The sequence below is a fragment of the Pseudorca crassidens genome, chromosome 3 (assembly GCF_039906515.1).
Source record: "Pseudorca crassidens isolate mPseCra1 chromosome 3, mPseCra1.hap1, whole genome shotgun sequence".
Lineage (NCBI taxonomy): Eukaryota > Metazoa > Chordata > Mammalia > Artiodactyla > Delphinidae > Pseudorca > Pseudorca crassidens.
Genome location: NC_090298.1, coordinates 133,934,883 through 134,079,061, shown reverse-complemented (window position 1 = coordinate 134,079,061; position 144,179 = coordinate 133,934,883).

Below are 144,179 nucleotides of genomic sequence, written 5' to 3'. Positions count from 1 at the left end.
GTTATATAGCTACGATGATGTCTCTTTGGGTCTCAATATTCCTTACTGATTTAGCAAATACGCAGTCTGGAAAATGGGCTACCGAATACCTATTTCCCACTCCGTGCCCACGTGGCACCATCACTAACTTTAAAACATGCCTCACCTCTTTCATGGCGCCCTGCAGACAGAGCTATAAAATGGCAGAGGCAGGCACGCGTGCATGCACGAGACATGTGCTTTAAACATCTCAATCTATTACCTGTCTGGGTCTGGCAGGCAGCAAGCATCTTGACTGCTCTGCGGAAGCATATCCCTCCTGCCCTCCCACCCTTTGATATGCAACGAGCTGAGGCCAAATAAGCCACTCTATAATTTCAACTGTAGGCATCTTTGGAGATGAATGCTTTGGTAGAGCGGTGCCGGGGTCCCCATTTGGACTCCATAACGAAGCCCTCAAAGCTGAGAGATTTTGCAGAATTTAATGGGCTTTGGGGGCCAATTTTACAGGCTGATTTCCAGGAGCACAAATATTCAAATTTCTTAGCCCCTATTTGAAGGCACATCTGAAGGTGCACCCTACAACCTGTGTGTAGCAGGCTCTTTTGAATCTTGTCCTTGAAACAAAAAAAGGGAAAAAAGAAAGAAAGAAATGCGGGGCCCCCTGGGACTTTGCCAGCAGAGACTCTGGGTAAGTGCAGAGTGACTGCAAAGCCCTGCCAGGAGGCCTTGGGGCTGGAGGGAGGAAGTGGATGAGAGAGACCGGAGATGAGAAGGCCCTTCAGCAGCCATCGGGGAGGCGGTGGCGGTAGGGGGGGGGGGGGGGAAGAAAGGGAGACATGCACTAAAAACAACAGAAACACAGGTGGAAATGGCCTTGTGGGAAATCAGCCTGTCAACAAACAAAGCTGGAGGCTAGAAACCGCTGCCTCACCAGCCCAGCTCCTGGGCAAGGAGATTGTTCTGTAAATAAATTAGCTGTGGCTTTGACTGCTTGGAAATTAATACTGACACCATGAAAGCTGCAAATGACTCCCTTTTATCAGGAGCAGAAGCGCTACACTTTGCAAAGGGATCTTTTTGCCATTCTGCCTTTTATTTTGCTTTGTTTTCTCGGGGAAAGTAAATTAGATCCACTTACATCAGCAGCTCAGGTTAAAGAAAGGGGAAGAAGAAAGAGAGAGAGAAAAAAAATAGTTTCATTTCATGTACCAGTGGTTTAGAACTTCATTTACAGCTAATCACACCTCCATCTTCCTCTGAGCCATTTCTGACAGCAACACAGCCTATGGGAGACGCAGGCACCCTGAGCTTTGCTGGAAATGCACCAAAGGGCTAGGCAGAGGGTCCTGAGGTTTCTGTCAATGGTCAGGGAAGTTCAGTCTCTGGAAAGAGAAATTAACTTGTGGCCAAGTAAGCCAGGAACTAATTGTTACGACCTGCCCGGTGTGGGCTTTTCCAGAGCATCTCAGGCATGTCCTTCAGCTCTGGTTCTTCCTCCAGAAAGATGGCTGAACTTCCCCCATCAGAAGATAGGAGAGGAAAAGCCCCAAGTTTACTCAGTGGAATAACTGCCCTTATGAATGTGATGCAAATGGGCAAAGCAAAGGCCCTGAAATTGTAATCACGTTTATGCTCTGACTAGAAATTACAATTTTTTCTTTCTTTCTTCCCCAGTTCTACCCTACTACCCACACTCTCCCTGCCCCCAACAAAACAGACTGGAGAATCAGACACTTTTAGGAAAATTAGCACATTACAAATTCTATCATTCAATATCCTATTAGTTAAACAATTTCCATACTTTTATGGTTAACTCAAAATTGATGGAAGTAAAAAGGATTTTGAAGTCTCATAAATTCTAAAAGTATGCTCTGGGCTACCAAAGGTACAATTATTTGATCTAATTTTCCAAGAAATTACATGTTGTTTCTTTATGTCCCGGAAAAACGATAATCCACACGTAATGGTTGTGATGACTAGAGTACAGCCAGAATTCTAGATTAGTGAGCGTTACTCCAACACCACCAGATCAGAGGCTTTACTGCACATTAATTCTTTAGCTGGTATAGAGACAAGATTACTAGGACTCTTGCTGCTACTTTGTTACAGGTACAAACTCCTAAGTAGACAAGAAGCAAAAGTCAAAAGAAAACTCAGCCCTTGGACATCCAGCAAATAAAAAGTATTTTAAAGGATACGTTGGGGATCACCCTCAAAGCATCACTACAAGTTGGCTGGTTGAAGTGAAATAAAGAAGCTCTGACTAGCTGTAGAGGCCCCTCAAACTCTGAGAACTGAGAAGCACCTGGCAACAACTGGTACTGGAAGTGGCACAAGGAAAGCAGAGGAAAGAAAGCGGACCTGTGTCGCCGATGTTGGGCACAGTAGTGATGAGCCACAGTGGTGACAAAGGGACCCGTGCTGCAGCAACAGAGATGGCACAGCCCGTCCTGCTGTCTCCCTCACCCCTACACTGCAGAACAGAGCTCTTACCAGGAAGGGCCTCATTTTCATATGAGGCCACTAGGATGTGTGTGAATTGGCATCGAGGGGCCACTGGGAAGCTCTCTGGACAGTTGCTTCATGGGAGATAGACCAATTTGCCAAATGAGCAATTCTGAATAACCAATTTGTCAAATTGTAAAGTTTACAGAATTCATACTGCATGAACCAATATCTAAAGGCTTTGAGGATTTTTAAAAAAATTTTTCAAAGTTAGAGTTTCAGCAATTAGTAAAGTTGTCAAAGACTGGTGAAAATCAACATGCATGTAAAGGCACCATTTGGGGAAAAAATCAAGCCCACCAAAAAAAAAAAAAAAAAAAGGATGCAAATTAGCATAGAACCGCATTTAAAAGGCACAGAGGGCTTCCCTGGTGGCGCAGTGGTTGAGAGTCCACCTGCCAATGCAGGGGACACGGGTTCATGCCCCGGTCCGGGAAGATGCCGCGGAGCGGCTGGGCCCGTGAGCCATGGCCGCTGAGCCACACGTCCGGAGCCTGTGCTCCACAGCAGGAGAGGCCACAGCAGTGAGAGGCCCGCATACCGCAAAAAAAGAAAATAAATAAAATAAAAGGCATAGATATCCTTTGTGTCTGAGTGGTTGAGACTTTTGAAATTTGAACCACACAAAATACACATTTATTCAAGCTAGTTTAACAAATCATTGAACTAAAAGATGATGGAGACTCAGCAGACTGGACCCAAATAAAGCGTTAGAAGAGAATCTCATTCTTTTATATAAATCTGGACTCACAACATGCACAGTGCCCCTAATTTAAAATAGAAAAGAAGTTTTCATTCTGAAGATTCAGAGGTGCCAAAGAACAACATAGGCTATACTGGACTTAGACTGGTTTCTGCCAAATGCCTGTGGCAAAAGGGTCCAGCTGGTCTTTTAGACCTGGTTTAAGGCATTTGTCTGAGAGTATTTGGTGACTTGATAACTTGTCAGATTGGTCATCTGGTGAATCTGCGTTTGGAAAATAGACCTAGAGTCTGCCCACTGGTCCTCAAATGCACAGTGGACTGTGTTGAAGGTAGCTTCCTGGCATAGGGTGGGGGTGATAAGCAATAGCTCATTTAAACGTGTACAAACAGCAAGATGCTTTTGCGTTTTAGCAGTCACTCTCACTACGAGGTTTCACAGCTAAGCAAAGAACAGAAGAATTCCAAAGTTGTACTAAATTTAAAAGAAGAAAAAATGTGCACGGGGATACAACTTGTAACCATGAATATAGTAATGAATAAGATAATACATAATACTTGTTTATGATATAATACAGCAATTTAGGCCCAGATGATTATACACAATGCTTGATCTTCCAAGCTTTTTTGGGAACAACACAAAAAACTGAGAAATATTCTTTATCTGTGCATAAAGGCAAAGGGCTGCTTTCTATTTTCTTCACGCTCTTTGACAAACCTGGAGAGTCTAGACTACTATCCCCTGGAAATATGTCCAAGATTCTGACCGCTCAACAAGCAAAGGCTGCCAACTGCCCATAGAGTACCTTGGTGCAAATTAGAGAATGACAACTCTTCCTTCAAGATATCTTATTTCCATGGGTCAGAAAATGACTGTAATGTGCTAATTTTGCTCCAAGTGGATACTTTACTGTCATCTGAAGAAAAATTGTCATAATAGTTTTACCAATCTTAGTGATGTCGACTATGTAAATTATGTTCCTTTAGATAAGACATCGTGTGCAATCTGCACAACTATACTTGGGGGCAGTGGACCTGGGGCAAAATATGGGTAGGAAGATGAGACACAGACCTTGGGATATTAGCTGTAATGGAGGGGAAGACGATAGATAAGTGGTCTGAGGTCAAAGGATGGGCGCCAGCTTAAGAGGATAGGGATTACCTGTAACACTACAAGTGCTTTCCCAATGACCACTGCTGGCCTAAGATAGAGTCCAGACCTACCTCATTTCCCTTCAGTCCTCTCTGGAAATACTGTTGTTCTGATTTCCTAATTCTACTAATATTTCAGAGTCTATTTTGACTTCCATTTTTCATCATTGAAGCCTGATACTTCTACCCCAAAATGATCATCTTCCCTTCTAAGTTATTCACGATATTTATCATGCATAAGATATGTATTGGCATGATTACAGTAGATGGCTGGCATTCACATAGTTGACATTCTTGTTCAACCATTTGCTAACTTTCCAAAACGTCCAATTCAGAATTACTGGTCATTTGGCTGAGGCAGAGATTTTAAACTTCCATTCCTCCCATGTGGGAGCCCCTCTAATCAGCATTTGCTCAGTAATGTTCTTACCCCATGCATCTTATAAGAAAATTTTATATATTGGGGGATTTACATACGTCTCTGGACTTACCCTTTTTGAATGTCAAGCGTCTATTCTATATTCAGTTTGGTTGTTAACAACATATCATTTTATATTGTTACAGCATTCATTTGTGTGAGTCTTACCTTCCCCTTGAGGGCAGGAATTATGTTACATATATTTTCTTTTTTCCAATACTTAATTCAGGGCATATAAGAAATTATTTGCAATAAGCACTTACTACAGTTAAGAATTCACTCTATGACAACATTCTAAGCACCCCTCACCACAACATGAGTGCTACTGCCAAAATATCTGTGGCAGATCTCACAATTGACTTTGTCCCTTCCGTTGGCTGTGACTCAGAGGTGAGACAAAGAGGAACTGAATTTCTTCAGAATGCTTCAATATACTAATTTAGATCAAATTGTATAGATAGCGAGGTTTAAAGGTTCCATAAATTCTTACCCACCAGACTACGCCCTCACCTTTTCATATTTTTAGATGAAGTTCAGGGGAATTTAGTGGAATCTAAACAGAGGTAAGTTCCTGGTGAGTAGTTATGAGGCTATGAATCAGGGGACTCAATCTTTGCTCCACTGATATCCTCCATGAAGCATTCTGGGGAATCTTGAAGGGTCAAATCATAGCCCTTCCAGAAGGAAGAGAGGTCAGAATGTAAGGATGAAATCAAGGGAATGATGACACTGGCTATACAGCTCCAAAAAGCACCTCCCAAGTTTTATTTCATGGGTCATCAGTCTCACTCAGGAGATGGTCAGACCTGCTTCACTTTCCCATAAGTGCAAGAAGCACACAGAGTAACCTGTCTGGAGAGTAGAAATGTATTACTAATAATGACCTAATAAAGGCTTCATTTGGTCTCATCTGGGCTTTTCCAAATATATTTGCGCAAGGAACCCCAACCCCTTTTTGGAAACACTCATTAGCATCTTCCAGAACTCAACTCGTGCTCCATGGACTGTGCACCGGGGAACAAAGCTTTGGAAAAGGGAAACAAGACAGCCAAAGACAGCTGGCGAAGACCTTAATGTATGTAATTATTAATGATGATAATTTAATGTGCTAAACAATATATACCTGGATACAATGTTTATATATAGTTGGCTGAGAAGAATTTGCAATATATAGGCTATAACCTGCAAATAAATAATAAGGCAGCTTGAAGATAAAAACAGCTTAAGCCTAATGTACAACAACTAAACTTCCTTACACTTTAAGTGATAGGAAGCAAATATCTTCATTAAAAACACACCAGTGATACATTTAGTAAAACACACAGCTGGTCCACTGCTTGCCTCTTCTGTAACATAACCAGGATTCCCCAAATGATCCCCATTACTGATTAAGAGCCCACCCATAAAATCAGGCAAATTACTTGGAAAGACAAACATTCTAAGGATTTGCCTCAAACCTCAACCTCAGGTGTATAATGTGTTATATATATATATATATATATATACACACACACAATGTAATTTGTGTTACGAGAAGGTGGATGTTTAATAGATGGGAGAATTAACAAGAGATCTGCAGACAAAGTATGACTAGAGTGATAGAAAAGTCCAAAGCACAAGGTCAATGCCTGCTTTAGAGTTCTTGAATAATTGTATTGACAGAGCAACTTCCAAACAATATCAGAACAAGAGATAACATTTCTAGGGCAACTTCCTCCTACACTGGAAAGTCTTTAATGTGATATACTTAAAAATCCATATTTTCCAGAATCTGGGACAGATTCACCTCTTCTCCATGAGAGGAAAAAGGAAAACCTTTGACTGTGAAAGACAAGGAGTTAGGTGAGTCTAGAGACAAAACAAACAGATTAAATCTATTCCACTGAAACAGAGACACATAATTTCTCTCCAGAGAATACCAAAGACTGACAAAATAAACAAAGAAATAACATGTTTCTTAACTTGTGAAATGTGACAGTCAATGGCACATGGCAAAACAAAATGCAAGGAAACAATGTTATAAGTTTTCCAATGTTTGTAGCTAAGGAGGATGTGGAAGGCATGTCTCTCCTCTTTGAAAGTAAGTGCTAAAAAGAAGTCTCTTTCAAAAGTCCCTTTGTAAGAGAGCTCTTCTTATTTTTACCATGGGCAGTACCTTGCAGTTTGGGGACAGGAAAGCAAAAATGCCCGAGTCAGCTATTCAGAATTGTCTAGGGTACCTGCTTTGTCTGCAAACATCCTCCTCCTGATAACAAAACTGTCAACAGAACCAATTATCACTTTCACTCTTAGGCCACGTCATGGGCACATGACACAGATGTGACCACTAGGTACACCCCTTTCTTTTCTAGCCATAGTGACTGATTCAGGGATGTGCATAGGACCTCTGGTGGGCCAATGAGAGTCATACCCGGTGCATTTGACAGAGCTAGTGGGAGAGAGGCGCTCTTGTTTCCTGGGGAGATTGCTAACCTAGGAGGCTAAAACCCCAGAGCAGCTGATACCACCTTTGCTACTATTTGGTGAGGTCTTACCTGAAAGAAAAGCCACGGGTGAAGAGAACAGGGCTAAAGCCTATAAAGAGACAGATTCTTGGTATTATGTGAATGCATTGGTCTGACCAGGATGAACTTTTCACCTACGTGCATTAATAAACCACCTTTTATGCTTATCTAGTTTGAAGTTTTCTTTTTTCTTTTCTTTTCTTCCTTTTCTCTTTCCTTCCCTCCCCTCCTCCTCCTTCTTTTCCCTTAGCAACCTAACAGTAAAGAAGCTGGACCTAGACCAGTGGTTACGTGGCTTGATTTGAACAAAGAGCTGGTGACTACGATTCATGAGCAACAAATAAGAAAGCTATGCATAGAATAATCACAGTCACTTTTAGGGCTGTGCTCAAACAAACATACTCCTAAGTCTGATGAATAACTGATGGTCAACAAATTCATTATGCTGTGTGGTAATTAGTTACGGATTCTAAGTAGTTTGTATACTTTGTTCTAAGTACTTCATATACATTATGAAGAACCTGGCATATGGCTGGCATTCCACTTATGAAGGAAATAAACAGGACTTCCTGTATTTGTTTTGGCATGTTCAAATTTACCTATAATCAGATCCTAGGAATGTTGCTAATAGTTAATTATTTCTCGAGCAGGAGGACAGAGATAGGTTGAAACATAGTTTGATGTATATATTAGGAAACAAAGAGTTAATACCCTAAACAGATAAAGACAAAAGGGACTAAGGAGTCAGTAACCAACCTGCAGTGCTGATAAGCAAAATTTTGTTTCAAGGATGTTAAATAAAATATTAAATCTTCAGAGAGAACTGCTTCTTTGAATTTTAGGGTTTGTTAAGATTTTTAAATTTCTCTTCCTCAGTCCTTGAATAAAAAGCAAATACCTTCTACAATATGCCAGCTCTAGAAAGGATTATTCAGTAAATGAAGAGAAATGGTTATTTACTGGAAAACAAGAAGTCATATTCTTATCTTACTCCACATACCATACTCTATAACCTATAGTCAGACGGAATGTGAAAAATAAAACAATAATTAAGATGATTAAATAAATAATTTATAGGAAAATCATGACAGACTTGCCTTGTACCCCCAAAATGGTATAAAGAAACCAACAAGCAAGCAACAAACTGGGAAATAATGTTTGCAATACAGAGTGGACAAAGGGTTGATATTCTAAACATGTATAAAGTACATAATATGCAATTCACAAAAGAAATATAAATGGCTGATGCACATATGCAAACAATGTTCACTTCTTACAGGAATAAAAATTACAAAAACAATAAATCAAAATATAATTTCTTTGGCCCAGTAAAATGGAAAATATGAAAAAGAATCATAATCCTCGATCTTGGCAAAGGAATGGCTCCTTCCATAAAATTTGATTGGAGTATAGTTTCGGTATTTTTTGGAGGATGATTTTAAAACATGTACTAAAGGCTTTTTAAAAAGTTCAAAATTGCATTCCTCTTCACCAGCAATTCTACTCTTATGTTTAAAACAAAACAGAAATGAGTACGATGACTCATCGATGATATATTTTAACAATTCATATGAAAGGTCAAGTCTACAAACAACCATCATGCCCAACAATAGGGGACTGGTTTAGTAAGATTGGATATGTTCCAGCAATAATATTACATATTGACATTGGAAGATGGTTGTAGCATATTATTAAGAAAAAAATCAGATTATAAAGTAGGGAATATAGTACAATTCAATTTTTGTAGGAAAAAGAATACATGTACTCAAGTATGCATAAACATGGAATGGAAAAGCATAATCTAAACTACTAATCATGGTCATTTGGGGTTAATGGGTTAGTGGGACCATGGATATTCATTCCTTGCCTTTTTCTTTGTATTGAGAGATCTTTGAATGGAGTATATATGTATAACATACATACAGAAAGGTACACACATCATATGTATAGCTTGATGCATTTTTCAGGAAGTACAGAAATGTATACAAGTCAAGAAATAGGATATTTTGGTACCTCCAGAATTCCTCCTTTTCCTTTTTCTAGTCACTGATAATTCTCCCAATTGTATTATTATGACTTCTAGAAGCATAGAATGGTTTTGCTTGTTTTGCATTTTATGTAAATGACATCATACAGTATAAAGTCTTTTGTATCTAGCTTCTCTCATGCAACATCATGTTTATAAGATACATCCAATTTATTGTATTTAGCTCGAGTTTGCTCATTCTCATTGTTGTAGAATATTCCATTGTATGCACATACTACAATTGACTTATGCAGTCTACTTCTGATGGGGATTTCTATAGTTCTCATTTGGGGGTTACTATAAACAGAGCTGCTATGAATATTCGAGAACATGTCTTTGTGCGAATATACATACACCTATTTGTTTAATACATACTTAGGAACGGAACTGCTGTGCCATAAACATGGTACAATCAGCTTTAATAGATACCTCTGAATAGTTTTATAAAGTGATTGTACCAATTTACTGTTCTACCATCAGTATTTGAGAGCTAGACCCTAGCTTTTGTTCACTCTGTTATCCAACTCTTCAGGCAGTTGCGATGTTAATCAATTGACTCTATTTCTTTTATACAGATGCTCCCTGGGAAAAGGTTTTTTACATGGCAAGCACCGAGTCAGGTTAAAAAAAGACAGCCTCCCAAGTGAGGTCTTCAGGGAAACACCATATAGAACAAAGAATGGGAATGAGGTTTGAAGGAGCTCCAACACCGTATTTCCTCCTTGTTTCTACCTGGCTGATGGTTTTCACCACTCTAATGGGCTGTGGGTTTTCAAGGTGGGTGGGAGTGATATGGAAATAGGGCAACCGAAAATGTCAAAAAGCCTCTGTCCTTACTGAGATGCAATTACAATCCTTTAATAAATGCTCCTTGGATTGTTGTAAGCCTTTGATTAATTTCCAAGTTCTAAAAAATTGATTCTGACAATCTTTGCCCATTGTCTCATTGCTTTTGTGGAGGAGATAATTTTTGGAAGCCTAAGACTTATTTATTCCTCCATTGTTGCTGATATCAACTCAATATGCCTTTTGAGAATTTAATCCTCCCCCCAATCCTATGAGACAGATATAATTGTCGGACCATTTTACAGGTTATGAAACTAAGACTGAAGGAGATTAGGTAATACCCTCAGGGGCACAATTAGTAAGTGTCATTGGGGCTCAAACTCTGGTTTATTGAACTTCCCTGCTTGAATCTTAGCACCACATTTACTACAGAAAATTGAAGGGGGGCGGCAAACAAATGCCTCCAGTTTTGGCCCTCTTCCTTTCGGACCCATTTCAGGAAGTGCAGTGGTGTTCGGAGAGTCCCTGGCATTATTTTCCTTAGCCTAGGAATCCAAAGATTCTGCATACAGAAATAACATGCTCTGAGGTCCTGGAAAATTGGTGTTATATAAGAGGCAGTACACTAGAAAATAATATCTTACAGCACTCTCAGAAAAATGCCAAACAGGCCTAAACTATCATGTCCTTCCTGGGGGAGCTTCCTTCATGAGCAGGAAGGACCCCTTGCCGTGTGGGCTGGGTTCCACGAGTCAAGCTTTTTAGCTTACATGGCTGTCAAATCAGAGTTTGTCCTCTCTCAACTCCACGATTAAATGGAAACAAGAGCCGGGACTATACCAACTTGAGGAATAATGTTCTTCTCTGCATGTTTAACCTTCAGAAGGATTGTTTTGTTACTTCTGTCACCAGAGTCTATGGAAACAGGGAGCTCCATTTTTCAAGTAAGGGATGGAAACAGGACTCACAAGCGGTCCCAGATTCACTCATATGAAAACAATAACACATTCTGTGACTTGGAGGTCTGAAGGTTTATGTTGGCATCAACTGGAATGCTAATGTGCAAAGAATCTGGTCTCTCCTCTCAAACACTAACAAACACCAGTCGTTTCCTACTGATTGGTTTCAACCTAAAAAGCATTTTGTTGAGCCCAAAAGAATAGTTCATTTTAGAGTATTTAGATTATGCTGATTACTCACTTATGAGCCATAAGTTGGTCAATGAAGAACAGATTGCTTCAACTTTGTATCCCCCACCCACTCACCACCATCCCTACCACCACCCAGAATTAATACTCATACACAGAACAAGTTATCACAGGAAAAGGATCTACAGCTTTCTTAAATTCTTCTTGAACTTTGGCGTCTCAGGGACCGCTTTGAGCATATGATAGAAGCTGTGGGCATCTTCACCTGTGAAATGGCCCTACTTACAGAATCGCACATTCATCTCGGGGCTCACAGGCTCTCCAAAAGCTCATTCATCAGTGAGAAGTCGAGTTCTATGGCGGACCTCTGTCCAGGGCCACTAATACCGTGGTCATACAGGTTTCAGAGTTCATATCATAGAACAACTCTGGGCTCTTCATAGGCCAAATTCTGCTTTGACTTCAGAATCTGGCATTTACCGATGAATGTGGACAATCATTTCTGGAAGACTGTTATCAATTGTGTGAGCAGATTCTGACAGAGAGTATAAAGTGTCATGGGATAAACTGTGGCCCCCGCAGGGTCATGGAATGGCACTGATTGCTTAGATATGTGTGTGATTGCTATTTACCAAGGAGGTTTTTTACAATAGATAGCTCTTCATTTCCTATTAGCATGTATGGGATATATCAGTGCAGGTATTAAGAAATAGGAAAACAGGGCTTCCCTGGTGGCGCAGTGGTTGAGAGTCTGCCTGCCAATGTAGGGGACACGGGTTCGTGCCCCGGTCCGGGAGGGTCCCACATGCCGTGGAGTGGCTAGGCCCGTGAGCCATGGCTGCTGAGCCTGCGCATCTGGAGCCTGTGCTCCACAACGGGAGAGGCCACAACAGTGAGAGGCCCGCGTACTGAAAAAAAAAAAAAAAAAGAAATAGGAAAACAGAAAATAAGCAACTTTGAGGTCATTTTAAATATGAGTAAGTAAAATTATAACTAGGCGACTATTTTAGTTTTCACTGTTCTGCACTGCTGAGTATGGAAGTATGATTACTTACAAGCACAAGTACCTTCTTTGCATTGAACTAACTTCAATTCAGTAGGTACTGGTGAGTAGCAGGGAAAGGGCAGGCCATGTGATGGGCTCAAGATGGATGAGTTTCTTGAGGAGCTTGCAGTCTCATGGGGAGCACAAACATGCAACTGATAGTTTCCTACACATACCAGGGTTGGTCTAGGTAATACTGGTACCCAAGAGGGCTCTGGCAGCACAAAGTGTGGTCCATCTGGGCAGAGAGAAGGTGACTTGAAAAAACAGACTCTTGAATGAAGAACAGAGGGCAAGGCATTCCAAGGGAAGAGGACAAGGTTCTAAAAGGCACGAAGCAGCTGGTGCACGGGGGTCACAGTAGGTTGTGCTGTTTGACTTGAGTGTGATGTGTACCTGGGGACATGGGAAGAATGGAAATGAAGAGGTAGGCACGATGGCTGGTCTTGTTTACCCTTACAGGAATAAGCCTTTGTCCAAGAAGGCCCAGAAAGTTGTGCGAACAGGGTAGTGATGTGGTCAGGCCATGTTTTAGATGGTAGAGTCTGGCTGTAATAGGGAGGATAGATTTAGGGCAGAAAGAGAAGACCAGGAGGGAGACGGTTGTACCTGTCAGGGTGAGACGTGGTGAAGGCCTGCCCTAGGCAAACGGTGTTCAAGGCAGAGAGAAGGGACCAGCTCAAGGAAAACTTCAGAGAAAGAATTGCTAGCCATTGGTGACTGATCAGATGTCGGCATGAGGAAGATGGTGCAGAAGGATGGACAGTGCAGTACCATGGGAGGCTATATGGGACAAGGAACACCTGGTGTAGGAGAAGACGCCTTATTGAGTTTTGAGGTGCAGATGGAGACACCTTGACAGTATCTGAGAGTGAAGTTAAGGATGGTGGTTAAAACCATGGGGGTAAGAGATCACACAGTGGAAATCAGTAGAAAACTAGAGTCCTTGACCTTTTGGAGTCATAAACTCCCAGAAGGATAGGAAGGCCACAAAAGTGCCCCTGAGCACACAGACACACATGACTTTACTATCGCTTCAGGGGGTCACAGAGTTCCAGCTCAAATCTGTGAAGTGTGAGAGGAGCATCGTAGGCTGGGAGGTGAGGAGTGTTGGCGTCAAGTGTCTGGGTCATGGGTCAAGCAAGCCTCACCTCCTCCTGACGGACCTGAGCTTGGAATGGGGGAAAAGAAGCGGGGAAGGCTTAGTGATGGCTGGTGCTCCCTCGGTTTGGGGGCTGACGGCAGCTCTGGAGAGTCGAGAATTGCTGAACTGAAAAACTGCTTCTCCTTTCCTCTAATTTTTCTGCCTCCGTCCTCAGACCTCTGCCTCTCTCACCTTAGCACTCACAGATGCACGACGACAAACGCATCCTCCAGACGCGTACCGTGTGTGGCGGCAGGGCGGGTCAAAAGGTGTCTGAGTTCTTGCCCAACATACGATTGTACAGAATAATTTTTCCAAGGAATTTTTATACTCAGTATTTCTACTACTTCTATTACATGCCCAGAAATTTTCCGTCTTGCAATTTATGGGAGGATCTCAGCCAGGGAAGAGGTAATGGATATGCCTAAGATCACAAAATAATTCAAGGAGGGAGATCGAGTCACTGACAGGCCCATTTTCTAGCTATAAGACTGTTAATTCAATCTAAAGATCCATGGAAACATGTCAAAAGAGAACTAAAAGTGAAGTATAATATTCTTACCCTTATTAAAATTTTCTTTAAGTAACAAACAACCACAACATTAGTATAACGACCTGTCACTTTCAGACGAAAAAGAAAGATCCAGAAATAAATGTTTCTATGAGTTTACTGTTAACCAAATTTGGCTTTTATTTATTTTGTTATTTTTATTGGTTTCTCTATGTTTTGCTTTAAGAGGGCACAGGTGTTTGAAATGTATATTAATGTGTCTTAAAAATCCATAGTGTTAAGGGAGAGGCTGAATTTATTGAACACCTACCATACACCAAGGATAGCCCTATACATATGTGCTTTAATTTAACACTCGCAGCAACGTTAAATGTCATTACCCACATTTTATAAATGATAAAAGATAAGATCAGTGAGTTTAGATCTCACCCATGGTCACATGGCTTACATATGTCACAAGGAGAACCTATATCTGTCCAGTTTCAAAACAAATGTTTTCCCCACCGCACCATGCTGTCTGCTTTGCACATGACAGAAAGCTCAGGAAGCTCAGTGTTGACCATCACCAAGTGAGGGTAAATGCTGGCACAGTCCCCTGGCATGTCACAGAAGATGAATGTTGCCCCGTCCCTCTACTACAGGCATACTTCTCTTTTCCTTTCTCTCCTTCTACCTCTGCTCCCTTGCTCCGTATTATTTAATCTTCTCTCCATTTTGCTTCTTGAATTTTCTAAAAGAACTAAGAGCTAAAGACTCAATCCTTCACAGACTCAGTCATATTCATTCTTTCAATCCCACTCTCTGTAACCTCCATTGAGGGAATTGAGTGTAGTAGTTCAGGGTAAGAGTCCTGGAAACAGATTTCTCTGGTTGAAATGCCATCTCTGACACTGACTAGCTCTGCGACCCCACCCCAAGCCTGTAACCTCTGCTTGCTTTCTCTCTCTCTCTCTCTCTCCCTCTCTCTCTCTCCACCACATGAGGACACAGCGGGAAGGTAATCATCTTGGAAGAAAGGAAGAGAGTCCTCACCAGAACCCAACCATGTTGACCTACTTATCTCAGACTTCCAGCCTCCAGATCTGTGGGAAAATAAATGTATGGGCTTTTCTTTTCATGGCATCCTGAGATAAGAAACACAATTTGGGGACTGCCGTTTTAGACTGGATAGTCTGAGAGGGTCTCTTTTAAAAGCTGACATTTGAGGTAGGACCTGACTGCTGATAAAAAGGCAGTCAGGTGAAGACCTGGGGTAAAGGAGTAAATCTGTGAGTAGGAGGGGTGTGTGAGGAAGACTGGGCCTTTGTATAATTATGGCAGAGACAAAACTGGACATCAGTTTGCCTCTCCTCCTTTCCCCTTCCGCAGAGTCTACGAGTAACGCCTCATGCTCAGGAACTCAGTGCCCTTAACTGGTACCTTCAGTCCCTATGGAACCGTCCATGGTCCTACCCTTCTCAGAAAGACTTCTGGGCTTGTTATTTTCCTGATTTTCTTTCTTCATCAAAATTTGCCTTTTCTGTGTCCCATTTCCTCAGTCACGCATATGTGCTAACGTGAGTAAGTGGCATAAATTACTCTTCCAGAAGCCATCTGCATTTCACAGGGACCTACTAAAGTCAACGTGATTATAGGCAAATGGCAGAGATGAGGAGACGCAGGCATCATGGGGGCCTGTGAGGGTGTATTTTAGAGCAGACGGATCTTACGGTACCTACACTAGCCAGCATAGCGAGTTCCATATTCCCTTTCAGGGCTGGCATCACCCATGTGCAGAAATTACTGACTGCCTAGAATATACTCCAAACTGACACTTAAGAAAGAATAAAGACTTCTATTTCAATTCCAAACACAACTAAAAATGGAGCTAGGTTGCGATTTAGGGCAAATATTGACAATATCTCCAATAGACTGTATCCCAGGACATTTATATAAGCTCTAGATTGAATAACTCCTTGTGAAAGGATTTTAGATGAGTATCTGAGTTGTAAATGTTGAACCACAAAGGAGTTGCTGAAACCTCCTTAAGAAGGTAAAATCTAGTTCCCAAATTGCAAGAAATTTGGCCAAGGAAGATATTACACAGAGCGGTGTCACTAGTCAGAGCTGATGAAATGCAAGTACGGAGATGGCACCTATCAAAAGGAAAATTAGAATAAATGAATATGAAAATATTTAAATCTATAATAATGTGTTCAAAACACAGTTCTGAAGAACATTATCATTGGAAGTGAGAAACCAGTGCTAAGTCACTTACGATCTTTTCTAAGCAACCTTCTCCCCCTATCTCAATGCATTAGGATAATATTAGTTTCAAGTAGAATGGTGCAATTTTAACTGCACTGCACACAAATGGCTGGTTCTCGCTCTGACAAGGGTTAGCCAAATCCCTCTCGGCAGACCTTCAGCATGCTACAACGCTGGACAAACAAGAAGGAACGAGGCATTTCGAGATTAAAAATATGTAGTCAGGACAGCCAGTAGATTGTATTTATCTAGAGAGAGGAGGAGAATGCTTCTAAGTTCTCTAGTTTAGTGGCTACCCTTTTAAGAGTTAAAAAAAAAAATGAAAAAACAGAGACTTTGCCATTCTTGAAATGCCCTAGGCACCACAATACCTTATAGAGTACAATGTCATAAGACACAGCACCAATCTAGATCTCTGATTTTTACTGTTAATCATCTGAAGGATAGACTTCTAATAGAAGAACGAACACACACACACACACACACACACACACACACACACACGCTTCTTTAAAGTTCTAAAGGTCAAGTTAATTTCTGCCAAAGAGCATAGAGCAAATACATCTTTTTAATGCTCCATGACCACTATCCAGTTTTCCTAGCTAGAAAAATGGAAAGGGTAGGAGCTACCTTGAAGGTTTCTATGAGGATTAAATAAGGTAGTGACTGTGAAACACTTAATACAGTGCCTGTTACACAGTAAGGACTTAGAAGGCAGCTGTCATTATTACTATTATAATTACCATTAGCCACATGGTAAATAAAATGACTCATATATGAGTGAGAATTGAGGATCCCAAAGTTCTTCCACATACATTTTTACATGTGAACCTCAAAACCACCTGGTGAGACAGGCAGATAAGAACCCTCATTCTTGCAGATGAGTAAGTTAAGACTTAGGAGAATAACCTACTTGCTCACGATCCCATAACTGCAATACAACCTAGATCTCCTATGCCCAAGTGACCCACAAAGCCTCCCCTTGTTTTTCTTAACTCTTAATACCCTGGACTTGCATCTATCCATTCACTCATTCAACAAATATTTATCAAGAGGCCACTTTGTATGAGGTATTGTTTCTGATGCAGAGGCCACAGGAGGGAACAAGACAGACAAGGTGCTCCTGGTCATGAACTTAGCTTCCCATGTTTGGGGCTTATGGAGTTGAGACAGAGAATAATGAACAAATGTAATAAGTAAGCTACGTAGTGTTATAGGCTAAATTGTGTTTCCCTCTCTGCCCCAAATTTATATATTAAAGCCTTAACCCCCAGTATATTCTGAGAAAAGTGAGTGGTTTTGGAGATAAGCCTTTAAAGAGGTGATTAAGTTAAAATGGGGCTGCTGGGATGGGCCTTCAACCAGTCTGTTTGGTATCCTTATAAGAAGAGGAAATTTGGACACAAGGAGAGACACCAGGGGTGTGAATACAGAGAAAGGACCATGCGAGGACACAGCCAAAAGGTGGCCATCTGCAAGCCAAGGAGAGCAGTCTCAAGAGAAACCAAACCTGCTGACACCTGACCTTGAACTTCTAGCCTTCAGAACTGTGAGAAAATAAATTTCTGTTGTTTAAGTCACCGTTTCTGTGGTATTTTTTTATGGCTTCCCTAGCAAACTAATACATCTAATAAGAGAAGTTGATAAATACTCCAGAAAAAAAGTAAATGAAGAGAATGCTAAAGGTGATACGGAGCTTTGGAAGAACAGATTGCAGTATTTAAAAGGGCCTTCGATTGGGAAGAGAAGATGTGAGCAAAGGCTTGACGAAAGTAGGGGAATTAGCTACAGAGATATTTGGAAGAAGGGTTTTCCAGGTAGAGGGGACAATTGGTACAAAGGCCAATTGGTACAAAGGGTGGAAGTGTTCCAGGTACATTGAGGAACAATTGTTGAGAAAGATGTGGCTAGAGAAAAATGAGCAGAGGTAGCAATAGGTGAGGCCAGAGAAGCAGGGGAGGGACAGGTCAGGCAAGACCTTGTAAGCCATTGGAAGAACTTTGATTTCTGATCTGCATGAAATGGAGTTGCTAGGTTCTGCATGGAGTGACACTACCTCATATATTTTAAAAGAATCAGTTTGGCTTCTGTGTTAAGAATAGACTTAGGCTATACTCAACATTTTGTGGTGACCTATAAGGGAAAGAATCTGAAAAAGAATATATATGTATAGCTGAATCATTGTGCTGTACACCGAAAACTAACACATTATAAATCAACCATACGTCAAAAAAAAATAAAACTGCTAAACAATTTTTAAAAAGAACAGATTTAGGCTATTGCAGTACTTTACCATCAAGAGATGATGGTAGGTTCAAACTAGAGTAGGCATGGAAGTAGTAATAAATGGTCAGGTTCTGAATCTATTGTGAAGGTGAAGCCAACAGGATTTCCTGAGACACTGGACATGAGATATGAGAGAAAGAGGAGAGTCAAGGATGACCCCAAGTTTTTTGGCCTGAGCAAATGAAAGGACATCTATATCCCTTCTGAGATGGGGAAGGCTGCAAGGAGAAGTGATAGGAAGAGGAAGAAAAGTCATTTAATTTTTGAGGCATTGAGTTTGACATATCAGACATCCAAACGGAGACATTAAATTAGCAGTCTAAATTGGAGTTTGAAGTTTGGAATAGAGAACTGTGCTAAGGATAGAAGAGCATGAGTGTAGTAGAGACAAAACAAAAACCAAGACTGAGACCCAGGGAACCCTAGAAGGAGGAAATCAGGTATAAGAGGAAGAATCAGCAAAGAAGACTAGAAGAAGCAACAGCGTCTTGTGTTGCCCTAGAAACCAAGTGGAGAGAATGTTTTTGGGAGGAAAGTTTGCTCAGCTGTGTCAAATGCTGCCATTAAGTCAAGTAAGATGAGTTCTGTGAAGTGACCTTTGGATTTAGCCTGGAAGTCACTGGTGACCTGAAGAAAGAAATGTCTGTGCAGTGTGAGCTTGGTTGGAGTGGATTTATGAAGATGAGAGAGGAAGTGGAGACAGTGAACATGAGTAACTTCTTCCAGCAGCTTTGCTGCAAAGGGGAGCAACAAAATGAGGCAGTATGGGTGGAGGAAAGTGGGAGTCAAAAGGAGATTTGACATTTTCTTGAAGGATTTTTCTTTTAAGAGAAAAATAGGAGAAATACAGAATGTTTGTATTCCTATTAGAATGATCCAGTCGAGCGGGAAAAGTTGATGAAAAGGACAAAGGAGACACTAGCTGGGGTGATACCCTTGAGGAGGTCAGCAGGATGGCATGTAGTACATCGAACTGGCTTTCACTAGAAAGGTGCATAGTTAATGTTCCTGCACAGCTGAGTGTATGTGCAGATGGGGCTTCCTGATGGCTTCTGTTTTTCTCAGCGAAGAATAAAGAACAGTCATTGGTGGAGAGTGAGGTCGGGCAAGAGATGCTGATGATTTGAGGTTAGAGAAGATGTGACAGAATGACATATCTGTTTGCATAACAAAGTACCACAAACTGGGTGACTTAAACAACTGTATTTTATTCTCACAGTTCTGGAGGCTAGAAGTCCAAGATCAAGGTGTCAGCAGGTTTGTTTCTTTCTAAGGGCCCCGAGGGAGACTCTGTTTCACACTTCTCTCCTCGTTAGTTTCTGCCAATCTCTGGTGTTCCTTGGCTTGTAGAAGTAACACCCTGATCTCTAAACTTCATCTTCACCCTCCCTGTGTATGTGTCTGTGTCCAAATTTTCTTCTTTTTACAAGGATATCTGTCATGTTGGATTAGGGCACACCCTCATGACCTCATCTCAGCTTACTAATGACATCTGCAATAGTATTCCCAGATAAAGTCACATTCTTAGGTACTGGGGATCAGAACTTCCACATATGACTTGGGGTGCGGGGATGACACTATTCAATCCCACTGGAAGCAGGATAGGTTGGAAGTATACTGTGCTGACCTGGCAGCAGCAGGAGCCACATAACATTTGTGATCATAACTCCAAAGTGAGTCCATTCAGCTTGGGGAGACCATTTTCCCCACCCACATTCAGCAGCACGAGTGCAAGTACAGAGTAGAAAGACAATGAGGTTTAACCAAGCCTGTGCTTTTACCTGATAAGTTCAGCAAGGAATTCAAGGATGTATGCCAGTCGGTGACTGTTATGATTCACTATGCAGCTTAAGCTGGGGCAGGAGGGAAGAGAGAACTTGAAGGTGGTAAGGGACTGAGAAAAAGTGTTAGGATCAATGGATCAGGGTTCTTGGTGGGGTGGAAAGATGAAGTTGGGGCACCTGAAGAAGGTAGCTGGAAAGTCACAAAGTAGTAAGAAGAGAGTAAAGCACGTGAAATTAAAATACGACGGTGTTTGGTTACTGTTAGTTACAATGTCTCAGGTATGACAAGGGAGTGGTTGAGGCTGGGGAATGGAAAGGATTGTTGGAGGAGTAGAGGCCATAGTATTGAGAATCCAGTATCTTGGAAGCTTCATCTATGTGTATGTTGAAATTATAAAGTTTCCATTCATTCATTCATTTCTTCATTCAAATATTTATGTGCTGGCCATAAGGGAAAATGGAGTTCTACTGAGAGCAAGGCTCATGAAACTCAACAAGAGAGCCTGTCTAGCCCAGCTCTCCCTGCCTGAGCTTAGAAGATGGTCTTAAGATTAGCCTATATTGAGTCATTATGGGAGCAGAAAAAGAAAAGAAAAAAAACTGGTTGAAGTTAACTTTGAAATTCCTTTGATGCTCAAATAACAATTAACCCCAGAGGAAAGTAAAAATCTCATGCTCTAAACATCCTTCACTGCTTGTTTTAAAAATTATTATTATTATTTGGTCTCCTCAGTAAGCTTACATTCATTGTGTTGATGTGTGTTTCCTGGGGATTCTACACACTCCAAAATCTGACGAGTAAGCAAAAATAGTGCTTCTGCTTAAACACTTCACAGTTTATAGCCACATTTACATAACATTAAATAAGTCAACAAAGGCATCATTAGCTCCCATTAAAATATGAGCAAAGAAATTTAAATGAACAAGACAGGCTAATTGGTGAGTAATGTTGTGTATCAAAAATTATGACTGTAAGATACCCCAGTTAATGAGAAGCCCTACAATCATGTTTACTACATATTTAAAGCTTAAATGAAGGCAAATAAAAGTTAACAGAAAAGATTTTTCCCCTTCATGGATGCTATTGTGTCTATTTTCAAAGTTAAAAGTAATAAGGATTATTTTAGCCATCCACCTCGACAAGAGATCTCCTTATAATTGATGTGATTTTTACCTTTTTTGTTCTACTTGGGTCATCAACAGGGAAGCCATAGCCCAGATAAAGGGCAAAGGCAGAACTCTTGAACTACATAGGCTGATCTGGTCTGATCTCAGGCCTTGGTTGTTAGAGGAACTCGCCCCCTTTCCTTTCTCTGTGGGGGGTCTGGGCCCAATCCTAGGCCAAGTGTGCCCTGCAAATCAGCCTCAGGAGGAAAGCAGTGTGGTCACCACTGCAGGCCAGAGGGACGGTTGCTCTTAACGTTGTCACCTAGAAGGATCACCTGGGGTGAAACTAAAAAATGCTGATGCTTGGGCTCCACTGCAGACCAATTGAGTCAGAATGTTGGGAAGGGGGGCCCAGGCATCTGTTTTTTAGAAAAGCTTCCCCACTGATTCTAAAGACCAGCTAAGGTTGGACACCACTGTCCTAGTCCTCTCATTACTCACCTAACAGCTCCCATTTACTGAGTGACCTGTATATACAAGGCTCTCTAATAGGAACTTGAGCAGGTTATATTTTCTTTCTTTTCTTTTCCTCAATAATTTATTATGACAATTTTCATACAGCAAAGTTGAAATAATTTTACAGTGAACACCTATGTAAAGATCACCTAGATTATACCATTAATGTTTTACTATTTGGGGTTTTTGTCATATATCTGTCCCTCTAACTATTCATCAATTCATCTATTTTTAAAAAAAATATTTCAAAGTAAATTACAGACATCTGTACAACTTCCCTTAAATACTTCAGATGCATACCATTAACTAAAGTATGATATTTATTTACTTTTTCTTTTAATGTAAGCTTTCCAAAAAATAAAATGCTCAAATCTTAAGTGACTATTCACTGACTTTGGACAGAGGCATCTATCTCTGTAACTCAAACTGCTGTCAAGATATGGAATATTAGGCAGGTTATTTTATACTTGATTTGATGTAATTTAAGCCTTTGCTATTTAAAGAGACTACACAGAAAGGGCAGTACTTTATCCCAAAGAAGGACCACCTAATGGAGGAATTTCAGACACTGCGGCTTTAAGTAGAAAACTACTCGGGAAGGGAGAAAACAAATGGAATATCTGCCTGGCATCCTTCAAGTGATTCAGACAGGGATAGATCAAACCCGAATCACACTGTGTGATGTAGGCGCCTTGTGGATGGCATGTCCGACATGGAAGCCATCTTGCAACACGGAGTCCTATGGACCGTGTGTATGTGTGTGTGTGCGCGCGTGCACGTGTGCGCGTGTAATGAGAGAATATGTGTTTTGGTTTTCTTTTGCGGTACGCGGGCCTCTCACTGCTGTTGCCTCTCCCGTTGCGGAGCACAGGCTCCGGACGCGCAGGCTCAGCGGCCATGTCTCACGGGTCCAGCCGCTCCACGGGACGTGGGATCTTCCCGGACCGGGGCACGCACCCGTGTCCCCTGCGTCGGCAGGCGGATTCCCAACCACTGCGCCACCAGGGAAGCCCAGAAGGTGTGTTTTTGACACTTTGTTTAGCTCAAGACTCTAATATTTCTTTGAAAGTAGATGGCTTTCTTTATATACGTCTCCTCCTGACTGGCAAAGTCTAATAATAGATAAGACAGCTGGCCCTTCCAAAAGACCTGAGAGAACCCACATCACAGGCTGCATCAACTGCCCTACCCCCTCACTCTAAATCCAGAGCTGCCCAGGTCCTCAGAGCCTCCACACTTGATACTGTCTGTGGAGAGAGGTTTCTAGAAAGCAGAATATTACGGGAATCAAGGCCTTTAAATGCTAATGGCACAAGGAAATTCTCTTGCTTCTAAACTCTGAAAATCAGAGTTGATTTGGAAAACCATAAAGAGTTTTCAACAACGCATCCAACTTTTAGTAAAAAGACACATCTTGTGTGACTGTGCCGGGGTTCTCCACTTCTTCCCTTCCGTTTGCAAAGCTGTGCTCCTGGGCACAGGGGAGCCTACACGTGGGTACTCTCAAACGATGACTTTTCACTTTGTGGCCTCTGAGTTACAAATCCTCTGCCTAGAAATTTGAATCTGACCTTCCTCCTATGCTGGAATGGTCTTCACCCTACGTCTAACCCATCTCTCTTCCTTCCTTTAAATTTCTTCAGAAATCCCAAATCCTTCTAAAGACTTAGTTCATTCATTGGGTCATTCAATGATATTGAATAATAGTGACTAGCAACTTACTCTCTGCTACACACTGGGCCAGGTGCTGGGAATGCAGTAGTGAACAGAGCAATTGTTGTCTTTGTTCTTATGAAGTTTTGTCTCACAAGGAAAGAGGATAGTTGATAGTCAGGTAAACAATTACTTCCTTGCAATTGATAATGTTTTGAATATATAACAGAAGGGCCTGACCTAGTCTGTGAGGTCTGGTGGGGTTGAGGGAAAGGAATTCCTGAGGAAGTGCAGCTCAGATAAGACCTCAAGAATGAACTGAACATAACTGGGTGAAGAGCAGAAGTGAGAGCATTTAGAGCAGAGGCCACAGACATGTAAATGTGCTGAGGCGGCAAAGAACACACCAATTGCCCTGGACTGAAAACAAGGAGGTAGGTCACTGTGGCTGGAGTAGAATGAGCCACAGAGACAGAAGATGAAAGGTAGGAAGGCTGGTGGTCTTAATAAGGAGCATGTGTTTTATTCTAATTACAGTGGGAAGATGTTCTTGTAAGAATACAAGTGAAGATATTCTTATAAGCAAGTGGGTGATATAATCAGATATGCATTTAAAAAAAAATTTACTCTGGCTGTGTGTGGAGGTCAGACTGGAGAGAACTCATGTTGATATTCAGATTGACTATCTTGGAGATGCAGTTATCCACTGATGCAGATGATGACCTGGGCTGGGGTGGGGGCCTTGAGTGTCTGAGGTTAATAACAGCTCATCTGCCCCTGCAGGTTCTTGTTTACCATGTCCACTTGAAAGTGTGAATTCCAGTCCACGGACTCACAAGGCAGATACAGGCCTTACCAGTAAATAAATAGAAATTGGCATGCCTGGGAATTGTATATGGCTTGAAAGACCAAGAGAAAAGATTCTTTTACATGAGCCAGCTGCACAATGGAATAATACACAGACCTCTGTGAATCATTTCATGGTTTATTAAACAAAATTCTGTTTGCCATTGGCAAGTTAGGAAAATAAATGTCCATGTTTGTTTTCACTTTCTGTCTCTTTGGTTTTTTCAGAGACTTATACCCCAAATCTTAGGGCTGTCCTTGGAGACCCAGGAAGCAGACCTGGACCCCCGGTTTTGAATGTCCCGGTGAAATCAGTCACAGATCGTCATTAACCCCAGTGAGAACAAAGAGGAATTCTCCATGTTGTTCCGTCATCAGAGCAGGCACAAGGGCTGCCTGCCAGGGCCGGCAGGTACTAACCTCTTATTGTGCATTACAGCTCCAGACCCCTCGGACCATCTGCTCTTCCCAACTAAGAGAATGCTGTGAAGGATCCGTGGGCAGAAGAGCTTTGCCTTTTCTGAGAAGTGATACTCTGCCAGAATTTACCTACAGTCTCATTCAAGAGGTGTGCATGTGTGCTGGGGAGTGGGGGGGATTTAGTTGGCTTAATCCTATTTAGGTGCCTGGTTTCTAAAGAGGACAAAAAACCTGAGTGTGCACCAGAATTACTCGGATTGGTCAAAACACAGAGCGTTTGTCTCCACGCCCAGAGTTTTTGAGTCAGGTCTGGGCTGGAGTCTGAGAATCTGCATTTCTAACCAGTCTCTGGATGATGCCGAAGCTGCTAGGCTGGGGACCATGCTTTGAGAACCACTGGTCTACGTGACATAGCCCCACAGATCAGCTATATTCAGTGAACACATCAGCTAGCAAATGCCTCCTGTGCCTGGCCCTGTTCCTCCTCCAGGTGTTTGAACATCCAGTTTCTTTGGCTTGGAAATTTTCTGGAGCTTTCCTTACCTCCAAGGCTGAGTTCATCTGGGCTCCTGGGACCTCACCTGTGCTTTCTCCACCATGAGTTTATCTATCACTGTGCCCTCCCTTGGTGGCAGGGTCATTCTCATTCTTCTGTGTGCAGCTCTTGGCACATAGTAAAGGTTAATGTAAGCAAAATCATCAACTTTTGGTAAATGAATGAATGAGTGGTTCAGAATGGATCTTTGACCCAAGACATCTTGGCAGCATCTAGAATATTTACCTGGAACTGAATCATATTTCTATTGACTTCATCATTTAATAACATATTTAGGGCCTCTAATATGTGCTCTGTTTTATACTAGGTAAGGCATTATCTCTGTGGGCAAGGATTTTAAAATCCAATTATAGCAAAGAAAACAGTCAAATATAAAATTACAATATGAGGATAACCTTTACTGTTGATTGACAATATCTAAAGTCACTAAGCACTTTAGGCATCGGGAAGAAAAGGTCATTTTTGCTGTGCAAGTATTAGGTAAGTCTTTGATCTGATACGTTTATGAAATCAGTGGACTCATTCATTTATTCATTTACCTTATTCATTTCCCAAAATTCTTATTAAAGGACTGCAATGTGTTAGGCCAGGTCCAGGAGAATCTCAGCATTGTGAGAAGAATTAGGATTAATTTAGTGTAAGCCATTTCCAGATACTAGAATTCCCCTCAAAGCTTACCCATACCGGATGGCTGTTCAACAACTACTTGAATACTTTTAGCAACAGAAGACTCACTACCTCATGTGGCAGCCAATCCTTGAATTACTGCTGCTGACTGTTAACCTTTCTTCTATTAGGATGAAATCTCTCTCCCTGAAGTTTCTACTACTGGCCCTATTTTGACCTCCTGGAGTAGCAGAGGATGTTTTATTTCTCTTCTCCTGACGACACACTAGATGATGGAAACGGATTTGGCACAGTGGGGTCCAACATGGACACAGGAGCTAGATGGCCCAGCTTTGAATTTCAGTTCCCAAATTTACTAGTTGTGTGACTTTGGACAAGTTCTTAACCTCCCTGCGACCCAGTTTCCTTATCTGTAAAAAATGGTGATAATGCTTCAAATGTTTCATTTTTGTTTTGAAGGTTAAAAAATTTACTGCCTGCAATGAATTTAGAACAGGGTCTGGCATATAATTAATGATCAATAATGTTAATTGTTACTGTTACTCTTATTCTTTGTAAAGAGGTCTCTTGTCTTCTCACTTTTAGACTAAGTATCCTTTTATCAGACTACCATGACATGGCTGCTCTCATCCCCTTGGTCTTTTCCAGAACCCAATGTGTTAGACCCAGTGTGTTAGATCCCTCTTATCATGGTGATCAGAGCAAAGCCCAACACTAGCGGTTGTCTGAACAACACAGGATAGACAAGGACTTTCCTCCCTTCTTAATTCAGCTTTGTAATAGGAGGGTTTTTAACAATAACAAAACATACATTAAGTGCCTATTAGATGTAGATATTTTGCTAGACTCTTTAAATGCATCATTTCTCATTCTTCTAACAGCTGAGAGGTTGGACAGGGACATATCAGTAAGGTACAGAGGAACCAGGATCCAAACAGATCCCAGGGCTTCAGAAGGGGCTCTCTTGCCACCTCCATGCTGCCTCACTGTATACAGTGAATTCCAAGAAATGAGAGGACCCCTGACTTAGGCAGGCAGGTCAAAGTTGTAAAATGAGTTGCAAGCCCTGCAGCACCGGTTGGGGACAGTGTTCAGATTACAGCTTTATTTATTCATTCCTGCAATAGCTCAACTCTCTCTGACTTGCTCCCCGAGCCTCTTGAGTCAGGCAAAGAAAACACTCTTGGGCAGAAGAGAATAAAACCCTGAAGCCACTCAGAGGACCAAGCCTGCTGCATTTCAAATACCAGTAAGATGGGAAAGTTAACATCAAAAGAATGCAGCACATTGGGCATTACCTTCTCATGTCATCCAGGCATTCCTGGTTCCACATCACAATGCTTCTTACTATTAGTGAATACCTTGTAATAATAAGTGTACCCCCTCATCAGCACTGTCATTAGCAGGGACTGTTCAGTGGATTAAAAGCAGCACAGCTGAAAAATCCACAAACAATAAATGCTGGAGAGGGTGTGGAGAGAAGGCAACCCTCCTACACTGTTGGTGGGAATGTAAATTGGTGCAGCCACGATGGAGAACAGCATGGGGTTCCTTAAAAAAATAAAAATAGAACTTCCATATGATCCTGCAATCCCAGTCCTGGGCATGTGTCTGGAGAAAAACATGATCCAAAAGGATACATGCACTCCAATGTTCACTGCAGTGTTGTTTACAATCGCCAAGGCATGGAAGCAAGCTAAATGTCCATCAATAGAGGAATGGATAAAGAAGATGTGGTACGTATATACAATGCAATATTACTTGGCCATTAAAAAGACTGAAATAATGCCATTTTCAGCAACATGGATGGACCTAGAGATTGTCATACTGAGTGAAGTAAGTCAGACAGAGAAAGAGAAATATTGTATGATATCGCTTATATATGGAATCTAAAAAATAAAGAAATGATATAAATGAACTTGTTTATAAGACAGAAACAGAGTCACAGGCTTAGAGAACGAACTTACGGTTACCAGGGGGGAGGGTGTGGGGGAAGGTTATTTAGGAGTATGGGATTGACATGCACACACTGCTATATTAAAAATGGATAATCAACAAGGACCTACTGTACAGCACAGAAAACTCTACTCAATATTATGTAATAACCTAAATGGGAAAAGAATTTGAAAAAGAATAGATACATGTATATGTGCAACTGAATCACTTTGCTGTTCACTTTAAACTAACACAACGTTGTTAATCAAACTGTGCTCCAATACAAAATTAAAAGTTAAAAAAAAGCAGCACAGCTGACATTCACCGAGCACTCACTCCTCTGCGCCAGGCTCTCTGCTAAGCGCTGAAGGTCGTTCTCTCACTCTGACTACTTGTGCTAATGCGCTGAGTGAGCCACTACGCTGTCTCTCCTTCTCAGATAAGGAAGCTGAGGTTCAGGCTGGTTAGGGTTAAATTCCAGGCTGTCTGACCTCCTCTGCAGCCACAATTCCATCTTGGAGCTGTTTCTACATGGTTCCCATTTTTCTCTGACTAGATATCCAGGAGTCACGCCCCCTCCAAACACCCATACCACTGCCCCCACCAGGATGAAGGAAGGGCCAGATGGAAGCCAGGGGGCTCTGGCAGGGCCCTGGAGGCTGTGGGCCTTCCCGTGGGGCAGGACACAATCACCACCCCTTAGCCACATACGAGCCTCACAGACAGTTCTTAAGGAAGGACGTGGCTCCCCCGACTAGAAGGATGCCAAATATTAGTAAACACAACTCCTTAGTATATACTTTACAAAGCATTGCCGTGGATATTAAATTATTAAATGCCCACAATGTGAGGAGGGTATAGTTATCATCACTGTTTTATAAGTGGATCTGAGGATGTGAGAACAGGTTCTCAGCCAGAATGAGGCAGGGGCAGGACCTGAGCTTTGGAATCCCTATGTATTTTTATTTTCTTTTGGTGTCTTACATTTTTAGTTTTTAATTTTAAATGGAAATATATGTATAATACACTTGAACATGCTAGGAAAAAAGGGAGACTATAAATAAGCAAAGAGAAAAAAAAGTAAAACTACCCCAATCTCCAGTTTTAAGACAATCTCTGTTAACATTTTGGTCTACTACCTTCCAAACATATATTTTTTTCAAAATACATATATTTTGCATTTTTTTTAAAGAAAGAGATATCATACACATTAGATCATGGCCCATTTTTATTTCCCCCATGATATACTATGTATGTGTTTGCATGTTAGCCTTTAGGAGGCTGTGTATATAACCATGATTCATGGTCCATTCTATCCCACTCTTCAGTCTCCTAAAGTTAAACAAGCAGCCCCTATTCTTCCAACCCGTGCTCCACGTCCAAGGCCATTCAGGGAGTGATGGACCAAAGAAAACACAGCAAAATAAAAAGCAAAACTTTCCCTTCCCAACAGTTTTAGCAGGAACCTTAAGTCTCTGTCCTGCCCCTGCCCTAAATCCCACTCCAACATAAGCCAGCCTAGAGTGTAGGGCAGCTCTAAGCTGGAATGTACCATGAATTCAGAGAAGCATCTTAAACTCCATCCAAGCGCGGAAATCACAAAGGGATTCCTATTGCCTTCTTTGGGACAGGTTTTTGTGTTTGGTAAGAGAAAGAAAGGCTTCATGTTACCGTATTCTGACCACTCCGATAAGGGTGAGGTCTGCAATCTTAGCTAATGCCCCTAAACCTTTGTAGTGGGCAAGGAGAGAATCCCACCTGCTGACTCGGACTCTCCCCAGAAGAGAAAATGCACCCAGCCATTGATGGAAGACCTTTCCCAAGCTCTCCCCTTACCAGGCATTGTCCCAGTTATAACTAGATAACTCTCTCTGTGTGTACATCCAGGCCCCGCTTGCTGCCCCAGGATAACGTTTGTCATTAGAATACAAACTACCTGCTTTGGAGGTTTGTCACTCTCTGCCAGATCAGATGAAGTTTTCTCTTTAAAGAAGGAAAAAAAAGGAAAGAAAGAAAATAAGAAACAGGAAAAAAAAGAGGCTGGAGAGAAAAGATCAATTTGGTTAAATACGTATGGGGAATGTTTTAAACGAATTTGCTATACTCGCTTAGTGCTGTATTGAGGCTTCCATTTTAAGGTGTCGTATTCATTAATCCCCCATTCTTCTTTGCATGTGTGAGAGAGAATTTCTAAGTGAAGTACACTTCCATGCTTTGAATCCATGCCAACAATCAAAGGTATCCAGCGGGACTGCTGAATGCAAGAGAAGGGCTGGTGGAATCTTAATAGCTCTGGGAACTCACTCACTCCTTCCTCTCCTCGGAGCCCTATTAATAGTACAGCTGGTAACATCAAATGATTTTGATTCCCTTTTTCCACAACTGCTATTTTGGCTCCTTTGCCATCTTCAAACTATATTTCCCGTGGTAATTATTACATTTCCTTTATTTCCAATGTCAGCTGATTTTTCAAAGGAAAAAAAATACCACACCATACAGCTAAAGGACCCAAAATAGAACAATTTGTTACATTAAGCAAATATTTATTTGCACAATTGTGACTCCCATTTCTGTATTAGCACAGCAGCAAAACCAATAGTCTTCAATTCAGAAGGACACAGTATGCAAGACCTTAAGTCTTACTGGAGAACAGCCAGTGGGGTAAATAGCAATTATCATGCCCTCCAAGGCCAATGTCCTCTTGCCAGTTAGAAATTTTCCCTACCATACCACCTGCTGCCCCTTACCTTATTCCTTCAGGGAAAATGTTTGACATGTTTTTTTTTTTTTTTTTTTTGTAGTACACGGGCCTCTCACCGTTGTGGCCTCTCCCGTTGGAGAGCACAGGCTCCGGACGCGCAGGCTCAGAGGCCATGGCTCACTGGCCCAGCCGCTCCGCGGCATGTGGGATCTTCCCGGACCGGGGCACAAACCTGCGTCCCCTGCATCGGCAGGCAGACTCCCAACCACTGCACCACCAGGGAAGCCTGACATGTTTTATAGATTAAATTCTATCCTGATGTTACTTTTAAGATGAAAATTTGGTATAAGGTTAAAAACAAACTGGAAACCAGAATGTGAGATCTTTGGGTTTTTCTGGAAAACGGTCTCCAAAAATAGCCTCAATTTATCCTAAGAGAGATCAACTATCTCTCCTAATAATTCCTGAAATAAAGCAGGTAAATCCAAAGAATTCTGTTCATTTGTTATGTTATTGCCTGAGCCTTGCTACCACACGGATTTATGCAGGAGGTGGGTCTGTTCTAGGTCTCTTGAAATGGGAGTTGACAATAAGACAGTCTCAAAGCATGAAGCCTAAAGGTATGTATATTAATTTATATGAAGTTGAATAACCTTTGTAGTTTAAATGTATAAAACATTGATTATATGTTGACTCAACGTGCTGCCACAGATAATACAATAAGGGGTGATTTTGTTTTTATACAGAAAAGAATTTTCAAGATCATTTCATGTTAGCGAGCACATGAAAAACCATACTACTTAAACTGAGAACCAGTCTTTTCTCAGCTGGAGAATCTATAGCTTTCTGATCTAGGTTCTTGGTCATTTAGGGGAAAGTATCTCATATCAGAGGTGACCCTGAGATTGGGCCTTTCAAGATTCAAGCACACAACTATGTAATTTGAAGAGCTTAGCTGTTTACAACAGGAGCTGTGCAGTCACATATGGGGAAATACCAACCCTGGCACTTAGAGCTGTGTGACTCTGGCCATGTAACCTGACCTCTGGGAGCATCATTTTCCTCACTTGCAAAAGGAGATCAGGAAATGCCCATCATCTGGGGTTGCTGTGACTTTTAAAGAGATAAGATATATGTGAAGCGCTTAGCAAGGTTCGCAGCACATGTATCAACCAAGAGTCTTCACTGTTAATGTGTGCGCTAAAGTTGTTAAGAGAAACAAACAAACAAACAAAAACTAAAAAAACCCTTACTTCTCAGCTCAGTATTTGGGAAAGCCACATGATAAATGAGAAATCCAGGTGCCGGGTGGGAGAAGGGAGGTGCTAGGTAAGGTGTGGGAGGGGTTGGTGATGCAGAAATCCATTTTAATCGCAATTTGAGACTAGAATCTTGACCTTCCAAAGCGGCAGCATGATCTTTTGTCATCAGAGCCTCCATTAGTCAGAAGTGGGGACTTGAAAGTAAGGTAGTTTCTTTCAAATTATTCACTAGCATACCACAGGGATCTTTTTCTCCTCCTCTAGAATCTTCTGCTAAGGTTACGGAGTTTATGGTTCCCATAATGCACACGTACAGTATCTATTTCATTTAATTTGCTATTAACACTTACAGTTTCACTTACTTCAACACAGCTGGATAAAAAGAATTGAAATCAACCATCTAATGGTAGAATTGGAATGTAGCTATTAGCAGTTTCAACTGCCAACCCACCGTACTCTCACTTTACTTGTGTCATGGCACAAATTCCACTCAATACACAATTATTACACACAGATTTCTGCCAAGCACAGCCACTATGCTTTCCCCAGCAAACCCATGTCTTACACCAACTCTGCTGCACCTCAGTGTCACCCAAGGGTGTAAGAGACTTTTGTAAAAATGAACCAAGTAAACAATTTTTTAAAAATCCCCATCATTGTATATAAAAATTTAAATCTGTACAAGAAGGACCTGTATGAGTGCTAGTTACAGAAATTCACCTATGTAACTAGTTTAAACAAAGGAGAGTGACCTATTTCTGGGTCTTAGATGGACTAGAAATGGAAAACCATCCATTTTCGAGCCATCTATGCTTACCATGTTTCTCTTTCTGGGAACACGTCATCTTATATCCTTTTCTCTGTGCAGCTGATCAAACTTCCCACTTCTCTGGGCAGATTGGCTTTCTCTGCTAATCCTCTAGCTTGCAGTGGGCTGAAAAAGCCTCCCCTCTTCCCTTTCCCATCTGAATGTGACCTTTCAATTTAGGAACCTGCCATTGTCTGATCTCAGGCACTGGGTCTCTTAGTTCAGATCTTCAAAGGAAAGACAGAATTGGATTAGTCATCACCTAATCCATGGACCAGATCCCCTGGGCCATGAGTCTACCCCTGATCTAACCAGCTGTAATAGGGGAGAGGTAACATGGTACAAGCCTGCTGCCCTAGACTCAGCACTCACAAACATGTCATAATGAAGTCACTGAATCAAATTTCTCACTTCCTCTCTCAACAGAAAGAGTACCCGCTGGTAGTGGGAACTCACGATGTGACTCTTCAAACTACTTTCAAACTTAAAACCCAAATAACCTGATCCTTCTTCAGAAGGCTTGTGTTTCAAATGCACTTAAAATTCTCCCATTTCTCCCCATTCTGATTCTTTCTAAACTAAATTCCTTTAAATGGGTATCTTCTACTGGTTTCTTTAGGCTGTTCACTTGTGTCAGAGGACACAGTGTAATGATGTCAGTAGTCATGTGGAAAAAATATTTTCTTCCACATGACTGGAAATTCTCATTTGAATCTAGTTTTATTTTGTACAATGAAAATTGTGGACAAGCTAATGAACATACAGTTAAATCACTTATGCTGAATGAAAATTGCCAACACACACAATATCCCATTGTTTCGCATTAATTCTGAAAATTGTTCCAGAAATAGTATTTTCAGAACCCTCCCTCTGCGACGGGGCCAAAACCCTCTTGTTCATCTTTCAATATATAGCTAACTGCAGAGGGCTATATCAAGCTCATTGTTTATTCGGACGAAGCCTTTCACTTCCGTAACTCTCCTTCCCTGTGCAGGAGGGAAAAACTGGGGGTGGGGGTGGGATAGGGTGGGACACAAGGCTCATTTTGAAATGTATGAGAGTTGGATACTCCCAAAATTCCAGCAAGATTACACACACACAAAACTCTCATCTGGTAAATATTACATTCTGTTTTCGTCTTTGCTTTAGTTTTTACACAACTTGACAGTTTGTGGTATTGTGCCACATTTCAGAGCTAAGGTTTACAAGTATCTGGCTCATGGGCAACATTCCATTCCCTACGGCCCCCAGTGTCTCCAGGATAAAGTGTTTGCAAAATACCAACCGAGGTGGAAAACAAGAGTTTTCCTAGAGAACAATGAGGGTAAGCAAGGCATTCTGCTTCACAAGATTCCTCTGAAGGAGGGCCTTTGGGCCTCTGGAAAAGTTAACCCACTTGCTGCCACCAAGATGAACTTCAGAGACTTGGGAATTCTTGGACCCCTCTGCTGAGTGACCAGTTAAGTGGATCCCTTTAAGTCCCTAGAGATGTAAAAACTTACATAATAAGGTATCATAACACTGAAGCAATACAAACTCTTCTGTCATTTTAATGGAGTCTTTTAAATCCTCCTTCACCCTGGATTCTGTCCATCTAGGAATTAGAAAATATTTTCCTTTTCTGGTAGATTTCATGGAAGAAGAGGTAAAAAGATCATATATCAATATATTAGTTAAAGCACATGGAATAACGCCTAGTACTCTGTAAGAGCTAGTTGAGTTTTTCTTTCAACAATGCCATCATTTCTATGTTGAACGTCAATGTATACAGAGGAAAATTATTCTTAAATGGTCAGATTTTTGATGTTTAATTATAATAGATGATATGCCATATCTGTCTCTTTTTGTTATCCTTTCTTCTCTTCTTGTTTAAATGTTGCAAAAAGATATTGGTATATTGTCCAAAGCAAGAAATTCTAGTGTTATTGTAACTCTTTTTTAATGAAAATGTCAAAACTGAAGACTGTTGTTTGGAATGCTTCCTAATAACTCTAGTTCCTAAGAAACAAACACCAAGTATTCTATATCATAGGAGATACCCCAAAAGGATTGTTATCTTTCCCTGAGGGGATTACCTCAGTAAGTCTCCAGAACTTGTGCCATTATTAACCTGCATGGGGGGAGGTCCATAGATTCTCAGGAGGGTCCATTTAGTCCCTGCAATTGTGTACAAACTCGTGTATGCATGGGCTTGCATTTTCCTAGGAAGAGGGCCAATAGCTTGCATCAGATCAGATCATAATATATAAAAAGCTAATAACTAGTTATAACAGGGGAGTGAAGATAGCCAGAGTGAGGAAGAGTTCTATGCAGAATTATGAAGGAAGCAAAGTCTCTTTCCTCTAAGCATACCCTTTCCTCATCCCCACACTGGCCTTTATCCTTCCTCAGACACCAAGCATCCAAATGCAATCTTTCCTGACTTCCCTATGAAAACTTAATCTTGATTCCTAATTCTCTCTGAAAAATGTACATAACAGCAAATGTTTATAAAAGGTTTCTTTTTGGAGACTGAAGTCTTCATCTAATGGGAAAAACTAGGGAACGAGACTCTCAGACTCCATCAGCTGGTGAGTGCTCTGGGCTTATGTCATTTCTGTTTACAACCATGCTGTCCCAGAGTCACTAGAGAGATGTGAAAATCATCTTCCTCAAGGCAAATGTGAGACATGATTCCACTGGGATCCTAGAGCCTTCAGTTAAGTCATCCACAAATAGCCCTTGAGCATCAGCTCTGTGTAACACAGTACTGGTGGCCATGGGGGAAGAAGAAGGCAGCTCTGGTCAGCAAGAATCTAGCACCCATGATGGAACAACACGAGTCGGTATCTCCACACAATGCGAAAGGAGTACACGGTTATTCTGCACTTACTGGTGCCAAGCACGGTGACAGACACACTGATGGGATAGAGCCTGGGCTTTGTATCAGGCAGAACAGGGGTCAAATTCTCACTGTACCACTCGATGAAAGGAGAGCCTTGGTCATGTTGCATAACAGCCCAAAGCCTTAGAGTCCTCATTTATGAAAGGGACATGATTGTAGTACTTTTCTCTTAGGATCATGATCAGGATTACACAGGAAAATATGCACATCAAGGGCATGGTATGGTCTCTGGTACATGGTAGGAACTGAATAAATTTTAGTTATAGCTGATTCTCTCACTGAAACTTCCCAACTTTAGATGGCAGGTAGAAGCCTTCCTATTTTGCAGAGGGAGAGACTGATGTTAAGAAAGGAAAAAACATGACTGAAGCCACATGGCCTTTAAGTGGCAGAGTTGACCTCTTTTTACTGTACGAGAAATTTCTCCAATATAGTATGCATATCACTGATCATTTAATGGGATGCTAATGTGAATGGTAAACGGGAAAATAGTTATGCATTTATACTAATGCATATACAAAAATACAGCTACTACTGATCTCATGTCTCATATATTTAGGATTAAACTAAGTATAAAAAATTAAGTTGATTTAAAATTACTAATAATACAGATGAGACAGTGAAATGGCTAAAATTATGAATGTGATTTACAGAAGCAGAGGAAGAGAGAACTATCTTCTCATTAACGTACAACAGGAAAAAGATCAAGAAAAGGGTACAAGGTTGAGATTCAGACATACAGGCTGGAATATATATTTTTAAAATTCATCCTAGAATTTCAATATAACTTGCCAACACATCCTCACTACAGCTGTTAGAGGTCTGATTATGGCATGTGCCTGTGACTCAAGCAGTTAGTTCCTTCCAGAGAATATTGGTACTCCACATCACCCAACTAATAACCCAGTGAGGAGACCACTGTTAATGATTCTCATGACAAGAAGCTTATCAAAAGGAGGCTGGGCCTTGGAGGGCCTGTGTGAGACACAAGGTAGAGACCCTATGGAAATAAAAGAAATAGTGCACCCGATTTTGATCCCAATGTTCCCTTTAGCAAATCCATCAAACCCCCATAAAGTAGCACCTGGTACCCATTTCAAAGCTATGAAATATTATTGGTGGATGATGAGGTTTCCAACCCGTTTTACCGTTGCTTTCTTATAAAATATCTTTCTCCTCCTTCTTCCAGTATTTTGTCATGCAGCATTAAGCTTTGGTGCTGGAGAAACAGAAAAGTAGGACAGTTGTTGATTTCCCCTCTCTTACTTGTCTTGCTCTCTCACTTTCCACAAAGGGAGCTCTTTTTACTTTCAAGAGAGGAATGAGGGGGAAAGTCCTTATAGAGAAGCCCAGTTAAGCCCATGAAGATTGGGAAAACAATGCCATAAACATGGAGGTCTCATGTAGTAAAAGGAGACTGTATTTGATGACCAGATGGTAGAAGGTTCAAGTCTTACCTGTATGTCCAAGCTGAGTCACCCTGAACAAGTCATTTAAGTTTTCTAAGCTTAAATTTCTTCATTAAAAAATAAAAAGATACCATTAAATACCCCAATGTTGTCATGAAGATTAAATAAACACCAGGTAAGCAAAGAACCTAGCATGTAGTGCTCAACAAGATTTAGGCTGTTGATCCTTTCTCCCTCTTGTCATGTCAGTGTCCTGTACCATAAGAGTTGTTATCCTGTCTCCATTTCTTGGTAGTAAATGGAGATGTTCTAATCTAATTCCAAATGTTTTCTTCCTGCATCAGGCACTCTGGCTAAAGACCCATTTTCCAAACCTCTGTCTCTGAAAATTCCCTATCTAAAAACTGTCAACACAGGCCTGTGAAATGTTAGCCAAAATCTGCTTTCATGCAAGAGCGAAGTCTTGCCATATCCAAGGAGATGAGCTTTTCCATTGGAGGTGCCAAAGGGCTGTGCACCTCCCAAAAAGCTCATCCATTCTTAGAAAAGTCATTTAACACACTTCCTTGGAGCACTTTTATTTTCATTGCATGACAAGAGAATGTATAATTACTTTCAACATTCTTTTCCTTCTCTTCCCCTGAACATGTATACATATATTTTTTTGACTTCTCAGCACCACCAGAAGATTCCATGCATCTGAACAAAAAATTTCTGAACATTTGAATATCAATTGGAGGCCTGTCCCTCCCATTAGGAGACCTGGTAATATTTAGATTCTAGTAGAGGGTTTACGAAAGTAAACTACTCCATCACCTTGGGCAAAGGCAGAGCTGGTATTCCAAGGGTAGAAGATACCAGGCAACATGAGAAGGATCTAGTCTATATTTATCACCTTCTCTACCTACACCATTGTAATCCAAGCTACCTTGGTCTTTTGCCTTGATCATTAAAATGGTCACTTAAGCAGTCTCGTCGTATCCATTTTCGGGCACCTCTCTAATCCATTTTCTAAGGTGTAGCCGGAATACTAGTTTCAAACACAAATGAAACACCAGGTCCCCACCTGTTTAAAATCCTTCAGTGAATTTCTATTCCCAAATGGATAAAGACTAAAATCTTTAACATGGCTTTAAAAACCCTTTATAGCTCTTCTGTTTCACTCTTTCCTGGCCTACCACTCTGTCTCCACTTGTGCGACCTCGGTACATGCTTACAGATTACACAGAATACAAACCTAATGCTTGTAGACTATGTAAAGCACAAATTTACTGCTTGTAGATTAGGTAGAAGATAGACCTAATACTCGTTAGGGACAGATTCCTTTGTGATTATGCCCTCACATTCCTTTCCGATATATGCTTATCGTAATTACTGTATACAATCATTAGCATCATTATTTTATTAATTTCTCTTATTGGACTCTAAGCAAGAACATTAACAAATCTGTTCATCATTGTAATTCCAAGAGCCTTGTTCAGGGCCAGAGACATAATAGTAATACTAACGAACAACAGCCATCATTACCCAGTTCTAAGCACTTTAGGTGTTAAGTCTTAATTTTCACAACAACTCATGAAGAAGGTATTATTATCCTCCTTTGACTAATGGAGAAACTGTGGTACAGAGAGGTTAAATAAGCCGCCCAAAGTTCCACAGCTAATAAGTGGGACATTCTGGGTCTTGAACCCATGTAATTTGGTTTCAGAACCCATGCTCTTAACCATTACACAACCGCCTTCTAAAGTAGTAGGTGGGGCTCAAGTCATAGTAACTACTCAATAAATATTTGTTAATTCAGTAATGAATAATGAATGGATTATTGCTTAAATGACCCACTGGGAAGCCCAAGGCCCTGGAGTCTGTTGAAGATTGGAGAGAAAGTCATCGAAATGGCATAAGATCAGCATCATCTGGCAAACCGATGCAGTAGTGAATACCAAAGAAGCAGCCCTCATGAGCTGTGCTCGTTATACTGGAAGCTGCTGTGTCTTTCTTGCTGTTTGGAAATGCTGGCAGGCAACATCTCCGCTCCTGACTAAGCAAGACCAAGTTTAAATATAGATGAGGGCTCTAAAAATGCTGCTGTTGAGGCTGTAACAGGTGACGGTATACATTTTTTTTTTGTAGGTAAGCACATTACAAAGCCTTTGAAAGTTGAGCCTGAACAACGACTACCCTTGAGTGTTTATCCCCAAGAGTTTTTAATGAGATGCTGGGGACCACTGTCATTTACTGAAGGATTCGTCTATTTGCTACGAATGTCAAGAGACTGAGAACTTGTCTATTTACCGTGAATGTCAAGAGACTGACATTCATAAAGATGAACAAATACCTTTTACCTACAGAGGCTGTGCCTTTGAGGAGGTCATCTGGGGCTGATGGCAAGTGAACAGCATGGAAGAAATTCTAGGGGGATTCTTTTGTCATCAAAGAACAAGGAAAATGGCAAAATAAGGATTCTGCTGACCTCTTTAAAGGATTTAACATTTGGAGAGTTACTTTCTCAACACTTGGTCAACAATATGGACAGGGGACATTTACACAGACCAGACCAGAGCATGGGTCGGAAGGAGTGATAAACAAGGTGGAGAAGATGGGGCCCTGTCCTTGGAGAGCTGATACTTTAGTTAGGAAGGTCAAACACTCAAGTAATGTCTCAGCAATATTTCCAAAACAACTAACACACCAGGGCAAGTGAAGTGTGCAAACTGAGTGGGGCAATGCAAAAAGGACAGTGGGCAAATCACTGTGTGTGCTATGTTAGAGATGAGACAGAAACACAAATATGATTTTTCTATTCCTTAAGTAGCTTAAAAATGCGACGTGGAAATAGACACATAAACCCAGATGTGATAAATGCTAAAACAGAGGTACCCAGAATTTCAGAAGTCCAGAGGATAGGGACTAACTTGGAGTGAGATGGGTCAGAGGAGCCTTCCCAGAACTGAACCTTAGAGCATAAGGAAGGCATCATCCGTGCTGGTGGGAGGAGATGTAAGGTGAAGAAGATGTATTTCACGTGACACAGAAAACCAGTGGTAATGCTAGGATTTGAACCCAGGTCTATCTAGTTCCAAATCCCCTATACTTGCTACTACACTAAGCAGTCTTCAAAGTCATTAAATATCTACTTAGTATTTGCTATGTGCAGATACTATGCCATAAGGTTTGCTCCTACTCCTTAAATGTACTAATCTTGACCCTTAATTATGTAAGAGCTTAAATGATTGAGCCAATATGCTAACTTCAAGTGCTTCTGTTTGTTGCTAAAGCTTAAAATCTGGCATAAAGTAAGCACTGAATAAATATTTGATGAGTATACTGAATGGACAAATAAATGAGTGTATACGTCCATGCATAGGTGATAAGAATGTAGAGACAGATAGACTGACGGATGAAGGACATGGAAGAGTTAGTCTGGAATAGAGTTGTGAGGGAAAGGAGGGCCATGAAAGGGCAAAGAGACATCAAAAAGAGCGAATTACAAGGGCAAGGAGGAAACACTGACTAGGTTAGGCACAGCACTCTCATTGTTTCAGTAAAATGACAGCCATAATATCAGTGTCACTGCCAGGCCCAATGTGGTTTAGTAAACATCTACCATGTGCCAGATTTCATCTTATGCCTTTTTGTACACGTGGCTAATCCCTACTACAGACCTACAAGTCAGGTGGTATGATTTCTATTGCATAGTTGATGATATAGCTTAAGAAATATTTGTAAGCTGGCATAGCAAAAACAGGAGACAGAATTAAAATTCAGGTCCCTTGACCTAAAGAACCTGTGTTTTTTATTTTTCAATATTCTCCCTTCCAAGGAGCTACTAACTGTAAGTATCAGCCACATGCTGTACATTCAACCCCTCCCTAAGTTTACAATATAAGTGTGGCCATAGGCCTAGAAACTACCTACTTTTCCATACATTCCAATCTAGATATGATACAGACATTCATCTGTCCATTTGTCTGGGAATTTAATGTATTGGCCCTTGACTGTATCATTTCAAGTAGCAAAAATTCTATCCTTCACTCACTCCTAATTATTTATTGACCACCTATTGTATGCCAGGTAGTATTCTAGGTGCTGGAGTTACTAGTTAGGCCAAGAATGTGCCTTCAGGAATCTTATATACTAGAGGAAGATGTCCAGAGAAACAAACAAGTAACATAAATAAGACTTTCCAAGCCTATGAAGAGAATAAGAGCAAGTCCTGGGAGAGCTCGTGACCGTGGGGAGGGAAAGGCTACTGAAGACCATCTTCCCTGAGCAGTGCCCTGAGTGATGAGATGAGACAGGGGTGAGCATATCTGGGGGAACCATGTTCTTTGAGAAGACAGTAAGTACAAGGGCCCTGAGATGGGAATAAGCACCACGAGTTTAATAAACAGAAAGACCCCAGTGTGACTTGATCCTAGAATGAGGGTGAGAAGAGAAGGAGGAGGAGTTGAGAGCTGTAGGCAGGTAGTCAGGGGACACACCAAATAGGACCTTGTAGATGATGGTAAAAATTCAATTTTGGTTGAAATAAGAGTCCATTAGAGAGTTGTAGAACTGCAGGAAACAGTCTCCTAACCTCTTGATAGAATATAGATTTTAAAGGACAAGGTAGAAGCAGGGAGACCAGTGAAGGGCTGCTGCTGAAGGGCTGCTGCTCTGTTCAGGTACAAGGTCATGGTGTCACTGACTAAGATGGGAGAAGTGATAAAAATCTGGAATATATTTTAGAGGTAGAGTTGATGGGACTTGCTGATGGAGTTACTGTGGCATCAAAAAAAAAAAAAAAAAAAAAGAGAGAGAGACAGAGCATTCTGGTATAACGCCTAGGTTTTTGACCCAAACAACTGCATGAATTAAGTGCCATTTCCTGAGATGGAAGGGATATAGGAAAGGCATAAGTTAGGTTTGAAGGGAAATGAAGATCTGTTTAATTCATGCTATGTATGAGGTGATGTGTATTCGATATGTAAGTAGAGATGTCACATAAGCAGTAGGACTCAAGAAGGTGGAGCGCCAAGGGGAAGTCAGGGTGGAGATAATAATGAAGACATCATCACAATACTGAGATTTAAAGCCCTGGGTCCAGGAAAGAGCCCCGATGTCAATAAAGGAGAGGAAGTTTGAAGACTGAACCTTGGGATGCACCATCATGCGGAGGCTGACTGAGAAGGAAGCACCAGCAGAGGTAAAAGGAAGACGAGTGGAGTGTGGGGTCATGTGAGCCTGGGGAAGAAAGTGTTTCAAGAAGAAAGCAACAGTTAATTGGTAGGAAATATAACTGAGATGCCAAACAAAATGAGCAAAGAGAATCTGCCGTCATAATATAGCACCAAGGTAACTGTAGGTTTGTAGACTGCATCCTGCACAAGGACTGTGGCTATGGGGGTGAGATCCAGCCCCTGCATCCATGCACCAACACCTGGTGGCTCCTTCCCACTTCAGGCACTTCATACCTGCTGTTTTCTCTACCTGGAACACTCTCCCATCATTTTCCTCTTCCTTGCAGCCCTTTCCTCTAAAACTAATTAATTTCTTCTCATTCCTTTAAGCCTCAGCTTAAACAGCTTTGCTTCTTCCTGGAAACCTTTCCTGACTGCCCAAACTTCTGTACATACTTCTCATTAATAACAGCAGAAATGGAATTAAATAATTTACTAGATAATTAATCTTCCCTGACTTGTCTTCCCTGCTACTGTGTAAGTTCTGGGTAGGTAGAACCATGTTTGGATTGTTTATCTCATGATCTCCAGGGCCCAGCATAGTACCTGACACACAAAGACTCAATATCTCTTCATGGATGGATGGATGGATGGATGGAAGGAAGGAAGGAAGGAAGGAAGGAAGGAAGGAAGGAAGGAAGGAAGGAAGGAAGGAAGGAAGGAAGGAAGGAGTGCATGAATGAATTATGAGGCCTACTGAAGTCATCCTTGCTCCCTTCAAAACTGGATGGCTGGACCTAGAATCCTGCCTGCAATGCTCCTCAGCATCAGTTAAAATGATGTGGATATTGGCAACTTCTGACTCACAGTCCTGACCCTCCATCTCCCTCACCTCCATCTTTGCCTCCAGCCCCCAGGTCTATCACCTCTTTGGTAAGGCAATGGTTCTAAGATTGCAGTACTTGGGACTCTTTCTACTCCTATGTCTTTATCATCTGTGACAGTGTTAAGACGCATCACTTGTATTTTCATGTTGCCTGGCAACACTGCCATGTCCACAATGGGAACATACTGATCATTCAGAATAAATTATGATTCCTATTAAAAGCTTGTGAAATCCAAGGGGAGAAAAGTGGCAATTGGTCTCATAAGGCAGTGGATCTCAGCCTTTTCTTCTCATACTATACCCATGATGTTCACACTCATCACATTTTCCCGAGGGCTAGCCATATTTTGACCCTCAAAAACCTCTCCACCCCACAAAATAAATGAGTGTGAGGAAGTAGAAGCATTTAAATAGACACAATTCTACAGCTGGATCAATAAAAGTCACAAATACAGTAGGTTGAGGGTTAGTGAAATTCTTGGTATAAACTAGAAGCAACTCCACACTTTTCTTTCCTATTCAAGAAAATATAGTTTTGTACATGAAGGACAGTGATAGAGTTATCATTACAGCTTTGAACTGGCTGTAATCAGCATAAGAATGTCTATAATAAACATGAAAAGTCTTGGCTTTTATCATGATATAGACAAATAAGTCTTTTTTTTCTCAATATGAAGATTCCTATTTTGATAAATACCTTATTATATATTTCATGAATTTTAATTTTTAATGATACCAAAAGCTACAGTAGTAAGTACTGTTGAGAATGAATCATGTAGTTCTGCTTTAATATTCAAATAAATGAAAACAATGGCTCCTGTGATGATGAATTTTATGTATCAATTCGACTAGGTCATGGGGTACCTAGACATATGGTCCAACAGTATTCTGAGTGAGGGTTTGGCTTTGGAAGAAATTAAAATTTGAATCCATAGACAAAACAGATTGGCCCCTCTAATGTGGATAGGCTTCATCCAACCAATTGAATACCTGAATAGAACAAAAAGGTTGAGTAAGAGGGACATTATTCTGCCTGTTTGAGCTGGTCACTGGTTTTCTCTTGCACTTGGACTGGAACTTACACCAATCGGCTCTCCTGGTTCTCAGGGCTTTGGACCCAGAATGGAACTATACTATTGGTTTTCCTGGGTCTCTGGCTTGCCAATTGCAGATCTTGGGACTTCTCAGCCTCCATATTTGCATGAGCCAATTCCTTATAATAAGTTTTTATTAATAAGTATATATCCTATTGGTTTATTAATAAAAATTAATAAATATCCTATTGGTTCCATTTGTCTGAATAATCCTAATCAACTTCTTATACCCTTGAGTTACACCACAGTAATTCCAAGCATTTTCAATAAAATTTAGCCTGGTGGGTTTTGTATGATGATACTGGTTTAGTGGCTAAAGAAAATCAAAAGTTGGTGATTTGTGTAACACACGTGGAAAGCCAAGGGCAGCTCTTCCTTTCATGTTTTAAACAGTGGTTTTCAACGTGTGGTCCCGATTAGCAGCAATACACCTACTTGAAACATATTAGAAACACTATTTATTAGGACCCATGCCAGATACTGAATCAGAAACTCTGGGGTGGGAACGAGCAACTTGGGTTTTAACAAGGCCTTCAGGTGATTTTGCTATGTTCTACAATTTGAGGACCACTAATCTAGAATCTCAACCTAACTGTTCATTAAGGAGAGAAGTAGTAGATTTTTAATTATGGGGCCAAGTAAAAAAAAAAAGAAAAACCTCCCAAAAACCAGGATTTGTAATCCTCAATTCACCAAGACACTGAAGAAAAGGTAGCCATCATTGTAAAAACAGTGGCCAAAAATCAACTGGTGTGAGAGGGCAGACAGCAGAAGCAAGAGGAACTACAATCCTGCAGCCCATGGAACAAAAACCACATTCACAGAAAGATAGACAAAATGAAAAGGCAGAGGACTATGTACCAGATGAAAGAACAAGGTAAAACCTCAGAACAAGATAAAACTAAATGAAGTGGAGATAGGTAACCTTCCAGAAAAAGAATTTAGAATAATGATAGTGAAGATGATCCAGGACCTCGGAAAAAGAATGGAGGCAAAGATTGAGGAGATGCAAGAAATGTTTAACACACACCTAGAAGAAATAAACCAAGAAATGTTTAACAAAGACCTAGAAGAATTAAAGAACAAACACCTAGAAGAATAAAGAAAAAACAAACACAGATGAACAATACAATAACTGAAATGAAAAATATACTAGAAGGAATCAATAGCAGAATAACTGAGGCAGAAGAACAGATTAGTGACCTGGAAGACAGAATGGTAGAATTCACTGCCATAGAACAGAATAAAGAAAAAAGAATGAAAAGAAATGAAGACAGCCTAAGAGACCTCTGGGACAACATTAAATTCACCAACATTCGCATTATAGGGGTACCAGAAGGAGAACATAGAGAGAGAGGACCCAAAAAAATATTTGAAGAGATTATAGTCGAAATCTTCCCTAACATGGGAAAGGAAATAGCGACCCAAGTCCAGGAAGTGCAGAGAGTCCCAGGCAGGATAAACCCAAGGAGAAACACACCGAGACACAGTCATCAAACTGACAAAAATTAAAGACAAAGAAAAATTATTAAAAGCAACAAGGGAAAAACGACAATTAACATACAAGGGAACTCCCATAAGGTTAACAGCTGACTTCTCAGCAGACACTCTACAAGCCAGAAGGGAGTGGCACGATATATTTAAAGTGATGAAGGGAAGAACCTACAACCAAGATTACTCTACCCGGCAAGGATCTGATTCAGACTCGACAGAGAAATCAGAAGCTTTGCAAACTAGCAAAAGCTAAGAGACTGCAGCACCACCAAACCACCTTTACAACAAATGCTAAAGGAACTTCTCTAAGTGGGAAACACAAGAGAAGAAAAGAACCTACAAAAACAAACCCAAAATATTACGAAAATGGTAACAGGAACCTATATATTGATAATCACCTTAAATGTGAAAGGATTAAATGCCCCAACCAAAAGACACAAACCAGCTGAATGGATACAAAAACAAGACCCATATATATGCTGTCTACAAGAGACACACTTCAGACCTAGAGACACATACAGACTGAAAGTGAGGGGATGGAAAAAGATATTCCATGCAAATGGAAATCAAAAGAAAGCTGGAGTAGCAATACTCATATCAGATAAAATAGACTTTAAAATAAAGAATGTTACAAGAGACAAGGAAGGACACTACATAATGATCAAGAGATCAATCCAAGAAGAAGATATAACAGTTATAAATATATATGCACCCAACATAGGAGCACCACAATACATAAGGCAACTGCTAACAGCTATAAAAGAGGAAATCGACAGTAATACAATAACATTGGGGGACTTTAACACCTCACTTAAACACCAATGGACAGATCATCCAGACAGAAAATTAATAAGGAAACATAAGCTTTAAATGACACAATAGACCAGACAGATTTAATTGATATTTACAGGACATTCCATCCAAAAGCAGCAGATTACACTTCTCAAGTGCACACAGAACATTCTCCAGGATAGATCACATCTTGGGTCACAAATCAAGCCTCAGTAAATTTAAGAAAATTGAAATCATATCAAGCATCTTTTCTGACTACAATGCTACGAGATTAGAAAACAGTTACAGGGAAAAAAATGTAAAAAACACAAACACATGGAGGCTAAACAATAGGTTACTAAATAACCAAGAGATCACCGAAGAAATCAAAGAGGAAATCAAAAAATACCTAGAGACAAATCACAATGAAAACACGATGATCCAAAACCTATGGGATGCAGCAAAAGCAGTTCTAAGAGGGAGGTCTATAGTAATACAATCCTACCTCAAGAAACAAGAAAAATCTCAAATAAACAATCTAACCTTACACCTAAAGGAACTAGAGAAAGAAGAACAAACAAAACCCAAAGTTAGTAGAAGGAAAGAAATCATAACTATCAGAGCAAAAATAAATGAAATAGAAACAAAGAAAACAATAGCAAAGATCAATAAAAATAAAAGCTGGTTCTTTGAGAAGATAAACAAAATTGATAAACCATTAGCCAGATTCACCAAGGAAAAGAGGGAGAGGACTCAAATCAATAAAATTAGAAATGAAAAAGAAGTTACAACAGAGACCACAGAAATACAAAGCATCCTAAGAGACTACTACAAGCAACTCTATGCCAATAAAATGGACAACCTGGAAGAAATGGACAAATTCTCAGAAAGGTATAACCTTCCACACTGAATCAGGAAGAAATAGAAAATATGAACATACCAATCACAAGTAATGAAATTGAAACTGTGATTAAAAATCTTCCAACAAACAAAAGTCCGGGACCAGATGGCTTCACAGGTGAATTCTATCAAACATTTCGAGAAGAGCTAACACCCATCCTTCTCAAACTTCTCCAAAAAATTTCAGAGGAAGGAACACTCCCAAACTCATTCTTCGAGGCCACCATCACCCTGATACCAAAACCAGACAAAGGTACTACAAAAAAAGAAAACTACAAACCAATATCACTGAGGAATATAGATGCAAAAACCCTCAAGAAAATACTAGCACGCAGAATCCAACAACACATTAAAAGGATCATGCAACATGATCAAGTGGGGTTTATACCAGGGTTGCAAGGATTCTTCAATATACACAAGTCAATCAATGTGATACACTATATTAACAAATTGAAGAATAAAAACCATATGATAATCTCAATAGATGCAGAAAAAGCTTTTGACAAAATTCAATACCTATTTATGATAAAAACTCTCCAGAAAGTGGGCATAGAGGGAACCTACCTCAACATAATAAAGGCCATATATGATAAACCCACAGCAAACATCATTCTCAATTGTGAAAAACTGAAAGCAATTCCTCTAAGATCAGTAACAAGACAAGGATGTCCACTCTCACCACTGTAATTCAACATAGTTTTGGAAGTCCTAGCCATGACAGAGAAGAAAAAGAAATAAAAGGAATAAAAATTGTAAAAGAAGAAGTAAAACCGTCACTGTCTGCAGATGACATGATACTATACATAGAGAATCCTAAATGCCACCAGAAAACTACTAGAGCTAATCAATGAATTTGGTAAAGTTGCAGGATACAAAATTAATGCACAGAAATCTCTTACATTCCTATACACGAACAATGAAAGATCAGAAAAAGAAATTAAGGAAACAATCTCATTCACCACTGCAACAAAAAGAATAAAATACCTAGGAATAAACCTACCTAACGAGGTAAAAGACCTGTACTGAGAAAACGATAAGACACTAATGAAAGAAATCAAAGATGACACCAACAGATGGAGAGATATACCATGTTTTTGTATTGGAAGAATCAATACTGTGAAAATGACTATACTATTCAAAGCAATCTACAGATTCAGTGCAATCCCTATCAAATTACCAATGGCATTTTTTATAGAACTAGAACAAAATATCTTAAAATCTGTATGGAGACACAAAAGACCCTGAATAGCCAAAGTCATCTTGAGGGAAAGAAATGGAGCTGGAAAAATCAGACTCCCTGACTTTAGACTATACTACAAAGCTACAGTAATCAAGACAATATGGTACTGGCACAAGAACAGAAATATAGATCAATGGATCAATATAGAAAGCCCAGAGATAAACCCATGCACCTATGGTCAACTAATCTATGACAAAGGAGGCAAGGATATACAATGGAGAAAAGACAGCCTCATCAATAAATGGTGCTGGGAAAACTGGACAGCTACATGTAAAAGAATGAAATTAGAACACTCCCTAACAGCATACACAAAAATAAACTTAAAATGGATTAAAGGCCTAAATGTGAGACTAGACACTATAAAATTCTTAGAGGAAAACATAGGAAGAACACTCTTTGACATAAATCACAGCAAGATCTTTTTTGACCCACCTCCTAGAGTAACGGAAATAAAAACAAAAATAAACAGATGGGACCTAATGAAAATTAAAAGCTTTTGCACAGCAATGGAAACTATAAACAAGACAAAAAGACAACCCTCAGAATGGGAGAAAATATTTACAAACGAAGAAACCAACAAAGGATTAATCTCCAACATATATAAACCGCTCATGTAGCTCAATATTAAAGAAACGAACAACCCAATCCAAAAATGGGCAGAAGACCTAAACAGACATTTCTCCAAAGAAGACATACAGATGGCCAAGAGGCACATGAAAAGCTGCTTGATATCACTAATTATTAGAGAAATGCAAATCAAAACTACAATGAGGTATCACCTCTCACCAGTTAGAATGGGCATCATCAGAAAATCTACAAACAACAGATGCTGGAGAGGGTGTGGAGAAAAAGGAACCCTCTTGCACTGTTGGTGGGAATGTAAATTGATACAGCCAGTATGGAGAACAGTGTGGAGGCTCCTTAAAAACTAAAAACAGAATTACCCTATGACCCAGCAATTCCACTACTGGGCATATGCCCAGAGAAAACCATAATTCAAAAAGACACATGCACTCCAATGTTCATTGCAGCACTATTTACAATAGCCATTTCATGGAGGCAACCTAAATGCCCATCAACAGATGAATGGATAAAGAATATACAATGGAATATTACTCAACCAGAAAAAGGAACGAAACTGGGTCATTTGTAGAGACATGCATGGACCTAAGGACTGTCATACAGAGTGAAGTAAGTCAGAAAGAGAAAAACAAATATCATGTAGTAATGCGTGTATATGATATCTAGAAAAATGGTATAGATTAATCTGTTTGCAAGGCAGAAACAGAGACAAAGATGTAGAGAACAAATGTATGGACACCAAGGGGGGAAAGCGGGGTAGGGGGGGAAGAATTGGGAGATTGGGATTAACATATATACACTAATATGTATAAAACAGATAACTAATAAAATCCTGTTGTATAAAAAAATAAAATACAAAAAATAAAAAATAAATAAAAGAAAAAAACCAAAAAAAAGAGAATTAAGTGGTGGCAGCAAGATTAAGCAGATTGCAAGACTTTCCTTCTAAAGCCAAGGATACATTTTCTCCAAATAAGATTGAAGCAAATTAAAAGTCAAACTACAAAATATGAAATATAATAAAGGAAAATTGGCTTCTACACAAAGTGTAACTAAATCTATTCAAAACATAATTTTGAAAATTGGCAGCTGGCACTGAATTCATCAGAAGATGTCTGCCGTAAGATTCCCACCAATGTCCCAGTTCAAAATTATATATAATATACTCATATATAAACTTGTTACTGAGAAGCGTGAGAACATCAAGTAAAACATAGTTTTTGAATCCTCATCCAAGAAGACCAGGCAACTCAGAAGAGCTGAGATGGTCCCCAGCGAGATTAGGATTTATGGAGAAATCCCTTCATCTTAACCCCCACTCCATCCCACCCCAAATGGCAGCACAGGCTGAAGACAGAGCCCTGAAACAAGCTATTGGAGCATTCAGAAGATGCTCCCAGGATGCCTGACACCTGGTCCTAGAGACCATGAAGTGAAATGGAAGAAGTCAGGCCAATATTTTCAAAACCTCCCAAGGGCAAATTACCTGAATTCACTGGGACACTAAGGCAGCAAGTAACAAGAACTAATTCCTGGCCAGTTTAAGGCATAAAAAAGAGAATTTGCTATGAGATAAAAAGGTGTCTCATAGAAATCAAGGGCAGGAATTACTTGGATCTCAGGATATAGAACTAGGAAGTTGAAAGGAACTCTCTCCATCTCTCCCTTTCTCTCAGCTTAGTCTCTGTTTTGTTCTTCACTATCTCTGCATCTTAGGTACATGTGGCTGAATTTGGCTACCTCCAATTTGAGTCTACATGTTGACTTCTAGCCACACAGACAAGCTGACTCTATCTTCTCTTGGTCCTAGTTATAGACTTCCAAGAAAGAGAACCACATGACCCTGCTTGCATCATGGCCAGCTTTGGCCCAATTTGCCAGTGAGGGTATAGTTGTTCATTACAGAAATGGCTGCTGGGGTCCTTCCTGGAGGAAGGAAAGGAATAGGCAGTTTCCAGAATAACATGGGAGTAGATGGCTCTGTGGTTAGAAAGATACCTCAAGATGACTACTGCCCTACCAGAGAAGTATATCACCCAAGACAAACCAATTAGCTCTCTCTATCTGAAAACTTCTCAGGTGGTTAATGGAGCTAATCTGGAAAGGCTGCATGGAGGAGGTGTTTGTAGCATCTCTTATAGTACTAATTTTCAATATAATGGTATATTGGGATGAATAGAGAAGCAAATAAGTGGTCACTCACCAAAGTTTGCAACTTTTGACTTACCTTAATTACCAAACTATTATCATCATACCCAAACCATATGGTGAAATTTTATAGAAAATCTTTGGTATAAGTATCATAATGCAACTCAAGAAACAATACGCCATTGTCTTCATTTATCTGAGTATTAAAGCCAGAACTACACAACTCATTCCTGACCGTACTTTTTACTACAGTATTTGACATCCTTAAAAATATAACAAGATTGCTGTTGAAATAGAGTTTTTCTTACTTAGGAAAAAAAAACGATTTTTTCCCTGTCATGATAAATCCAAGATTTTTGATAGGTTGGTGAGATTCAATGTAAATGAGATTGAGAGCCACTAATATGTACTACATGGGATGGATAACTAAGATTTGCCTGGATTTTCCCACTATTATCAGGAAGAGGGAAAATCATGAATGTACTTTTCATGAAGCAAAAAGTATGTATATAAATTTTAAGATTCTTCCATATATCATCAAGTAATGAGTCATGTCTACTATCTGTTGTTGAAAGAAAGTGTTGTAAGGTACGTATATAGAATTCACTGTCCTTTAAAACCTCACAAGAATCTTCTGGATAAATAAGTCCCTTTATAATATATTTTCTTAATCATGTACATGACCTGAGTAATTCTGGATTTTTCTCTCTTGTGACTCTTTTCACTTTTTTGTTCTAAGATTTGTGAATATGTCTACATAAAAGGGATTTAAATTGCTTCACTGTATAGCATAACCAATCACTCCCGCAAACTATCTTAGAAAATAGTACCCTGAGCTAAGATTAGGAACTAATCTTTCCTTTCAAGGTTCACATTCAAAGAAAGAAATAATTTGGCCTGTAGACACATAGAGGTAAGTCCACCCCCAACACAGTCCCCTTTGACTCTAAAATAGACCCTGTGATTTCTGAATACAAATCAAGCTTATAAAAATAAAATAATCTGAGTTAGATGGCAAATTAAACCGTTCTAAGTCAATAGTATCTTAGTCCCAATTACTTTGTTAGATTTTAATGGAGCCAAAACCAGAGCTTTAAGGGAATGTGATGCAGATCTGGTAAGTTAGAATTTGGAGACTTCACAAGACTTGAAAAGAACATAGAGAATTGAGACACTTGTCTACTCAACTATTTTATAAAACCCCAGGGCTCATTCTACTGTGCATTTGCTCATCAAACAAATTTAGTCAACAAATACAAATTGAGCATATACTACTGATGTAACGCTATTCCAGGCAGTGGAACAAGAAAAGCAACCTCTGCTTGGTGGCTGAGAGTAACATACATTTCCTAACTTAAAATCAAGAGTAACCCCAACTGGGTTAAACTGCCCCTTGGTCCAGGGAAGTTTATGTCATAAACCAAAATAAAGGCACCCCTTTAGAAGAACCTCATTACTATCAAAGATTCTTTGAATTTATAGGCGCTTATCAGTGAAGTGTTTAACACTTAGGTGCTGTTTTATTTTGGATCATGGACTCAATGTGATGGCTTTTCTTGAGGAACCTTGGATCCCAGCTGTTAGGATCAAATCCATAGAGATAAGAAGAGTGAACTTCCCTCTTCCTCTCTCTCTTCCTGATTGAAGGACTTTATATGAACTTGGTATGGGTGGGGAGGTGGAATCATGGGGGCTCAGAAAACTCAGCAACAGTCTCCACTGCTTTTCCTCTTTGTTGGTCCAAAACTGCGACTTGGATTACCATGGTTTGGGAATTGAAATTCTGACATGAACAATTAAATTCTGCATTTATGTTCCTAGCAATTTCATCTTGTCACTTGTGGTTTTCTTCAAATTACAAAACAATTAAATGAAGAATTTGGCAAAGAAATTGAACCAGATGCAAGTTTCTTGTCCTCACTCCTCCCCCCATTCCCTTTTAATGGCAGGAAAAGGAATGTAATTTTAAGTCTCCCCAGCTCTTCAGCTGTGGAACAGCTGAACAGGCATCTTGAAGGGGAAAGTGTCTTCTTTCACTAAAGAGTGTGATGTAGTGTTTTATCTGCAATGTTGAAGAGAAAAGCCCTTGAAGTACAGAACTCCCTAAGAGAAATGAAACACACACATACTCCAACCTCAGCATTTATTATCCTGACATTGCAATTTAGTAAACAAAAGACACAAAAAGTGTCATTCCAGTCTACGTTTTGGTAAACTATATATATGAGGGGTTCCTTAAAAACGTAATAAAGTTGAAAGCTTATTCTTAAATATAAATTAAGATCTAACATCTAAACTTGTCTAGTATACATCAAATGATATTGTCATATCTGTTTAGAGGAATACTCAGAATTTTAATTCTTTTCTCCAGGTGGACGGTGCATAAGAGCAAATGCATTTCATATACCTCTCACATTCTGTATCTCCATTTCATCAGAGAGGTAGAGAACTTATTTTTGATAGATTTAGATTTACCACCTGCATAAAATCTTCGCACCTTTTAAAGATCCTTCCATTTGTAGCACTAGCAAGGAATCTGATAAACAGGCCCAGGATGCTCTTACAGATACTTGGAGGATGAACTCCAAGCCATCTGAGAGCAGAGCATCTCCAATCAGGTAATGGAGTGCAGACAATTTGGAAGACAATATATATCAACAAACCCAGAAAGTTTGGCTGTACACTTCTCAAAGTTAAACCCAAAGTATCATGTTACACTTTATTCTGAAAGAGGCAACAGAGCCTCTGCATAATGATTTCCTATGCTGAATCAGAGAAAGAACTTTCCCATTTTTCCTGACCCATAACTTACTATCAGGCAAAAAGGCTATTAGGTGGAGGAAATGCTATTTGCTTGAGTGGTTCCATTTTTTGTCTCCATCACCTTCCCCCACCCCCAAACATACACACTGACTGAAAACAAAGAAAGCTAACCTTTTTGAGTTTTGCTTCTCCTTCTAAGGAACAAGGCAAGGTAGGGAAAGTAGTCTTTTGAATTAGACAAAAGTGGATTCTAGTAACACTGGCTGTGAAACTTACTAGCCATGGGATCTAGGACAGGTAATTTTCTCTGTTGTATGATGAGAGTGATTATGAGATATTTTCTCTGTTCTAAATGGTTTTCTCATCTTAAAAAAATAGAGAAATACCATCACTTACATCATGAAGTTACTGTGAGGTAATGTATGGAAAATCCTAATGAAGCAATTCTCAGCAGAGGGCAAGCATTGCCTGAATGCTATCTATCATCACTGATATCAGAATTCAAGCTCAGCTGAAGTCCCACTGCCTCTGATGACTTCTTAGTATTTGCTCCCTCTTCGTGCTCACAAGATTTAATGTCAGTACTTATGCCTGGCATTTATTTATTCCCTGGAATTTGAATTACTTTTTTTAATATTTATATTTTGTCTAACTTTCCTAAATTGAATGATTCTGGTTTTTTTTTTTTTTTTTTTTTTGCGTTACGTGGGGCTCTCACTGTTGTGGCCTCCCCCGTCACGGAGCACAGGCTCCGGACGCGCAGGCTCAGCGGCCATGGCTCACGGGCCCAGCCGCTCCGCGGCATGAGGGATCTTCTTGGACCGGGGCACGAACCTGTGTCCCCTGCATCGGCAGGCGGACTCTCAACCACTGTGCCACCAGGGAAGCCCCAATGACTCTTATTTTAAAGAAACATAATTTTTCTGTACTACAAAAACAGCACATGTTCCAGATGACAAATTTAGCAAATTGATATAAGAAATGTAAATAAAAATCATCATTGTCTCATGCCTAGATGATAACATTTTGGTGCATATCCTTCCAGGTTTTTGTTTGTTTGTTTTTTTGTTTTTTTGCTATGGGTACATATCTGGCTATCATAGTATAAAATATGTTTTCTTCACCTATTTTCTCCCAACAAATATAGAGAATATTTTAGATGTTCTCTATAAGAGAACATTTAATATAAAAATATATTAAATATTCTTATGAAACATTGATTCTAATGACTGCTACTATGTGGCTGTATGGATCTAAGGTAATTGAATCAAACAATCCCCTATTGTTGGATATTTAGGCTATTTCCAAATTGTTGCTTTAATAAACCAAAACTTTTTAATGCAAGATTTTTAAGAGGAGGATATATCTTTTTTCGATTTGAATGCCCTATCTGTCTAGCATACAGCCATGGATCAACACAGTAAACATCCGTGGATCAGGTGTGTTTGGGATTCAGAAGTATGGATGAGAGTGAACCTCAGAGACTGGGTTGTACCAGAGGCTCAGTGTGGAGAGAAGACATGGCAGCCCCATCCCTATCTATCCTAGAGAGCCACATATTTGTTTTAAAGACCACCACATCTCGGCATTTCTCCTTCCACCTGCCTCTTCCCGGTGGATCTTCCTGAAGCCTTCCTCGTCTCAGTAAACTTCCAAAATACATGACTATCTCACCTTAGTAGCCAAGCTTTGGTTGTGTGTTCATCTTTTTATTGAAGTAAAACATACATAGGAAAAACGCACATGTAAGTGCAGTTCAATGAATTTTCATAAACTGAACACACCCATGAAACCAGCACTCAGATCAAGAAACAGAGCATTTCCAGAACCCTACAGCACGCCCACTTACGCTCCCTTCTAACCGCTGTCCTAACTTCTAACACCATAGACTAGTTTGCATGATTTTGTACTTCGTATAAGTGGAATCATACAATTCGTACTCTATTTTGCCTGGCCTCTTTTCTCAATATTGCACTTATGAGATTCACCCAGGCTGTTGTGTGTTGTTCATAATTATGGTCAGCAGACTGTTCCATGTGCGACTTGAAAGTGGTTTTTCAACTTTTATCTTTTTCAGCAGTAGAAACTTTCTTTGACACAAAACCTCATGTGGGATTCCATCATACAAAACAGCAAATAGGAGAGAAACTGTGCTGGTAGGAGCAGAGGTGGAAGGCCTGGGTCACCATCTATTACTTCCCTTTGACCCACTCTCTACTGTCTCCAATACACACTCAGCGCTATGATTGTGACTGATTTTTATTTGTGCTCTATAATTTTCTCTATTTCCCAAAGAAAGTTTTATATGCATACATATGTACGTGTGTGCGTGTGTACATCTCTGTCACCTTTATCCCATGAATATACCGTCCATTTAAATGCTACGCTGTACAAGTCTCTCAAAATGATATATTTCTCACTTCAGCCAGTGGAGCCATGACAGTTATGACAAAACCACATCCAGGTCTGGGATTGGAAAAAGTCTAGGGTGAAATGTTTACAGAGAAGAGAAATCAGTTATCAATGTGGTGGTTCTGAGTATCTATGGGCCAACATAAGATGCCTCCTTAAAAAGGGGGAAAAATGGTATCCAAACACAACCATGGTTCACATCACCGTTTAACCAGCTGTCTGCCTTTATTGGAGTCATAGGAACAGATCTGTCCTGTAGAAGGAGAGCTCTTTCACTGGGACGTGAGGAAAACAACTAAAGTGCAGTGACTGTCATCCCTTATAACCAAGTCAGCAATTGCAATGCTCAAACTGGATGTGTTTTTCTTGGCATGGCCAAGCTAAACTTTTGTCATTCACTAAGCAGACATCCACCAAATTAGAAACATTGGGACAGGCAATTTCTCTGATGTTTTGGTTTTAACAGTACTGATCTGTAATTATTTCTCCAAACAAAAAGAAAGTGTTTGACAGAGACATTTAAAGACCTAAAACAACTTTCTTATAGGAAACACATGCTTCTTCTCCAAATTAACACACACCATTATGCTAATAGGAGGACACTCAGCAAGTAGAATTTGCTAGGGATTTGTTGCGGTGAGGGGGAGCGCTGAGGGGGTGATGAGAAGGTAAGAGACAACTGACTTTTGTTAGGTGTCCTGAACAGATGCCAAAAGAGTGAAGTCCAACAAATGTGTCCTTAAAATGACCCTATTATACACACTGGGCAAGTATCTTTGTTTTTCATGGGATTGTACAAAGTTGAGCTTCAGAAAACACATGGAGAATGAATTTCTCGTTCGTATCAGTGCCTTCTCACCTAGTCCCTATATTGGATTATATGGCTCTTTAGGCTTGAAGACAAATAGGTTTGTACACAGGTAATGAGGGGGGGCTCTTTGTAACTTCTGTGGTACAGCCTGATGTGAGAACATAAACTCAGCCCTTTCTCAGAAAGCACTTCATCTTCGTTCTCATTTTCCCTCCATCTTCAAAACCGACCACAATCTCAGTGATAATCAGAAAGGAGGGACACATCAACGCACTTAGTATATACTTGGAGATACTTGAATTTGGAGATGAGGCATTTATAAAGCACAGTAATAGTCGGGAGGAAACTTGTACAATGAAGTACTTTTGGTGATTAGCAGCACCAAGCTCGATAAAAAAACAATGAATTCTAGGATGTTTCAGTAAACTTCTATATTACTACGCACTTAAGGGGTGGTTTCATTTGTGTGATGGTGAGTAGCCAGGGATGCAAAGAGAAAAGTGCAGGGAGGCAAGTTTTTGTGAAAGTCATGCTTTCTTGATTTATTTTTTTAATAAAAATTAAGAAGAATACTGCCAAATTTTTTTCCCATTTATCATTAACTCATACATTCCCTATCATGGTCTTTATTCTTAGGAATCGCCTCCATATCTTATTAGACTCTATCCAAGCTCCTTTCCCTCCAGGGCTGGTCATGGCAAAAATCTCCAAGATCATCAGGGACCCAGAAATTTCTTTGGTTTGTTTGCTTTTGTTTGTTTGTTTTCGAGGTGTGCTTTCCTTTGTTTTTGTTTGCTAAAAAGAACATTCCCTGCCCAGTCCATCCCCCCAATAGCTTTCAGTTTGTTTACAAAATATGTTCAGGTTCCATTTCTATAAGTATCATATCCATATTACTCATACTTGCACTTAGCACATTCCAGCCCCACATCAAAATGTAAATGGTACCAGGAAGGGACATCACTTTAACCTCTTATCAATTATCACTGCTTCAGTATGAATCGGGCTATCTGCCTATTTCTAGAAAAATTAATCACTCCCTCCTCAGAGAGCTGCCATATAGCCCAGTTTTCCAAGTACTTTCCAATTTCATGTAATTGCTCCTTTCAAAAGGATGACTCATTAAACTTTTACCTACTTATTTGTATACACTCATAATATTTTACATAAATTGAAATGTCAACCAAAAAAAAAAAAATCTTGTGTCAAAGCATGTGTCGTGCATTTTCATTCTGAAAGTACGGTGTAGGCCTGGGGAGTTTGCATGTCACCAGCTTCAGCAGTCACTGGGATGTGTCACAGTGGTTTGCATACATGGCCCAACTTCCTCCCCAGATGATGTCTCCTCAAAGACAAAGTCCATTGCTAGTGCTCAATAAATGTTTCCCTATGATTAGTGGAGAACAGGATTCTAAGTGGGCCATGAAATTTGGAGTTAAGAAATAAATGAACCCAACAACGTGTGCACTGGTCTGGGTAAACGTGATCTGACATAGAGAATTACTGGAGGAAAAGTGGTCGAAAACAACAAATGACAGCACGAGACTTTTAAAGCAGAGGTTCTCAATCATCTCAGGGATGATTCTGCTCCCCACGGAATATCTGGCAATGCCTGGAGACATTTTATGGTTGTCACAACTGAGGGGACGCTAGTGGCATCTAGTGGGTAGAGTCCACGAAGGCGGCAAAACATCCTACAATGCACAGAACAACCCCCATAGGTCAGAATTACCTGACCCCAAATGTCAGTAGTACGGAGGTTGAGAGAACCTTCTCCAGGGCATTAAGTCAGTGGATTTGGGTAGGAGAAGTACGGGTGGCGTGGGGCTGAAACCAAAACAATAATAAAATAACATGCATAAATTACCTCCTTTAATACTGGCAACAATTCCTTGAGGTAGAAATTATCATTATCATACTTTATGGATGAAGAAACTGAGGTACAGGAACTTACTCAAGGTCATACAAGTAGTACATAGTACAATTGGCATCTGAAGCCAGGGTCTCTTAATCTCTTAACCACTCCCACAAACTGTGCCTCTACTGGGATAATTTATTAGATTCTCATTTCCAATTAATAAAATTAAAGATAGCATGCAAAATGTAACAGCATGTTAAAATGCGGTAAGAGTAAAACAAGTGAAAAAGCATCATGGCAAGAAAAGGAAGAACTATAAAATGCAAGAAGTGAAAAACACACATTGGTACACATTGACTAAAGCTGGCCTTCAAAGTCGGCTTTGAATTTCCGAGTGGACAAAGCAAAAAGGGAACTGCAATCAGTTACATAATGCACATTGTTCATAAGATAAAAAGCCCACCAGCCTTACAAAACTAAACATACTCTTACCAGAGGATCCAGCAATTGAACTCCTTGGTATTTACCCCCAAGAGTTGAACACTTATATCCACACAAACACCTGCACACAGATATTTATAGCAGATTCATCCATAATTGCCAAAACTTAGAAGTAACCAAGATGTCCTCCAGTAGATGAATGGATAAATAAACTGTGATAAATTCAGCACTAAAAAGCAATGTATTATCAAGACATGAAAAGACTTGGAGGAAATTTAAATGCATATTACTAAGTGAAATGAGCCAACCTGAAGAGCCTACATACTGTATGATTCCAACTATATGACATTCTGAAACAAACAAAACTACAGAGACAGTGAAAAGGTCAGTGGTTCTCAGGGGCTGGGGTGGGGTGGGAAGAGGGATGAATAGGTAGAGCAAAAAGTTTTAGCGCCGTGAGACTACTCCGTATGATACCATAAGGGTGGATATATGTCATTATATACTTTTTCTAAACCCAAAGAACGTACACCACCAAAAGTGAACCCCAGTGTAAACTACGGACTCTGGATGATAACGACGACGTGTCAGTGTAGGATCATCGGTTGTAACAAATGTACCCCTCAGGCGGGGGTGTCGACAGTGGGGAAAGCAATGCATGCCCCGGGGGCAGGAACTATATGGGAACTCTCTACACCTTCCTCTCAATTTTGCTGTGACCCTAAACTTCCTTAAAAAGCAAGTCTATTTAAAAATAAAAACAAACAAACAAATAAAAACCGCCAAAAAACCCAAAACAAAATCCTACTAGTAACTCAGTAGGAATCAAAGTTTGCCAGCTCAGAGCACTGAGAAACCTTTCTCAGAGTCTTCCTAAGTAGGCTATTACTTGTACCTTCAAGAATATCTGGATAATAAATAAAATAGTGAGTTTTGTTTGGCCATTTTTCTCAGCATCCCTCAGAATCCAAAACAATTTGTTCAAAGTGACGGATTATACATGGATCAAAAGGGTCCAAAGGTGCAAAGCTTTCACGGTCTGACTGAGATTAGGTACCCAGACCAGAAGGATGGGTGAGCTACACCACCATGCATCCGTCCTTTTGGGATCCTCACTTTACCTTTTGAGAACTCGGTTTCCACATACGTAAAATGGGAATGTTAATAGTGTATACCTTGTTAGGCAATGGTTTATCATTTTTTAATCCATTCAGCAAATACTAATTGGAGGCTTACTTAATGTTTGCCACTGTCCGGGGCCTGCACCTGGGTTACAGAGATGAACAGGACAGTTATCATCCCTGCTGTCACAGAGTTACAGCTTAACAGTAGAGAAAGAGATTCACCGACACATACAACATAAAATCATACATCCAACAAACGTTTACTGAGCATCTAGAATGGGTTACGTGCTGCATTGTAATGGATATATCTATTTCGTTGCTGCTTTAAAAGTGATCACTGTAAACAGTTCTGTCTTTTTGGATTCTTGCACTGAGTGGGGGCTGAGTGAAACGGCTAAGTGACTAACTGAAGCAGATCTGAATGAGGAGAACTGGTAGGGCTGCTCCTATTCTTGTAAAGGTCTCGCACCTTTACTTGAGGGGGCAACATCCATACTGCAGTCTAAGTCAGCGAGGTTGTCCTGAAGGTGTGCGGTGCCCAACCTGCACTACTGACTGGACTCTCTGGCACTTGAGCCCAACGATCCACCCATCTAACTCTAGGCTACAAAAATCATTCAGTTTGGTCCCAAGAAAACCAATAGCAAGCTTCTTCAATATAGCATCAGATAAACATGAACTGTACAAAATCATGGTATTCCTTTGAACGTGCAGTGTTGAATCTATCAGTTCCACGAATCCAATCTGCTCAGTCAGTATTACTAATATCCTCCGATGTTCAGCTCTGGCAGAAGGTAATTCTTTCCTCCCTGAACACTGGGACATAAAAGAGATTCATTTCCCTTCTGAAAGGAAGATCTACCAAGAGAAAAAGGAAAGAGAATGTGTTTTGTCACCTCTGGGCTAAAACCATTGTATTTCTCTAAAAGCAATCATCTTTAGACATTACAATGGCACGTGCAAGGCACCGCATAGCCTTTGTTTCAGTTGGTGTGCTTTGTCAGTTCCACCCCAGTCTGGATTCATTCTTCTCCAGAAATCTCACCAATCTCAAAAATCGAGTTTGATTTTTCCTATGAAATGACATTTGGCTGCACAAACACGCTCAAGTGTATTGAAGGCACAGTCAAGAACACCAGCCTTTCAGTGATACAAACCCAGCCAGGATGAGAAACATCAGAAGCCTTCAAATTCCCTACGCTTCCCCCCCCCAACCCCCGAAGAGTTCAAAAGGTCTAATTCTTTCCCACTTAGCTCTTGTCCATTCCCAGATCTGAGCTGGGAAAGGAGAATGCAAGAGTTTATTTTAAATTATAGTTGGCTTTAAAAAGTCACTGTGTTTTCAATTCTGAGAATGAACAAAAGAGAACTGTAGTTATCTGAAAAGACAGAGAAAAGGCTGTGCTCTCTAAATCATGCTATAATCTGCAACTGTTCTGTTATTACTAACTCTACCTAGTGTACTGTTAGACAAGATATATTATCTGGAAAGCTTACTTGACCCAGAGGGAATTGCTGTTCCAAAACAGCAAATATTGATGTGCATTTAATTGATGTTCAAATGAAGTTCAGACTCTCAGAGATAAGATGTTTAAAGATACAAAACTAACCTGTTAAGGGGAGATACAGTTGATAATATGCTAAAAGACTGACTAATTTTATTGATAACACATATTTGCAGAACTAAAGATAAAGCTAGAGCTTGCCTTTTGACCAAAAGCTAATAAATAAAAAGATGTTTCTAATTTTTATTGTAAGCTTAAACTTCAGAGATTTTATATTTGCCACCCAGCAAACAAGTTCTCTCAACACTTTCAAGAAGCAAAATTTCTGATCAAGGGAGGCAAGACTTTGATAAAAACCCTTAAAAATGGAAAGGCCAATAATTGCACAATTAATTAAATTGATTATTCTTTTTGTGCCAGGATGAACAAATGCTAGTTGTAACATTAATTATGACAATGATATGACAGTTACCTAAGCTATGAGATTATCTATACTATGTTTTGTGTTTTTCTTTAAAGAGGCATAAAATGAGTATGACAAGGAGCTATTAATTACTATGCACTTAATCAAGAAAAGATTCATGGAGAAGAAAAGTAGGCTTTTAGGTTTTGTCCATTCATATCTATCTACTTTAAAAACTAATATGAAAGGAATTAAACTTAGTATTTTGTTTTAGTTACATAGTCAATTGTCCTATCACACCATGTAATGGGCATTAAGAGCCTTCTCCTGAGCAGTACCTTCCAGAACAAGACCAGCAAAGAACGGGGCCTTTGAAGAGGAGATGTGATGTTTCGTCCTTCTACATTATTTTCCTTTCCACATTGGCACTGAACTAACGCCTAGAGGTATGTCTCCCCGTATTTTAATAAGAGCATATTTTTAATTGTATAAAAAGCTTCAGGGTAGTACCTGAAAATAGAATACCCCTAAGATGCTAGGGTCTATTTCATATCAAATGACAGTTGTTTATTTATGGCATCAATTTATTTTTCACTTGGCAATTACGTAAAAATAGCAATAACATGGCAAGGGAGATGATGCGATTGATCCGCATGCTGAATTATTCATTCGATTTCAGCTGTTGACTTCACATCAGCCATCTCCCAATGTACAGGGCATAAATCATGAGGAGTCCTTTTGCCACAGCCAAGCAAAGAACCTATCTCATGCTTTTTGTATCCATTTAGGCATACAGCCTGGAATTCCTGGTATCCCCTTATCTAGGTGCAAAGTGATACCATACATCAAATGCTGAAGGGTGGGGCTCCAGCAAATGGTCTCCCGGAAGTGGCATTCTTTTCTGAGGAAGCTCAGTTACTGGACTGACCACAAAAGGACATAATTTTCTAGATTCACTGTGTAATCGTATTCACAGCACCAACATGTCAGCAAGGTACAAAATGCTCCTGGTGCAGGATGGTTATTTTGAGCAGTTGGAATCCAAATCCTAACCTGCTGCGGTTGCTCGAATGGTCTCCACCATGGACCAGACTGAACCCCTTGCCTTCACATGTGTGAACTTAAAGGGTGCTTGAGTATGGAAGGCTTCTCTCATTATCTAGGGTAAGTTAGGGACCTTGCTATGTGATCTCATGGCATCTGTATTTCCCTTTATGGCGTGCACCCATGACACTTAATTGAGTATTATTACTGGCTTAAGGTAATTTGTCCCCCAGACTAAATACCTCCATACCTCTCCTTTTCCAGTCTCCTCACCTAATTGCTGGCACATAAAAGACACTTGATAAGAATATTGACTGAATAAGTAAAAACCATTCTCACCACTCAGCAATAGCTATAGCTCTCTTGGATACAATAATTCTCTTCATTGATGAAAAAGCATTTGTTAACCTTTAAACAAATATGCTCGTAAAACATCAAATAAAATACCATTATCTCATCCCTCATCATTTTCTAATCCTCTCATACCCTACTGGTTTGGCAAAAATACTAAATTGACTTAAAAGATTTCACTCAGAATAGAAATCACCATTTCCTGAAGAATCCTTTCATCAGAGTATTATGTCTCTGTCTTTGTTCCAGGAAGCTGAATTTGCAATATAATAACAAGATCTATTAGCTTAATATAAAAATACATATTTTCATGGTCTAAAATCCCCTATTCTATGCCCAAAATGTTAAGGGTGGTTTTGGGGGGTTGTAAGGTGATGGGTGATTTTTAAAAATGTTTCCCATGTTTTCCAAATGAATTTAAGAATTGGAATTTTTTTACTTTTGGAAGTAGAGTGGAAAAATTAACTACTAAAAGACCTATTTCCAGACAAAGGAACTACTATATTAGCAATGTAAGCAATATTTACACTCTGGACTTGGTAAGAGATATAATCATATCTATTCAACAACGTAAACCTCAGTCTACGAGTTTCTCCCAAGTGCCTATAGAAACAGTGGCAGTTACACAGTCACAGATTTAGATGTAGATAAATCTCTATCATTTGTTTGAAGAGTGAATTTTAATACTTTTGTTCAGCTACTGCCCTCCTTCTAGCACTATGGATCTGCCACATAGCAGGGACTCAATGAACATTTGTTGACGTACTACATGAGTGAATAAATTTCTTCATCAGAAAGCCTGAGTTCTGAGAGGTTAAATTACTCCAAGAGGCATCATAACTCAAAGTACACTGTCGGATATTCCCTTGGCCATCTTGCCTTTGTGCCCAAGTGTGCCCCTGTCCTTACTCACTGAAACTCGATTTTCTATGGTATACTGGAGATATATGACGTCAGAGCATTGCTGTCAGATACAGCAAACTATTATTCCCTCAGCCTGTCTCACCTTCACTCCTGGCCAAGCACTGGGCTCTGGATACTGGGCAAAGGGAAAGGGAATCTTGCCAAGTGCTAAGGGAAACCTGCTTTGCCTAGCTGCCAATGCTTGGGATTTGGCACGCTAAGGCATCAGTTGTGGTTGTGGATTTGAGTTGAGTGATTCCTGCTGAAAACACTGTGAATAATTCTAACAATTGCACTGCATGCTGTTGCCCTGCTCTTTCTCTTCTCTGGGTCATGTTTCTAGCCACAGACGATTAGTAATAAACACTAATCAGTAAACTGGTCAGAAAAACAATGCCAAAGCCAAGGGCTGCCAAAAGTGTGCTCAGAGGATACCAGGTTCTGATTTTGTTTTTAAGTGGGTTTGGGGGAAGGGGGTGGAGGACTGAAAAAGAAAAGCAGCAGCAGGGAACTGATCCTCTGGCAGGTTAAGCATCATCAATCTTGCTTGTTTTCCGAAGCTAGAAAATACAGTCTTAGAAAGTTTGTGCCACATTATTTGTTCCACATGTAGGTATGTGATAGAGGTTGGATCTCCCAGAAGGCTCAAATTAGGGTCTTGTTTCCTCATGCTTGGTAGCTTTCCATGTCCGTTTGTTGACTATATATATATATATATATATATATATATATATATATATATATATATATATATATATATGTATTTTTAAAACACTGCCAGTCTAAAAATACACCTGTACCTAATGGAGAACTTTCTCCTAATGAGAACACATCCCCCATCTTTCCTAGACATCAGGAGCAGAAACTGCCTTATTGGGTTAATGTAGCCAGTGAGAAGGACTGCAGTATTTATGCTTAACCCCATTTAAATGTCACCTTAAAAAAGGATCATTAAAATGAGTAACATTAGTTTTTTATTTTTTAATCCTATAGTATTCAAACAAGAATATTTCTCAAAGCCACTGACTCTCTTACCCCATAATCTTTGTCCACAAAAGCCACTGCATATATACCTGATATGTGTTTTGGCCCTACTTCATCTTAAGAAATATCCAGCCCTCCAACATCCAAATTTATATTTCTTCTCCTTGCAGGAGAATCATCATCATCATCATCAATGTCATCATCCTCTTTAACACTGAGTTCTTACTATATGTGAGGCACTGGACTAAATAATTTACACAAATCATTTATCCTCACAAGAGCTCTATGAGATAGGTGCTAGCATTACTTCCGTTTTACAAATGAGGAAATCAAAGCTCAGAGAGGTTAAATAGCTTGCTCAATATCATACAGCTTATGACAAGTAGAGTTAAATGCTAATGCAGGTATCTGATCCAGCGCTCATGCTTGTAAACGCTAAGATAGAATTAGAAGCTTGAGAAATCATAGCATCTCAAAGAAAGAGGGAATTTAAAGTTCATCTCTTCCTGAGATTCTTAGGCTAAGTGGTGTATTAAACTCATGTAGGAAACTTTTTAAAAACTGGTGCTCTACTCTCATCTGAATCAGAATCTCAGGTGGTGGGACATGGGTATTAGTAACTTATGAAAAATCCTCAGATGATTATAAGATTGGGACTGAGATTTGATTCTCAAATTTCACCAAAGATAGTGTCATCTGAATTGTTTTTTTTTAATATGATAGCTTTTTTTTGAGATGTAATTCACATATCATACAGTTCGTCCATTGAAAGTATTCCATTTGATGGGGCTTCCCTGGTGGCGCAGTGGTTGAGAGTCCACCTGCCGATGCAGGGGACGCAGGTTCGTGCTCCGGTCCGGGAAGATCCCACATGCTGCGGAGCGGCTGGGCCCGTGAGCCATGGCCGCTGAGCCTGTGCGTCCGGAACCTGTGCTCTGCAACGGGAGGGGCCGCAACAGTGAGAGGCCTGCGTACCGCCAAAAAAAAAAGTATTCCATTTGATGGTTTCTAGCATACTTACAGAATTGTGCAACTGCTACCACAATCAATTTAGAACATTTTCGTAACTCCAAAGAAATCACATATCCACTAGCAGTCACTCCCCGTCACCCCCCAATGCCTCCTAGCCCTAGGCAACCACTAATCTACTTTCTGTCTCTGCAGATCTGCCAAATATTTTGGCCATTTCATATAAATAGAATCACACAATATGTGGTCTCTGTGACTGACTTCTTTCACTTATCAAATGTTTCCAGGGTTTGTCAATTTTTCAGCATGTACTTCATTCTTTCTATGGCTGAATAGCATTCCACTGTATTGATTTATTTGTCCTGCATTGCATTTTGGAGATGTATTTTCCTTAGACCTACTTTATTAGACTCTTTGGATTGGAGCATAGGTTTCCAATGGTCGTTCAGATTTGTGAATTACTGAATTCATGCTCATCCACTTACCACATTTTTACAAACACTGTGCTTGAATATCTCCCCTGAAAAACTTATTGCTGGTTGCTGACTATCCCACAAATCCCTTTGGTAAGCTCAGAATTTGTGTAAGACAGTGGGTCACTTTTTCTATTTATTGCAGCACACAAAATTTAAATACTTCTGCATTGCATACCTGCTGGGGACTCATTTAGTTTTCTTTTCTTTTCTTTTTTTTTTTTTTCTTGCGGTACAGGGGCCTCTCACTGTTGTGGCCTCTCCCGTTGCGGAGCACAGGCTCCGGACGCGCAGGCTCAGCGGCCATGGCTCACGGACCCAGCCGCTCTGCGGCATGTGGGATCTTCCCGGACCGGAGCACGAACCTGCGTCCCCTGCATCGGGAGGCAGACTCCCAACCACTGCGCCACGAGGGAAGCCCCTAACTCTTTTTAATGATACTAAAATGAAGTGGTTTTGAGCTCTTTCATCTTCCTGGTGGCAATCAAGTTGAACTAAGTGCCAATACAGGTCTCTTGAATCATAGTGCCATGAATGTTAAACCTAACATTCTGAATATGACCCAGGCTCACTTATAGGCTGAGTGAAATGTAGCATATGTGATCCCCAAGTAAGGGGCAAATCACACAATACGTCAAGTCCATGTGCAGAATCATATGCCAAGCAACATAGGCCAGCAGAAAAACCCAAGAAAACAATTTAAATCTTTAATGACTCTCAAAGGACAGGAAAAGAAGTACATTTGTCTACCGTACACACTGAAAATGCTCTCTCCTCATCTATGTCATTCTATGTCCTGCACACTGATGACCTCTAATCTCCTCCAAACTTGCTCCCACTCTCAACTCCCAAACAAGTTCTTTTTTTATACCCAGCTGTGAGTGTAAAGGCTGGGTGGGCCTTCATCCCTTACCCACCATGCTTCCTTTCTCTTTTTTCTGTTCTCCCTTGATTGAATCTTGTCCCTTTCCAAACAAGACCTCCATTCCTAGCTTTTCCATTTTTCCTCTCCCTCTCCTCTGCACTGTTTAAGCAACACAATAGCCACAGTTTGGAGTCCTTAGAGAGCAAGGTGAGAGAGCCCCTGAGGTGCAAAAACAGAATGCTCCTTAATGAGTGAAAAGAATGGAAGGTTATAAACAAATACTGTTAGGCTCCTGTCACCCCAAAGTGGGAAGCAGTCTGATGTAAGTTCAAATACACCAGACATGCCTATCTTCTCAGAATCTCCTAAGTCCCAGGTTCCCCAAAGCATTCAGACTGAACTCAATGTCCTGTGTCTCCCATGACGTTCTAAGAATTTTTCTCTTTCCAGACTCCTGAATCTCATTGAAACTGTGTTTTTCCCACCTGAGATGGTTCCATTTCAAACACATTTGAAAACTCTTTTCCTTTGGGATACAAGACTCATCCCTAATGGAAGCGCTTAATGGTGGAGTTGTGTGACTCCAAGACAAATATAAAAAAGATCCCCTGAATATGTATTAAAAGAAAACTAGGGCTTCCCTGGTGGTGCAGTGGTTCAGAGTCCGCCTGCCGATGCAGGGGACGCGGGTTCGTGCTCCGGTCCGGGAAGATCCCACATGCCGCAGAGAAGCTAGGCCTGTGAGCCATGGCCACTGAGCCTGCGCATCGGAGCCTGTGCTCTGCAACGGGAGAGGCCACAACAGTGAGAGGCCCGTGTACCGCGGAAAAAGAAAAAAAAAGAAAACTAAATGAGTCCCCAGCAGGTATGTAATGCAGAAGTATTTAAATTTTGTGTGCTGCAATAAATAGAAAAAGTGACCCACTGTCTTAACACAAATTCTGAGCTTCCCAAAGGGATTTGTGAATCATTTAACTAGGTGATCAATTAATCTGGCAAAAGGTTGCCACCTGAAAATTCAGAGGCCTTCATGAAATGAACGTTTGCAGTGATTTACAAAGCCTTGTGCCTCCTGAACATTCTCTATGTGTGAGGTGTCTTTAGTTCAATTTTAGAGAGTTGAATATTAGCATTTGGATCTGCAAGTCTTTAAAAAAGCATGCTGGACTGAAGCAACTCCCCTGATCATTTTTGATCAATAAGCAGATAACTAATGTGACTTTTCTTAATAGGAAGGCAAAGATTACTCAGACAAGTTCCAATGGCTTCTTGAATTTGGGGGCAAACAGAACTCTACGAATGAATGAGTTAAGGCAATATACACCTGAGTATACACAACAAAATTTACTCAGGCCTCATGTTGTTGGGGGACTACTAAAGAAAGGTTTTCAGCAGCGAAACAGGGATTCAAAACCAGCTTAAGCACGAGGAACTCCTTTGGGAAACCCACGACGTTAAGCTCTTTTCCTTCATTATCTCATTAGTCCTTACAACAGCCTTATTAGGAAGATAAAACAGTATTTCTTAATCCTTATTCTGCCACTTACTAACTGCTTGAATGTGAACATATTATTTAATTTGCCTGTGCCTCTGTTTCCTCATCTGTAAAATGGGCATAATAATAGCACCTACTTCAAAGGTTACTGTCTGGACTTAACGAATGAATTTATGGACGTCTGTAGGGACAGTTAATTAATTGACATATTAAGTGCTCAATTATTATTATTTCAGGATGGCTAGGAAGAGAAACCAGTCAGGTAAAAAAGTATAAAAATGGTATAACTCAAAACAAGAAAAAGAAAGCACTGTAAATGAAAGAGAGAGATCCTAAATGAACAGCCCTAAGTCATAGCTAGTCAGTGAAGCAGGGATTCGACCCCAGACCTGCCTGACTGCATCTAACCATGACAGTACAGGAACTCTTAAAACCAGAGCCCGGTGGAAGAGAGGTTCTTCACCCTCTGTGCACATTAGAGTCACCTGGTGAACTTTCAAAAGGATAAAAGGATACCCGGGTTCTACCCTCAGGGATCCTGATTTGATTGGTCAGCCTGGGGCCTGAGCATCAGTATTTGTTAAACGCATCTTAGGTGATTCAATGTGCAACACATTTGAGGTATATTACAGTAAGGAGAAAGGATCTAATCTCTCTCTGGACTTAACAACGGCCATCAGTAACCTGGTTAGCACCCTAATGGCGGAGTCGGAAAAAATCACAGTGCTATTGTGTAGCTTGGTAGTTTCTGTCCTGAGGAAGAATAAAACACGAAACATAAACGCGCAACCCCTTGGCCTCAAGAAGGCCCACTTGCCTTCAATATCCCCAATCTACCTGAGCATCATGGCAGCCAAGAACAGAGAGGAGGACAAAGACTCCCTAAATTTCACTGTTAAATAGTAAAACAAATGAGCCACCTCCAAGTGCTTGAATTTTTGTGAAGAAATGTGCTCATGCAATGGGTCTTTTCTCTTTCTCCTAATCTTTGTGTTTAAATAGAGAGGTACTAAGTAGTTTTCCTAATCCTTCCTTCCAAATAACTAGGGATAAAAACGCACTTCAGTATTTGAATTTTCATCCTTAAGTGGCTTACAAGGGTAGCAGATCTTCAGAAATCAGTAGGAAACTTATGAAGAGCCAAACACAATTATAACAAAAAAAAGTGAAGGTGGCGATAGCTTCGTTGTTGAAGTCACCCTCCAAAAGACATAATTCTCAATCAGAATAATAATGCAGTTTGACAACCACTAGAAAAGCACACCACAAAAACTCCCTCAAGCTGCAGAACAATAAATGGCCTTAAATATTAGTGGGACTTGAAAAGTCAGGTTAGCCTTTAAGTAGCAGGTGTATTTCACCCACAAGCAAAGACAGGAAGTGAGCAGAGGGTGAGGATGTGACTCTGATTGGGAAGGCCAACACCAGAGGGGAAAGAACTGAAAATGATCATATCCCCATTCATATATATATATATATATATATATATATATATATATATATTTTCCTGGAAAGAAAAAAAAACTTTCCATGGAAATTGACTATTGCCTGCCTGTAACCCTAAGCCTTGTTCTGAAACTCACTGGTGAGGCAATTACATAGCACAGAACTTTTTGAATGTGTCAGACACTACTTCTGACGATCCATGAAAAAATTTTAGGGGATTCATGGATGGATTTTAAATTTTTTGATAGTTTTATGTTTATTGAAATGTGTTTTAGGAAAATAATACACTAACACGGACAAGTATTGTCACTTAGAATGAGACTAGAGTAGACATTTAAATAAAGTTGATAAGTATATTATCCTAAAATCTTGAAGGATGATGGAACACCAGCATAGGAGTGAAAAGAACATGTGAGTTAAGTTCCTGCTCGACCTTTTACTAGCTGAGTGACTTTGGACAAGTCATTTAACCTCTCCGAGCTTCAGTTTCTTCATAAGTAGTGTAAGGTGGTCTGTTAAACTCTTGGAAGCCAGAGAGGATTAAAAATGCTGATCTTACAAAGGAGCTGCAAAGATGCTCTGATAGGACCAAATATCTGAGACCAGATTGGTTGTTATTTCTAAAGCACTGAGGAGACACCATGTTATAAGCGAAAGCACATCCACAAAAGTTACTTGGTCAGTTTGTGGTCATTTTATTAAGAAGCCAGAAGAATTTAATATTGCCTCATTACTATGGGGTGGAGAGGGAGGATACGTATTCCTTGGACCTTTTATATTGTGTTCCTCATTCTTTATCATGAGATAATTCTCATGATGTGCTGCCATGGTCACAGATAAACATACGTTAGCCTGGGGCAGATTATTCCCCAAAGCAGGACATTTCAGACCAGCACAGCAGTTAAGGACATGGGCTATGGAAACAGATTTGGGTTCGGATCTCTGTTTTTCTGTTAGTAATTATAATACTGTAGGGAACTGAAATAACTGCAACTGAAATAACTCTAGGAAGCCTGAACTGTCCCACCTGTAAAATGTAGATGTCATACATACCCCATAGTGCATTCTCTTTCTAAACTGTGAATGGAGACAAGGTTTGTTTTTGCTTATCATGGTAGGACCACAACAAATGAATGAACAAATGAGTGAATAAGAGGCTGTGGGGATAATATTAGGTAGTACCTGATAAAGAGCTCTCAACAGCAGTGAGTGTTCATATTTATCATGGATATCTGTTTTGGTAACTCTAAACCCTTGGGCTTCTGTAGAAGCCCATGACTTTGTCATGTCCCCACCCATGACTATAGTGATTGGTTTGGAGATGGGCCAATGACCTAATTACAGCAGTGAGACATTGGCTAGGAGTCCTGGAAAGAGATCATCAATTTTCTTTCTAGGAAATGAATCAGAACAAAAGGAGCATCTCGGACTGCTGCAGCCGTTCTATGAGTACGTGGAACCTATAAAAAGAGCCAGCATTGAGGGACAGGTCACTGGGAAATGGAGAGGAACAGGGCCCTGGTGACATCGTTTGAGCCATGCAATAAGCAATAGGTAGAGTCATATCTACCCTGGTCTATTTGACTATTTAAACTTTATTGAAAGCTTCTTGTTTGCTTTACCGCTTACAGCAATTTGAGTTATGCCTGCTGCAACAAAAGAATCTGGATATAGCAACATTATCATCATCATCATAAATAAAATAACATTATCATATCACAAATAAAATAACATGATTATCATCATCATAAATAAAATAACAAAAACTAGGGTCAAGTGTCTGCAATTCAACAACTGAACATTTTTAGTTTTGCTTGGGCAAAATTTGAGAGAGGACTTAGCTTCGAGTTTCTTCAGAGCACAGCCACTTCCTTCTTGAATGGCTCATATTGGTTCTTTCCTGATGTCCTGAGAGATGGGGATCTGGCTAACACAAATGTTTAGAAAGGCAAGTGTGTACACACTATGCTTTTCTTTTAAATCCCGTAAAACATCCTGTCTCCCTGGTAGACAAACAGGTCAGCCATCCTTTTTCCTGGCAGTGACTGCTTTCAATGCATCACTATAATTTTCTCCTTCCCAACTGATCTGTGTGGGACCACCTCCTCAAATCACAGACAAATACAAATTGAAATACAAATTGAATCACATGTATTCCAACCAACCCATTATTTATTTTATGGCTACACTTTAGTTGGACAAAAATGAGCAACTCAGGACTGGAAACCCTCATCTCATTTCACGACTCCCTCCTTTCTGTTCCACAGGGTTTTATTATTTTAAGAGTTTAATGTTTGTCCTTAAATTTAAATTGGGAAGGCTGGGTAACTCACTCAGCATAATGCTTTTATAATTTCAGTTATAAAGTGATATGACAATTGAAAGCCAGACATCTTTCAGTTTCCTAACACTGTGATCCCCCCACAATTTTTTGTTAATATAATATCAGAGGAATAGGTTGCATGTAGATTCACCCTAGAAGTTATCCTTCTGTAGGCGGTCAACTCAAGTGTTCAGGAGTCTGTCAGTGACTAATTCCTCGTACACAAGAACCAACAACATGGAAGATGAACAGACCTACGTTTTAAATAAAAGGATATAGGAAACTATTTTCCCATGTCCGGGTTAAAACTTTGATATTAATTCTACACAAACTCTATGATATACATTCAACCAACAGTTGAAGCCACTGACTATTCATGGAATGATGCTAGGCACTCAGGGAGAATTCAAAAGAAGTGGAAAGCATAGTTCATTTCCTCAAAAAACATCTACTCTAATTGGAGAGAAGAGACGTGGAGATAGCACTCATTAGGCAGGTAGGTTTCAAAGTAAGCTTATAGATTGTTCCTTATTGTTAAGTAGCAATCAGGTAATAGAGACAAGTCAGAAAAGGGAGCTATCCATGTAGGCTAGAATGAGGAAGAAAGTGCCTAGTGGAAGGAAAACGTACAGGGTTTTGAAAGCAACAAAGGATGATCACCAAAAGGGTCTTCAAGAATAAACACGAATAAACAGTCTCATATTATCAAGTAATATTTTTGGAAGTACTAAACCTCCTCTGACCTGTCCAACAGGTGCTAGGGGCTAGAGGGGAGCAGAAAAAAAACCATTTTGCCCATTTTAAAGAAATGGCTGAGAAATCAATTTCCTCAGAGTTCCATACCAAGTTAAACACATACCCTGAGCTCAACTACCTAGTGAGCCACCAGCTGAGACAAATCGAAGGAAACTGGCCTCTTTTTACTCCTCCGGGCAGGATACATACTGAGAGCTGGTAAATGCCAGACATTGAAGGTATTACGTTTAATAAAAAATAATGGTTCAGGGCTTCCCTGGTGGTGCAGTGGTTGAGAGTCCGCCTGCTGATGCAGGGGACACGGGTTCGTGCCCTGGTCCGGGAAGATCCCACGTGCCGCGGAGCGGCTGGGCCCGTGAGCCATGGCCGCTGAGCCTGCGCGTCCGGAGCCTGTGCTCCGCAACGGGAGAGGCCACAACAGTGAGAGGCCTGCGTACCGCAAAAAAAAAAAAAAAAAGGTTCATTTTTATGAGCACTTCTAATTATTATTATCTTGATTTTACAAATGAGAAAATGAGACTCAAGGAGATTGAGTCACTTGTCTGTGCATTGTCTAGTCCTAAAGTCCAGATTCCTCATCCCTCTCCATCAGGCTCTCCAAGTGGGGGCTTGAAATACCAGCATCACGTGGGGATGCAAAGTCCCAGGCCCACCCCAGAAACTCCAGGGCTGGGGCCCAGCAATCTGTGTTTTTAAAAGCTTCCCAGATGATTCTGATGCAGGCTCAAGTTGGAGCCTGTTTACACCATTTCTCTGACTTTTGGGGGTTTAAGTGGGGTTTAGTGTAAGCAGGGGCAGCAAGGAAGGAAGTCTTTTAAACTAAGCATCCATGGGAGGACCAGAAGCTTTTGAATATCTCTGAACAGCTGATGAGTCCACACCTGCCAGCCAGTCCATAAATGGAGCAGCTATTTGTGAATAAAGGCACAGGCTGGACACAGGGCCGAACTCCTGTGACGATGCACTCCAGGGTAACGGCTGCCAGGCAGAGGTTACAAGCCTAACCCTGCAATCAACCAGCACTGTGACCTTGGCTGAGTGCTTTAACCTCTCTGGGCCCTAATTTCCTTATCTGCTCCAGAAGGCCACTGAGTTACACGATGAGCATCGTCCCTTCCTGCTCTAAAACCCCTTGTCTTAAGGCCATGATTGCAGGGTGATACATTCAGTGGCAGGCTAAGAAGCTGGGAAGAGAAGATGACCCAGAGGCTTAAAAGATTCAGGATGGATTATTATTTAAGGAGGTGGGGGCTGAAGCTAGGAAGGGTCCAGACTGGAGGAGAGAGGCAGGGAGGAAAAACAGTACATTCCTGATGTGGGAGCCAAAGACTAGGAACAACGATGAGGTGAGCCAGATGTGCCTGTGAGACCAACCCAAGCAGATGAGGTTGAGTACTGTGGAGACAAGGGAGCAAAACCCTCAGAGAGAGAGTTTTTACGTTGACTGAGCAGCGGGGCCATCAGACGCACTGGTTACTGTTTTTCCTTTAACCCAGTCATTTTCCATCACGGCCAGTTTTGCCCCTCAAGAGACACTGGGCAATGTTTAGAGATGTTTCTGTTTGTCACAACTGGGTGTGTGTATTGCAGGGGTGTTACTGGCATCTAGTGGGTAGAGAACAGGCATGTTGGGATGATGCTAAACATCCTACAATTCACAGGACACCCGCCACCCCACAACAAAGGATTAAATGGCCCAAAACGTCAACAGTGCCCTGGCTGAAAATCCCTGACCCAGTGGATGAGGCCTAGCCCCATACCTAATAACTAGAAGCAGCGGATAACGACTACCGTGTCACGTAGGGTTCTAAGCACTCTGAGACCTCCACAACACTTTGTGCTTACATTGTTTTCAAAACAGACTTTATTTTTTAGAGCAGTTTTAGGTTCACAGCAAAACTGAGCAGAGGGCTTCCCTGGTGGCGCAGTGGTTGAGAGTCCGCCTGCTGATGCAGGGGACGCGGGTTCGTGTCCTGGTCCGGGAAGATCCCACATGCCGCGGAGCGGCTAGGTCCGTGAACCATGGCCACTGGGCCTGTGCGTCCGGAGCCTGTGCTCCGCAACGGGAGGGGCCACAACAGTGAGAGGCCCGCGTACCGCAAAAAAAACAAAAAAAAACAAAAAGAAAAACTGAGCAGAAAGTACAGAGATTTCCCATATGCCTCCTGTCCCTATAAACCCACAGCTTCCTCCCCTATCTGTGCTTACTTTTAGTAGCTGTTTTTTTTTTACCTGTAAGAAAACAGGCTTACAGAGGTTCTGATACTCAGCCAACAAGGTGCGGCCCTGGAATCCCGACTAGAGTCAGCAGAATATGAAAGCCGATGCTTCAGAGCATTACCTAGTTCCTTCCACAGCCCTGCTGCCTTCCTTACTGAGTTAACCTGTGAGATCTGTTGTGAACACTTGAGGCAGGAAGGGGGCCACGTCTGCTTCTGAGGACCCAGGAGCCTTTAATTCAGAGTCCCTCAACTACTTAGACTCTATTATTGCATAGGATGAATCGAGAAGAAGCTGCTAAGGCCATGGAAGCAAACAGACCTCAGAATGACAACTCCTTGATGAGGGTCCACATGAAATGACTGTTCTCTAGGTATTTAAATGCCTTTGTGGCCATTCCTCGTTCTTTCCAGAGGAGTCCTGGGTATCAGCTGACAGAAGAGGTGAACCATGAAAAATGCTGGGTTCGAGTCAAAGTAACTCTATTAGGGGCAGAAATGGCTAGCTGAAACACAAGGAAGGGAAATCATTTGCAGCATACCAACAGCTGGGCCCAAATGACATCACTCACCAAAATCAAAGGAAATGAGCTAATCAGATATGCACAAAAGCCCTTTTTGTTTGCTTGCTTAGAAAGTTACAATTTGCTTTAAAGCAAGAGGTGAAAAAAAAAAACATCTCTTTGAAAAATTCTGGCCCTGATAATTTGCTTCTTTAAACTGTTTTCAGTGATTGGAGCAGACATGAAAATAAAATGCTTGAAATGTTCTCAGGTCTCTGCATATTAGGAGGAATTACCACAGGAATGTTATTTTCACAGGTTCCTGCCAGACCTTTGATGGTCCTCACCCCAAAGAAGTTATTCATTGGTCTTTGTACACTACATCCCTACACATTTTGAACTTCCCTTTCTGTTTCATGGCAAGTTCATCCAGTCCCATGGTTGAGTAAATGCATATTAAAGTAATGGTAGAAGTCTGTGGGTAAAAAAGAAGCTTCTTTTATTCTTAAATAAAAGAAGCCAAAGGCAAGGAATTCCAAGTGACCCACCTGGTAAAGGGCAAAGAGGGAGGATCCAGCCATTCCCCAAGGATGCAGGGCAGGAGATGGTGCCAGGCAGGTCTTGGGTTTTGGGACACTAGTATAAGCAGCAAGAGAATGAAAGGAACGGAAGACATCGGGTTCTAGCAAAATCCACCTGCTGCTTCTCCTGGCCTCTTACCACAGAGCTGAGCTGGTAGAACACAGCAGAATTTTATTGTCGCATGCAGTGACCCAGCTCAGTCCTCAGGAGCTCTTTGAAGGCTCCCAAAAAGGAAGGCTCTCAGGGGCCATTGCTCTGAGGTGATAAGGTGCGGTGAGGGAGTCATCGTTTGAGGTTATGGAGTGGATGGGGTGGGATCCAGTTAACTGTGAGGTACGCTCTTCTCTTGAACTAATCCTGAGACAAACGGTTAGCCAGACTCACGGACAGTCCAGCAGCAAGGCAGGATAAGCAACCCCCCCCCACACACATTTATAATGGGGCCTGAATGGACACCTGAAAGTGTCAGGGCCCAAGAGGCAGAGGCCCTTCCTGTACTCCCTCACCCAAGGCCTCTATTTAAGCTGCTCCTAGGGAAAGGGAGATTTTATGGCAGTCTATGGCAAAAATAACCTCATAGTTCCTTTAAGAATGTTTCTTTTATTTTTTTGAAGAAAAAATAAAAGTTTCTCTATGAGTCTCTGGAAGTTTTATGAAATGTCTTTTTCTATGACTGAATAAGAACAATAAAAAATGTTATTAAAAAAGTAAAGAACTTGAATACACATTTCTCCAAAGAAAATATACAAATGGCCAATAAGCACATGACAAGATGCTCCACGTTAATAATCATTTGGGAAATGCAAATGAAAAACACAATGAGATAGCACTTCACCCATTAAGATGGCTACCATCAAACCAACTGGAAATAACAAGTGTAGGTGAGAATGTGGACAAATTAGAATCCTTGTGCTCTGTTGGTAAGAATGTAAAATGGTGCAGCTACTGTGGAAGACAGTACAGCAGTTCCTCGAAAAATTAAAAATAGAATTACCATATGATCCAGCAATTCTACTTCTGGGTATATATCCAAAATAACTGAAAACAGGGTCTCAAAGAGATATTTGTACACCCATGTTCATAGCAGCATTTTTCATAACAGCTAAAACGTGGAAGCAACCTAAGTGTCTGTTGATTGATGAATGGGTAAACAAAAGGTAGTACAAATATACAATGCACTATTATTCAGTCTTAAAAAGAAAGGAAATTCTGACACATGCTACAACATGGATGGACCTTGAGGACATTATGCTACGCTTATCATAAGCCAGCCACAAAGAAATACATACTATCCCTCTTATGTGAGGTACCTAGAGTAGTCAAATCCATAGAGACAGACAGGAGAATGGTGGTTGCCAGGGGCTGAGGGCAGGGAGGGAAATGAGTTATTGTTTAATGGGTACAGAGTTTCAGTTTTGCAAGATGAATAGAGTTCTAGAGATGTATGGTGGGAACGGTCACATAACAATGTGAATGCACTTAATACCACTGAACCATATACTGAGCAATGGCTAAGTTGGTAAATTTCATGTAATATGTATTTTAGCACAATTAAAATTTAAAAGTCATTCCCATGAGGTGTGGCTGTGGAGGTGGCAGCTATCTATGTGATCTGAAAAAGTCTGATAATGGTAACACTATTACAATCTACTGAGTATTGACTATATGCCAGGAACTATACACAAATCTCATTTAACCCTCACTACAATGCCATAAAATGGGCTTTATTGTTCCTTTGTTTCAGATGAAGGAACTGAGGCTCAGAAAGGGTATATATCTTTTCTATCATCACATAGATACTAAGTGGCCAGAGGGTTTGAACCCAAAACTGCGTGGCTCTGAAGTTCACACAGCTGACCACACGCTGCCTCATGTAGATTCCATTCATTAAGCCCCGTAAAGGAGGCATTATCATCCTCCCATTTTTAATAAAATGAGGACCCTGAGGCTCAGAGAAGTTCCATGGATGAAAGCTCTAGAAAGAGGCAGAGCCGGGATGCAGAGTCAGGTTTGCCTGATTCTAAAATCCTACCCTTTGTCCACTACATAACACTCGATTGATTTTATTAATTTTAAAACCAAACCTGTATCTTGCCCAATGACTTCCGTCTTGACTGCAGCATCTTCCCATTTGAAGGCATAGGAGATAACATTCACTCAACTCTGAATAGTAGCCCATATTTCTAAGTACTTTACATGGATTCACTAACTTAACCCTCACAACCACTCCAGGAGGTAGACTCCATTATTGTCCCCATTTTAGAGATGGGGAAACTGACGCACAGAGAGATGAAGTGAACTTGCCTCGGACATAAAGCTAGTGGTTAGCAGGGTGAGAATTCAAAGCCAGGCAGGCGGGCTCTGGAGAGGTCATGCTCTATAACCACTTAGCCACACTATGAAATTAGAATTAACCTGAGGATTCAGCGGAAAATCTACACTGGAAAACTTTGATTAAATAAAAGACTTAGTGATGGAATGGGATGATACTCAGGAGGGTTAGTTTTCTGGAAACAGAAAATCCTATCTGCTATTTGTTTAGCTGGATTTGTTCTCAGGCAGTTCAACTGAACTTACTTGTATTTCTTTTAAAAAGTTGTTAAATACTCAGGCTGCTATGTTCAATAGCTCTAGGAGCTATTTGAATCATCTGTAGTAAAAGTTGACTGTTGATAAAAGATGCTACTCTGTGTGGCCCAGCAACATATTTCAGGGGAGTTTTGAGGTTCTCTTTAGAGTCCAGCACATTCTGAGTTAAGATGAGGCCCTTCCCTGTGCTGTTATCATCTCTTGATGAAAAATTGTGGTGTAGATAGGACACCTCACTGGGCCAGGCCCTGGACTGGTACCTCCCAGATTTGGTATAATTTCAAAAGCCTCAAAGTGTTGGGCCACTGAACCAGTTCTTACCTGGGTGGTCTAAAGTCTGCAGGGGAGGCAGAGCCGTCAGTGCCCATCATGTTCAGGAGAGAGCCTTTGGCTTAGTGCATTCAATTATCTGTGGTATTCGTGTTATATATCAATGCTATCTCTAATACTGTATCAATTATCTATAGGATATAGTATTCTCTACAATATCTCTAATGCATGCTAGAGTTGAGGACCAACTGCTCTAGATCAAAAGAAAGAACAAAAGGAAAGTCTAGACACAGATGTCTGGGTGTCAAACATTCCACCTTTGGGCAACCTTCAAATCCTTGGCTACAATGGAGGATGAATGAAGAATTCTGGTGTTCTTGATTGCCTGAGGGTATAATTTTGTTCCACTCTGTTTTAATATTCAACAGGTATAACCTTAACATACAGTAATGGATTTGTTTGTGCTTGTGAGTCGTACCACATAAGTGCGTGTGTGTGCGTGCATGCACGCATGCATGTGTGTAGTTTGGAGGAGGGTATGTGCTCAGGTTGTAAAGTGAGCTCCTAAGTAATGGGTTTGCTTCGCCCTCTGCTCAGATAAATCTACTGCAGCCTTCAGGCAAGGGGTCAAGTGAAGGGCAAACAAATACAGTTCAACAACAAAAATTAACCAACACGTGACTCGAATTCCTTATTTGTGTCTGTCAGACTGCAGGTTCTACCTGATATGCAACTGCCATAGAGTAGTGGTAGGAGTGGGCGCTGGACTCAGAATGCCTGGGTATAAATCCTGGTCATGCCACTTACTAGTAGGGTACCTTTGAACAAGCTACTTAACGTGGGTAAAATAAAGATTAATTTAGGATAAATTCGATAAATTAACAGGGTTTGGAGGACTGAAATGAAGGGAAATACAAGAAAGGTGCTTAGAACTGTTCCTGGAACATGGTAGGTGATTGATAAATCTTAACTCAAGAACTTTAAAATCTTATTTCCTCTGGTTCTCTGCAAGCTGCCCAGCACTCTTGCTAAACCTACCCCCATTTCTTCCTCTAGTCCTATGACTCTCCTCCTCTTGCTGCTCCTGTATCTTCAAAAGCTGAAAGAACCATTATAAAGGGGAAAGGCCAGGAAGAAACTGAACAGATAAAACCAGAACTCTGGGATTGGGCGGGAAGATGTCTAGAAAAATTTACACTTTCTTTTCATACACACATAAGGCATTGCTATCATCTCATTATCTTCACTATTGTTGGAAGCAAGCTCCAAAGAGCAATTAACAACTGGAGCTTTGGAATCAAAGACCTCTGGGTATGAAAACTTGCTTCACTATGACCATAGCAAGGATCTGACATCGACAGAATCTGTTTCCTTTTCCATAAAGCATAACTGGTAATACTAACCTTATTGGGTTATGATGAAGTTTCAAGTCGTTAATACTATAATGTGCTGGCATGTAGTAAGTGCCCACTAATCAGGGGTCATTGTTATTATGTTTTTCTAGTTCTACAAAAACAGGAGGCAGTATGGGAAGAGAACATTACAGTAGACACTGTCAGAAAACAGGAAACCTATTTTCAGCTTTGCCCCTAAAATGACAGCTCCTAGAACTTCAATCTTAAGCTTACTGGTTCTTGCTGTCTTACCCAGAGTCAAGAAATTCTGCCTCCTTGCAAAGAATCCGCCCTTTTTCTAGAAGCTGCCTAAGAAGGAGGGAAAAACAAAGCCTAGTTTCCCAGGTTGCCACTCTGAGCATAAGAGCCACTTGGAGGGCCTACGAGCAGAGGACAAGGAAGGGGGGAGGGGGCTCAGGACTGTAGAGGAGGGGGTTTGGGCCCCCAAGCCCCAAGCATCAGGCTGTCTTCCAGGTCTAATTGCAGCCCATTCCTGAGATCTGTCGTCATTCACGGAGCCATGATGTGAATGCCTCAGCATTATGGGTGGAGAGGAGTTAGAATATCTATGAAAGACACACAAAAACACATGCTGACCCCTTCAAACCTATGACCATATTCTAAGTGGAGCCAAACTAAATGAAATCAAGGTCTCTGTCCAGCACTCGAGCGCCAGTGAAAATAGGAACTCAGTGTTTCTCTAAATTCAGAGTATATTACCTTAGTCATAAAATTGGGGACTTTCAAATCTAATTTGTTCAGCGCTAGTGCCGTTGAAGGCTGGGCAGGGTTCCAAAGGAAATCACCTCCACGCAAACAGAGATTAGCAGCTCTCCACTGGAGACATATGGGAATGATTCCCTATAATCTCCAGTAATTGTGGCTGTATTACATTCAAATCCTGTTTTCAATTTTCTTAAACTTCTAGACTGATTGTGTTATTAAATCATGCTGGCTGATGTGTTTAATAAGGACCTATTAAATGTTTATAAAATTAGGGAAATAAATATGGGCTTTTAGTCAGATTGCCCAATGGATCTGGTAACCTATTGTTAAAATAACAGCCCTGCTGTTAAATCTGGGTTCCCTGACTACAACCCTGGTACTCACTTTAGTATGCTATCCCGGCATTCAAGCAGAGGTCTTTATTCTAACACTGTTCGCTAAAGAATTTGGCTTCCCCCTTTGCACTCCACAAAGAAAGAAAGAAATTCAAAGAAGACTACCTGGAAGATGTGGCGTCTTGGCTAAGAAGGAATGTCACCCCTGCTTCCAGTGAAGCTGTGACAACACCAATTTCCAGCGAAGACCCAGAGAGACCAATTTTTTTGTTGTTGTTATTGTTGAACTATTCACCTGGCTTAATTTCAAACGGGAAATTGCACCAAAGTTCTCCAAGGCCTTCAGTATGAAGATATGATCAGTCTTTAGAGGGGGAAGGAATACTTGGCTGGGATTTATACAGCAGGGAGAGAGAATAAAATCCATTCTTCAAACAGAGGGGCTTACTTAGGAATGATTTCTCTATTGAATCTTGGTGATCATGGATGATTTGAGAAGTACAGTTCTCTGAGACATCGCTCAGACTAGTTCAGTAGCTTTTGCTTCCTTGGCATTTGAAAGCAAAAACTAGCAATCCTTGCAGAAGGGATCCAGGCATGGATGGCTAATGCCATCTTAAACCAGAAGGCTCACAGGGCCCAGGGGTACGGGTTGCCAGGGGAGGGGGATTTGCATCCAGCTCCACATTCAGTCATGACTTAACCTGGGAAAGGTGTTTCCTTATCTCTGAGATGGAGATGTTAACAATATCCACCTCCATGGGTTGTCGTAAGGATTAAACAGGATTATGACGCATGTCAGTCGTGGTATCTGGCACGAGGTAAGGGCCCAAAAATGATTGCTAAAAAAAAAAATGAGAAGTGAAGAAGTAGAGACCAAGGTCCAAACCTATGATTTCTTTTAAAGGGCTAACAATAATTATGATAAGTTAAAAAATAAATACTAACACAACATGAACTGTCTGAGCACACTCCTAAGTGTGGCATTAAATGCAGGACTGCATGATTCTCGTCCAAAGCAATTCTCTAACACAGACACAAAACCATAACTTCAGTCGTCCCTGCCAAAACCCTCTCAGCCACCTGGCCCTAAACCACAGTTTCTTATACCCTCACCACAGCTCAAGTAATTCTGTTATCTGTAGGGCAAATGCAAACCCAAATTTCTTGGACGAATTAACCTTTGAGTTTCCCCTAAGGAAGGGGAGGGCAATTAAACAATCTTTCTGGTACTTAAAAAAAAAAAAAAAAACCTACAACAACAAACCACATCATTATCTTGGTATAAACATACCCCCTTAAGATATTTCCAACAAGTGTGTTAGCTCCCTCCACTCACCCACTACTGCCACCCCCATTCCAGAATATTGCAAAGCGATGGGGGAGCTGGCCTGGTTTACATTAGGGGCTCTGAAAGGTTGGAGGAGAATTGGATAGAAGGTTAATATTTGGCAGAACCTTGTAAATGACCTGATTGTTAGTTTATATTGCCTACAGTCTCCAAATCACTGATGCTTGTCAGAAAGGCCCCAAGTGTGGCCAGGTAGTTACACACAGCAGTGTCACAAGTCAGCTCCATGGAGGGACACGCTTACTCTGCGTGTGTGTGTGTGTGTGTGTGTGTGTGTGTGTTTTCCTTGAGTGTGGGCACAGGCAGCCGGACGTCTTTGCTTACGCCCAGCCAGAAAACAGCAGAAACTCAGCACGGCAATGATTTTTACAGATTTTTTTTTGTGTCTGCCCTCAGGGGACCTTCTCCCAGTTTAATTGTCTAAGGGGATTGTTTCCTTGTGGGATTGTATTTCAAAATGTTCCTGTTAAAATTTCTTTCTGAGGGGGAAGGAAAGAGAAGATGGAATTTTAAAAAAAATCTCTTTAAACACATAAACCCACAATCATATAAAAATTCACCAGTGTATCCTGAAATTAATAGAGGTGTTTTGAGATGCATAGATTTTTAAATTATTTGTCTAAAGATATGTTTAGAATTGATTATATTAAAGGTGCATAAATCTTGGGTTCCCTGCCCCACTCCAGTACCTTGGAAATGAATTCAAGCAAACCAACTGAATTTTAAGTTAAGACAAACAGGGGGAGAGATCATTTGTCTCCAGTTATACATGAAATAGCTTCTAATAGCAGATGCTGAGTTCATGAAGTATATGTTCGACCCCCTTTGATATAAATTCCATCATCAGCTCACAAAGATATTGTATTTATGCATAAGACAGCGCTCTCTAACATGAACTCCTATAAATTATGAGAACAGAAAATCCAAATTTATAAGATGCCATTTCTGGATTTATTTTTAACGCTCTTGCTCTCATATTACCAAACAAATGCCACATTAGCAGAGCATGAAAGCTTTTTACTGGCATAAGCTAGGGCCATGAAATTCACAGCACAGGCTGGGTGGGGGGAAGAGGGGGGAGGGCAGGTACTTACGAAGAAGCAAAGAGAAAGTGTGAAAGGGACCAGGGTTTCGGAGCACTTGGGAGGTCCCAGAGCCTGCTGTTTGCTTTAGTGTAGACAAGTTCATCATTTTCCTTTGAAGGAAGGCACATTACTTGAGCCATTAATGATAGCAAACGTAGGTGATTATTTTTATTTCCTAAGAAATATGAGTTTGTGTTTCCCCTTCCAAATCCCACACAGTAGCATCAGACCCAATTCTCCTCTGCATCTTCCACTAATTCATTCAATAATTCACGTGTTCATTCATTCATTCATCAGGTATTTATCAACTGCTTAATATGTGTCAATCGTTCAATTGAGGAACTGAGAACAGAGTCTAATAAGGAAAACGGCATCGTGTAATAGTAAGAACATAAGCTCTGGAGCCAGTCTGCTTGAGTTATACACAAATGAATAATAATAATAATAATAATAATGTTGGCTAACATTTACTGAATGCTTATTTGGTGCCAGGCATTATTCTCAATTTTTACATGTGTTAACTCATTTAATCTTCGCAGAATCCTGTAAGGCTAGATACTGTTATTGGCTTATTTTAGCAATGAGAAAACGGAAGTTAAAAGTAAGTTCTCATAGTGAGTAAGAAGTAGAACTAGTATTTAAATCCATGGCTTCCAGGCCAGAAGATTTAATCCCCATCTTGAAAGGAGTAGATGCTCCTAAATCAATCAATCAGTCATCAATCTCCCAGCTCTGTGCTTCATTGACTGTGTGACCTTGGACAAATTCGTTAACCATTTAGTGTCTCGGTTTTCCCATCTATAAAATGGGGCTAATAACAGCGCCTACTTCATATCATCAAGATGAAGATCAAAGGAAAAGTTCTACCTGTGCAGCACTTAGAACAGTCCCTGGCACGGGAGTGTGCTCAGTGCTCGCTCTTAGTATTTATTTATTATTATCATCATTACTTGATAAATCCCTTCTCTCTTTCGGTTCATAAAAAGGATGCATTAAGACATCAGGATTTAATTCTCTTACAGAATCTGGTTGAGGACTGGTCAGATTCTAACACGGTTATCAACCAGCAGAGATACCAAGAAAGTTTTACGTCATAAAGGTGATCTGACTGGTCCAAACCAAAACACCAGAACAGTCTAGTAAAAATTGCTGCCACCATTTTGTAGTTCAAGGAAAGTTTGGGGGTGATGGGTGGGTGAGATTCAGTGGCCAGCTCTCTGAGGCTTCAATCTTCCATCTAAGTCCCCACATAGGGCACAATGTCCCCTGCCCCCCAATTATCAGTCTCTCTTCAGGAAAGGCTTAAGGCAGTGCCTCTGAGCACTTAAGACCTTCGATTGTTTGCTCTTCTTAAAAAACCCAAAGGCCGTGAGGGCAGGCTGCTAAAATATCAAAATGCACAAGAACATTCAAATGGCAGCTACTCAGTTAAGAGCTCATTCTGTCCAAGGTGGGGGTACCAACCCCATTTCAACCTGTCTTCAGAAATTAGCTCTTGTTTATTCAGTGTCTCATATTCTGTCTCAGACAAAGCTCTTGGTGGCAAGCAACAGAAACTGAATGGGGGTGACTTACACAGAAAAATAATTTAACAAAAGGATATAGGGGAAAACACCAGTGGGAAACAAGCACAGAAACTATGAGCCTGGAAGATGACCCTGACCTGTCACAAAATGATGTGAGCAGGATAGTGCTTCCTCCAGTGCTGAGCACTCAGCTCTGGAACTTGTATCTCTGGATCAGGCTGTCTTGGGAATCATCCTTCCCCTGATTTCTGGGAAACTACATGTTACCTGTTCCCACTCCCCCCATTACTGCCAAAGAACTTTGCATAGGCCCTGCTTCTTTGCAGCTCTATCTTCAGGTCCAAAACGAGGAATAGGTACATATGACTGGCCCAGCCTAGGTGTATACCCTTGCTTGTCTTGAAAGCAAGTTTCTGGCATTTTCAGATTCTACAAAAGGAGACAGACTCTGCCTGTCTCCATATCTCATAAAGTGGGGGATTCCAAATTAACAGGGAAAAGGGTAGCTGCTACCAGACAAAAATAATGACAAGAGGCCAGTGTATCTTTCCAGTTTGAGCAGTGATTCTCTGGGGGTGATTTTGCCTGCCTCCACTCAGGGACATTTACGACGTATGGAAACATTTTCGGTTGTCACAAAATTTCGGTTGCCACACCGGGAGAGGTGTCACTACCGTCTAGTAGGTGGAGGGCAGGGATGCTACTAAATACCCTACAGTGCAAGGGACAGCCCCCAACAACACAGGATTAAATGGCCCAAGACGTTAACAGTGCCAAGATGGAGACACCCAGTGTCAGGCTGAAAGCTACACGTGGACAGGGACCCTCTCTGGTTTTTCTCACGGCTGTGCCCTGACAGTCATCGAAGGAAGGGCTCTATGTGTTGACTAGATAAATAAAAGAAAGGGTGCATTAAGAGATGTCCTTGATTGTCCACCAGTGTCAACAGCAAAGGGGCCAACAGACTGTTATTTCTTTTTGTTTCTGATTTCCTCCTGACCACCATGGCTTCTAACCCATGGCTGTCCATGAAACAGAAACCTAATACCTACGCGTCAAATGAATAAACTCAGAGTAAAGTTCAGCGTCTAATCAACATCTACAAAGCCCTCAGTGATCTGGCCTTCCTTCTACTTCTCAACCTCCTCTCCTACTGTTTTCCTCCTTGCTCACCCTGCTCCAGCCACACTGGCTTCCTTGTTATGCTTCCTCACATGTCACCCATGGTCCTGTTCCCGCTTCCTGGCATGTTCTCTGTCCTCTCCAATTCCCAGGGAGCTGCACAGCTCACTCTCTCACCTCCTTCAAGTCTCTGCTGAAATGATCTCTTTCTAGGTATGCTTAAACTGAGCGCCCTAAGAAGACGCCCCTGCCACCCCAACCTTGGCATTATTACCTGTACACTGCTCCTTGGTTTTTAAACAGCTTTCTATACAATTGCTATATATATATTATATATAAATTTAACATGTAATAGATAATTGATACATATAATTGATATACAAAGAACTGTGCATAATTCATGTGCACAACTTGATGAATTTGGACATACGCAAACACCCATGACGCCTCCCCCACAAGCAATGTAACAGACATGTCCATCACCTCCAATAGTTTCTTTGTATCCCATTGGTTTTTGTGGTAAAAACACTTAGCATGAGATCCACCCCCTTAACAGATTTTGAAGTGCACAACACTGTACTGTTAACCATGGGCACCATGTTGTACTGCAGATTGCTAGAATTTAGTCATCTTGCATAACTGAAACCTTACACCCATTAAACAACTACACTGCTCTTTTATTTCCTACAGAACTTATCACTTTCTAACATACTCCAGAATTTACTACTATGTTGTGTTTATAGTTTATTATCTGTCTTCCACCACTAGAGTAGTGTTTTTGGTTTATCTTGTTCATGATGTATCCCAGTGGCTAGAGTGGTGTCTGGCACATAGTAGGTGCTCACTAAATGTTCGTTGAGTGAACAAACAACTAAATCAACCCCAAGACATGGGACAGAGTGAAAATACAAACAGTACCCTCAAAAGATGTTTAAACATTCACAGAATGACAGATCCATAATGGTACAACAGATGCACAGGACTTCTGGGTGTTTGGCAATGTTTGGGGCTGATGCTGGGAGCAAAGCACTGGCCCTGCCAAATGCAGCCTCCTGAGGCTTACTGGGTGTCAGACAGGGGCCCAGGGGGGTTCCAAAAACAGCCTCTGTTTCTCACAAGTCTGTGAGGAAAATATTAGTATCTGAATTTTACAAATGAGGAAACGGGGGCTCAGGGAGATTATGCAGCTTTCTCAAGGGGAACTGAACTGGAAAGCAACGAAGCTGGGATAACGATCTGGTATCCAAACCTCGTGACACTGAATCCTACCCGGAAGGGCTGTGAGCTTGGCGGGGCAGTTCTCATGGTTCTAGATCTGTGGAGCCTGCACCAAATGGCCACGTAGAGGTGAAGAATTCCAGATTAACAGGCAAAGAAGGAAGCAAAGTCATAGTGTTACCACAAAAGAGAACTCACCAAACCACCATTTAATTTTCTGGCTACCTAATAATAATATACTATTGTGTATACATAACGATTTCATATTAACCATCTGATTAGCACCTATAAAACCCGATGCGTTATTTAGACCAGAAGATTTGTCCCTGTTTTACAGATCAGGAAACAGAGGCATGGAACGATGTAGTGACTTGTACCAATATGGGCAGGAGTGGAATTCAGTGTACTTTCTGTTATTCTACCTTGCTGCTCAATATAAAGTAGATAGTCATTCTCATAAGTAAAAAAATACATACAGGGGCTTCCCTGGTGGCGCAGTGGTTGAGAATCTGCCTGCCAATGCAGCGGACATGGGTTCAAGCCCTGGTCTGGGAAGATCCCACATGCCGCGGAGCAACTAGCCCCGTGAGCCACAATTACTGAGCCTGTGCAGCATCTGGAGCCTGTGCTCCGCAGCAAGAGAGGCTGCAATAGTGAGAGGCCCGCGCACCGCGATGAGGAGTGGCTCCCACTTGCCACAACTAGAGAAAGCCCTCGCACAGAAACGAAGACCCAACACAGCCATAAATAAATAAATAAATATTAAAAAAAAAATACATACAGGTGTGTATATGTGTGCATCCATGTAAATATAAGTGTGTGTTTGTGTGTATGTATGTGTGTGCATATGCACACATATGAGTTTGAGTGTGCACGTGTGTGTGTGCGTGTGCAAGCCCCAGATGCTAACCTCCAGATCAACACGTGACCATCTCAACACTTAGGTTCTCTGTATGCTCCAGACACAGCTGGAATTTAAGAAGTGTCACCCTGAATGAGGTATGAGTCAAGACACCTGGTCTCTAGAAGTGACCTTCTCACTTACCAAAAAAAGAGCTTGCTCATGTGATCTCCAAATTAGAATGATTCCCTGATCCTAACATGAGCCTCTGAGTTTCTGCCCATGCTATTCTCCTCCCACAGTTTGTTCTCTCACTTTGTCCAGTTAATTCCTATTCATATTTCACAACCTAGCTTGAACTTTACTTCCTCGGGAGGGTTATACTCTCTCATAGAGCCCTGAATTTTCCTTTAATGGAATTTAGCATAGCAGCTTGAAACTATCCTTTTATTTGCATACTGTTTGATCAAAGCCTGTTAGGCTATAACTTGCAAGAAAATAGGAGACTTGTGACTTTTCCTTGCTGCCCTATGCCCAGGGCCGAGCGCTGAAACATGGTAGTTGCTCCATTACCCTGTGCTGATTGAATGAATGTGGTGCAAGACCGGGGCTTGAGTTCAGTTTCCACTAATAGGAATTTATGTGAGGAGTAGCACCTCCTAAACATCAGTAAACCAGCAACTACTCTCTCTCCATAGCAACATTGAAAGATTAACCATATTTAGGACATTTTGACTAACTATTTCAATTCTTGTAGCAGTTTGAAACAATTTTTATCAGTAAGCTTCTGGTGACGCTATGACATAAATGTCAAACCACTAAGATGTCTTTATTCTACTGCAGCCTTGCTCTTCTCCCATACCTGATGTGTATAAGATGTGGCCAAAAGCTCTCAGGGTGATTTTAAAAATGAAGAATGCTTATCCAAAGAAATCGAGCAAGACTTCACTTGGTAAGGTTTCTTGGGAGTATCTACTTGCAAAGCCACTTTAGCTAACCACACGGGATGCTGCATCTCATGACCTTATGATTCCACCCTGTTTTAAACCAAAGTATTCTGCCCAGCTTGGTCATTTTCTTTCTTCATTACACTTAACGCCAAGTAACTTTTGGTCCATTTCAAAAGCTGAATCTGTGCAGCAGGGATGAAGACTGACCACCATCAAAGCCAATCAAAATACCCTTAGGCCTTGGGTGTTCTTGTAATGGCAGCCTCCCTGGGAAAAATATTCAGCCTCTTAGGGTGACCACTTTGAACATGAAGAGTGTTTATGTGGTTTGTTTTTTAAGACAGAAAAATTACTTGATATAGTCACAACTCAAAATTTTTTAAAGTTAGATGATCAAGATAAAATCAGTTTTCACAGAACTAACCTGATCGTATTTGATTGAGACCTCTTGATATTATTCATGGGAGATGAAGCAGTAAATAATGCTATTTATTGATATGTTCCTTTAGCTCACGAGGTTGTGATGTCAGAAGGATTGAGATCATGTCTTTCATATGACCGCTGTAGCCTCAACCACGAGCGCAGTGCCTACAGGCACTGTAAGACGGTGTTGACACATTCTCACTTGCCCAACACAGTCTCTGTTTACTCTGGGTTGTTCTGGTATAATTTTGCTCTTTCACTCTTGAAAATGTCCTAGTCTGGGAGATAAATTACACAGCAAGAAACGTTTTTGACTGTATCATGGGTGAAAGAATAGATGACTGACTAAACAAATGAGTCACACATCTCTCATCCGTCTGAGATGCGTGATGAACAGATAAGCTGGCTTTCTGAAAACAAAACCAAAAAAGCTCTGATTTGTAATACTTGCTGATTTCTGCTGTGTAAATGCTCCCACTAAGGCTGATTCTAAGGTACCAATGTTGCATCACTGAATACGGGGTTGGGAAGAATGGTGTGAGCTTCCTAGACCGCTGTTCCAGTAGTTCTAAGTTATACATGTGTGAGACACCAAATTGAAAATGAGCACGTGGTTCGTTCCAGGAATGACAGTAAACAAAGTTTAACAACTGATATGACATCAGAATGGATGGTGGTCTAACTGCAGATATGAACTATAAATGACAAGTACAACAAAGCAGAGCATCCCAGCCCTCAGGGAATTGAAGTCACCACTTTGACCTCATCTGTCCTGTGCACTCTCTTCCCAAAGGTACTGACTTAGTTTGTCAGAGGCAGGGCAAGGACAATAGCAATATGACTTCTAGGTCCTGTAGTAATCTTTTGGTGTTTCCTGGAATTTTGAACAGGAGCAGACTCGTCCTCCCCTGTGTGTGGTGTACTCTCCAAAGCTGCCAGTGGATCACAGAGCACCACAGATCCATGCTGGGAACTCCTGCTGGCCTGCCCTACTGGAGAACATCCCACAGTTTCTCTGTTACCTTGATGTGGAATTGAACTGTACAGGAGTTAGACAACATAAGCTAAAAGTATTCTCAACTTCGCTTTGATTTAGGTAGGGGAAAAAAATTTTTTTAAGATAAAATAAAACATACTCCCAGACCATCAAGACCACAGTTCTTAGAAGATGTGGGCAAACCTTCAACTCTGTCAAGAAATAGATAGGTGCTCTAGTCGACAAACTGTTAAAGGAAAATGAGGACAAATCAAAACTCTTCCTTGACATCTGTCTTAGTCCATCCGGGCTGCTATAACACAATACCGTAGATTGAGTGCCTTATGAACAACAGAAGTTTATTTCTCATAGTTCTGGAGGCAGCGGTAGAGTCAGTGTCTGGTGAGGACCGGACTCCCGGTTCATAGACGGCTGTCTTCTCACTGTGTCCTCATAAGGAGCAAGGGAGCTCTCTGGGGTATCTTTTATAAGGGCACTAATCCCATTCAAGAGGGCTCTACCTTTATGACCTAATCACCTCTCAAAGGCCTCACCTCTAAATACTATTACATTGGGGATTAAGTTTCAACATATGAATTTTGGGGGGACACAGACAATCTATAGCAGCATCTTGAAAGTCGGCTAGAGGAAGCCTAGCGAAGCTTCTGCTTTGATGCTGGAATGCATCCCGCTTCCTCTGCAGAGAACAAAGAGAAGCAGGCAACATTCCTGAAGGTTGTTAGTCTCCTTAGGTAATTGATTCCTGGATGTCACTGTCTTCGTACGATGGTTAGGACACGCTTAGTAGATAGGAGGATGGAGATAAAGGTGTTGCCAGTTTGGAGAAGCTCTATACATAACCAGAATTGACTGTCAGCTACATTGCAGAATTTGAAAACATTGAGAACTCGCATATCACACGCAAGGGCTGACTTCATGGGTATGCAACCCACACAGTTACACAGGGTCCCATACTTACAAGGGCCTCACCCTTGGTTTTATGCTCTGCTGTTGCCATCTTGAAATTCTCAATAACTTCTGAACGAGACCCAGAAATTTCATTTTGCGCCAAGCACTGCAAATTGGTTTGTTTCTTTCAAAAGGGCCATTAAAGGAATTAAGGTTTGAATTTTTCAAACTGTCTACCCTGACGACTCAGAGTTGCCATCAATGTCTATCATGAACCACCAAGAGACGAAGGGAAGGCCAACAGAAGTATGTATTACTTTAATCAGGAAGGATCGTAGATTTCTTCACCTGTTGGCAAAGATATATCTTATCTAAACAATTAACCCATTATAACCAATCAGAAGACACAGCTGGGAAGAAGCAACTGTGGGGCACAGAAAAAGTGGGTTAGCACAGAGAGGGTAACTAGAATAAAAAGCAATTTATGGAGGGAAAGCCCAAAATATAAAATAGAGAGGCAAAGACCAATTTCCCAAATTTGCAACTGTTACTTCTATATTGCCACCCATAATCCCCTAAATTTGCTTCCTTCTTTTTCTCCTTTCCCCTTCTCCTCCATCCCTCTATTCTTTCATACAATCATCAATAAACCTTTACAGCAGACAATGAAAAATATAATGAGAGAGAATGGTAAAGTGCTTTGAGACTTCAGAAGAGGGAGACATCACTCCTAGCTGGTGGGAAGATGCATTTGGAAGAGTCGGCTTTGTAGCTGGTTCTTGGGAGCTGGTAGTGACTTGGATGCAAGGTGATAGAAAGGTTTTCTAAGGAGAGAGGACAGTGGGAACAAAGGCATGAAATGAGAAAGCCTGGGGGTGATTACAAAGAACAGTGCATTGCTTTGTTCGTCTGGAGCACAAGGTTCATGACGAGGAGCAGTGGGAAGCAGAGCTTTCATTTCTCCCTCTATTGATTCTTTTCCTAAATATTTCAGGTGAACAGAAGCCACAGTTTAGAGAAGGGGATGCTTAGCCAAGTAACTAGTCCTTAGCGACCAGTCTCATCTCTACCTTGTGCTGTCACATACTGCAAATTCCCAATTTGGAAAATGTATCAGTCAGGACAGGCTCAGTTATACTGTAGCAATAAACAAAGCCCAAATATCAGTGGCTTAAAAACGTTAGCAAAGGTTTCTTTCTTTTTCATGCTCAGCTGGAGACTCTGCTCTGCTCCATGCTGTCTTCAGGCAGAGATTCAGGCTAAAGAAGGACCTCCTGCCTGGAGTTTTGCTGGTTGCTGTGGGAGGGACCAGGAAAAGCAAGCCATACACTGGCCCTGAAGAGATTTTACCCAGAGGGGGGCCCTTTTCACCTCCAGTCGCATTTCACTGGCCAATGCAAGTCTATGACCACACTCAATTTCAAAGAGCCAGAGAAGATGCAATCTTACCATGTACCGAGCAGAAGAAATACTGGGAATATTTGACGGATGGTACTAATAAATACCACGGAGAATCTCAAGCTGATTTGTTACCAAGATACCCAAACACTTGCTGCAGTCTATGTATAATATGATCGGATGAGTAGTTTTTTGCAGGTTTCGTATTTTGGTGCTTTGGCAATTTAAATTGATAGATTTATTTATATATCTGAACAGAACTTTTTAAACAAATTTTTAAAATTACTACTAATTTTGTTTTCAAATTCAAGTTACCTGGGAACTGTAAACATTTACATCACCCCAGCCCTCCTTTATTTCTCACCATTTTACACAGATGTCTACAGCCTGAACCACATGATCAAAGATTACTTATCTATTAACTGGGAGTTTTCTCTTTCAGGGATGAAAGCTGCATCACCAGTTTCTCCTCCTTTGCCCAATACAGACATCACTAATCAATTATGGTCCTCTTTTTCCACTGAACCCAACTTGAATTCTTCTCAATAGAGTGTTCCAACTAGCCACTGCCAGTTAATCACGATTTTAAGTGAGATAAAACCAATTTATCATCTCTTATAACTGGGAAAAAATGCTATCTAAAACCCAGACTAATTTCTAAAAATTCAATAGCATATTAATGGAAAGGACTTCAGTTTTTCACATATTTACTGATTAGCTGATTCTTTCATTTATTCAACAAATATTTATTGAGAACCCACTCTGCGCCAGGTACTGTTCTAGGCACTGGGGATGCTGATGGGCGTGACAAGCATAGTCGCATCCTCCCATGGAACCAATGTTCTAATATTGTTAAGTATGTCAATGAATTTGTGTTGGAAGGTTTTGGGAGCAAGAGACAGAAGTAAAGGGACAGCAGAGAAATCTGAAGTTGGAGTAGATGAATTTTGACAGGCGAGAGGAGAAGCTGAGAGCCTGAGCACTCCAGGGGGTAAAGCCAGAGAGGAAAAAATAAATGTTTCTAGTAGCAGTAACAAAAACTGTCCTCACTGACTCGGAAGCTCCAATCACTTGATTGTTACTTACTTGTATATTTGCTAAGACTTGATTGGCTATCCTTCCTAGAGGTAACTGTTTTTGTGGATACATTCATTTGCTTGTTCATTTTATTTAGTCAGTTATTTATTTAGTCAATGATTTACTATGTGTCAGATAATAGATGATTCCATAGAAGTTTAAACACAAGTAAGATAAAAATCTTACCTTCAAAGAGTGCCAGGCTGGGGTCTGGGGGGCTTGGCAGGGACAGGGGAGACCAAATGAGAAGCAAATAATTACAAGACAGAGCAATACTAGACATGATGGTGCCACAGAAGAAGGGGTGATCTTTGTTGGTAGGACAGGGAAAGCTTTGAAAAGGGCTGGAGGAAAGTGAGTGGATTTTTCCATGAGGAAGAGAAGGCCAAGGACTTTGGGGGCAGAGAGAGGGACACAGCAGGACAGAAAGTGAGAGACTGGAGTGAGCCTGGGGAATCTGACAGTAATCACCAGTGTTGGAATGTTGAGTGCAGGAATGTTGAGTTCAAGAAGATGGGGTTGGGAAGATTTGTAAAGATTTAAGCCAAGGGAATAAATGAATCTCTTAGGATGGGGTTGCAGGGCTAACCTGGAGAAGCCTGTGAGGTTCTCCTGACACCACTGAAATCAGCACCCAGGATGCTGCCCACTCCATCTGCATGTGGAACTACCCTGATGCTAATGGTGCACTTTTCTTTGCTCTGCCCTTGGATTCAGGTTTCCTCCCTGATCTACAGCCCTTTGTCTGAAATGCAAAATAATACGACCTTTGCAAGAGGCCAGTATGTTCTTTCAAAAAAAAAAAATCATAACTGCATCGAAGGGTACTCTCTCAGTTGGTGATGTGAAAATTTTCATCTTTTTAAACCCAAGGCAACAGACCTCCACAGCACCAGAACACCTGTGTTCTCAAGGTCACTTATGGTTAGAAGCCCAGAGTTGTAAGTATGTAGAACTTCACCTTTTCATCACCATGAGGAGTTGGGCTTGACCCTGAGCCATGTTATGTTCAAGTCTTTTAAAGTGTCTTTGTGCAGTGGATGCTAAAGGCTGCATTTGTACGCTACTCTTTGTTTGTAAGTACAGAGACCCCTGGCATTACCTGAGGCCACAATGGAAGTTCACTATAGGGATGCTATTTGTAGCCTGTGCCTGCTTCGTTTCCTCTTCTCTTTAGGGTCTGACTTTCTTTGTTTGCAGGTTCACATAGGTGGTGTAGCAATGCTATGTGCTCACTATAACATTTCCTCTTCCTTGACACGCAGAGAGACTCTGTTTCCCTGCCTCTCGTGTAGTAATGTTTGGACCACCTCAGTTAATCCAGGACAAGGGAATGCAAATGGAAATGATGTAAGTCTTGACCCTTAAAAATATCCCTTGTGACCCTCCACCTCTCTCTCCTCCTGCCACTGCAACCTGAGGGCTGCTCACATGGCATTCCTATATGCATGAATAAGAAATACACTCATAGCGTTAAGCCACAGAGATTCAGGGTTTGTCCACTGTGATAAGTACCACTAATTTCCTAATACTACCTCGGGGAAAACCTGATTTTCCTCAGCTAGTAGGGCTCAAGAGATTGGCCCTAGACCTAAATAGACATTTCTCCGAAGAAGACAAACAGATGGTCAATAGGCACATGAAAAGATGCTCAACATCACTAATTATTAGAGAAATGCAAGTCAAAACTACAATCAGGTACCACCTCACAACAGGCAGAATTGTCATCATTAAAAAGTCTATAAATAATAAATACTGGAGAGGGGGGTGGAAAAAAGGGAACCCTCTTACACTGTTGGTGGGGATGTAAATTGGTGGAGCCACTATGGAGAACGGTATGGAGGTTCCTCAAAAAACTAAAAATTGAGTTGCGATATGATCCAGCAATTCCACTCCTGGACATATATCCAGAGAAAACTCTAATTTGAAAATATACATGCACCCCTATGTTCACAGCAGCACTATTTACAATAGCCAAGACATGGAAATGACCTAAATGTCCATCGACAGATGAATGGATAAAGAAGATATGGTATACACACACACACGTACACACACACACACAATGGAATATTATTCAGTCATCGAAAAGAATGAAATAGTGCCATTTGCAGCAACATGCATGGACCTAGAAATTATCATACTAAGCGATGTAAGTTAGAAAGAGAAAGACAAATACCATATGATGTCACTTATATGTGGAATCTAAACTACGACACAAATGAACATATCTGCGAAACAGACACAGACTCACAGACATAGAGAGAAGTATTGGGAGTTTGGGATTAACAGATGCAAACTGTTAAATACAGAATGGATAAACAACAAGGTCCTACTGTATAGCACAGGGAACTATATTCAATACCCTGTGATAAACCATAATGGAGAAGAACAAGAAAAAGAATATATGTATAACTGAGTCACTTTGCTGACAGCAGAAATTAATACATTATAAATCAACTGTACTTCAATAAGATTTAAAAAAGAGAGAGAGACGGGCCCCACTGAGACCTTAATCTTCGTTCTACATTCCTAGGGGAAGAAGTCTGATTGGTCTTCCATTAGCTGAAGCCATGGCACAGAGCCCACGGCAGAAATACAGTTTCTCCCACAGGAGGCATGTGGATTGCGGGCATGAGAGAGTCGGTTCTTAGAAACAGAAGATACATTCCACATAGGTGGGCTGGACAAACAACTCGATAAGTATCTAGAATTTTCCCAATATACTTCCCCGAGCATTAGGAGAGAGAGAGACCTACATTCAACATCTTTGGAAGGTTCTAAGCTCCACTCTTGCCAGTTTTGGTCTCTTGGATGTAAGCAGAATTCAAAAGGACCACTCCTTTCTAAAGATCCTTCATCCCATCCCAGGATCCCTGTCATGGTTGCCAAGGAAGCTTGGAGCTCTGAAAGGCCAAACTGGGAATCCAACCATGAAGCTGCAACTCATTTTCCATGCACCACTGAACAGATGTCAGATGTTAATGAATTTGACTCAGTACCACCCAGGAGCTGGATTTTGTGGACAAGAAGTGAAAAGTTTCCAAGTCTATGACATAGCTGGGCACACCCTCCATTCCTCAGAGAGGAGGTTCATCTTCTGAGGGAAGACGAGGCCTTGCCACCAGAGAATCCTTGGTCACTAGAGTAGATGCAGCTCCTGTCCAATCCCCCAGCACTTTTCTGTAAAAGCCTCCTGCCCCATGGGGCTTTGATGATTTGTCAAGACAAATGAGCATTTGTGGCATCACCCTCCCCTGACAGCTGTCTACAGAGGCAGGCAGGTCTGATCTGCAAGTGGCTCATTTAACATGTACGAGAATCCTCCAAACCTTTTTGAACTCTCTGGCCTTCAATGCCAACCATAGGGAGGGTGGTGGGAGTGGGTGGTAGCTTAAAAACCTTTTTTTTTTGCGGTACGCGGGCCTCTCACCGCTGTGGCCTCTTGCGTTGCGGAGCACAGGCCCCGGACGCGCAGGCCCAGTGGCCACGGCCCACGGGCCCAGCCGCTCCCCGGCATGCGGGATCCTCCCGGACCGGGGCACAAACCCATGTCCCCTGCATCTGCAGGCGGACTCTCAACCACTGCGCCACCAGGGAAGCCCAAAACCTTTTTTTTTTTTTTGCAAGACAGATGAGGAGGTAGCTGGAAAGACTAACAAGGCTCCTTAATAAATCTATGAACATTCTAGAAAGGGAGAGGCAGAAGAGTTTGGAATATGAAGCTTTGCTTGAGGGAGTGAAGAGAATCTCTGCTGGAAGGACAAGGACTGATGTCAGGACAGCACAGAGACTGACGGGAACCGTGCGAGACGGGCGATTGACAATAACTCTGCTATTTCCATCTCCAAAACCCAACTTGAATCCACCCAGTCCCCATCTCCATTGCCAACTCTTTTGGGCCTCTTGGGCTACTGCAACAACCTCCTGACCGCTCTCCCTACTTTAACTCTCGTCCATTTCCAATCCGTCCTCACCAGCAGCCCAAGTTATCTATTTAAAATTGGAGCATCAGCCTCCCTTGCCTAAGATTCTCCCAAGACTTAGAAGAAAGCCAGTTCCTTACTGTGGTCATGAGCGGGCTGACCCTCGCTTGCCTCCTGTCCTCATCTTATTCCACCCTCTCTCACGAAACACCCTGCAAGCTCACCGGCCTCCCTCACTTTCTTGAAATCACCAAACGTGTTCCCTCTGTCGGGTGCTGGTGCAGGCTGTGCTTCATCTTGCGGTGGAAGGTCTTAGACAGGTGGCCTCCTTTCCAAGCCTCCGTTTCCTTCTCTGTCGTGGAGATAAGAATGACGTCCCTCATACTCCAATAAAGATGTTAAAAAAAAAAAGAATGACCTCCCTCTTACACTTGGTGAGAGGATGACACGGTGCATAAGAAAGTTCTCAGTGGCGTGGGCACATAGCAAGTGCTCAAAAAACGTTAGCTGCTATTATTATTACCAGTAATATTCACAGTATTGTTATGGTTATTATTATTATTGAGCTCATTTAGGCATGAGCAAAGCCTGACTGCAGCAGAGTAAACAGGCCTTTCTCATGGTGCGTGTGTGCACTTTTTTTTATTGTCACGGTGGTACACAACCCCCGTCTTCTGTTCTGTTCGTTTTATACCAGACAGCATTTTACCACAAAGAGCGGCTGCTGTTTCTCTAACGGCAGACACACACTTAATGCTTCAATTTCCACTTTTTATTTTATGTGTAATTTAAAGCCCATGGTGCCTTAATTGTAAAATAGGCCTTATTAAAATAATAGCTTGAAAACCAGTGGGGCTCCCTGTGCCAAGCAATGAGTGTTTTTAGCTTAATGGCTGTTTACTAGGATTTAAAAAGAGACACAGCCCAAATAAAGCTGTAAAGACATTTCCAGTGTGAGTGATGGGCCGAGGACCAGCTGATACTTAAGCTCCCCCCACCCTCACATGATTTTCTTTCTTTTGGTGCTGTCGGGAGCGTTCCTTAGAAATCCAAGCACACCCTTTGCTGCTTTTATGATTGATGAGGCGGTGAGGATACTTCAGTACGAGTAAGCAACGTGGTGCTTTGATTAATGATGCTGGTGGGGCTCCCAGAAGACTGAAGAGAATAACACTGTTATCAGGAAACAACTAAAGTTGCTGAGAGGGACAGCAGCTCCCAGCCCCGCGTAGACCTCTAGCCATCCACCGGTAGGGTAGATAGGATCTTTAACACAGCCCGAACCCAACCTCTCCTCCGGAGGGCCAGAAGCCAGCAGAGAGGGGACCAAATGGCATTATTTTTCAGTGAATCCAGAAAACTGGCACTGAGCACAGTGAGGTTTCCTGGAAATCTCAGAGGATGAAACATACGTGAGCTGTAGGAGTCCCAGGCTCTATCACATCATGATGGGTTGTTTTCAGTGCAGATCTTTCTCAGACAGCAACAGTCAGATGAAGAGATTTTATAGTATAAGAAAAATAATAGCTTCTATCCACTGAACACTGACTTTATGTGCACTTATACTGAATCCTCATAATAACCATGAGGTGCGTATTACTATTATTCTTCTTACTTTAGGACTAAGGAAACCTGGACCCAGAAAGACCCTGCATAGTACAAGTCCACATAGCTCTTGAGCTGTCACTATGCCTCCGATCTATGATGGCCCCACGTGTAAGCCTATGCTCTTGGCCACTTCCCGGCTTCCAAGAGGAGAGTTGGGGGGTTCATGGGAAGACATCTGACCAGATTTCAGAACACGTGGGTTTTAGGTCCTGCCTCTGTTGCTAGCTGTGTGACCTTAGGTGAGATGCTTACCTCTTTGTGTCCCAGTGTCCTTGAGTAGGAAATCAGATACATCCTCTCTACCTCACAAAGCTTTTGTGAGGATCAAACAAATTAACATTTACAAATGCTGTTTGCAAGGTAAGAACCCCAGCGGACTCTTCATTATAGCTAACCTGTCAAGTGAACCCACATAGAAAAGCATTTATAAAGCAAATCAGCACTGAAAGGGCCAAGCAAATTAAGATTCCTGATTCCAGAGGAACCCAATATAATTTCTAACTCCTAGAGGTATGACTTTGGGTAGATCACATGATCTCTCTGAATCTCAGTTTTCTGCCCTGTAAAATCAAATAATACCCATCTCTCAGCATTGCTGTGAGGATTCCATGATATCTGCCCACAGAGCAGCCTAAATACTAGCTGGCGCGTGTGCCCCCGGATGCTAGCTATTGTTATTACCTCTTTCATTTCTTTCCCTTCAAGCCACAGTACCCTTTTCATTACCCACTCAGGCAGGGCTGTGCCTGACTTTCAGGCTGTTTCTGTGAACCTCTGCAGCATTATAGACTGAAAAAGGAAATATGAGTCCAAGAGTGCCCCGAGGCTCCAACACTGTGGTTTTAAAAGTCAATACACCTGTCAATAGCAGGACTCCTGGCGTCTCCAGGGACCACCCATGGCGGTATTGCTGAGTTTTGCAAGCCACCCCGCAAGGAGTGGTGATGGGAAGTGCTGCCCAGAGCAAGGGCTGTGTCATTGTCAGGCCAGAGCATCTGCAGCCTCCCTTGTGAACAAGGATTGGAGCATAAGGCCAGCCAGCCCACCTGTGCCCACTCCTACACCCCACACTGTCTCCGTGTCTGCACAACCCTTCACACTTTACAAAGTGTGTTCACATCCCACGTACTGGACAGTGAGTGGAAAAACCAGGGAAAGACACATTGGCCGCTCCGGATCAGCCTGGACCAAAACTGCAAAGCAGAGCACGAGAAACAGCAGCAGCTTCCACAGTGTGTGAAGCCAAACAGATACGGGTTTGAATCATGGCTCTGCCATTTCTGCGTTCTGTGATCTTGGGCAAGTTCCTTAACTTCACAACTTTCTTTTCCTTCTCTAAGAAAGTAGTTTAAGCACAGCGGTTCAGAAGGCAGCTCTGGCATTAGAATGCCAGGGTTCAAATTCACATCCTAACTGTCTTCTCAGATAATTTATTGATTTCATTAGCTGTAGAATGAGAATGAGAGGCTGCTGTGAGGATGAAATGAAATTAAAAATATACATAGAGTCCTTGACGTAGTAACAAGCACTAAATAAATGTGGGCTGTTGTGTTTGCTGGGATGCGTCAAGCTCTGCCTCAGACAAAAATAAACCTTCACGCCTCAGTGGATTAACACGATGAAAGTTTATTTCTCACTCATGTGAATGGAGGGATTTCTTCTCTACCAGGCAACTTGGGAATCTAGGATCTTTTCCTCTTTGACACTCTGCCCCATCACCCTGTGGCTTTCAAGTTTGCCATGGCCGAGAAAAAGAAGGTGAAGGAGGCTCCGTGGCGCCTGCCTTTCTCTACGCAAGAGCAGATGTGCCCCATGGCATTCCTACTCACAGTCCTGCAGCCAGAGCTGGTTCTATCCCGCTAGTCTCACTGCATGCAAGTGGTTGTTACTGTAAATTAGGCTAAGTACCTACATCTCACTGTTGTTGTTAAAGATTAAATGAGGTTGTGTATGGAATGCTTAGCACGATTCCTGGCACGTGGTTAGTGCCTGTTGTGTACTCTGATGATAATTGCTACTTTTGACTCAGCGCCTGTCTGACTTGATTCAGTGGAATTCTGACTCAGATCAAACCACTGATCCCTCCCAACCATAGTCCATGGTAGGTCCCAGGTACTCTTAGTAGCCATGTTTGCCCCTCATCTTTATCAATGTGTCCCTACCTTTCTGCATGCTTCTTCCCTCTTCCAGTGCCCCCAGGGCGCCCAGCGTGCCCAGGTGAACAGCCAGCCATTAATGCATCTTACTTGCATTCCACCATGTAACAGCTTCAGTGGTATGTGATAATTTTTGATGTTCAGAGTGCTCTCGTGTGTCTCTTGTGACACTGTACTGATTCATTCAGGAAGTTCTGATTGAATGCCCACCACATGCCAGGAACTAGGCCAGACATTGATGCTGACGATAACCCTGGAGGGTCACTCAGAATCCTCAAGCTGTTTTTTTTTTTTGAGCAAACTGAAGCGCAGAGAGGTTAGAGGACTGCCTCAAGCCACATAGCCTGTCTGAGATGAGGGCAGAAACAACTCTGGATGACTTCCTAAAAGAGCCCTTTCTACTCTCCTCCTTGGCCTCTGCAGTTGACCTCTGTCTATTCTCTGAAGTGGTTACACACATTACGGGCCTTTCCTAAGCCTTATTTATGCCTCTTTCCATCAGTGATTTAAACTTGATAAATTTATTAATTCTGCAGAAAATAACGTCTTGACATCTTATTCCTGTTTGGAACATTCTCTGGCTGAAGATGCACCATCTTAGCCCAGAGTCTGCTAAAGACTAATGTTGGATATCAAGCACTCACCCAGACACTGTTGATGCCATTTGCAGTCTTGATAGATGTTGGGGAGTGTCCCCATGTCATAGCGCATAAGTAACAGATTTTCACACAAATGAAAAGCCTGACCTTTCCAGCCTCAGTGGCAGTATCCAAAAAGTGACGACTCAAATGAACACTGAACTCAAGAAACCTGTACTCTACATGGGGGTTCAGGACCAACATACACAAAGAAGGCGCCACATGGAGTCCTTCACACAAATATTATTTTTTATGCTTCATAGCTCCCATTCACTGAATGCAGATTCCTGAGCCAGGTATGTTAGAAATATTATTTAAATCCTCACAACCAACCAACATGTGATGTCAGGATTATGTATCCATATTTTCCTTTGCAGATGAGAACACTGAGGTTCAGAGAGATTAAGGTGACTGGCCCAAGCCGCACAGCAAATGTCAGAGCTGGAATTTAACTCCCAAATTCATCGCTTTCCATAATACCATCCAACAGCAGGATGCCACAGAGGGAACTGACTTTGATCATAGCTAAGGGGTGGCTGCTCTTCTCACAGAGGTTCCCAGGGCACTGGCATATGAATATAGCATCTGAGAGGTGATAGATGAGATAGATGAGGGTGAGGCCAGCCAGGCAGGACTCTGCTTCCACCAGAGGAACTTCACTGTTGTATTTCCCACACTGGGTTTTCTCATAAATATTTTGTTTGAAAAAATACGTTCTACTGCACGAGGTAGAGAGAAAGAAAGTAAAAATGAAAATCAAAAAAGAGAACTAAAAACTATAGTTTTAGTACCCTGATCTCAAGTTTAGGAACTAGACACTAAAGTTCAAGAAGTGAACAGATTTGCCTAATGATCAGACAAAGGCTTGTAGGTGACAGATTGCGGTTTAGAGAAGCCTCAGCAACCCTTTTCTGTAAAGGGCAAGATGGTAAATACTTGAAGCTTTGCTGGCCACGTAGTCTCTGTCACAACTACTCAACTGTATCACTAGAGCGAGAAAACAGCCACAGACAACACAGAAACGAATGAACGTGTCTGTGTTCCAATAAACTTGATTCACAAAACAGGCTGAGGGCTGGGTTTGGCCCTTGGGCCGTAGCTTGTAGACCTCTGGTTTAGAACAAAGGATTCTTGACTATTTATTTAGCACTTTTTCCTGTAAAAACAAAGCTTCCTCCTAAAGGACAGAAGAACTGTACAGCCCTGTTATTTTCTTAATGTCGAGAAAAAATGGAAGACCAAAGTTGGAGAGTGCATGAGGGTTTTATAAAACAAAGCATATATAAAGAATAAGACAGACATTAGACATGTTAGCATGGTTGGGGGTGGGCAAAGTGGCAGCGGACCGAGCTCCTGGGATGGAGCAGAAAAGGGAATCATAAAGGGTCCTGCCCAGATAATGATGTTAATGTGCCATGAACTGAGAAGTGTGACTAACTCGACTCTCTGCACCCAAGGTCTAAAATAAATCAATTTATTATGGAACTGGATAGAAGTGATGGTTAAACAATACTGTGAATGTACTAGACTGTATACTTTAAAGTGCTTAATTTTATGTTACGTGAATTTCACCTCAATAAAAAAATTCTAAAAAATATAATAACAAAAAGTAAGAACAAAATATAAGAACAAAAAGCTTGAAAATGAAATAGTATGGTTCTATGTAGGTGATCTTTCATTTTGCTTCATGCCCCAGAACTGCTAAAAGTTTCCTTGGATGAGGGAGGAAACCATCTTCTGCGGCAGGTGGCAGTGTGGTGTGATTTTTTTCTTTTCCTGCTTTGGTGTCACATAGGTCTGCTTTTGATTCCTAGCTTCTTTGGGCCTCAGTTTCCTCATCAGTAAAATACTGGTCATCATGTGTACCATATAGGATTGATGGGGTCCTTAAATGAGATTCTGATATAAATGCCTAAATCTAAGAAATGTTCCATAAAACTAGCTTTTAATATCTTCATTTCTGGAAAGTCCCTGGCTTTTATTCCTTAACTCAATCATTTCCTTACTCATCATTTACTGAGCTCTTCTATGTTCCAGGAAGTATAATTATACTCATTTCTATTGCTGTGTAAAATATCACCCTCAAGATTTAGTAGCTTAAATCAACAATTATTTATTATCTCACAATTCCTATAGGTTAGGAATTTCAGGAATTAACTGCATGATTTTGGCTCAGGATCCCAGATGAGGTTGCCGTTAAACATGGACTAGGGCTTCAGCAATCTGAAGGCTTGACTGGGTCTGGTGGACCTGCTTCCAAGACAGTTTACTGATGTAGCTGTTGGCAAGAGACCTTGGTCCCTTGCTAAGCGGGCCTCTCTCTGTAGTGCCTTCATGAGGCAACCACTGTCTTCCCCCAGAGTAAGTGATCAGAGAGAAAGAAAGAGAGAGAGCAGACCTAGTCCCCTAAATAAAATATTGTTAGTTCCATCTTATTCTATTTATTCTAAGTGCTAGAAACAAGTCACTAAGTCAAGCCCATACTCAAGGGGAAGGTGTTACATAAAAGCATAAATACCAGGAAGTGGAATCATTGTGGGCCTTCTTAAAGGCTGTCACAGTGCCTTAGTATGAGCTCTGAGGATGCAGTGGTGAGCTGAAGAGCCATCTAACTTAGAGTCTAGTAGGAGAGACAGACATATACAAGCTATACTGCACATGACATGATAACTAACTAGAATAAGACAATGAAGGAAAAGACAGTAAACTATATGAGGTATGTAACTAGAGCACGTCTCACGGGGGAAAGAACAGGAACAGAAATCCATTTGTGAGGAAGGTACACTTTTGTTGAGGTTTGAAGAATGAGTAGTAGTTAACGTTAGGTCAAAAACATGATGGTTGCCTCAAAAAGTTAAACACAGAGTTACCATATGACCCTGGAATTCCACTCCTAGATACACACCCAAGAGAAAGGAAACATATATCCACACAAAAACCTGTATGTCAATGTTGATAACAGTGTTATTCACAATAACCAAAAAGTGGAAATAACTCAAATGTCCATCAACTGACAAATGGAAAAACAAACTGTGGTATAGCCATATAATGGAATACTACCTAATAATAAGAACAAAATACGGATACATGGTACAATCTGGATGAACCTTGAAAATATGATGATAAGTAAAAGAAGTCAGACACAAAACACCACATATTGTATAATTCTATTTGTATGAAATGTCCACCCTAGAAGACAGAATAGTGACACAAAGGAGATTAGTGATTGTCTTAGGCTGGAGGGGGGAAGGGGCAATGGGAAGTAACTGTTAATGGGCAGAGGGTTTCTTTTTGGGGGTGATAATGTTTTAAAACATATTGTAGGCTAACATCATACTCAATGGTGAAAGGCTGAAAGCATTTCCTTTAAGATCAGGAACAAGACAAGGATGTCCACTTTCACCACTGTTATTCAACATAGCTTTGGAAGTCCTAGCCACAGCAATCAGAGAAGAAAAAAATAAAGATAAAAGGAATCCAAATTGGAAAAGTAGAAGTAAAATTGTCACTGTTTGCAGATGACATGATACTATACATAGAAAATCCTAAAGATGCTACCAGAAAACTACTAGAGCTCATCAATGAATTTGGTAAAGTTGCAGGATACAAAATTAATACACAGAAATCTCTTGCATGTCTATACACTAACAATGAAAGATCAGAAAGAGAAATTAAGGAAACAGTCCCATTTACCATCACATCAAAAAGAATAAAATACCTAGGAATAAAACTACCTCAGGAGACAAAAGACCTCTACTCCAAAAACTATAAGACGCTGATGAAAGAAATTGAAGATGACACAAACAGATGGAAAGATATTCCATATTCTTGGATTGGAAGAATTAATATTGTCAAGAGGACTATACTACCCAAGTCAATCTACAGATTCAGTGCAATCCCTATCAATTACCAATGGCACTTTTTGCAGGACTAGAACAAAAAATTTTTAAATTCATATGGAAATACAAAAGACCCTGAATAGCCAAAGCAATCCTGAGAAAGAAAAACAGAGCTGGAGGAATTAGGCTCCCTGGCTTCAGACTATACTATAAAGCTACAGTCATCAAAACAGTATGGTGCTGGCACAAAAACAGAAATATAGCTCAATGGAACAGAAGGGAATGCCCAGAAATAAACCCATGCACTTATGATTAGTTAATCTATGACAAAGGAGGCAAGAATATACAATGGAGAAAAGACAGTCTCTTCAATAAGTGGTGCTGGGAAAACTGGACAGCTACATGTAAAAGAATGAAGCTAGTTAAAACATTCTCTAACACCATACACAAAAATAAACTCAAAATGGATTAAAGACCTAAATATAAGACTGGATACTATAAAACTCTTAGAGGAAAACATAGAACACTCTTTGACATAAATTGCAGCAATATCATTTTGGATCCACCTCCTAGAGTAATAAAAATAAAAACAAAAATAAACAAATGGGACCTAATTAAACTTAAAAGCTTTTGAATATCAAAGGAAACCACAAACAACACGAAAAGACAACCCAAAGAATGGGAGAAAATACTTGCAAATGAAGCCATCAACAAAGGATTAATCTTCAAAATATACAAACAGCTCATGCAGCTCAATATCAAAAAGACAAACAACCCAATCAAGAAATGGGCAGAAGATCTAAATAGACATTTCTCTAAAGATATACATATGGCCAAAAAGCACATGAAAAGATGCTCAACATCACTAATTATTAGAGAAATGCAAATCAAAATTACAGTGAGACATCACCTCACACCAATCAGAATGGCCATCATCAGAAAATCTACAAACAATAAATGCTGGAGAGGGTGTGGAGAAAAGGGAACCCTCCTACACTGCTGGTAGGAATGTAAATTGGTACAACCATTATGGAGAACAGTATGGAGGTTGCTTAAAAAAACTAAAAACAGGACTACCATATGATCCAGCAAGCCCACTCCTGGGCATATACCTGAAGAAAATCATAATTCGAAAAGATACATGCATCCCAATGTTCAATGCAGCACTATTTACAATAGCCAAGACATGGAAGCAAACTAAATGTCCATCGACAGAGGAAAAAGAAGATATGGTACATATATACAATGGAATATTACTCAACCATAAAAAAGAATGAAATACTGCCATTTGCAGCAACATGGATGGACCTAGAGATTGTCATACAAAGTCAAGTAAGTCAGACAGAGAAAGACAAATATCACATGATATCTCTTATATGAGGAATCTTAAAAAAATGATACAAATTAACTTATTTACAAAACAGAGACAGACTCATAGACTTAGAAAACAAACTTATGGTTACCAAAGGGGAAAGGTGTGGGGGAAGGATAGATTGGGAGTTTGGGACTGACATATACACACTACTATATTTAAAATAGATAACCAACAAGGACCTCCTGTATAGCTCAATATTCTGTAATAAGCTAAATGGGAAAAGAATTTGAAAAATAATAGATACACGTATATGTATAACTGACTCACTTTGCTGCACACCTGAAACTAACACAACGTTGTAAATCAACCATACTCCAATATAAAATAAAAATTAAACTGAAAATAAATAAATAATATATATTGTGGTGATGCTTGCACAACTTTGTGAATATACTAGCCCTCATGGAACTGTACACTTTAAATGGGTGAACTGTATGGTATATGTAAATTATTTTTAACAGAAAAAGAATGGTTGGAAGAGCGCTGCACAGAGGGAGTATCTTGAAGTGGAAGAGAACGTGGTGTGGGGGAGAAACTCAGTGTGTCTGAGCTCGGAGATGGAGGGTAGAAGGGATATCAGATGCGGCAGGAAATACACCCTACAGGCCTTGGTGACCCAAAAAAGGATGTTGGTCTTCATCATTAGGGCAGTGGGAAGCCACAGAAGGATTTTAATCAGTGAGTCACATGATCCTATTGAAGTTTTTCAAATTTTATATAGTAAGTGCTCGATAAATTAAAGCTAATTTTATATCATGAATACATTAAGACAGCAGGTCAAGTATGGAAAACCTGAGTTTTAATCATTTTCCTGAGGAATGCAGGCCCCAAAGCTTTGGGGTCATGTTTGCACCCTTTGTCCTATGAGTGGCCAGCTTGGTTCTGTGTGCTTCTCATCCACTGTCTTGTGCCCTAAATGCTCAACAGGCGGACAAGCTGGATGAGGTCACTCTCAGGTGCTGACCCCATGCTCCCATGTTGCAGAGTCCTTGGGATTCGGACTTTCACTGAGCTCTTTATCCTTCTGCAGATGGCAGAGGGAAAAAATAACTGGTAAAATGTTCATTCCACCTCATTTAATGCGGTTTACATAGGTGTGGTTAAGTTGAGGCCTCGACAGGAAAAGCTGATTTCAAGTTCTGGCACAATGATTAGCTGATTCACAAGAGATGTGAGTCTCCATTTCTTCCCTGCACATCTGTCCTGTCTGCTTTTAATTTGGAAGCACCAGTTTTAATTTAGTGGCAGGACTGTAAACTCCATTTCTGTGAACGCAGAATGACATACTTTGTGGAACGGGGGCCTCTGGCCAAGATCTGACTCTTAAATAATTGATGGCTAGTGACTAGCTGAGAAACACTCCAATGCGAACACTTTCCATGGCAAAAACCCTGTCATATCAGCTGGATTGCAAGCGAGGCTTCTGGGCTGCTGCCCATCTAAATACAGGTCATGTCTTTAAGCACAGCCTCCAGAGCCCAAAAGGCGCCTCCAGCTTCATCCTATACATCGAAGCTCTTTCCAATCCATAGCTTCCCTTTGTCTTTTGCACTGGTTTGGAGGCTGTGGTCCAATGCACAGATTTCCTCATCTTTGGAAACCAACCCTATCAGGAAGGAGGCTTCAGCATTAGGGGTTGTTTTGTTCTGGTAAAAAGGACACACTTTTCATCACATTTGAAAACCAATTTTTTAAAATCTCACTCATATCCAATATTCTGTGTGTGTAAGAGAGAAGAAACAGGCCTAGAGTTACATCACTCCTGTGGTTTAAGAAATCTTTTTCACACTATGTAGACTGTTTCTGGGACTCGGATTTTTGGAGAGGGGGGAAGGGGCAGAGCAAGAAGGACAGAGAAATAAGAAAACAAATCATCCTCCAAGTAAGAAGAAATGGATAAGCAAAGAGAATAAAATGGACAAAACTTCCATGAGTTTGGAATCTTCTAGATGCAGAGATAGCTGGTATGTCTTTTAATTAATAAATTTTATTTAAAGCCACCTATCTTAGATCACAACTGAATATCACCTAACATCATGCCTGCCATAAAGTAGGCTTAAATACATATTTCTGAATATTTAAATGAGGAAATTAGTAATTATTGGTCCTTACCACGTGCTCAGCACGGCTGTAGGTCACAAGGCATGGGAAACATAGCTGGTGAACTTATGGGCTGTCTGATGTAGAATAATAATAAGGGGCAGAGGCACTGGAGTTAGCTTGTCCTGGTTCTGGCTTTAAGTCCTGGTTCTGCCACTTATGAGTAATGTGGCCTTGGGGGGAGTTATTTAAGTTGCCTAATTTTCAGTTTCCTCAGATTAGACATGTGGACAATAATAGGATCCATCTCATATGGTTGTTGGGAGGACTGATTGAGGTAAAGGGTAGATGGTGCTTAGAAAAGTGCCTGGAACATAGGAAATGCTCAACAGTGGCAGCAGCCATCACACAGTTTGGCAATGGCACATGGCAGCCTCACGCAACAATCCTTGCCATGGCTCTCCCCAAAGTATCCTTGAATCTCCACCTTTGTTTTACAACCAGTTGGTTGCCAATTTGTTTCCCAAGCCATAGTGAGGCCAACAGTGCACATTCCTGCTGGTTTTACTTAAGTGTGAAGAGTCCCATTGTCCTGAAACTAATGAGGGTTTTGAGAAAATCATTTCTCTGTGGAGGACAGTGGCACTCAGCTCCAGTGCAAACAAGAGAACATCCCAGATGGTTTGCAAAGTATTTCAGTTTTGCCAAACATGTTTTCCTCTAATTTTAAATTCCCTGTGTATTTTAAGTGAAACGTAATCCACACATCCCTGGTCAAGCAACTATCGGGGATGGAAGTGGGGAAAGAATATGAGTGAATCCCAACACCAGCAATTAGAGAGATGGCAACATCTCAGGGGTGTGAGTACACGTGTGCACTAAAAAAGTGGGCTCTGGACTAGGAGGACAGAGGAAAGTGCTCTCCAGACTCTCTTCTCCCACCCATCACTCACCCACTCGCCTACTCCATGTTTATTGGGCCCTCGCTAACCCCACACCATACTGGGCCCTGTGGGTCACATGTGATCTCTGTCCTAAAAGAGATTAGGGGTCAGCAAACTTTATTTGTAAACGCCCAGACAGTAAATGTTTTTGGCTTTGTGGGATGTGTGGTCTCTCTTGTAATTAGTCAACTCTGCTGTTTTAGCACAAAACCACCCATAGACAATGTATAAACAAAAGGGCAGGGTTGTGCTCCAGTAAAACTTTAATTTTATACACGAATATATGTATATAAAAGACAGTGGGGCCAAATTTGACCTATGGGCCCCCAATAGTTTGTTGAGCCCTGGATTAGATTCATGGAAGACCAAACCATCACACAGAAAACTCAGCGAGTAGGTAACTCAGCGCTAATCCATGGAGAGGCTGGCCCTGACTAAGTAAGAATTCAGTGGCAGAATAGCAAGGGGCCTACAGGTGTACCTTTCAGGAAGAAGTGGATTCAAATCCCAGTCCCATCATTTATTAGCTGTGTGGCTTAAGACAAGCTACTGAATCTCTATAAGCCTTGGCTTGCTCATCTGCGAAATGGATATAATAACACTATTCGTTGTATGTAGTATTAGAGTAACATTATGAATAAACATGATTCATTAATCTTATTTGATCTCGGGATTAAATAAGGCACTGTGTATGAAGATTCTGTGAAATGTCTGGCCTCTAGTAGAAAGCTAGTATTCAGAGTGGGTAAAGCACAATTTTTGGAGTCAGTGGTCCTGGGGTGGACCTGAATCATCCAGACCAGGTCTCCGCAAGCTTTTTCTATAAAGGGCTGAGAGCAAACATTTTAGGCTTTGTAGGCCACATTGTTTTTGTTTTAATTTTACAACCCTTTAAAAACGTAAAAATCATTCTAGCATTCTTAGCTCATAAGCTGTGTAAAACCAGGCTATGGGACTCATTTGTTGACCTCTGCTTTCGACCAGAGCTGTCCGATAGAAATAGAGAGTAAGCCACATCTGCGAGGCACGGAAGTAATTTTCAATTGTGTAGTAACCAGATTAGAAAAAGTTAAAAAAAAGATAATTTTAATATTTTGATTTATCTAATATACTTAAAATATTATCATTTCAATAAGTAATTAATATTACAAATTTATTAATAAGATATTTTGCTTTTTTCCTTTTTCCTTTTTGTACTGTCTTCAAAATCCTGTGTGTATTTTACATTTACAACGTATCTCAAGTGCTCAAAAGCCACATGTGGCCAGTGGCTGCCGTGTGGCCCAGGGCAGCCCTGGACCTCAATAATTCTTCCTAAAATGAGAATGATAGCACTTAGTGTTTAGGGCCGTTGGGAAGATTTAATGAGATAGTGCATGGAAGGTGCTGAACATACTGCCTGGCACAAAGTGATCTTTAAATGCTAGCTGACCTTTGCTAACAAAAATCACCGTGCATTATAATAATGGTAATGATTATTTGGGGAGAAGTCTGTATCTCTTTCTTCCTTCTGGGGAAAAACAAATTCCATCCTGGTGATCACAGGCCTTTTACAGGACCCCCAGCTTCCTTTATCATTTCTCCCAGGGGCCCAAAAAGATTGTACCTACTCCTCTGAAATCACAACTGTCCCGACACCCAGGACACAGGTATGAGCCTTGGAAATCAAGCATGGAGTTTAAGGAATGAGCCTCAGCCCACAAACCCTCTGGGGTTGCAGGTCAGCACCACCTACTCTTTTTGAACACATGCTCCTAGGCCAGTGTTCCGGGAGAGCTTCTTTGGTCCTAACGTGTGTGTGTGTGTGTGTGTGCGCGCGCGTGCGTGCGTGCGTGCGTGTGTGTGTGTTTCTGTACCATTTCTAATTTCCTTTTCCCCATGTAGATGCCTGGCCAGCATTCCCTACAGCTTGGCAGGAGAAGCAGACACATAGGTTTGCAGACAAGTTTTTTGAGAGGCTTGGGAAATCTTGCCTTTAAGTTGGAGACTCTGGGGCTGCTGCCTTGTCCCCTGAAAATCTGGGAATTGCTAAACATCCTCAGGTGACCTGATCTATAGTCAAAAGCAGAGTAATCCTGTGTGATTCTAATATTAGGATGTAAGACTGTTATTGGGAAAGGATCACCATACACCAAAAAGCAGCCTAGGTTTCTGGGAAAAGTCAAATTAGGTGGACAGAGAGAATGTTCTTATACTTAATACAGCAAAAGTTCTTTTTGCTTAACGTCGATAGTACAGCTTCCTTGAAGAGGGGGTTTTAATATTAAACAACTTCAGTTCAGAGTTCAAATGACATCACCCACTCAGGAAACCCAATCCTTCCCCAAAAGTCCATCACTTAGCATTTAAAAGAACCAAGTCTCTGAAGCCTAATCCTTGCTCTGCCACTTAGCAGCTGTGTGACCTTGGACCAATTACTTAACCTCTCTGAGTCTCGGTTTCTTCATCTTTAAATGTAGATAACAACACACATTTGAATTTTGGGTAGGACTCAATTAGCTGGCGTAAGTTATGGGGCACATTTAATTAGTTCAGCGCTTAGCATACAAAAGACACAAATAAAATGGTAATTAATTATTGCTCTCTTTTCCTGAGTGAGGTGGTGGGCTACTTTGACCAAATCCCTTTCTTTTCTTTCCAATGCTGTACCCAGGGCTCCCTCTGGCACCTAGCAAGATTCAAGATGCTGTCATGTGCATACAGGCTCACTGGCCCAGAGCCATCACATAAGGTGAGTGGAGACACATAGCCCAAGGGGCTTGGCTGGGAAGCAGTGGAGAAAACTGAATCACCCTCCTTGCCACATGATTTTTTCTCCCAACAGTACAGTCCTCCAAGTAAGCCAGCAAGTCTCTGACAGTAGCATTCACGTGTTGAGATACTGCATTTTGCTACTTCTGCCAGAAAATACCTTAGCACTTAAGCAGGTGTAATAGTACTGATCTCCAGGACACAGATGATTTCTAAATCTCTGAGACCCACTGGATCACTGTTAGGCGAAACTGAATTACTTGGGGAAAGGAAGGTACAAACTGACTGTATCATTCATACATTTGATTTAATCTTTTTATTATTATTTATTTATTTGTATTTACTTTTGGCTGTGTGGGGTCTTCATTGCTGTGCACGGGCTTTCCCTAGTTGTGGCGAGCAGGGGTTACTCTTTGTTGCGGTACGCGGGCTTCTCGTTACAGTGACTTCTCTTGTTGCAGAGCATGGGCTCTAGGTGCCCGGGCTTCAGTAGTTGTAGCACGTGGGCTCAGTAGTTGTGGCGCATGGGCTTAGTTGCTCCACGGCATGTGGGATCTTCCCGGACTAGGGCTCGAACCCGTGTCCCCTGCATTGGCAGGCAGATTCTTAACCACTGCGCCACCAGAGAAGTTCCCATTTGATTTAATCTTGATACAAGGGGTTGCCGCTTATTTCTATGAATGCATATTTTACCACAGCAATCCCAGGAAAGACTATTTCTGTTACTCCATCAAAAAAGGGAGCATTTTGTCACAATTATTACTATTTTTGTTACTATTAAAAATCAGAGTAAAAACTTATTACTAATGAACTGATATATTGACTTCCATGCTATATTAAGACTTTATTATAAAGACAAGCCCATCTTTCTGTTGAGTCAACAGAAAGCCAAACTCTGAATTAACACACACTCTAAAAAAATTTCAAGAATGCAATATTAACTCCTGTCTACCTCTAAGATTCCCCCTATAGTCTAACAGTCAGCAAATTTTTCTTGTGTGAAAGGCCAGATAATAATTACTTTAGGTTTTGCAGAGTATCTGGTCTCTGACACGATTGTTGAACTTTGTCATTGTGGCACCAAAGCCATCTTAGATGATATGCAAACTAATAAGTGTGGCTGTGTTCCAATAAAACTTTATTTATAAAAACATAAGGCAGGCTGAATCTGGTCTGTGGGCCCATGGTTGGCTGTCAAACAAATAACCAAAAAATAAAATCTCCGCAAAATTCCCAACAAATTTATTTCCATTGTCTCTGCATTAAGTAAATGTGATAATAATAATGTGGGAAGAGCACGGAGGTGTACGTTAAAAGATTAAATAGCCCTCCTGTGAATGAGCCACTATTTCACTTATTTTAGGGAACACAAATATAAATGGTTGCAGACCCCAAGAATGGTAGAAATAAGGAAGGTTTGTGACTGAACTAAAGGAAAAAAAAAAAGATAGAAAAGTGGTGTTAGTGTATTTATTCACTCATCACAAAGTTATTAGAAACCTGTGGCATGCCAGACATAAAAAACATACTTTTAGTCATCAGCAACCAGGCTATGGGAGAGGTTTTTGTTTTTGTTTTCTTTTGTTCTGTTTGTTTTAAGACATTCCCAATACTCCTAAAAATTTTTTCAGACTATGAAAAATTCCCTGGCCTGTTTAGGCAAAAAACATAGTAGCAATTCTAATCCTGGCTTTCCATAATGAGAGTCCTGAAGTATACATGGGAATAATTAAAACCAAAAAAATTAAAAATAATAGAAAAAGCTGGTCCTATTAGTGTTGTAACTGGGCACTGACACCATATGACATAATTGGCACTCGCCTCCAAGCTTCATCTGAATCCAGCATTCTAAAGCCCTTTCATAGCAGCCAAGAACATCTGCTCTAGAGAGGAGCTCTACACCCAGGCAAGAAGGATAGTACAGAAGGGTGTATTTTCCTTAAAGCGCAATAATATGTTATTAAAGTATCAAATACCCAGATTTGCAACAATAATTATACAAACACAGGCTAGAAGTCTGTAGGAAAAAAAGATATACCAATTAAAAAAAAAAAGCCCACAGGAGACATAGCATTAGATATTGGGATAAGGGGCTCAGTTACTTTTCCTGAGCTGGAGTTGAACACATCTGAAAGGAATGAAGATGATCCTAGTGGTGTTTTTATTATTATTTCTTCTCCTTCAAGACTTCCTCACTTCGAACAAGAATTGTTTATTAACAAGAAGAAATCATTACTTCGGGATTTTACTTAGCACAACATTATAGAGAAAAAAATAGGCTCCCAAGCTGACTGCATGTCAGCATGTGCTTTCCCCACTTTTTCTAAATTGAGCTCATCTATAAATTTTTAGGAATAGTATTTTTAAAACCAACCAACACATTTTCCATGCCACAGAATGCCCTTCTTGGTCTGACACAACTGTTTGAAGATTTTTCTACTTCTTTTTCAATCGGGAGAGAGAGGGAAAAAAAGAGGAAGAAAGAAATAGAAAATAGAAAAATGGTGAGAAAACACTCTGATCACAGGGGATTCACTTACCCACAGTTTTTTTTTTTTAAATTGTAATTGTTTGTGGATTCATATGGTCTCTAGAGGATGGCGCAAGATGTATTTCATCAAAGTGTTGAAGCATGAATGAGGTTGATGTACTACATATGTGTGTCCGAATGCACCAGGTCAATCACTGTGTGCTGGGTTCCCTTTCCAAGGTTAACGACACAAACTAGACTCTTGAGGAGGGGGCTGTCTCTTTAGCACAGTCAACTCTGCCAATTTTTAATGTTGAAAAGTTTAGAAGATTACAGTTGGATTCCAGTGCCTAGATTCTCTCAATGGATGGCTTTATCAGTGGAAGTTAAAATGGCAGCTGAAAGTTCCAATTTTCTTCCTTTATTCCCCCCACTGTTTCCTTGTAAGGACTGTTCAAGAACAGTGAGGGATAAACCAAAGGTACATTAAAAAGTGTTAACTATCTCAATGACAAACACACTAGGTCTTCGCCTATGTATTACGCTCACTAGTGTATACATTCCCAAACTTCAAACATGTTCATCTCACTTTCACAATTTCTGTCAAATTCACAAATCACTTGACTATTATTTACTTAATATTTTTCTTTAAAATGGCTCTTTTTTCCCCCCACTTAGATAAAGTTGCATAGAAATAAAACTTTATATTACTGCTATTAATGGAAAAACATTACCACACGCCATTAAAGAGTTTACCAGAAAAATACCTGAGCAAGGAAAACTGAACCATGTTATTAAAGTCTAGCTAAATTATGTGCCTGTTCTAGGCTCTGTGCTTGAGGGCTGCTCTCCCTTTAAGGAAAGGGAGATTAGCAAGTGTTAAAGACGTGCTGGAGACATGCTAGCACCAAAGCAAGACTTGCTCTTTTTTAGGAATCAGAAAGGGTGCCTGAGAACTGAAAAAGGATTAACTTTCTCACTATGTAATTCAACACAGTTTAATGCCCATCTCCTAAAGCGAAACCCTGAACAATGTAGTATGTCTCTCATCTCACCAGCTATGCATCCCACAGTTTAGGGAACCCTGTTCACACTCCCATGCCTTTTAACACCTTTTCAGACTTCAGAAAGGGCTTCCATATACAATGTTCTATTTGGTTCTCATTATAACTCTGGTGATGGAGAGGGACATAATTATTACTTTTATTCTACTGGAAATGAAAGTGCAACACCAAATATTTTAAGCTCACATAGCAAGTCAGTAGCAAAGCTCTCTCTAGAATTTGGTGTTTATTTTTTTGAAAAATACAGTTTGAAGCTTATGATAAAATCTCCATTATATCTTGTATAATAAACTCTGAAGCTCCTATGAGTTTTCATTTTTTAAAATTCATCTTTCCCTTCAAACAAGATATTTAAAAACTAAGTTCATTTATTTATGACTCAACATTCAATCTTCTGTGTTCAATGCAAAGATTGTAAAATCAATGCAGAGATTATGATGACCTGCCATACACCTCTCATACCAGCATTTTATACAGAAATGTAAATAGAAGAATGAATAAATGGAAAAAAATGAGGTTTTCAAGGGCAACTTTTATAAATGGTGGTATTTCTCATCTATGTATCACAGAAAACTAGCTATTTCCACCAAGAAAGGTGGAAACATATGGGTCTCCGGTATACGGTATATATTACAGGACAAACATCTGGTTGCAGAGTAGGATTTTATGAAATTCCCTGAGGTCTCTAAGCTTTGATTCACATTGTGCCTCTATTGTAATAACAATTCAACCATTTGGAACCTAGTTGGTTTTATTTACTGGAATGAGTGCTGAACAAACTGATCGATCACCAATCCAATTTGGTTATCTTGGATTACTGAAATAATTCTGCCACGTAAAATAGCCAACCCAGGTTATGATGACGGTAGAATTGGAGTGCCTACAGAGCAGAGGAGATGAACGGTTAACTTGATCAGCTGTATAAACAAAGTTTCTGACCAGTGGAAAATGTTAGCCAATATCCAAGGCAAGGAAAGAGATCTATATGAAAAATCAGAGAGGCTGCAAATGGAATATAGCATGTCCCCAGACCCAGAGGGGAAAGTAGAAGGCTCCTTCCCATGGTTAGTTTAAGGATCAGTAAAAAGACTTTAAGTTTGATGTGGCATCAGGCTGAAACACAACGGAGGGCATGCATCGGTGAGACAGTTTCTCATCTGCCTCTGCTGCTCCTGATACTGTGCTGATTCTGAGTCTGAGTCATCATGTTAGAAAGATGTGTTGTTCATAGCTGGAGCCATATCAGATTTAGCAAGGAAAGGACAGAATGTAATAAACATGTAATAAATATCTTCTGAATCATGTTATTTTAGAGATGTCCAAAAATTGTGAGGACTGGAATCGTTCTAACAAAGTTATTCACATAATACACACCAATCTAATTCAACTGGAAAATTCTACAAATCTTAATGATTCTGCAGAGGGCTGTGTACAATTTTGGAATAAGTTCTATTGTTATGACAACACCAGGTTCATCTGACCACACACATTTAGCTTATCCGGGGGTCACCATATGTACTTATCAACAAATTACTTACAGAGAAGACCAGAAGCTCTTTGAGAGTAGAGGCCTGGTCTCCCTCTCCTTTTTTGTCACCAGAATATCACACAGCACCATCACATGATAGTCATTAATGAATCTGTATTTCATGAATGATATGGTGGATTGTATATTGACTGACAAATCTTTCTTTAGCCCTCTTGTCCAAGACACCAAATTAAGAGAGGAATTAGATGTAAAATAACAGCCTCACAGTAGGTGTGAAGATTTGCCTGACAGGTAAGTTACTACAATCAGTCACTTCCAAGTGTAGCCCATGATTTAGCCCTGAGCCCAGATGGCTCAGTCTTGGCTGACCTAGTATTATTTAAATCAGAAAAAAAAAATAAAATCCTCAATTCTATAGCTGAACTTTAATTAAAAGAACTTCTATTTTTTACTCCAAGTAGTCTTAACATGTGATGAAATACTTTAAAATACTTTTAAAATTAAAAAAATAAATTTAAAAATATTTTTTAAATTAAAAATATTTTTGATCATCAACAGTATACTCCACACGTACGACAGCTATTCCCCCAAATCACTCTCTCTCTCCTTTTCTTCCTCTAGGCATTTTCACAGATACATGGTCGATGTATTTCTTCCATCCCCTACCCACTCCTGCTTTTTATTATATAGTTTAAATTAGGTCTTTCTTTAATTTTACTAACTAGATTCTCAACAACAAAAAACAACAAAAACAGATTCTGGAAGCTAACTTAGCAAGGAATAATCCTTTCCTGCTCACAAAAAGTGGGGAAGAAGCAAAATTGTGTGTTCTCATGCATAAATATTTTGTCCTTGTAAAACAAGTAAATACGCTTAATTGCATCCTGGGGTTTTCCTGGACCCAAAAGAACACTTACAGCCACACAGGCTGAAACTTCATGAAGTCCTCGTTTCGGCAAGTCATGACAAGCACACATGTGCACACTGCTAAGTCACTAAGTCACAACGTCCTGCTTTGATATAGGAAATATAGGAAGATGCAGAGATGGGAGGACCAGAAGAAGAAAAGAGACCTAGAGAATTCCATGGAAACAGAGGGGGGCTGCCTCTGTACCACATAATCCTTTCCTGAATCCCCCCAAAAGAGCTTACGTGAAGCTAGAGTAGAGATGTTTGTGGCATATGCCTTCTCATCCTGTTTCTCATCCTCATGCTAATTTTGAACTTTTAGCACATTCACATTGGCTCATTCCCTAGCACTGAAAAAACAAAGAACAGAAATTAGTAGAGCTATTGCTATAAGAGATTTAAACATCATTACTCTACATTTTCATCTTTTAGCTTAAAGTCACCATTCGCTATATAATCTTAGAGACTGATGAAACAAAGCAAACTGATACAACATTATTTTGATTTCCCTTGACTCTCATTTTCCTTTGACAATAAATCTGGGTGCAGCTGAAGCCTGTTGTGAGTTCTGCTTGGTGTTAACTCTGGCTGGGTACAAGTGATGCCAAGCTATATAGAATCAGTTCTTACATCTGTGTCTCTATTGACATATATACACTAATATGTATAAAATGGGTAACTAATAAGAACCTGCTATATAAAAAAATAAAGAAAATTCAAAAGCAAAGAATCACTTCTTAAAGAACAATGGTCCTTAGCCAGAGGTGGCTTCCCCTGACCCCCACCCAGGGAACATCTGACACTGTCTGGAGACACTTTTGCTTGTCACAACTGGGAGGCAATGCTACCAGCATCTAGAGGGTAGAAGCCAAGGATGCTGCTAGATATCCTACAATGCACAGCACTATTCCCCACAACAAAGAATGATCCCACCCCAAATGTCAGTAGTGACAGTAGGTTGAGAAATCCTGCTCTAAAAATATTTGATTCAGTAGCATTGTGCATACATTCTCTGGACTATGGAGGTAGCCACGCATGTGTCGCAGGTAGGAACAGGTTGTATTTTCAGCTATTATAGAGGGGTTACCTCTCATAACCAAATTCTTTTTAAAGTTTACAAATCAATTAAAGTTTCTCTCATCTACTATTAGTGTTTAAAATTTCCACTCTTGGTCACTCCTTTCATATGTGAAACAGCTTATAAAATTCTAGTAGGTCATTCATTTATTTATACATAATGCATTTATTAAATACCTGCTACGTGTTGGTCAGTGCTATTCAGGAGGGATTAACTATCTTAATGTGAACTCATATGCTTCATTAACCATTCTTAAATCAACAGTCTCTGGAGTTAAACAACTTAGAGCATCCAAAGTAGAGTTGCCCATATTAGAAGCAGCTTCATAGCAAGTGCATGGATGTAACAGGGACTGTTGGCCCTTTAGGTTAGTGCACCATTAGACTTGGGCAAGAAGAATCCTGTCCGGGGCCCTGAGCTTCAGAAGGTCCCCACCTTGGACCTTGTCCACAGGGTCATGGGAATGTGCCATCTGAAGCCTCCTTCTAGACTGTACTCTGGGTACCAAGGACTTTGGAATTTTCTGCCCAAATGGCTCAGCCCACTCTCAGAACCTGAGTAGTCTTGTTTTAGTCTGCTGTCCTGCAGGAACATATGCACAAACATATGCGTCACAAGGGCTGAGCAGGGGCAGCTGTTAAGGTAACGGACTAAGCCCAGGGTATCAAAGTGCATATGAAGACCCTCCTGATGCGGGACAGCATTGGGCATGTGATGAGAAGAGAGCGGGATTGCAGACCAGGCACCATGGGTCCAGTCTCCTTGCTTTTCCATGTTCTGAAGCTAATTCCAAGGAGTCCAAGAATTCTAAATTAGAAGATAGCTTTATAGGATATTATGAAGGTCTGTTTGTCAAATTGGGAGGCAAAGGCATTTTATTAATGGTTAGCTGTTATAACTTACATTTTTGGACAGACGGTACATGGGTCTCTATTTTTATGCTTGTCCCAGTCAAGGATTGATTTGATTTGAGGGGAACAAAGGCACTGTTTAGTTTCTCTGCATAGAACACCTCGGGATTCAAGGTATACCTCTCCCAAGTGGAATCACAGAGACCGCTCTCCAAGGAGATTGCCGATCTTTTGAAGATTTTATTTTATGTAGTCTCAACAATAAGTCAGCCCATCTTAAACTTATTGGCATTTTTGTGGGATGGGACAACAGATAAACAAATAGAAAATTGTGTTTCCATAATTAGCTGGCTGAGTCAGAGCTAACGGAAGGAAAGAACCAGAGGGCAGGTAAAAAGTCTGTATGTGGCTAGGAATAGGGAGAGAAGAGAAGTCCAGAGAAAAGACACTACTTTGGGAAGGGAGTGCTCAGAGCAGCTCAGGTGACACTTAATGAAAGGGGAGAAGAAGGAGTGGGAGGGCCTGAAAGGAGGGACGGGCAACTACAGAAAAGAAAAATAAGAAAAAAAAGGAAAAAAAGCCAAACTACCTTCTTTTCCTCCCATTCTGTTCATTGTTTCCAAAGGCTATAAAAAGAGAACACCACTTCTGGTTTCATTTAATAGCAATTGTGACATTGTGCAGGCCCCTTAACATCGAGTCTGAGAAATGGGGTTCTCCTCGCTCCAACTCTATCCTGAGGTCCTGAAAAGGGGGAAGAACCTAGGAAGATGCTAGACTTGCATCCTATATGGCAAATCTCCCTGGGATATCTCTCATTTCTTTCCTCTTGGGAGGAGACACTGGCTTAGTGCCAGGGAGAGGGTTTCAAAGGGTGGTTCCCACAGACGCTGTACTCTGTCTCTCAGATGAAGGTTTAGACCAGAGAAGCCAAGAATGGAAAGATGGGAGTGAGGGCCTCTGTTTAAAGTGAACAAAGGCCCAGTTTCAAGATACTTGGGGACCTCTTCTCCAGGAATGAGCCAACGCCCAGATGCTGGTGATTACTGGAGCAGCCTCTGAACCACGGACACTCATGGGGTCACACACTCGGGGCTCCCAGCTCCCAGAGAAGTCCTGGGAGCCAACTCCACAGCCCAGCCAAAGGCTAGACTTGGCTGCCTGCGTGATTGATTGCCTTTGTTTCCTCACAAAGGGAGTGGACTCGCTGATGATCAGGGCAGTAGGAGGGGAGGGGAGTGGCCTCAACAGGGATGTTCCCCTTCCTCCCTCAAGTTCAGGGTGTGCCTGGGAAAGGGCTTCTGTGCTTAGCTCCCAAAAAAGGTATCTTTCCAAGAGAAAATTATGCAGCTCAAAAAGTTAGTCATTAATGTAATGGTCTGAATCTACAATGAGAAAAAGACTGAAGCTGACATGATTTTTATATTTGATATTACAGCTTCTGAAGTTGAGAAGTAATTACGTATGTTAATATTACATCCATTCGATATTCAGTGAATTTTTTTATGACTCTTTCTTAATTAATCTTCCCTTTCCTCCCTCTCTGTTCACAGTACAAGCAAATAGTCCTGTAATTGATCAGGGGTGATTTGAAGAGAACGCAGTTAGGAATCAGAAAGATCTGGGTTTGAATTTAGACTCATGCTTAACTTCAGACATTTAGCAAATAAACAAGACACATAATAACTAATGCCTGTTGAAAATGTGATACTGTATCAAACACCATGATAAGGTTTCATACGTGTTATTCCACTGAAACCTCACGAAACTTTATGGGATGTGAAATATTCTTATGTCCATTTCAGAGATGAAGAAACTGGGACTCTTAACGTAGATGCTGAGCTCCCCGTGCATGGCTGCTTGTGCACAGCAGACTAGCCCCTGAAGACACCGTTCCCTTTCATCTCTGTACTTTGGGAGCTTATGGCAAAGATGGAGGTGGGGTGCCTAAATGGGGGGGGGAGTAATAACTTTTACTGCCTCACAAATCATACTACTTTCTCTAACACCCACCTTATGTCTTAATAGGCTAGGGCTACTGTGTATCCCATGCTTCTTCCCTACCTATAACCCCCCAAGGACCAAGTAACTGAAAGCATCAGAAAAGCAGTAACAAACGTCTGTCTGCTCTTCCCTCCTCAGCAGAATCCAGCAGATCCAGAGTGCTGGAAAGAATTACAAAAGCAAGAAAGCCACAGCCACTGCCCTTGACTTCAAAATACAGACACACTGGAGAGACACCACATACAAATCACAAGACGTCAGGCCACTGTCCTCACTGTTTCAATTCCCCTGGCAAACCTGGGGCTCTCAGATGCAGATTGCTGGATCACTGCATTCCTGGAAGATCTCTGAGTGCTTGTGCTTTGATATTTGATAATAATGATAGAGTTATAAAGATCAAATAAGTTTACACATTTAAACTTACATTACAGGGTCGAGAAGGAATTTAATATCATCAACATTATCCCTATTGTTGTTGTTGCCTTTTGAGGCTGAGGAAGATTTGGACAAATGAAGAAGACTTTTCAGGGAGATAGAGCAGAGAAAATAAAGGCTTATAAGGATTTGTCATAAGACACCTATAGTAATCAATTAATTCAATTATTTAGTTAATTTACTATTTTAGCCAACAAATATTTATTGAGCATCTACTATGCTCCAAACACTGTGCTAAGCACTGAACAAGGAGATAAAACAATTCAGAGCCCTATACTCAAAGAGCTTAATAATCTTGGGAAGACAGACATTAAATAAATTCAATCGACAAATTAATACATGATTACAAATTGTGATTGATAAGTACTGTAAAGGGAAATAACTTGGGTTTATGAGAAAAAAATAACAAGGGAGCAAACTTATAATGGATGAGCATTCAGACAGGTCAAGACTAAGCAGAAGGTTTAGGAGTTGAAACTTGAAGGGCAAGCAGGAGTGTGGGACAGTGAACTGGGGGAAGAGTGTTAGAGGCTTAAGGAACAGCCTGTGCAAAGTTGCCAGGTCAGGAAGGCAGAATCACTGGAAGGTGGGAAAGGGTGAGGTGATCGTCTGCTGGACTCTCAGCAGGCCTGCCATCTTGCCCTCACCTCATACACCAAGGTTCTGTGGATTTGGTCTTCTCTCCAGACAGCAAGCAAGCTCTGTGGTCTTTCACGTTCTTAGAGGACCAGACAGAACACAAACTCCCTAAGGCACCTGCTTGCTGTCTGCTCTACTGACTTTGAATGTATAATTGCAAACTAAGAAAAGCACTGTGCACAGGGAGTGCCCATCAGATTTCTGTTGACCCATTCCTAGCTCTCACTGTCTTGGCATGGAATGTTTATCTGCATTTGATCTTTTTTTTTTTTTTTTTTCCCTGTACGTGGGTCTCTCACTGTTGTGGCCTCTCCCATTGCGGAGCACAGGCTCCGGACGCGCAGGCTCAGCGGCCACGGCTCACGGACTCAGCCGCTCCGCGGCATGTGGGATCCTCCCAGACCGGGGCACAAACCTGTATCCCCTGCACCGGCAGGCGGACTCTCAACCACTGAGCCACCAGGGAAGCCAGGTATTGATCTTTAATTGCCAGCACCGACCAATACTGCCTCCCAGTCTCCTTCCTGTGCCTGGTGAGCAGGAAGAAGAGACGCCTGTGGATAAGGGAGCCAAATAGTTAAAGAAATGTTTCCATAGATTCTCAACTGTCCATACAAAGACACAGTCACTTCCCAAATGATCTATTTGTAATTCTGGATTTTCTTTACAATTCAGAGACAAACTGGGAGACGATCTCTCTTCCTCATCCTCTGTCACTTTTTAGAAAACACTTTAAAGGACTATAAAACTCCCAAATCCTTACGATCAATGGGTAGAGGGTCAGAAGCTTGAGTAAACTTGTAAGAAAGAAGGACTTGTAACAAGTAGCAGAGTGGTAAAGGGTGGCTGTTTTGCTCTTTTTAAAAAAATATCAATAGATAATATTGTTTTAATTGAGATATAACTGACACATAATGAAGGGGTGGCTATTTTATTTTGCCAGATGGGCTGTGGAGTGGCTCAGTGGGGAGGGCTGCAGGGTATGGGGAACATCTGGGACCCCAAATAGCAACAATACCACAACCTTGAACTTTGGACCACTTAAACACATCTTTATTCTCTCTCTTTTTTTTTTAATTGCACATGTAATGTGTGAGTACACTCTTGTTTTAAAAGATTTGGACAATCTAGGAGTAACCAGCATAAAATGTGAAATTACCTCCTTTCCTGTTCCATCCCCATCATTCCCACTCCTCACTTGGAGTGGGAACTCCTTTTTATACATTTTCATACCTACATGTGTACATGTACACATACATCTTGGATAAAAATGTACCTTTCTTACTTGTTATGTCTGAGATCGTTTACCTCTAAGTACATGGAGATTTATCACGCTTGTAACGGCGGCATAGAACAGAGGTGGATACAATTGCTGAATAGAGTCCTGGGACTGGACCGGGGCAGAGACAATAATAGAGCCAGAGAGAGTGGAAAGGGATTGGCCAGTGAGTGACAAGAATTCATGTTCTTTATATTTTCTTCCATCTTTATTAGACCAAGTTGTATTAGAATAATAATAGCTCCATTTTAGTCAGTGAGCCAAGACAAAATGCTAAGAGCTTTGCATACTGACTATTCTTTAAACATTTACAACCACTGTAAAAGGTAGGTGCTCTTATTATTCCCATTTTATAGATGGTGAAACTGAGGCTCATTTTAGGAATTAATTAACTTGCTCGAAGTCACACAGCAAGGAAGTGACGGAGACATTAGTCTCAGGTAAGTCTTCCTGACTCCTCTATCCATGCTCTTAACCACGACACTTTACGCCTGCTCTATAATCATATCCAGGCCATTGGGACTTTTTAAAAAAGTGGCTTTTCATTTTAGTCTCCAAAGACTGTTTCAAGCAGGTGAAGCTACCAACCTGACTGGTTTATTTCCTTGCTGGCATGGCCCACAGTCCTTTGCATTCTGCAAACACAAGCATCCCCACGGCTGTCCTTATGGTCTCCCATCCCTCGTGACTCTGCAGGGAGATGCCCAGCCAGCTTGTAAGCACCAGGCAGGCGCCCTTATCTCTGGGAAAGGTGATCCGAGATGAGGCGGTGGCGGTCAGCATGTGGATGAGGCGGTAACACGCCCGCCAAATGCAGTTATTGGAAACTGCACTCATTAGAATACTGTAATTGGTTCCCGCAGGGCATTCGAGGTTAGTGCCACAGAGGAGACAGAAGAGGAGGGGCTGAGGGGGAGTGCACTGTATGGATTTTGTTTTCTTTTCTACCTTTTCTCCTCCAGGAGGTGGCTTCAACCAGCCTGGCTCACAGTGGGGCTGGGGAAGGCAGCCTAGGTGTATGGCAGAGCTGGAGTCTTCTGACCTGCACTCCCCATCCCCCTTCCTGCTCTGCTTCCCCATTAGAGCTCTCTTTCTCTCCTCCACCCTTCATTAGGAGCCTGTGAGCCTCATTCCACCTCTTTTTGCCAGAGATGAAAGCTACTGATTAGCAGATTGAAAGAAAAGTGTTGGAACTTGATGCAAACCCCTCCCAGACTGAACGTGGCAAGTAGGACTCTTCAAAGAACCGAAGGCAAAGGGCAGTGCTTAGTCCATAGCCTTATGACCTAAAAGGGGAACCTGCAGGCATCAGTGAACTTCCAAGTCACCATTTAGATAACACATAACACTTTGCTACCCACATGTAAAGCTGGACGTGGCAATCAGGGTGCTAGGGTGTTCCCGATCTTTAGTATGAAGAAAGGAAGGGAGGCAACTCCCCACACCATGGGGTTGAATTCTCTTTCTGAACAGTCTTAGCATTAGGAGGTCAACACAAAATATGACTTCCTGATACCAAATTCAGCATTCTCAGTATGCCCTACCGTGCCTTTCTGAAAAACCTGGCAGAGGGGATTATGAATTTCATACTCAGAAGTCAGGAAACTTCTGGGGGCACTGGATATATTCTATATCTTGATCTGGGTGTGATTCCACGGTTTTAATTAAGCATGGTAAAATTTATCTAGCCATGCACTTAAGTCTGGTGCATGTCGTGATTCATGGATATCTCAATTTTAGGAAGTAAAAAATATTTTGTCGATTGTCAAAAACATTGGTCTCAAAATTCTACCTGTAGACCATTATTTTCCTGAAGCTCTCTCTGTTCACTGACAATTGCCTACTTCTAACTAGCCAAATCCTGTGCTTTATTAAGGGCTGGGTGAAGACAAACTTAAAAAAAAAAAACAAAAAAAAAAACCATCACCACCAACAAAAACCTACCTTGATTGCCCAAACTAGATCAATACTTTTTGAACCCCTTACAGGACCTGCTGTCAGAACCAGAGGCAGGTCCAGAGTTACGGGATTTGAGGCATATACAATATGCGGAATCCTTTATAAAATAAAGAATACAAAATTATGAATACACATTTAGGTTACAAAAAGGAGACTGGAGATTTTTATCCTGTGATCTCTTTAAGCAATTGATCAGCTATGTTCATATAAAACAGCTACCTGTTAGCAACTCAGCTTCTTCTCTGCACCTAGAACTCTCATCAGCTCCCAAGCCACCTCCAGAGAGCATATAGGTCAGGCAAGTGAGAGGAACTCCCTGAAGCTCAAACTTCATTGCCTTTGGGTAAATCTGTTTCAGTTCAGCACCTACATATGAGCATTTCGGTTCAGCATAGTTTGTGTTGAAGTTTCTCTGTTTCATGCACACACAGCAGCTACCCCAGGTGGACTACGAAATCCTGCAGTGCAAAACCACATTGCTTTCCTGCCTCTTAGACTGTACACATCAGTGTCCTTTATAGGATAGGCTCTCCACGCTGTTGAAAACAATGTTTTCTGGGGAGGGAAAGGGAGTCCCAAAGACAGGCGGTATTGATAATGATAAGCCATTAGTTGGATTAAGTAGGTTCTTTCCATGCTCCCGCTATCCAGGTCCTGAATATTCACCCAGCCCTACACGGAGCCCAACATCTCTAAAAAATGGGTTTGACTGAAAATTAACCTCAGGCCATATGGAAAGTTAGAGATGGTCTGGCTTGGCTCAGACAGGTCAGGTCATTTCCCTAGCCTGGCTTCTCTTCTACATGACATGAAGGATGTCACAGAAAAGAATGAAGAAAAGAAGAAATAATGGAAAGAGAGAAGGAAGAGAAAAAGGAAGAGAGAAGACGAGGAAGAAAGGAAGGGTCTTATAAAAACAAAAAAGTAGGAGATTAATGGAAAAAGAATACTTAATAAAGCTCTCTTGGGCTCACACTCTTTTTTTTTTTTTTTTTTTTTTTGAGGCTGCTGTATTAAATTAAAGTCATACATAGGTTTCAAAGGAAATCACATTTCTGCAGTCTGGTGAGCCCACCTGACAATGCACGCTAACAGAATTGTAAATGTAAAGGGTAATGCTTGTCAGTGCCTGACAGTTCTAAATGGCCTTTTAGTTCAGTACGCAGAGCTGTCATAAAAAAACATAAAAATGCATATGCAGACAGCTGAAACTGCTATGCACATCATTATCTGCAAATGGTATAAGTATCCTGAACAAAAGGCCTTCCAGTTTAAGGACATGCATAAGACATTTCTCTGCCTCCAGCTTTAAAACAAAGTGCTGTCAAGAAAACAAGATTCCCAGTGCCAGAACTGAGGTTTTTCTGTCAATCAGCGAGGTGCTACATTTGTACATATTTTTCTGACCCTGCATATAAGAGGAACATTCTTAACAGATGTGTATTTAACTTGTGGCAGCTACATCTGTTTCTTCTGCATTTTCCTTCTTATTTCTTTATCACTGTTCTAACAGACCACGGCCAAGGGGCGTTTTATTGTGTTCTTATTCATCCTACCCTATCTTTGCTTTTTCCTCGCATTTCCTGTATCTCCTCTTTTTCTAAAATCTTTTTCTTCAGAAAGGCCAAAGGAGCCCACGTTTGGACCGATGGTGATCACACTGGTGGAGATGTTTGTCTTTCCTTCTCTAAGCAGTGGCATATCTGCCCTTTAAGACTGAAAGTTGCTTAAGAGCAAAAGCAATTTTTACAACATAATTATTCTGAAACCTAGTTGCATGTCAGAATCACATGAAGAACTTTGTAAAATTCTCATTTCTTGGAATCCCCCAAACTGATCCTCTGAATCAGTCTCTAGGGTTGGGGCCAGGACATTTGTGTGTTTAACAAACACCCTGGTGGTTACCAGTTTTTCTTTTTTTTTTTAAGTTTTTTAAAAATTAAATTAATTTATTTTTTTTTGGCCACACTGTGCGGTTTGTGGGGTCTTAGTTCCCTGACCAAGGTTCAAACCCAGGCCCTCGGCAGTGACAGCACAGAGTCCTAACCACTGGACCACCAGGGAATTCCCACCAGTTTTTCTCTCATTCAAGGTCTGCATCAGACCAACATTTATTGGGCATCTACCCTGTGGCAGTTGCTCTTCTAAGCACGTGACATAGATGTGAACAAAAAGACAAATTCCCCAACCTCAAACAGTGTGCATTCTATTCAGTGAATCAGGCCGGTAAGCATCTAAACAAATATGCAAATTCATTAGGTACAGAGAGTGACAAATATCTGACAAACATAAAACAGGGCAATGGGACAGAGAGTGGTGTGACCAGCGTGAACAGTTCACGTGTGGAGGTCAGGAAAGTTCCTTCTGAGGAGCTGATGTATGAATCTAAGACCTGAATAATGAGGAGTCAGCCGTGAGAAGATATAGGGGAGAACATTACCTCAGTTTAGTCTTTCAAACAGAATGGAAATTATTACCATGAACTTATAAGGAAATGGAGGCTTAGAGAAATCAATAACTTGCCCCAAATCACATAGCTAGGAAGTAACCAAACTGAGATTCATACTCAAGTAAGACACAGGTGAATCAACTCCAAGTCTTACTCTTGTTTCCACACCTCTTCAAACCCTGCCCAAACTCTGGGGTCAACCTGAAGTACAATCCTTCCTTCCGTCACCTAAGGTGCATCCATCAATGCATCTATCCGTTGTCTATCCATCCAATACATATGAAGGTTGTAGTCCAATAGAGGTCTGTGGAGGACATTCTACAACAATTTCCCTAATAAAGCTCAACGTCAACTCCATTATTTCTGAATTCTTAGGATTTGGACCACAAAAACTGATTTCCAATCATGCTGCGTAGGTAGAAAGACCTAAATAAGACTTTAAGTTTCTTAGGGCAGGGGCCATATTTTACAACTGTACTGTTTCTGGAACATCGAGGACATTCTTCAATCTTTTTCGTGAGTTTTTAGTTGAAGTCTTAAAATCTCCAGATGAATTTCAAAGAGAGATAATGACCTTTAATAATGATTTTCCTCCAATGACCAGTGACTACCTCATTGTTGGAGGTAAACTGGAGCACAGGACGTGGAAGGAAATATAGCCAATTGGCTGAAAATGTGGGTCCTGGACTCGGAGATCTACTAGCTATGATAGTGGACAAACCATGAAGCCTTGGTTCACTCAACTTAAAAATGGGGATAATAATAAGACTTACATGAGAGAGTTATTGTGAGGATTAAATGAGATAATGTATGATGCTTAATACAGTGTAGTATATAGTTGGCACTTAATAAATGCTATTAATTGTTATTATGATGATTATTACCTTCCATTTCATTATTAGAGTAAGGCACTGCTATGGGAAAAACTGGAGCAATCACCAGAGCTCTGACCATCACTGTTTCTTCTTACCTTGAGAGACATAGAAAGTATATCCCCTCTTACAGCAAAAATGCCCTGTTATCCTCTGGAGCCCTTCCTCAGGAAGGCATTTTTTATACTTTGCTTTCCTCTTGTATTTCCTTCTAAGAGAACTTAGGTCTTCTAGGTATTATAAAAAATAATGCTCTCCTGCTCCATCTCCTGGGATTTCACTCTTGCTAAGAGCAACTGCTTTTTATTGAATATGTGATTTTGTTGCTATGGAAAATATATTGTGATATGAGACCTTGGGACCAAGGTTACTTGGGATGGGCTTGGACTGGTGAGCATAGTGTCCTTACTTTGCACGGTGCCAACGTTGGCTGTAGTAGGAACTGCATTGTCAACCCCATTAAGTTCTTTTGGAGGGGGTATGGTTAATAAAAAGAATGACTTTGCTCTGTAGAACTGTAAAAAGAATTAAAAATGAAGTAACGTAAGAGGTCTCATGTGATGGCATATATAGCATACATAATTTTTATTTGCAAACAGGAAAGAAAAATTAACAAGATAATAGGAATTTATAAAATTTACCATACAGGTTGGATGGGTTCTTGTGAAATTTTTCATAATTTTAACTGTGTGAAAAAAATGCCTGAATTATATATAATTTAAAGTATATACACATGTATATATGTACATATGTATAATTTAAGCACATATATTATATAGAGAGTCAAAAGGGGCATCAGAAGTCATCAGTATAATCTTTTCAGGGAGAAATCCATCCCATGGTATTTCCACAGTTGGTCTGAATTAATTACCTCATATGATGGGCGACTCACTATCTTCAGAGGCAGCTCTATTGAAAAAGTTCTACACTTTAATCTGACATCTAAATCTGCCTCTTGGTAACTTTCACCTTGGCCTTTTAGAACATGAAGAACAAGACTATCCCATTTTTTTGATAAAATGTTACAGCAGAAAAGAGGCTTAGCATCTCATTACTGAGGCTTCTCATTTTGCAGTTAAGAAAACTGAGTGCTCCTTTTTCTATACGGCTTCCCCTCCAAGTATGTGAAGAAATATTGTTTTCCCTACTGCACAAGTTGAGCTTGAAGTGGTTGTGAATTTCATGTAACCAGTTGTCAGTTAGAGTTCCAAGCTGGAACTCAGAAGAGAGGATTGGGACAGCACAACTGAATCAATAGTCATTGCTATATTTCTTGTTAATTAAACTCATGGAAATTATGGAGAGTTTCCAAGAAGAGAAGAGAAGAAAACAAGGGGGGCAGGATAAAATCCTGAGGTCCTTCCATTTTTATATCACCATGAAAGTTAGTTTTGTTACCTGTCATAATACTGCAGATTAGATGTAACTGAGACCCCTCCCCCCACCCCCCCATGGCTCAGGCTTTTCTGTGTGACATTCAAAGATAAAACTGTTAAACACCAAAAATCTTGAAAAATAATGTAAAATTCTTCCTGAGAGTTTCTTTAAAAGGGGTAGTGTAGAAAATGCTTCTCAAAAGTTCTGTGTAGGGCTTCCCTGGTGGCGCAGTGGTTGAGAGTCCGCCTGCCAATGCAGGGGACGCCGGTTCGTGCCCCGGTCCAGGAAGATCCCACATGCCACGGAGCGGCTGGGCCCGTGAGCCATGGCCGCTGAGCCTGTGCATCCGGAGCCTGTGCTCCGCAACAGGAGAGGCCACAACAGTGAGAGGCCCGCGTACCTCAAAAAAAAAAAAAAAAAAAAAAAATTCTGTGTAGTTAATCTCTTCCTTTCCAAAAAATCTCTCAGGACAGCTGCTAAAGTCTCTCCTCTTTTCTGACTTCTTACACTCTTCCCCTCTCTACAATTCTTTTCACCACTCTTCTGCTTTCTCCCCAAGTATCTTTCCTCTTTTCCCACAGTCATGCTGCTGCTCTTAAGCTGAAAGTCCCTGCTGAGCTTTCTGCTTCAAGCCATGCTAGGTTCGCTAAGGATGGCTGGATGGTTTGAAAGCTCTGTAACACCCATCCTTCCCTTACCACACACGGGAAAAAGTGTGGGAAGTCCCAGCTCGTCCACCTTCCCCCAGACATGTATTTCTTTTAATTTTTTTCACTTGTTTTCTTATTTAAAATTCTTATGAGTAATTTCTGATCAATCAATTCTCTACAACATCATAAGCAATAGTCCCCTCAGGTTTCTCCTGACCTGAAAATGTTATAAGCACATACTTATGCAAATATTTGCTAAAAATTTCACTGGGGCTGAGTCAATGGTAGAATCAAGTGGCATGCCAAGAGAGACCCTTCTCTAGGTTGACCAAGATCACTTTCACTTGAATAGTATTGGAATGACTATACTAAGTTACCATACTCACAACTTCACAACTGGTATAGGTGTAGTAGTGAGTTGCCCAAAGCCCAACATTAGATGGAATTCAATTCCATGGTCACTGATACCTTTAAGACCATTTACTATCCAACAAGTTTAAAATGTATCAGAATCAATATTTGGTATGCAGCCCACTAATTTTTCCAAAAGGAAATTCTGACAAAAGCTTTACTAAAATTCAGCTCAGCTTGATTTATATCCCATTATCTCTCTATGTGGTCACACTTTTTTTTTTTTTTTTTTAAGGAAATAGGTTAGTCTTGCCCACATCATTTTTGGTTAACTGACGTTTGTCCTCACAATTTGCCACATTCTTTGCTCAGGTTCCAAAGCTTCTCTAGTCAACGGCCTGTCCTAGAATTTTGGTCAAGTGCAGTTAAAATTAAGTTCCTGTCTATAGTTCCCAGAATTTGCTGTTTAAAAAAAATCATTAAAATGTTTATTTGCCTCTAGCATTCTGGCATGGAGCTCATTCCTGAAACAGTCTCAAAGATTACAAACAGCTTTGCTTAACAACATAATAGGGGATCCATGTCCACACCCACACCCATGTTGTTATCCTCCCCCTATTCCCTTCCCTATCAGCCTGGGGAGAAATAAATTTCTCTTCCCACCCAGAACACTGCAGCTCATCTGTCATTTTCCTTTTCACCTGCTGAAATGAAGCAGTTCCCTTCCTCTTCATGCCCAACATGTGAGCCTGAAGACAGGTCCTCTTGTTTCTCGAGGAGTCAGCTGCCAGATGGACTCCACCATAAGGCCAACCCCCATGTAGTTTTGGAAGAGGAAGTATGAGATGCAGAGACAAGGATTTCTGTATAGAGTCCTGAGTTTTGGTCTCAGCTGTGCTATCAATGTTGTACTCTGACCCTTCGTCAGTTGAACCATTTTCTGCTGCTGTTAATCTAAAAACTACAGCTAATACTACCTTCCCCACTGAATTCACAGGATGGTTGAGAAAATCAAGAGAAGACAATGCTAAGAAAAAATATAAATTGTGTCCTTGATGTATAAGGTTAGAATAATTCAAACCCAGAGTTCAGGCCTTGGGTCTGGGCTGTGCCCACTGGCCTCCCTCATTCTCTGTCCAGATTGTGGTGTTGGCTTCATTTGGCTCTCCCAGCTATTTCCAATCTCAATCTGTTCCCACCCTCTCAGTCCTGAACTTCCCCAGTTACTGGTCCTCATCCTGACACGCTGCCTTGTACATTCTCAGCAAGATGATTACTCACTAACTGGGAAAACAATCCAACTTGTGAGGGAATGGGTCATAACTTGTTCCCTCTGCAGGCAACAAACAGCAATCCCTGGACCACCATGGAAGTTATATTCATGAAAATTACCACAGTTGACAAAGCCATGCTCAGCAATGTCAAGGTCTTCTAACAAAGAGGAGATTGGAGGGAAAACACAAAAAGAAAATGATTCTAGAAGGCATCTACTTCCAGATTACATTCATCTATGTTTAAAATCTTCTTCCAATATCTTCTTACTTAAGTGTTTATGAAATATTGCTGTCAACTTCTAAGGCAGATTTTTCCTCTAGTTTTCTGTTATGCAAAACCTCGATTTTCTAAAATTATGGCCACAAATTGAAAGCCTGTCTGTTGAATCTGGCCCAAAAGATTTTTTTTTTCCTCACATAGTATTTAAAAAGTTTTTAATGTGAACGACTTTAGACGGGGCATGTTCTTTCCTAATTGCTACAGTCCACCACTCTCTACTATTCACCCCTGGTGACATGTGTATATTAGCATAAAGAACACAAATTGGGCTTCCCTGGTGGCGCAGTGGTTGAGAGTCTGCCTGCCAATGCAGGGGACGCGGGTTTGTGCCCCAGTCCGGGAAGATCCCACATGCCGCGGAGGGGCTGGGCCCGTGAGCCATGGCCGCTGAGCCTGCGTGTCCGGAGCCTGTGCTCCGCAGCAGGAGAGGCCACAACAGTGAGAGGCCCGCGTACTGCAAAAAAAAAAAAAAAAAGAACACAAGTAATCGGAAATTTAGGGGCTAGTTCAACTAAGACATAAATTAGAAGTAAAATGTTGTTTGTTGTTTCAGCTCTCCAATATGTTAGCATTGTGATCTTGTTCTCCTCCCTTCTCTAAGTCTCAGTTCCTTCTTCTGTATAATGTAGGGATCATCATCTTCTCTCCAGAATTGATGTGAGGGTCACATAAAATAATGCCCATGAATGCAATTCAAGTACTGTAAAGTATACTATAAATGCAGCGCATTTTTAAATAACAGCTCCCATCCAGTGTAACTCTCCCTCTGTATACACTTATTCGAATATCCTGCATCCTATCACCATCTGCCAGCCAAACTTTGTAAGCTGAAGAAATATAGGAGCAGAAGACAAAGGGTCATTTACCTTGGTAGTTAATGTACTATATGGATTCTGTTTATATAGGACTGTCTACAGTTTTTCAGTCTAAAAATTACTCTGCACAGTTGCTTAATGGCCCTTTTATCTTCTCTTTAATCACATCTAGAACTTCTCACCATTCCCCCATTAGAGTTCCCATTGGTCTCTTTGATCATTCTCCTGATCTTTATTTGTATGCAGAGCTGTACACGACACATACTATATTTCTGTATTTCTGGGCTAACTGATAGCAGTTGAGGCCAAATGTACCAAACAGCCAAGCCAATGGTAGAAAAACCACATTATGCTAACTACATAAAACATACTTGCTTGTATACATTTAGATAGGCACAGAACAACAGTAAAAACGGCACATTCACTGCTATGTTTGAGATACTTTCATTAGAGCAGTGGCTCTCAATCTGGCTTAAGAAGCTTAATAAAATATATACAGATACTTGGACTCTAACACCAGAGCTTCTGATGTAATTTGTCAGGGTGATGTCTAGACACTAGTTTGTTTCACACAGCTGCTCTCCCCCCTTGCCAAGGGGGCTCCCCGAATGCCTTTTTCTCCTTGAGGAGGCCCACGGGGAAAGGGGCTTTGGGCCCTGCCCCACTCTGCTTGGGAATACCAGGTATGCTCAAGAGCTCACCCAGGCCAAGGCCGGACCCCTCCCCAAGAAGCCAACCCAGTGGCTCCTCCCCACTTTCCCCTACTGACCAGTTGATCCAGCTTTCCACACAGATGTTGCTGCCTATTGTGGTGCCTTCTCTCAGGTTAGAAGCTCTCAGCCATCCCTAACTTCTCCCTCGCTGCTCTTCAAATTGCCCCCCACCCCCCAAGATGCTCTCTCCCCTCCCCAGAGAAGGAGCCACAGACTCCTAAGAATATGAATGTGCCCTAACCTACCCCCATGTGCCCAGGCCTTACGCATCCGCTGACTGACTCAGCCCCACCCCCACCCCCTCTGAGCTCCTGGGGGCCCCTCCTACCTCCATCAGCATCAATAAAACCTCCTGTCTCCCCCCCCCCAAAAAAAATACTAGCTGCTAGTGAGCAGCTAGTATTGAGAACAACAGGAATAAATCGTGGAACTAGTCCTGTCTTACATGCAACCGAGTCTTGCTGTGTGTCACTCAATGAAAATTCTTTTTCTTAATAAATATATTTCCCCCTGGAATTACAAATATTAACAATCTGCTTCCTCTACAAATTCTGCTCCCAGGAATCAGTCTTAGAGAAACACAACTCTAATGTGTAAAGACAGAGATTCAAGGTGACACTGTGAGTAACAGTGGATACTGGAAGCAATCCCAATGCTCATCCACAGAGGATCAATCAAATAATAATAAGGTACAGGGAATTCCCTGGTGGTCCAGTGATTAGGACTCTGCACTTCCAGTGCTGGGGGCCCGGGTTCAAATCCTGGTCGGGGAACTACGATCCCACAAGCTTCATGGTACAGCCAAATAATAATAATACTGATGCACAGCCAGTACAATACACAGCCCTTAAAAAGAATGGCCTAAGTCTGGAAGTCTACCCTGACAGAAATGTACCCAGGATACATTTTTAAAGGAACAAAAACAAGATGCAGGATAATACGTACACAAGATACATTTTTGTATCAACCTCTCGCCCTCAAATGAGATGACTAACACAAATTGTAGAATCGCAATCAATGGTTCTTCAATTAGCAGAAAAAATTCTACACAGACAAAGGTCAAGTTGTTTAAGGAGTTAAACTTAGAAGAGATGGGGAAAGGAAGACATCTACTTTTCACTTTACATTCCTCTTTATTAGTTAAATGTTTATAAACAGAATATAATATGTTTATAAGTTTTAAAAGAGAGGAAAAATATTCGCCAGTCACTCTCTCTCCCCTCACACACACTGCCTTCCAACCCAAATGTTAATCTGGCTGTTTTAAAAAAGAAATTGATGGACGGACGCTATACTGGCTGGCTTTTTCTGCAGATCAAAAACACCCTGCCTCTTTCCCATTCAGCATTCCATTAAAGTGTAACAGAGCCAAGTCCTGTGTGTGGGAAAGTGTGTCTTTATGTGTGTGTATCCCCTTGTAGTTACAATGGCCCCTCCCTTTGGTAACAATTTAACACCCACATGCATCCTCAGGAAGGTGAAAAGAGAAAGACAAGAATAAAAAAACATGTTTAAGAAATGTTAACTAGCTCCCACTTCCAAAATTATTTTCCCTCACATTAAAAAAAGGCATCGTGCATGTTTCCATGAGTGTCTGGTAGCTTTAATAAAATGAGTGGTGATACTGTCCACAGAAAAAGTGGGGAGCTGGCAGCATGCTTTCCATCGGAAATGAGGCACTGTGCTGGGAATAACACTGGATTTTACAACATAAATTTAATAGTCATCATGCTTAATTCTGTATCCTTTTCAGAATTCCTACAGGAGTCTTGTGGCCATTTTGAAATGTTAGAGTCCTAGGAAAAGAAAAATCATGGAATTTCCATATTCACAGAAAACCAGCACCTTCTCAGATGATTAAAAAAAATCAAGATTCCATTCACAAAAGAGAAAGCAGGTAATTTCCTATAATTTTATATTTGAACCTTCAACTTGCATCTCCAGTAGACTTAACTGGCAAAGCACAAATTCTAATCACCGGCATGTTTTAAGGTGTTCCAAGTGAAAGAAACAAGCTTGGGGGACTCATGGTGATATTTGAGAGGCATTTCTGAATGTGCTGTGGTACAATGCTTTTAGTTAGCCTGTTTTGATCACCTCTCTCCCTCTGAAGGAACAAGTAAGTAAAACAGAATACAATCATATAAAATAAAGAATCCTTAGATGATATAAATTTTAATACTAGCTTTACCCTTAAGTCCCTGTGTATCCTCAAGCATATTACTAAAACTTTGTGTCATAGTCTTAAGATCCCCTAAAACATGAATAAAAATACCTGCCCATTTGGTAGAGTTGTTATGGGGATAAATGAAAGTATATACAATAAAGCATTTTTAAAAGTTGAGGGACCACTAACAGAGGCGGCATAGTATAAATGGAAATGATACAAACTAAAACTCAACTATGTCAGGTAACTTCTACAAGCTTGTTTCTTCATCTGTGAAATGGGATGATGAACCAATAATTAAATCAACAAATATTTAATGTCCTCAACTTGCCAGGCACTGTTTTAGCTGCTGGGAAGGATAATTGTTCTGTTCTGCCTACTCACAGGGATATTATGGTATCAGCAAAGCAACATCCGTAAAATACATTGGAAACCATGAAGTGCTGTGCCCTCGTACGAGATTATTATTCACGGTTGTTTTTTTTTATCTTTTCACTCATTTAAAAATAAATTTGTTGAGTACTTGCTAGTGAAAAGCAACAAATCAGACAAATTCTGCTCTGAGAGCTTAAAGTCTACTGTGGTGGCTGAACGGAGAGCAACAACCTGCTTCCTGGGCGACTGTAGAGAAATATGCGGCTCAGGAAGGATTCCTGCAGGAGAATGGTTTAGCCTGACCCGAGGCTGCTGCAGAGATACCTATCGACCCACTAGTACTGCATCCATTCAACAGATACCTACCGAGCACTTTGTGCCAGCTCCTGTGCTACCCACTGTCAGGCATAAATTCTCCAAGAAAACACACATGGTTTTTGCCTACATGGAATTTAAACCATACATTTGCTCCCAGTGCTTCCAAACACAGGCTTTTTATCTGGACTCATAAAACACTTCTCCTCTACGTGGGCTAGACCCTGTGATGTGCTGATAAACCAGCTCTGGGGGGATAGGGAAAGAAGAAGCCCTGATTTGTAACACTAGCCGATTTCCATGGTGTAAATACTTCCACTATAGATAATCTCAAGCTACCAATGGTTTGACAGGAGGCTCAAAACATTCCTGAATACTTAATCACTGGTTTTCCTAAGCCGTTATCAGCCAGCTCTAGCACACTATTGAAAACCAAAGGATTTTTGTGGCCTATTTAGCCCAAGAAATGGCAACATTTGTTAGATTCCTGATGAGCATACACCAAATTCCTCTTAATTCCAGTCTCAATGCTTCCTCAAGAAACTACAAAGACCTTTTAAGATGTTCTCCAAAATCCACAGAGCAATAGCCAGGATGATTCCAGACTCGCCCTTCATCCTGCAAACAGAAATGCCCAACTAGGCTAAAGTGTGTTCTTTGGAATGCTGAAATACCATCTTACAAAACAAAAACAAACAAAAGAATCTGCACATAGCCCTTTCAACCTTATGGCATGATTTCTAAGTTAAAAAAAAAAACAAAACTCAAGTGGTTAGGAAATAATTAATGTCATAGTAGGAAAGAAAAAAACAAACGAGGCCAAAAGAGAGAGGGATCCTGTCCATAAGTCCTTCGCTTTGTAAACAGCTCTCACCGCACCGAAGACATGCTAGTTCAAGGGAAACAAACTTTCCATACAAGTGTTGGGTGGGGCCCAAATGTCTTTACTCAGATGGAAAGCTATTTGCTGTTTCACAAAGTATTCCAGACAAAAGTACATGCTCCATTAAACTTTACTTAACACCAAGTGCAATTGATAAATATTTGTGGAGAAGCTACACAGGCAAGAGAGTGCCCTTGAGAGGTATGAAATACATTCCCTACCCTCCAGAAATTTGCAGTCTAGTTGGACTGAGTTTATGTATACTTGCAAGAGGATGGCTTGAGGGAGCAAAATGAGGCATTCCCCAGACTAGTGGCTTTCATGGGAAAGGCCAATGAATTCTAAACCCCTCCAGGTTGTTTTCCAGGCTGTTCACTGTCTGGTCTACCTACACCCTCTCCTAATCCCTTCCTTATACTTTCCACTATAGTCACAATAAATTTCTCTCAGTCCCTCAAGCAAGGCATGCTCTCTCCTCTCTATGGACCTTCACATATCCTGTTCCTTCTTCCTGGAACAGGCTCAGCCACCACCATTCCTCCTTTCCCATACCCCTTTGCACACGGCTGTCTTGTAGTCAGACTTTAGATCTCAACCTAGCACTGCTCTGTTGTTTTGTTTTGTTTCTTCCAAAAAGCCTTTCCTGACCAGACAATCTGTGTTTCGTGTTCCTCCTCTGGACTGCAAAGTTCTGTGTGACTTCTACCATCACCGGCTATGTATCACACCTAATTCTAATTTCCTATGTACTCGCTTGTCCTCTGTGAGAGCTCATTTGTACCAAATACTGTGAAAAATATTTTACATTTATCATTATCATCATTACATTTAGCATTATTTCATTTGAGGCAAGACTTTATCATACCTCATTTTGCAGAAGAGGAAACTGGGGCTCCAAGAAGTTAAATAATTAGTCTACAGTAACACTTCTAGTGTATCAGTCAAGACCTTTGGTTGCAGAACACAGTCGATTCAAGCAGGAAAATTTTATTAAAAGATACTGTGTAGCTTACAGAAGCTCCTAGAGGGCCAGAGAACTGGGTTTGGGTACTACTAGCCAAGTATATGGACCCATCCCGGAGAAAGGCTGGCTTACACCACCGACTCCATTGGCCATCAATCAGCATGTCTGACTCTAGGGACTGGAGACTGGAAATGGTGCTACAGCTGTATGGACCAGTCAGAAGCCTCCTTCACAATGAAGATCTGCTCTCGCTGTCCACAGCCACCAACTCCCACTGCTCAGGGCTGCCTCCAATCTTGCATGGATGCCCTAACTGCAATGGAGTCTGGGCAATGCAATTGTTAGCTTCCCAGTCTCTATAATAAGTATGTCAAACTACCAAGGCATAAAACGAGCACTGGGTACACTGCCTCATAGTAACAGCCATTTGCTTCACCCAGAGCATTCAAAGAGCTGCAATTTAAACTCTGACTTCAAAGTCCACGAATTGAATTGCTACCCTACTCTACACTGGTAGATGTCTGTTTGGGACGCCACGTCTCCCAGTCTATTCAGACCCACAAATGTTGGGTTGTGTGGTTCTTCCAGGCTTATTAGCAGAGGAACACCTAAGCTTTAGATCTCTGAGCTCCTCGTAGCTCTTTTGTCTCTCCTGGAGATGAACACAAAATGTTTACTGAGTAATACAAAGTCAGGAGGAAGGCGCCATCACCCCGGGCTCAGGTAGCCAGAAATGGGCAGTAGGGCATGATCTAGAAAAACGATTAGAATGAAAATGAACAAAGGCCAGTGACGGTGGCTACCATTCATTGGTTAGGCATCTGACAAGTATTAACTCTGATTCTCTCAGCAACCCAGCAAGGGAGACAGTATTACCCCCATTTTATAGATGAGGGAGACATCTGATCAAGGTCACACAATCAGTAAGTGTCAGAGGCAAGACTGCAAGGTAGCCTTCTCTGCTTCCAAGACTGTGCCTTCTTAGGTGTTGATAATGACAAAAGAGCACAGATTCTAGAGTCAGACTCAAAGATGCAAATCCCAATTTATAAGCTGTGTGGCCTTGGTTAATTCATTTAAGTTTGCTGGACCTCAATTTCCTCATCCATAAAATGGTGATATTTATATCTATCTGATGGGGTTACTGAGACAATCAAAATAGATCATCTTATGTGAAGTCTCTGGTCTATAATCAGCGCTGAATAAGACATTAGCTGCCAGTACTACCATTGCTGCTATTCTATTATTATTATTATTACTACCCTGTGCCGCTGCCTCCCTGAAAAAAAAAAATGATATCCTAGGAGGGCAAATTGTATGTTGAATAAAAATGCTAGAGACGTGCATTTGCATGGCACATTCTTGGGGCCATGAGATCCTCCCTCCTCCTGGAGCAGAGAGTTCCTGCAAGGGAGTAGTGGGTGATAAGGCTGCAGATGGATGCCGAGCTGCACTGCGCTGAAAGCTTTGAATTCCCTGGGACATGGGCTCTACTGGGCCCTGGCAGAGACCTGCCTTGGGGGTGGTAGTCACAGAACTATTCCCAGCCACTGTGCTTCACATCCTCACCTCAACACAAAAG